At 40.7% G+C, this 113603-nt stretch overlaps 1 protein-coding gene across 5 annotated transcripts; it reads left to right on the top strand.

The window, feature by feature from the left end:
- Nucleotides 1-33521: 33521 nt before the first annotated feature.
- On the top strand, nucleotides 33522-109411 carry LOC116051847 (voltage-dependent T-type calcium channel subunit alpha-1I-like). Of its 5 annotated transcripts, none has more exons than XM_035996576.1 (35): nucleotides 33527-33979; nucleotides 39715-39848; nucleotides 44704-44801; nucleotides 49196-49355; nucleotides 52768-53116; nucleotides 53576-53668; nucleotides 58025-58349; nucleotides 58639-59027; nucleotides 63110-63261; nucleotides 64103-64288; nucleotides 66134-66251; nucleotides 66409-66564; nucleotides 67709-67799; nucleotides 69001-69155; nucleotides 69403-70143; nucleotides 70750-70850; nucleotides 71889-72012; nucleotides 72243-72311; nucleotides 74499-74677; nucleotides 75016-75142; nucleotides 75549-75674; nucleotides 75806-75895; nucleotides 76068-76260; nucleotides 77289-77440; nucleotides 78614-78723; nucleotides 82845-82978; nucleotides 83184-83254; nucleotides 87539-87617; nucleotides 89447-89568; nucleotides 91600-92049; nucleotides 96043-96192; nucleotides 101050-101184; nucleotides 103150-103366; nucleotides 104897-105042; nucleotides 105354-109411. In XM_035996576.1, exons 1-35 carry the CDS (start codon nucleotides 33812-33814, stop codon nucleotides 106083-106085), a joined length of 6822 nt encoding a protein of 2273 aa, XP_035852469.1. In that variant the 5' UTR covers nucleotides 33527-33811; the 3' UTR covers nucleotides 106086-109411. The 5 variants fall into 5 exon arrangements, 4 of the variants coding, with proteins under 4 accessions (XP_035852469.1, XP_035852471.1, XP_035852470.1 ...); XM_031302419.2 differs by having other exon boundaries at nucleotides 33528-33979; nucleotides 101047-101184; XM_035996578.1 differs by lacking the exon at nucleotides 96043-96192.
- Nucleotides 109412-113603: the final 4192 nt, after the last annotated feature.

Here is a 113603-nt window from a genome sequence, read left to right as displayed (position 1 = left end):
TGAAACACCTCTCTATATTGCACCCCACACACTTCTCTCCCCCCTCCCCCCTCCGCCCCCACCCATTGCTCCTCAGAGTGCACTCTCACACTACATACAGTACTGTGATGAACCCTAATCCTTCTCTATTTGTTTTCAAACTAATTTCATTAATCTCACCTCATTCCCACTTCTCAAATCTGTTGATACTGATATGAGGTTTATTTGATTTTGTGTCCATCCTCTTACAACAAAGTTGAGTTAATTGCCAATCTGTATCCTTCGTTTATTCCTCTTTTCCATTCCTCTGTATCATCTTAGACCCCTCTACTTTGCTCCCCCACTCACTCTTTGTTATATTTAAATATATGTATGTCTGTAGATATTGTATTTACATCTGTATCATGTGTTAAATCTGCCATGCATGCTCAATCTTGTTTTTGTTTGTTTTTTGAAATTTTTTGACAGTCTGCAGCTCTCTGCTCTACTTCTCTTTATATTGACTTGCTGTAGAGACACACTGTAGCAGTTGTTACTTCACTTCTGTCAAGACTGATAGCAGATCAGATGTGTGGCCCAGTACAGTCCCACTCACCTCTGATAAATTCATTATGGTGATAATTTGTGTGCCATTTGCATGCACACACTGACAGACAGCGGTGATAATAGTATATTTACTCAAATACTTGTACTTACGTACAATTGACTTGTACTTTACTTGGGTAATTTAATTGTATTCTATTCTATACTTCTACTAAACTACAGAGGACATTATTGGATTTTTTACTGCGCTACATATATCTGACAGACTTAGTTACTACTGTAGTTACTTTGCAGAATCAGATTATTAATACAAAATATAATCAACAAATTAATTATGATGTAGATTAATTGGCTACCAAGCAACATATCAAGTAGGTAAAATAAGTCCCACTTTTACCAGCTGCAACATTAAAGTGATGCTTACAGAATAATTACAATCAATAATATAATATATATTATTTTTTTTTTATAATATTTTGATACTAATATTGCACTTTAAACATTTTGAATGCAGGACAACAATAGCAGAGTATTTCTACAATGTGGCATTGCTACTTTTACTTAAGTAGAGGATCTGAATAATTATTTCACCACTACTGACAGATACATGCATACATATACATATAGATATAGGTATTGGCATATCCAGTCTTCCATCCAGGCGGCATCTGTAGCTCTTCACCTTCTCAATGTTAGATTTGACCCTATTAAAGAATCTTTGTGTTAATGTAAGTCATTCCTCCTCAGCTTCTCGTTTCATCCGCATCTCCTCTTCTCCACTGCAGCCACTTTTACAGGAGAAATCTTTAAGGGGTCATAGCTTTCACCTGGTCAATCTTTTAAATGGAGAGAAAAATCATTCTGTGTGCAGACTGCAGCCAGGCTGTTGCATTGGGTCTTAGTTAAGTGGTGAAGATTGCCTCTCATCAATGCTTTTTTCTACAGATCAAGATGAGAACATGCCAGGTCACTCATACTCCATTATACCTCATAAAGCGCAATCAACTGCATTCAGTGACACCTGACCTGTCAACAGTTACTCATGCTAGAAACACAGAGAAAGATAGATATCAGTTTTTCATCTACTTAATTTAAGTGTCATGTATTGACGTGTTTGAAGGTGCAATATCTATGGAGTTTTATGTGATGTCCCTTTTGGCTTGCAGAATATTTTAGTTTTATTACGTAATATATGTGTACATATAAAAGAGCAATACTCTTTCCTCCTGAAATGATTACCATTGTGTTTTGTTTTGGACTTCTTCCACTGTTGCACTTTTTCTGCGCTGCTTGTTCCAGACTCCTAAATTGTAAACGCATTGTATAGGGGCATTTTTAGCTGTATTTTCAAAGTGGAAAGACTTAAAAAAAAAAGTAACTGTTAGCAGTACACAGCATTTCAGAAAAGGAAATGTGCTGGCATGAGTTGTTTAGATGCTGAGCTTTGACTGATGAATGGCTCTGGGCGCCTTCTTATTTCTTTCCCCATCCAAACATTGTTACAATTGCATGAACTTGTCTAAATTTTCCAACTCCTTCCTTTCTATTTCTTTTTTCTTTCTTTAAAATTAACTTCATTCTTCCACTCTCACGTGTTTTGCACCTCTCTTCTTTTCCTTCCATCAATTCTCTCCTCTTGGTTTCTTTCTTTTTGTCTTGTTTTCCTCTCCTTTTTCCACTGAAGAGCTTGATGCCAGTAACTATCCTTCTGTTCACATTATCTAACCCTCTCCCCTTCTACTCTGATTGGCTCCTGTGGTGTTCAAGCAGAGTGACCGGCCTCTGTGGCCCATGATCCTATCTGGCCCTGACAGCTTGTTATCTCCATAGTGACGGATGGCTGAGGCGTTGCCGTGTCTTGCTCTTAACTACTGCTGAGGATAGAGCGCACACCTGGGACACATCACCTACTCTCTCTATCTCATCTTCTCGCTCTCTTTTTCTGCTGTGTTCTTTTTCTTTCAACATTTTCTTTCTGTCCTTCTGTTTTCTGTGGCTTTTGGAAAAGTTGCTGTAGGACTACACAGTATATGTTTTAGTTAGATAGTCTTTTCTTATGCAATGAAACTTGCTCTGAGGTGTGTCACTTGATCTGTGTGTGTGTGTGTGTGTGTGTGTGTGTGTGTGTGTGTGTGTGTGTGTGTACATGTTGAATGGTTGTTCTGTTTTGACAGATGTTTTCTTAAAGAACATCAAAAGAATTTCTTTAATTCTCAGTGACACTCTTGTCTTTCTTTTATCTTGTGCTTGTTCTCCTGTCTGTTTTCTGTCATTTCTTCTTTTTTGCTTTCTATTGTGTTCTCACTCACAAATGCAATCACTCCTTTTAAACTTATGCAACAGTTCCCCCTCTCTCAAGATGTTGTTGCTTCCCAAACTTCTTTTTTTCTTTGCCTTCATCTTGTGCAGTAATGTGAGTGTTCCACTTATTTTAATGAGCCTCTGCTTCAAGTATGAACTGTTGTCCTTTTACCCTAGGGGGGCAGGGAAAGAGGTGTAAACATTAATGAGACAAACCTATGTTAAGGATAAATGAAACGTATTAGAATGCTAATGCTGCCAAAATAAATCCCAAAGCTAAAAGGAATACCAGTACCAATACTGATTTTCATGATCCCTACTCTCATCACTCTTTCTCACTTCTTCTTCACTCCCTGCTTCTTTCCTACCCCTCCTCCCTCTCTCTTCTCCCTCAGGTCTAGTCCAAACTCCATTAGTGCCTCTACTGTCTAAGAGGGGAAGAGGAGATGAGAGGGGAACAGTGCAGAAGAGATGAAGGGCTTAAAGTGACTCTAATGACTACTGTAGTACCAAGCCTCTGTGCGACCTATTTCACATGCATTACTCACTTTCATAGTTTCACAGCTGTACTAAACATGTGCTTTATATACTATATGACAGTTCACAGTCAATGTCAAAAGATAATACTAAAACAGGATGAGTAATGCTACATTATGGTACTCACTCATCTCATTTGTTTATTCCATTTCCTTGTTCTGACCGACGCCAGAATTCACCAACCAATGCAATCATTTTCCAAGAATCTTTGAATGAAATGCAACAACTAGGCAACTCGAGTGAAATGTGCCTAACCATGTTCCTCAGAGGAATCTTTGCATAAATGTCACGTGGATTTACCACAAACCACTTCACAGACTTGATTGATTTCTTTACTGACTGCAGTGTGTTTGTGAACAGTCTCACAACCATCACATAGCCCATCATTGAAAAAATAAATTAGAAACCACTCTGCTTGTGGCTTAGATACGCTTGTTAACTATTTAGATTAGCTAGGTATGATATGTAGGACATGTCTTGGTGTGTACAGATGCCTTTTAGGTGCCTTATTAGGGGTCCAAGCCCGAGGGGGCATGGGAACCACGTATGCAAGGCAACACGGTTCACATCTCCAGCGGAGCTGTGGAACCCTATTGTTTTTCTACTGATTATTTTTCTTCTCCGCCTAAAACTCCGACTACAGCCTAAACCGTACATGGTGGGGGGTTGGCATTTTCAGGACTGGTCCGAAATTCTGCAAGGACCTCAGGCGCCACAATTGACCCACTTCCACCACTAGGTGGCGCTATAGCAGAAAAAAACCCGCATTTGGCCCTATAACTCCCACACCGTACACCGGACATTCAAAAACCATAAATCTACGCGTTCCGTGGATGGAACTGAATCACGTGATATAGGCCACAGCCATTTCCGCCTAAACTTTTATGCGTGAAAAATCGCGATTTATCAAAAATCTACTTTTTCAATCTCCTCCTAGACCGTGCAACCGATTTGCACGAAATTTGGCAAGCAACATCTCCAGATGGGCCTGACAAAAAGGTAATGAAAAGAATTTCGATAAGATAAAAATTGCGCATATTACACACAAACAAATTTGTGTAGCTAACTATGAAAACACCAACTTTGCCATATTTTGGCCAAAATAAATGCCATCAATGCCAAACTTTAGAATTTTGTTTGACATGACCCCACGCGTTTTACGAAAATTGGTCACTAGGGGGTGCTACAAGTGCAAAAAGTTTATATCTCAAGAACCGCTCATCCGATTTTTACAACATTTGTTGGGTACCATCTAGGGCCACTTCTGAGGCCAACCCTAGAGTGGGGTACTGAGGGGCCAAAGTGGGCGCTGTTATTTTTTTTTAACCATTTTTTAAACCCATTTTAACATTTTTATAGTATTTTTTTTACCCACATATAAAAATAGTAATTAAACATTTTATCATACTTATTTAACATTTTAAAGTGCAATTATTTAAACCAACACCATACATTTTAAATGAGCTCATATTAGCTCTCACCATGTTGCTACCAACCCCGAAGCAGTATGCACTTTTAACAGTTTCTAAACACTACCTCCCCATTGTTTAGTTAACAAATATTTAACAGTATAACAATATCACAGTTGAAACACGTTTGAAATCAATATGGTAAGCAGACAAGTCTCTCAGGCATTAAAGGGTCAAGTGACGCTAGAGTCTCTGTATCACTGCCGACCGTGTGGCTACAGCTAAGCTAACGTCTCTTACCGGCTGCCATTCGGGTGCTGTAGATCATCAATTCCGCTTGCTTAAGCTGGCGATCGCGGCAGCTTTTTGGACAGTCTCTCCTTTCTATCCTCGCCGTTTGCCGCTTGTCAATTTGTGTTTTCCTTTACTTCCGATGTTGTCTCCTAAAGCCCCGGGCGAAACTCGGCCGGGCACATTAGTTCCGCCCACTTTACCAATCGTCCTCTTCAAGCAGCTGCTTGGGATTTAAACAGTTTTTCTCCAGTTTGACTTGACAATGGGACCCAAGTCTAAATTTACTACTTACACTAACGTGAACAACTTTAAATTTACAGGGTAGATAGACAATGGGTCATGGACCACACCTACCAAAAATAACATGTGGACCACTAGGTGGCGCTATAATGTTTTTTTTGCCTTTAACTCCCACATTACACATCGCACATTATAAATCCTTACATCCACATCTTCCTTGAATCAAGCTGAATCACATGATATAGGCCACGCCCATTTCCACTCAAAAGTTTTTTCGCAATATCGCGCAATGCGCAAAACCAACTTTTTCGAACTCGTCCTAGGCCGTGCGACCGATCTGCACGAAACCTGGTAAATAGCATCTGAAGATGGGCCTAACCAAAAGTTACTCAAAGAATTTTGCTATGTTAAAGTGTGCGCATTTGACGACACATTTGCTACCACACACATATCATATCATATCTCGGCCAAATTAAATGTTATCAGCAAATAACTTGAGATCATTGTTCAGCATCCCACTGCCCTTTTACTCAATCAATGTTAATGGCATATTTGCAATGGGAATGTACCACAGACCTTGCAGCTCACACTTCTCAATATTTACCGACGTTTGCCTCCCCGCCACCAGGCTTGGGTTCCGCTTTTGCGCGCTCCCCGGGGCATCGGGGGCGACTGGTAAGGACTACTAGCCAGTCAGAAACAGAGTATGAGGGTGTGCCACGCTAGCAGCTAGGCGAGCATTATAACGTGTGTTACAAAGTGATGCACGTTCGTCACAGAAGTAAAGGCTGGACTACAATAGAGCTGTTTGGAGCACTTTGTGAACAGTGTTTTCTGTTGGAGATGGTAAGTGCCTTTGGGGTGGACTTTGGGCTTTTTCACTTTGTAAACCTATAACATGCACAAATATAACACAATAAAGGAAAGGGGAAAATGCCCCCTGGGGCATCGGGGGTGACTGGCGTGGGTGGCTTGGGCCCCGTCATAACTGCTTGCAGTTCTAGTTTTTCATTTGTAGTTTTTTTGCTGCAGGACAATAGGGTGTATTATTGTTATTTACACGTTAAATACTTTTGCCAATGTCTGTGTGTACATGTACTGTATCAATCCATGCGTACAAACCTGCTTTATTGTGTGTGTGTGTGTGTGTGTGTGTGTGTGTGCATGTGTGCCTTATCGCGATCCCCCGCTGTTGGATTACGGATTATGTAGACACTGTTCTTGAATTGCAGCCATAATTGGGTTATGGGTTAGTTCAATGTCACGTTCTTCGAAGAGAATTGCATTCAGATGCCTGGCTGACATTATCCACCTTCTGCATTGGCACTGTGTTATGCTATATATGCTATACTGTCTATTGGGCAATACTTTAGACAGCAGGGCCTATTTGTCTAAAAACAGTAACAGCAGGGCAGATTGCTTTTAGATGTACCACACAGATAAATTTACTCACACAATAATAGAAAATCAATCTAAGCTTGTATGCACATAGGAACAATTATGATGTTTTTCTCTCTCTTTGTATTCTGCCTTCCATCATCACATTCTTGCTGCCTTATTTTTTGACTTATAAAAGAATAATGTCTTCCTTTTTATGTCAGCTCAACTCAGAAGTGTTGCTTTACACAAACTGGGAGTCTTGAGAGAATTTAATAAGTCATTTAATGACTCCATCACTACTAACTGCAGGGTACATTTTATCCAAGTGAGTGCTTTGTAGTTTGCTATTTCTCATCTATTATCCACAAAGTGCTATATAAATTGTATGAGTCATTCTGCAATGCAGTGAGTCTGTTCTTTGCTTCCGACCTCCCAAAAACTCTCCTGGACAGATTTGAAACTTCCAAATACAGTTTTCTTCAAAAATATGGGTGCATGATTGAAGAAAGTTACAGTGAGCACAATAATGACCGTGAAATGAGGCGATGATGACTGACTTGCTGCCTGGTCATGTTGGGGACAGACCTAGTAGTGATTTATGAGACGTCTGTTTGTGAGCTCTATGTGCGTGCACCTCCTCCAACTAGAGCCACACAAATTGGGCTTTTGTCTGAAAGCTGAAATGTGGAAAAAAAGCCTGAAGATCAGACGTTGTCCCAGAGGCAGCATGCAGTTAACCTATTCAACTACTGTATATTTGTGGCTTAGTGACTTTGTTTGGGTGACGAGAGAGCAATATTCAAAGCTAGAAAACATCTCTCTCACACCAACAGCAACATTCAATTGAGAGCACTAATAAAGGTGGGCACAAATTATTTAGTCGAGAGCAGAAATCAGGTTAGTAGTTGTGTTTCCATTCATCTGTCAAGCGATTTTTAAAAGAATTTTGAAATGTCGCAAAAAATAAATGCAAATATTTTATAGCTCAGTTGGTAGAATGGGCGCCCATATATAGAGGTTTACTCCTCAATGCAGCGGGCCCGGGTTTGACTCTGACCTGCGGCCCTTTGCTGCATGCCATTCCCCCCTCTCTCCTCTTTTATGTCTTCAGCTGTCCTGTCAAATAAAGGCCTAAAAATGCCCCAAAAAATCTTTAAAAAAATAAATAAAAAATGATGCTAGATCTTTCTAATAGCAATATGTAAATAAACTGGTGACAGGCCTGCGCTTAGCCTCGAGTAAAAGTTCTCCTCTGGCAATAAAATACCTATGTAATAGGGACTCTGACTTGTATTTTGGCCAACTCTCCACGTCGTCGTCCTTGAAACAGGAGGATTTGAACAAAAGCAAGAAAAACTCATTGTATTGGTTTGAATATGAATTCTATGGTTATTACCAGAGGCAGCTGTAAAGACAACTACACATAAGCAAAGCTTATTCTACTGCAAATATTATTGTCTTGCTACACTTGGAAGCTAAACTGCCACTAGACAGAATTACTAATAAATCAAATGTGACAGCTCACAGTCTGTTCTCACTTTTAGAATAAATTTTCTCTTTTCAGAATACATTCTGCTATGTTTTGCCGATGACTACTGCTATAAAAACAAAAGCAAACTCTAGGTGCATGCTTTAACATGTATATATATATATATATATATATATATATATATATATATATACTGTATAGGGTTAGGGTTATAAGGTTATATATGTATATATATACATACATATTTTGAATTACAAATATGGGGAGATTAACTCTAAAATTAGATATTCAGGATTTAGGGAGGGAAAGCAAAGCTTGTAACCAAATTAATTATAACTTCCTTTTCCTTTTGCAAGGACAGCTTTTTCAGACTTTAAGAGAAATGGTAAACTTCAGATTCGTGGCTCTGCCATTGACTCTAGAGGAAGGAGAGTGAGGTTGTGTCGTAGAACATAATGTTTTGTACAGGAGAACAAACTCTGGCAACGTTTCCATTCCAATTGTTTAGGTTCGTAGGAAGTGTGAGGAAAGCGTGAGTCACTAAGGGATGTTATGAATATTCTGCATTTTGATTGATCATCAGTGTGTTTCAGCATGAACCATTTGCCCACTTGCTGTGCGGGCTTTGAGGGCTACCCTTTAATAATGATTACTTATGAGCACATTAGCAGACTGAGAAGACTCATTACAATATCAAGGAGACCTGCAGATCACATACCCTTTTAGTGCCTTTGAGTATAGAGTCTTTGTGTCCTGGCTATATGAGGCATGAACGTCATGTTACCAATTAATGGGTCACAATTATGCCAAGACCAGATCCCTCCACAAACACATCATTACATGTTGGAAGTAAAGTCGTGGAAACCTTGCAGCACTTTTTTAAATGGTCAAACTGGACTGTGGAGAGAGTTTCCCTCACTTGAGCTTCAGTGGGTGATGGACATTCACTGCATCAGTGCACACAAAACTCCCGCATGCGGTTGCATAAAGTAATGATTCACCTTCCCCCAGCTATCATGTGTGATGCTGTCCTCACCGCACTTCACAAAAAATGAATGATATACCACTGCCCACAGGACCACAATGGTTGTGAATATAATTTGAGGTCTCTCATTTCCTCTGATGAAGAGATAGTAGGAGGCGTATGGCCAAGCTCACCTTAGAGAGATCAAAGTGAGTTTCACAGGGCTGACAGATGGAGGAATTTAATTTCTTCAAGGCGCTCTGATATTAGAATGTGGCATCATTTCAACGCTGCCTAATAGCTGGAGAAAAGTCTTAGATGAGTATGCAAGTCAGGGAGTTCTTTGGGGATGCCCCATTGTGTTGATCTAATATGACATGATAAATAAGCTTATTGCGAATTTCTCTTGGCATTCAACATCTTCCCTTTTGAGTTGTTCAGTTCAATGGATTCAGAATCAAGAAAAGTGGGACCGAGAAATAGACACATTGGAGATGACGTTTTCAGATGATTTGTAGATGCAGTCTGTTTATTTTCAGCACTTCACATGTACTCTGACTCAACTCTATGTCACAAGATATCAGACTTGGCCAAATGAACAGGGGCAGATGCATACAAATGTAATGCAAACATATGTGACACACTGGAAAACGAAGGAAATGAGTATGAGATCAACAGGGAAAGATAAAAGAAAGAGAAAAATGGGAAGAGAGAGAGACGGAGCTCGTAGATGAGAAGGGGTAATTATCAGGCAGATAGAAAGGGATGGAGGGTTGGTGAGAGGCACAAAAGCAAGACACTGAGTGAAGGACAAGCTTGTAACTTCTCTGTGAAGGATGGATAAAAGAGAAGGAGAAAAGATGGAGACGAAAGAGATGGTTGATAGCGCTTGGAGAGGTGGGCGGAGAGAGAAGAGGAAGTGAGAGATTGCTAGTTAGCACTTTTCTTGAAAAGGCAGAGCGTGAGAAGGAGACAGAGTAAAGGAGGGGAAAAAAAGAGAGGGAGATAGCTAGCACAGTGGCAGAGTGAACTTTTGCCCAGTGCCTGTCAGCACAGAGGACAGCAGAGGATAGGTGGTGTGTGTGTGTGTGTGTGTGTGTGTGTGTGTGTGTGTGTGTGTGTGTGTGTGTGTGTGTGTGTGTGTGTGTGTGTGTGTGTGTGTGTGTGTGTGTGTATGTGTGTGTGTGTGTGTGTGTGTGTGTGTGTCATGGGTGTGTATGTGTGTGTAACCTTGCCTCCTCTTGACAGTGAGGAGGAACATGAAGTCTCTAATTGCTCTGGTGACTGCAACTTCAGACGTCTTCCACACTGAAAGGAAGAGAGAGTGGGAGGGAGGGCAGAGTAACACTGAGATCAGGACAAAAAAAGACAAAAGGTCTTAGTTACAGGAAGAGGGACTAAATGAAGTTATAAATGAATGGCACACAAAAGTCTTCAAACAGACAAATAACAGATTGCACACCAAACCAAATGGGACCGAATGCAAAAGGTACAAGTGAGAGAATATGCCTTACTGATATTTTATGGCTGTCTGCATCTAGTACTAACAGTGAAGAACTGTGTAGAACAGAGACTGAAATAAAAAACAGAGCTCATAATCATAATTTTGATAAATTCCCAATCACTTGTGTCAAAATTGAAAATGTGGCATTTGTAAAAACGTGAGCAATTTAAGCCACAATACGAGACACTAGGCAACAGAATATAACACATATTAGACAGTGACAGACAATGACAGTGAATTGCACACATATTTTAACTGCAGTAAAGCTTTCAGACTATTAGTAATATGTGTGCAAATCTGCAGTTCCCCTCAACTTCACTGAGCTTTATAGTGAGTTTCAGCTCATTGTTTAGCTGTCCAGCCCGCGACTTTTTTTTTTTTCAGCAAAAAGGCTCTAAAAACCCACTGTGCACTACCTGGTCAGCACCAAAAGGAAGACAGACAACTAGCTGGTCAACATAGTAGAGCATTTAGCAGTTAAAGAGACAAAGATTTCTCTTAGGAGTTGGTAGAGACCATAAACAGAGCAAAAAGAGAGTGAATATTAGGGGTGAGGGAAAAAATCAATACAGCATGGTATCGTGATATTTTCAGTGGCAATACTGTATCGATACATGGACACCAAGTATCTTTTATTTTATAAATTGCACATGAGAATTAACTTTTTGGTACTAGAATAATAAAAAATGTAAAGTGAGATGAACAAACCGATACATTTATCTTTTTAGATAAAAGAGATGTTGACAAAGTTTTTCTTTGGAGATATAATTTGAATTTTGAAAAAAGGTAATAAATTACAATATATTGCAGAATATCGCAGTATGTTTAAAATCACAATAGTATCGTATCGTTATAATATTGTATCGCAGGGCCTCTGGTGACTTCCATCCCTACAAATGAATAACGATGTTGCCCTGTAACTGCTGGATGTGTAAGCAACAGTTTCAGGTGTCCCCAAGTGCCATTGTCTACTCTAAACAAAATAATAACCATAATTACTGAATATAACACATACAACATTTTTTAATGTAAAAAAATCTTTCCTCTACTTGGCCACACCATCTTCTTCTCTTTTATTGCATTGCAATAAAAAGAAATGTGTGTTTTGAGGAAAGGGCACGTGGATGTAAGACTCACTGCATGCCTTGGTGATTTAGTGATTATTTTTTTTGCGCACTTTGACCTGGTGGAAAGATAATATATATATAACACTTACTTTCAACATTGACATCCGCCATTTCCCTGACTTATGTTCAGTGACCCTTACTCTCTCCTGGGTGTATTCCCTTATCGCTCTATCAGCTCTGGAAGAGGAGAGAAACAGAAAAAGGATGGGGGTGACAGTGAGGGGGAGAAAAAACAAAGAGAGCGGAGCTTTAGATAGATAGAGTAATGGGGTATCAAAGCGAGAAAAAAGACATGTAGAGAGAGAGAGGTGAGAAAGAGAGAGGAAAGGCTTACTGACCAAAACAAAGGGTCATTTCAGCAGGTCCCTAGCGGACCTGCTGAAATGACCCTGCTTTGTCACTGTCTCTCTCTCTCTCTCTCTCTCTCTCTCTCTCTCTCTCTCTCTCTCTCTCTCTCTCTCTCTCTTTCTCTCTCTCTCACACACATAAACACACACACACACACACACACACACACACACACACACACACACATGCATAATCCTAGCTGTCAGATATATGTTACACACATATGGATCATACTCAGACGGAATCCTTCTCCTGCGTTTTTCCACTGACTGCGGTGTGTGTGTGTGTGTGTGTGTGTGTGTGTGTGTGTGTGTGTGTGTGTGTGTGTTGATGTGTGGGTGGCATCTGTCAGGGCGGATGCTAAAACCCTTCCTCTGGCCAATGATAAAAGTTCAAGGCTTGTGTGTGTGTGTGTGTGTGTGTGTGTGTGTGTGTGTGTGTGTGTGTGTGTGTGTGTGTGTGTGTGTGTGTGTGTGTGTGTGTGTGAGAGAGAGAGTGTGAGACCAGATGTTTGGACATTAGTTGACTGCTGATATCTGCAGCTCAAATGAGCTTTGGGGCTTAGGTCATTAAAGACCAGCTTTAAACTTACTGACACACACACACACTCCCCAAGTAGCTGAGTTGGTGGTGCAAACTCAGAGAAGGACAAACTGTTCAATGGGAGAGGGGGCATGGAGAGGAAAGGGGGGTGGACAAGTCAGAAAAGAGTCAAACTAAGCTTGTAAAGTTGTTCATGTGTGAAGCCAGCAGGGGGTTGTGTCTCGGCCTATACATCAGATACTACTACTTCCAGGGCATCTCTTTAGGGAAATGGGGACACTGCCGGAGATGGTGTGAATCTGTGTGTGTGTGTGTGTGTGTGTGTGTGTGTGTGTGTGTGTGTGTGTGTGTGTGTTTGTGAGAGAAAGCGGGCACATGGCATTTTACACCCTCCCCAGGCCAACAGAGGAGTTGGCAGCAACAGGGACCATGACACAAATGAGAAGCTGTGAACTACTAACCCTAAAGAGAAAAGCTTGCTAAATGATACATAAATAAGGTCATGTTGGCTGACAGAATTTGTTGGTGCACCCTTTATTTTCTTTACTATATCAGTCTTGGTCTCTTAGTTGACCCTGCAGTATATTATGTAGAAAAAAATGCATTTTTCTCAGCCACAGTTTGGTTCAGTGGGCTGACCCCTGCCCTGACCTTTGCTTGGGTACAATGTCTGGCATGTAACCTCTTGCTCCTCTTGTTATTGCAACCTATTCTATACTAAAGACCCCTGATAACCTCAATTAGGGTTACGGTTAGGTTCAGTTGTGTGTGGTTGAGTGTGTGCTGTAGCCTACACATGTGGGTTTGCACACACAAACTTATGTCCCTCCATAAATACTTTTTTAACACATTTTCTTTGTTCTTCAACTAAGACCACATACCACCAAACAACCTGCTGTAAGTAATAACCAGTGTGCTATTTCTCTACCAAATTAGACTTGACAGCACAATTCTGTGCAATTTAGTCTCTTTGCAGAGGAGGGAGAGAGAGAGTGAGTGCGTGTCCTTTTGGCCCATCCTTTTGGCCATTTTCCCAGTTAAACGAGTGTGAGAGGAGTGCAAAGGCAGCCAGGGCCCTCAGAGAGCCAAGCACTGTTTAAACGATGTTATCACAATACATTTGTTTCCACTCCATCTGTTTCACTTACACATTCTCCCGCTCCTCATCCCTCACTCTCATTATTTTTCTCTCTCTGTATGTCACAATTAACATTCTGGGCCCTATCTTGCACCCAGCGCACCGCAACGCAAAGCCCAACGCAGTTGTCAATTTCCCGCCCAGCGCTGACGTTATTTAAATAGCAAATGCACCTGCGCCCATCTGTGCGCCCATGGGCGTGCTGGTCTTGCAGGGAGGTGTGTTCAGGTGCATTCTTGGGGTATTGCTATCTTGAGGCAGCGGAAAGTGATCGCACCATTGACCAACAAAAACCTGGTCTAAAGTCAATAACAATTTCATTGTTATTTTAACAGCGCATTAGTAAAATGTGCCTAGGCTCGTGCACAGCGCGCACACACTATGCTTGTTACACACACAGGGACGCGCAGCAGCACACAAACACGCAAAAGAGTAAAAATAAAAATATTACAATGTGAAATAGTATTATGATATGATCTGCTTGCACGCTTTCACTTCACATACAAGCAGATCAGTTTCTTCTCCTGAAAATCTATCTTTCCTGCTTAGCAAATCAGCCATCATAATAGCAATAATTAGGCCTTTGCATTCCCACCTAGCATTAATTAACATTTTCGTTATCTGGATTCTGACTGCAATGTGATTTCAGTATACAATAGGCAGAGTTGGTGAGCTTCCCAACAAACATGGCTCATCCCAGGGCAAGGGAAGCGATACCACTGTATGGGCTCTACTTCTTTCATGTCAAGCTGATTTTCTTCCTGAGAATATGGTCACTGTACAGACTGCATTCACACCTGGCTTTAATCCAATCACAATGTGAGCCAGATGACCACCAGACGTAGTCTGACTGATCCACATTCTGATCGATTGCAATGCATTTTGTTTACATTTACACCTCATTAACCTCATGTTAATTATGTCGGTGAGGTCAGAGAATCAATAGCATTGGTGTAATTATTTAAAGCCCAGCAAAATCCCTCCAGTTCAAACATAGTCAAATATAAGTTACAACAAAAATAACCTAAACACAAAGGCTTCAGTAGATGGAGGTATTTCTTTAGTAAGACATTAATTAGAGAATGGAGTTGCTGCTGATGTGACTCCTCGAAATGTGCTCAATTTGCTTCCTTACCACATGTGATTAATAGGGACTCCATCTCTGTCTCTCTCTCTCTCCTTCCCTCCCTTCATCGTTTGCCCTGTTATGTCGCTCTTCTTCTCTTTCATCCTCTCTTCTTCTGTTTCATTGAGTTACAGTTACTTCAGCCTTATGTATGGCAAAGTCAGGCAGATGGTGTAACAGACAAAGCGACAAATTTAGAGCGTCAGCAGGACAGACATCACTCTTATCGCAGAGTTGTCAGTGAGTAAATGCCATGGTAAATTGGAACAACAGTGATATTGAATGAGTGTAGTTTGCTACACTTCCATTGGTACCAATCATCGTATTAATTTGAAGACTGGTTGAGAAAGATTCTAAATATGAAGTTTTACTAAAATTGGGAATATACAGTACATGACACTCAGTATTAACAAACAGCAGCTCATCCATTTTAAGTATAGTATATACTTACACACTTCCACGCTTCATTTGATTGTAAGTGCATTGTTGGTGAACAGCTACAATGATGTGCATTTCATTTTTTGGCTCTCAGATTCAAACAATATTTGCCTTTAAAAAAGCTTTTTGCTCATCACTTTTGCCAACACACCTGATATATATGTGATTTTAGTGAGCAGAGTGAGCTTTCCATTAGAATAACCAAACAGTGTAAAATATGTGTTGAACTGGTGCTTTCAATTGATGTATGGTTTCTAAAGCAGATTTTTTTCAATAGCCTAAAAATATGTATTCACATCAACATCATATGATCAAATATGTGCCTATTGATATACATTTCTTTAGATACATTTTCCTTGAGACAGCGACAATAGTGAAAGAGCAAACAGTAGAGAGGTTTGGATGACGAATATATATATATATATATATATATATATATATATATATATATATATATATATATATATATTATGCCTGAACTCAGTAGGGAAAGATGTTCAAAATAACATGCATCTACTAACACTACTGTTGCATCTGACTTGTTCTATGTGCATGTGTGTGTATGAAAGCAAGTATGAACAGGTGTGTTTTTATGCTTTCAAGTCTGTGCATGTCTGTCCAAGTGTGTTTGTGTGCGCTTCTTCATATTGTGCTTGCCCATACCTGAGCTTGCCAACCTGCAGAGATGCGTCCCACAGGGTGCAGTCACTGCCAGTACCTATTAATATCAACGGCACCAGTTGAGCTGTAATGACTGACCCTTGTTATGCTTTAGCTAACCAGTGAGCTATTGTAGCCTGCATTACAATGCTCTCTTTTCTGCGGCTTCCAGGCATTGCTTGCTTTTTTTATTTCATAACTGAGTGACAACCACCTGAAATTTTAACCTCTATGTTTACTTATACTTACTTGATATTTAGCTGACTTTAAATCCTTAAACCTAGTTAAGAGCAGGACTGTGTTTTTGCACTAGATCATTTACCTAATGACACCTAAAAAAATTATGGTAACAAATGACTGCTTTCCAAAATGTTGCATTATAGTTGAGACATTTGTAGATACTGAGATGCACACCCACACAGCTTGTCTCTTTATACCTTCCTCTCACAAACTCTGACATCGTCTCAAGGGAGGATTTAGCCTCAGCACAGCCAGCGAGGGATGAAACTGCCTGAGAGAGGAAGAGACAAAAAGATATATAATCAATACCATGACTGAAATTGCTCCTATTTAAACAAATGGAATAAAAAAAGAAAGTTCTTTTGTTCCTTCATCTTCAATTATGTGTCACAGTGTTATGAGTTTCATTGGGATTTTTGCAACTGCTGCCGTTTTTGGAATTGGAATATGAGATCAAAAAAGGAACCCATTTTTTTTAATTGAAATGGTGGGTAAAGGGTACACACATGTTTCACATATTTCTGTCACATCTTACAATTCCTCAATTTTTCCTGTCGTTCTCAAATCGGACCTATCAATAATGACATCAGTGGCATAATTACTACAGAAGTATTATCTTGTCATTTTACTGTGAACTGTAGCTGTTGAACATGCCTCCATTTAATGATGAATAGTGATTCAGGCCTATTTCATATGTTACAACTTTAACACATAGACAGAGAGCAGTTTTCTGATATGTTCTAATATTGCTGTGGTTTATAATTTGACAGCTGCATACTCACACTTGGGAGCCACTCGGTACAGACACTCTCTTGTCCCGATAACTACTCAACAGCACCACTGGAGCCTTTGATGTTTACATGCAAGGTGCCCTTGTACAGGACTAACAGGAGAGCATTTTGCATCTGCCTTCCCTGTTTTTTTTGTTCCTGCTCCCAAGGACTCGCTCACAGACTGCTGGTGTAAAAATGACTGCACTGTTATTTTACCATTGCGTAATGTTTAGTCTTAATGTTTGGTAGGTGAACCCATTGGCGAGTGTCCTGCACCCTCTTTTGTTTTGTCATTTTGTTCAAGTTAGCAGCATTCTGGCAGGGAGAATTGGCAGCTGTGCTCATATTGTCCCCTTCACAAGTAGGCTGATTATCAGGCGCATTAAAATGAGGGAATGGCCGTTTGACTCTTATAATGATGGTAATAAAATTGATAAGGGTCGGCGCTGTGGAGAAGCTTGGAAGCATAACAGATGATAGCTATGAGAGTTGGGAGCAACATACAGTGGCTAATGACAATGCGCTGCTAGGCGAATGTATAATGCAAAAACATCAGTTTGACAGGTATTTTGGTTCTCAGAAAAATGTTATGAGGCCCAGATCTGAATTAAAAATACTGTAGATATAGTATGTCATATATTGTCGTGCTATCCAGCACATTACATTTATTTTAAAAAGTCATGCTAGCAGCCTCTACTTGAGGCTAGCAGCTTGGCTTTTCTGCTTCATCTGCCTCTTCAATGCCCTTTCTGGCCTAACCAAGCATGAATAAGTAGAAGTGCAGAGGGGATATGGGGACAGATTACGAGCTTCCTGTTGCCGCTATATCTGTGTGTGTGTGTGTGTGTGTGTGTGTGTGTGTGTGTGTGTGTGTGTGTGTGTGTGTGTGTGTGTGTGTGTGTGTGTCTGTGTGGTGCGTGCATGTGGTGAAATGTGAGTTACTGCAAAGACAAAGATGTTGTTGGAGACAGGTGTGTGTTTGAATTAAAGTGTAATCGTGTGCATTTTGTGGAGTAGTTTAATGGAGGCCGGGGTATGTATGTGCAGGCAAGTGTGCGTATGTGTGTGCATGCCAGGTAGTAATTAATAAAGACAGGAACATTGGCTCTCCTGCTGTGCTGACATGCCTACAAGGGACTTGCCACCAGTCCAAACACTCACACACACTGGAGATGGAGACAAACTCATTCCAACCAATTGCTCGGGGGCTAAAACTTTCTAAGCCAGTTTAAAAGTGAACTAGGACTTCATTTAGCTTTATAATTTCAGTGTCCTAATTTTATACAAGCTTTCACCTGAAGGTAGCTACACAGAAGAGGGTGCTATGCATTATTGAGTCCCTTCTTCTATTTCATTTCAGTTTTGCAGCGCATGTGGATTAATATTGTAGTAGTCTGATAGTACAAAAAAATGAAGGACTGGAGTAGAAAGGGTAAGAGAATAGGGTGCGTAAACTCAGAGCCATGGTGAAGTACTTAATTCACCCTCTGAGCCCTTCATGAAAAACAAAGTTGAAAACAAAGTTAACTTGCAAACAAATAAAGGCAGGCAAGTCAGGGCAAAACCACTTAGTGGGACATTAACTTGCAGGGTTCAGCATGCTCTGAGAACTAACCACTGGACCTGCAGTGTTTGTTCCACGCTCACTGCAACGGAAGCAATCAGAGTCTTCTGAAGTGAACCAACTGAGAAAAATAATTATGGTTTATGGTGATAAGTGTGATGAGGAATTGTGCACGTGTGTTGTGCTGCTTTTAACAGATCAAATGTCCTCGTATTGTATTGAAAGAAGAAGGAAAATCCTCAGAAGGGGCTTGAATTTATTACGTTTAGTATTTCTTTTTTAATAACAATTATAAGGGGTTGTTTTTAGTTAATTATACAGTACGTATTACACTGTACCTAGTTGCATGTATCACACATGTTTTTACTTTCACAAACCTTTCCCTTAGTCTTGGACTGGGTAAATGATAAAAGCAGATTTGTTCTATGATTTTTTTCCTTTACAGACAGAGTATAGAAGGCAGGGTCACACTCAAGTCACCACTCCCATAACTTGAGAGAAAGAAGGGAGGGAAGATGGCGAGCAGAAAAGCTCGCAAAGCAAAGGAAACAAGGACAGAGACAATTGAAATGATTTACTGTGTGTGTGTGAGCGTGTGTGTGTGTGTGTGTGTGTGTGTGTGTGTGTGTGTGTGTGTGTTTTTTTTTATAAACTGAACATTTGATGTACAACACAGAACTTCATCACTTGAAAGTGGAATTTAAGTTTATGTTATATTTTTTGTGATTATAGGAGTTTTAGTCCACACACAAACGCTAAGAACGGGTTCAGTCTGTCAGTCACGTTGCAGTGACTGACAGACATTGTCAGTCATTCTGCATCTCTGTGGATTATACTTGGGGAGGTGGAACTGACTACTTTGGTGTTTTGGGGCTGGTAGAGATAGAGACTCGTGCAGGAGCTGAGTGGGAGCTGTCCCAGCAGCTCTTCTGAGCCTTGGGTAAAATATAGGCCACAAGCAAGTCTTTCCTTTGACATCAGGTAGCGATGACAATAGCCTCTGTTGGTTTACAATAAAGCATTTGTAGGATACACTAAATGCCACATAACATTCCTGCGTGAGACTTATAGAGTCAATAAAAATACAGTAGTGTTTACAAGTGGTGAAAAACAATAAAATAGCCAGAGGTATTTGCAGTTTGTATCCCTCTTGAGCACAACAATACCAAGAACATCTTCCTTTCATTACAGAATCTTGCATTATCATACATGATTTTACATTTTTTTTTTAGTAAGAAGGAAACCAAATCATGGTTAAAACCATGCTAGAGGCACTGCTGTAGGTGTGTCAATGTCAGTCAGTTGTTCTGTCCCCCACTTTGGTCCAGACTGAAATATGTCAACGACTATTGGATGGATTGCTATGACATTTGGTACAGATATCCATTGTGCCCAGAGGATGAATCCTAATGACATTGGTAATTGTCTGAGTTTTCCGCCACCAGCAATTTTAGTTCTTCACTTACCCTGTGAAATATTTCAACTTTTAATGGACGGATTGGGACAGCATTTGGTACAGAACCTCAACCTCAGCTGTAATTTGTGTTTAGTGCTAATTAGCAAATGTTAGCATGCTAACATGCTAAACTAACATGGTGAACATGGTATAAACATTATACCTGCTTACGATCAGCATGTTAGCATTGCTATTATGAGCATGCTAGCATGCCAAGGTTTACATTTAGCTAAGTTATTGATGTGTGCATATGTGGCCTTTATTGTGCATGTTTTCGCACATCATCCCAAGTCCAATAGGAACTCCGTCAGGTTGTCAAAGACAGAAGGATTTCCTCCATCATCCCCGGACACTTTTGCATTACTTAATGAGGATGTACTGTAGAAGAACACAGAATCAAAGGTAGACAGAGGTCTTGTTTGTTGGTGGACGTACCAGGTGCCTGTTAAACTCAGCATATTCAAACACATTGTAACTCTGTCTTTTAGAAATTCTGTTTTTGCTATGTGTTGAGAAGCGATATCAAATTTTGCCATGTCCCATGACAAATTCATTAGGAGAAGCTATTTGGGTCTGCTTCATCACTATCAGCATACAACACAGAATGAAAAACCGTAAACAGAGAAAGAGAGAGAGAAAGACAGAGAAGCCATCACCTTTCTTCTGGAAAATTAGCATCACAAATGGCTGGATCACAACCTATTAATACTTCTTTTTGTTCTTAGTCTCTCTCCCTCTGTCTCGCTCACTCACTTTCACACTCACTCCCACTCTGTGCCGCCTCATTCATCTACCGTGCTACTCTTGGCTTGTTTGTTCTCCTTTCATGAAACACCTGTGAAACTCAGGGATCCACTCGCCATGCCTGCAATTAGAAGCCTATACACGGGGAGCCTAACCAATCACAAGGAAAATCGATTGCCAGAAAGAAAAGACACACAGAAGGTGAAGAGAAAATCTAAAAGTTCAGGCCGTACCCATGTGGTTTGAAGAGCAGGAAATAATGCTTGTGTACAGAATGAGGGAGCTCTTTCATACTGTATGTCATGCAGACAGGCTGGTGTATAAACACTACAGCACTCCACTCATTTAGGCTACATTCATGCTGCCTGGTAAAAGGGATCCAAAGTTATTTATTTTTGCTCAGAATTGGTAGGAATCAATGGAATGAAAAAAATCTTTCTGTACTGTACTACCTCTCCCTAGAGGTATGGCAATAGTGCTTTGAAATTATCTTCAAACGCTAATGTGCATCACAATTAACATTAAATTGATGGATATTGCAAAGAAAACGGCAAAACAGTGGACGTTTTTAATCGCTGTCACCGCCAAGCCCCTCTCTCTTGTTTCCATCTCTTACTGAGCCCTCAGTCGTTTTTCTCCCTCTGTTTGTAACAAGGGATCATGTCAGCCCATTAGACCCCTGTTGAAATATGGATGAAGAGATGAGAGAGATGAGGGCTTACAGTTCCCTTCTCAACCAGATGCTCTTCATCCCCATCTCTTCCTTCTGATCTCTGTTTTCCTTACGTCCTTCCATCAGTTCAGAGAGAGTGATGAGGGTGTTGTTTGTGAACTGCTCAGAGGAAAACCTTAAGTGTAATATAGTTACGTGTCACACACTTTATCCTAAGGACTTATCTAATTAATTTCACATTGTGAGTCTGTGCATGTCTGCATTTTTTCCAATTGTCCCCCATCAAGATCTCAACATCAAAATATAGTCTTTTCTTTCATCAGATGTTGTACATGAAACAGAATAGCCCAACACACAGTTATGTGGTTAGGGTTATTTAATTACAGTAGTCTAGTTCTAGTTAGCCTGGTTCATTTCAAGTAGAAATGTGCATTTGCTGCAGGCATTTACTGAAAGAACACAGACTAAATTAATCATACTTTTCAAAACAGAGAGATTATGAGACCATATGGACAGATTTCCTGACTTGTGTCGCATTGTGTCCCCTGAGGAGCCCTGTAAGCTACAAACTTCGCAGAAAGACTCTCTACAAGTCAGATTCAGCCAGCGTTACTGCCAAGATTGTGCTGCTCTTTTTCTCTTTTTGAATTCTGTTGTTGTATAATGGACAAGGAAGTAATGAAACGTGCTGAATTACAGCTTGAAATAAAGGTTTTGAGGAAAGATTGCATGTTAAACAGATTTCAAAAATGTGAAGTATGTGATTTTTTTAACATGACAGGTTTGTCAGTTTTAAAAGGTTTGATTAATGTTTGAAAACAGCTCTTAAAGTAAGCACCTGCAGTCCACAGACAAACTGGTCGATGATTGTGGACTGTCTGTTTCCATCAGTTTGTTGTCTGTATTTTATTCTTTGCATAGTGACCTAAAGTACAGTTTGAGCGATTATGGGATACAGTGAGCATGGACCATGCAGGTGGGTCAGGCCAGACAGAACTTGCACTTTCCTCTCCTCAAATGAGATTCTCCAACCTCAAGAACACTAAACATTTTGTGTATGTGGGAGCTGCTCGTCAAAAGTAAATATGTAATTTCCAAAATCAAGAAAGGTTAACTGGACAACAAGTCAACATCCAGTTGCCCTTGATTTATCCCTTCTGGATACTGTAACCTGGATGGCCGAGAATCTTCAGAGAGATGTCATTTCCATGTGTACCACCATGAAGTCTTCCTTAAACAATCAACAAAGCACAACAAAATACAAAACTGGGAGAGATTTTATGATGCAGTGCGAGCTTTAATTTCAACACATGATAGACACAGTCAACAGTGGGCCAGGTTGGTTGGTATATTCCATTTGACTTCTGCAAGAACTTCTACAAGCTTAAGTTGTGTTATTTACTTCTTAATGTAGCTTTTTCATTGGTCTAGTCTATTGTGATATACTGTATTTTCCAGTGACCACCTGAGCTGGAATACAGGCATTGTAATAGTTCCTGACTTCACAGATATGGGATACTGAGGGTAGCAACTGACACAATGGTGAAAGAAGGGGGACAAGTGTGCTACTCTATGATGCATTTGGTGTAGAAATGCAGACTAAGGTGGACCCGTCCCTTACTTTTGGGACACAGGCTTCAAGTTGATCTGTAAACTAATTCCGTTTCGTGGGTGTTCCGCACACTGAGACCAAACAAGTTGAGTCCAGACCCACAGATTAATGAGGGGTAAGGGCCAGTGAGAAATGTACATGCTAGTCTCTAACACGATTGTCAGTCTCTTTCATTGCAACCATTTGTGATGCTAATTTACCCATTGGAGAGGCTCTTCCTGCTTGTCTTTTCTCTAAGTGCTCATAGTGCTAAAGCAAATAGGTGCTTCTGATCTCTAGATACCAGAGAGGAGCAGAAAACGCCCAGTGCTGCTCCTCTGACATTACCTCGCTGTCATAGAGGCTTGAGCTGAGAAGTTGGTGGAGAGATCGCAGAGCAGATGGCAGCACCACGTGTGACCAGTCAAGTTGCTATTAAAGACTAAATAGCTCTTGTATTTGGAGGCATGCATGGTATTTACTGGCTGACAAACAGACTTTTTTTTTGCAAATGCAAGGTTTTTGCTTGTGACAAGAGATGGAACACGTTTCAGACAGAGAGAAAGACAGATGGCTGGAGGGAGGTTAAGGGCTGGTGAGGATGGTCGCTTGTCACATCAGAGTCTGACATAGTCTCTGCGGATGTCAGCACCATAGTCCTGTCATCACATCACATTTTCTTCCCCTCTCTCTCTCTCTCTCTCTCTCTCTCTCTCTCTCTCTCTCTCTCTCTCTCTCTCTCTATCTCCTTCCTCCTGTTTCCAATACCCTGACCCCGTGTCGAATTCAAACTAATGGCTTGTGAGTACACTGCATGCACCGCCATCCACTGACCCACCAAAATCTCTAGTCTTTATCCATTATCCCCTTCTCTTCCTACCTTTCTTTATTTTCCCTATGCATGCCTTTTTAAAATGCCTTTGCTTGCTTCTTTTACCAACCTCCTCTTTCACCCCTGACTTTCCTCTATACTCTCAGTTTATATTGGTCTCCCTCCTCTGTCTGTCTTTCAGTTTCCTCCTCTCCATCTCACTGAGTCATGTTGTTCTTTCTCGATCTCTTTCTCTCTCTCTCTCTCTCTTTCTCTCTCTCACACACACACACACACACACACACACACACACACACACACACACACACACACACACACACACACACATACACGCACACACAACAGCTTATATTTCCCATGGTGTCTGCAATACATTCAGCTTCACTAGCGGCAGCAATGTACTGGAGCAAGGCACCTGCTGTGCTGAGCTGATATGAGGAGAAAGACTGATACACAGTCCCTCACATGCAGACGCACACACACACCATGATCTTTCAAATGCTTAAATATGGATGGAAAATGTAATCATCCTCTGTCTGTAAATGCAGACACTGTGCATAACTAGAAACTTGTGCACAATTATGATATGCTTTACATTAGCCCACAGGGAAATGTGTGCACACACAAAAAACACGCATGAATATTGACACAGACAGTTTATGTTGTCTAGGTGGCTGAAGGCAAACCGCCTGCTCCCGTTGCCTTGGTTACAGGCCATAGGCTTGTCTTGAGAGGTGCTCCAGGACTCTGCTTGCCATGTCAGGCTGTATGGTTGGCACTGTCTGTCCGCTTGTCTCTGTTGTTTTTTCTGTCTTTGCCATATGTGTGTCTGCACGTGCATCTGTGTGCTCGTGTATCAGGGGGACGGCTGTATACTGTATGCCTGTGCATCCTGCAGTAGTCATGGTGAGAGCACAACACATTATGTGGCAATTTCACAAGCCATAAACGAATCCTGACTGCAATTATCAAATTAGGTTGCAGTTTCTTCGATTCCGTAATGAGTCCACCCCTTTTTGTTACCGTTTCATAATAGCTTATTTTTCTGTCAAAGCGCTTTTAATAGGATACTGAAATTGTCTCACAGGCAAACATGGCAGACAAAGTTTTTATTGTTGTGAGACTGAATCACTACTGCATGTACACATTTGAATTAAGGCCTAAATGCTTGCTAATTTCAAAGTACCACAGCCGGTACCATTATATACTGTATTTGCTGCCTCTGCAACAGTCCAATCCCAATCCTTAATGAGACAGTCCTATGATATATCAATGGAGCATGCCTTCACTGATTTCACAGAAACAGATAAGGAATTTCTTAAAATAAACTCATTTCTACTGACTGCTATAATGCCAGAATAAACCTGGCTGTGAACTCCATTTTTATTTGGTATATGGACCAAAAACACCGCCTACATGTCTCTATATTGCTGGACATATGCTGACATGGCATTGTGTGGACAGTTCACACAGCTCAACTGTGTGATTAAAGAGCAGCGAGTAATGCTAATATTTATCTTTCAAGAATATGTACTGAATGCTAATCTTCCATATCCCTGTCTGTGAAACTCACACAAATTAAATTACAGAAAAAAATTGATGGAACTAAATTGAATTGATTTACTTAACATTTATCTTGTTTTGAAGGCATGACTGATTAAATTAAAGAAAAGAACTTCAGTTGATAAAGGCAAAATTGAGTAAAAACATGCTTTGATTTGATTAAACTCTTTGCTATTTATCACTATTCTTCTGTTTATCATTCATTAATTTCATATAATTCATTTATATTTGCACTGGCCAAAATAGGCAATGCACAAGCCCTCCATTCAGCTTTAACCTTCTCTTCATCCCATCTTGTGGCTTTTAGCAACATTGCTGAGGAAATAACACCACGTTAAAATGTGCATATACTGTTTGATCATACACCTAACATATAGTCATGAGACCTTCACAGTTTGCACTTCCTACTGTAGCAGTTTAAAGTGTCTTGACTTGTTTCCTTGACTAAGAACAGTGCGATAGATGCTATGCAGTCTGCACTGAGCCCTATTCAACTACACAACAAGACACTTGAGTTATTAAGCAAGCTTTTTGATGATTTTGCTTTTCATGGTGCTGTAAGGAAATCTGTGGTTCTTGGACATCCAAGACCCAATTCTATTCATTGCATGACACACACTTTTTTAAAAGGCTTTTTTTTGAGGAAGGTCTTATCTTAAAGACTGCCAACATTGTTATTTAACAAAGACAGATTTTTAGTGCGGGGCAAATATGCAAAAATCTAATTCCTGATGTTTTGAATGGGAGGGGAAGAAAGTGTGTGTATAGGAGTGTGAGAATATCCTCATAAGCAAACTTTTTTTCTGGTGCTAGTGCAAGTTTGCTGAGACAAGCATAGCAACACTTACAGAACATATACTGCAGTTTGCTTAAGGCTTTTAAAATGGTGATTTACTTGTTATTCTAGGCGCTCTGCTGTAAGTATGCTCCTTTGGCTGAAGAGCTTTTGGCCCACTGCTATGCAGAAATCTCTCTGGTTTAGCCTTCCGTCACCATTAAAAATTAAATGGGCATTCGCACAGCTGTTTGCATAGATATTAAGGACGTAAGGGCTATAACATATTCGTTGGACCACAAGTTATATTAGCAATTGGCTACTCATACTGGATGAAAAGGTAAAATCCTGTGTATACAAAGATAGAGATCAGGCTCAGTAAGGAATCAGCAGGAAATATTAAGGCACAAAAATGAGAGTTGCCAGACACTATAAAAGGATGGACGGAGAAGCCAGTGGACCAATAGGCACATAGAAATGAGGCCAATCAGCCAGAGGGTCAGACAGGGAAAACCAGCCTGTGATAGACTCATGGATCAATTTTCCCACAAGGTACTAGGAAATAAAGTGGGATTAAAAAAAGGGATGAGAGCGGAATGAGAAAGATGGGGAGATCGCTGGCAGACTGTCTCACTACTTCATCATAGACACGGACACAGAAAGAGGATCGAGGGCACAACACAGCAGTCAAAACAAAAGTGTGACTGTCGGATGCCAAGGACAGTGGGCAGACACACTGTACACTCAGCTGTACACTGGTTGACATCACTCAGCCGTTCTAACAGATTCTGCCTCCAGCAGCTAGAGACCCTCCCTCAGTAGCTGATGTTGTGACACACGCCACAACTATGGATTGTTTTTTAAGACAGTGAACACTTCCAACTAGATGGGACAGTGGTTGTCACAAAAATGGTGGTGTGTGTGTGAGTGTTTGTTTGTGAGAGAGAGAGAGAGAGAGAGAGAGAGAGAGAGAGAGAGAGAGCTATCATGCTGTACTCATTGGGAGAAGAGACAGGCTTCAGTGCCACAGTGAGAAGCATTGTCATTTTAATTCACTCTGAATGAGACTGATCCTGAGGGTTTTCACAGGAACAGACACACGCACACGCACACGCACACACACACACACACACACACACACACACACACACACATACATGTAGGCACTAAGGAGGGGAGCTCTGTTGAAAAGCTTCATTGTAAATTACAGAGATTTCATTCAGACATGAGTCATCATGTTCATAAAAAGCATATATATACACACACACACACACACACACACACACACACACACACACACACACACACACACACACCCACACACACATAGCTGTTGATTTGGTGCATCCACTTAATAGAGTCATTCCTACATTTTCTATGGATTATATAAATGTCCACATTGAAACACACACACGCACGCATGCATGCACGCGCGCGCACTCACGCACGCACGCACGCACGCACACACACACACACACACACACACACACACACACACACTCACATAAGCATACATAAATAGAATTTGGTTCTTAAATTATTTACACAAATGGGAAGCCAAATTATTATGATGCAGCCAACTTGTGCTCAGTCTGAGTGGAGTAGTCTTCATTACATGTGGCAGAAAAAAGACATGTAGCAAAGCTGAGAGTGAAAGAACACCAAAAGTCCATACTTTGACTGACAGTCAGTACTTAACTGTCAGATGTGACACACCATGTCCTTTATTCTAGATATATAGCTTGCCATTCCAGCTGTCACTTTTTTACACTTTTCATTTACAAACAACATAAGAAAAAATATATATATATTTTTTTATTTTATTAAATTTATTTATTATTTTTTATTTTTCCTATACATAAATTTGTTCACAGTAAAAAGGATATCATGAGAACATGAACATTCCCTGTATCCATTCATATTATAAAAACAATGGTTGTTAAAAATCCTGTTTTCATGAAGGCACAGATATTTAAATTTGTAAACTGGGATTGCAGAAAGTCATAGTCATGTAACATATCAGAGTATATGGTCCATAAAGGACATATCTGACATGCCTAACACATGTGACTAGAAATAAAAAGGGAGGGGAGGGGGGAGGTAAAGAAAATGGAGTGCAAGGATTAAATATGCAGCACATTATGGTTAATCTCAGCTTTAAGGCTGTTTAAATGTTTATATGCTGCAGCCAATTGGGAATACAGAATTTTCAAAGGGACAAAATAAATAACAAATGCACTCAGGTAATAAATTGGTTTTACCCATGGACCGGAGTCCTCCATTTCTACATTTTGATGATTACAATAATTACTTTTTTCTACTAAAGGTGTGGAGAATAAGGTCTCAACTGGGGCTCCTTAGTGCTGCCTTTTTGTCACCTGAATGCAAAGACAGACCGAGAAAAGAGAGTCAGCAACACAAAGTGAAATGTTTTATCAAAAAGAGAGACAGAGTGCTTGATAAAGTTGGAAAGCCCCAAACAGAAAAAAGGATGAAAGAGGAGGGTGGTTGTCTAATGAAATCTGTATTGATGCAAAGGGACAGGTGTAAAAATAGGTAGAGACGTAGAGAAGAAGAAGAGAGAAAAGATGAAAGGAGAGTAAAGACAGGGAGGAGGCCCTGTCCGCATCCTAAGAAGATTAGACACACAGGAGTGAGGAGAAAGGGAGAGAAGACATGATGCTAACGAGAGAGAAAGACAGCGACATTAAAATGCAAGTTGAACCTCCTCGGTCACACGTGGGTGGTCTCTGGGGTGGATCCTTTAAACATTTTAATGATAAATATCCCACAAGTAATAGCTTTAACAGAACAATCAAATGAAATTCTGAAGCTCAATAACAGCATGCCTCCCTTCCTTTCTCCTCAAAGCATCCTTGGCGTCAGACTCAGTTAGTGCCCTCCCAACATGATTAGGGAGGGACATGACCAGCCATCAGCTAACGCTCGGGAATCAGCTGGATGTGAGTCAGCCGCCTGCTGCTCCATTTCCATGGTGAGGGAAAGGGTCTGGGGTCAGTATGACAGAGAAACTGAACTCAAACCAGCACTGAGTCATTTCACATGTCAGTGCAGATGCTGCTGAAACTTGTGAGCTTTGATAGGTTGAAGGTGAATAGTCCACAGGGGTGTTTTGCATGTAATGTTGGAGTGTGGATGTAGTATGTGTGATTTTACCCTAGCTGCTTTGCAAATGTTTGTATTCTAAACTCTGAGCTATGAAGAGATTGGTGGGAATGTTCAAAACAGGCACTGTTCACAGGCATAGCTTCTGTGCTTTGTCTCCCATCCTGTTTGTTTATAGCTAGGCCCCAAACCAGCCTTTTCCCATGCTTTTTGTATATCAGTGTTTATTTATTTACTTTCTGTCTTCTCTTCCTCCTCTCAGTCTGTCTCACTCCTCCTTTCTCTGCGAGTTCCCAACATGCCTCTGTTCTTGGCTCTCGCTTTGCTAGCAGAGAACCTCAGGGCAGGTTCTTTAGTCGTGCTAAGGGAGGGCTGAACACACACACACACACACACACACACACACACACACACATAGACATTTACACAGGCAGGCCTGATTGATTTTTCATTGCCTGTCGAGGTACAATGTGTTCCAAAGTTTTTGCGTTTGTTTTTGGTGGGAGGGCAAAATTGTCCATCGTTTGCTCTGTCACTCCTGGGACTGAATGAAAAGATGAAAAAAAGGAGAGGTTGGAAAATTGGGTGGAAGGCAAAATTGAAATGATATTTAAGGAGAAGAGTTACAGAAAGGAATACAGTAACCCAAAGGGGGTTAGACCCTTATTTCACAGAAGGGTTGGTGGTTAGATAAGGTGACTAGGAAGAGGCAAATATTTCTCTTCACACAACACTCATATTATTTCTACCCATTTCACTTTGTTACCCCAAGAGAACAATGCTAAAGAGATAGCAGAGACAGTGGAGGAGAGCTAGCAGGATGGGTAGACGCACAGATTCACAGAGAGTATGGTGTGGTGTGTGCAGGAGAGACATATTGAAAAAAAAAGAATAACAAAGATGTTTGCAACCACATAATCCCTCCATAATAGGACAAAAGTGCTTCTACAGTTTAATTTATAAGTGTCCTTAAGATTTCAATAAAAAAAAAAAGCTTCAAAGCACTTTATTTTTTTTATGTTAAAGTGTTATCTTTTGTCCTAAAATTAAGTCTGTCCTTGTGCAAGACAGGTTCAATGAGAGGTTACCCCCTGAAATAACTGACAGCTAACTCTCTCTGCAGTGTTATTATTTCAGTATGTGTGCAGGTCATTTTCTTAAGCATTACCTCAGATTTTAGTTTTAAAGACATAAGACACAATGCATTGTTTTAAGTTAGAAGATCACTGATATCTTGAATGCTGACTTATTTCGACCAAAGAGATGGCAGTGTTATACAATTGTTTTTGTTTTTATAGTTTTTTGTAATATAGTATAGATTATGCAGATATTTGTATGCAGATCAGAGATGCACGGTGCAATTTTGCTACTAATTTTATCATTAAATGTGCAACTTTTATAGTGCAAAGACAACTTTTAGTACAATTAAGGTAGAGTCTGCATTGGGTCAGATTAATGGGTATACATTTTGTCACCCACAGTTGAGTGAGCACTTTTCCCTTCTGTTAATCAAACATTTGTAGCAACAATCCATGTGAAAAACGAATTAGTCACATTAACATGTGTTGGCTTGACACACACAGACACATTTCCCACATCACACTACCAGGGAGTGTAATTTCTAAAAGTGCAAAGTTCATAAGAAAAAAAAGACTTAAAGCTCATTGTGTGAATACAAAGAGAAAGACAAAAGAATAAGAGTTAAGAGGACAGACTATAGAACTAAAAGAATATAAGCTGACAGCTTAAGATATGGAAGAAGTGAAAAGCTGTACAAGACTTTTAAACTGCATGACAGTGATAATAACACACACTAATACACACACACACACACACACGCACACACACACACACACACACACACACACACACACACACACACACACACACACACACACACACACACACCACTATTGTATGCATAATACTGTATAAATTTAGTATGTGAAATCGCCTTTTTGGTTTTATTCTTCCTTGCATAGCATTAAAATGACACAATAATTACCTTGTATTAACTCTTAAAGAAAGCCTGTGCTGTAGTGCAGTCAGCAGCAGCAGATATGGTGCAGGTGTGAACCAGGTGTGTGAAGGTGAAGTTGCGGGGTTGTAAGTCAAACGTATAAAAAAAAAAAAACAGCTTAAGCAAACTGTTTAATTTTAATAACATTAACACTGCTTTGAAATTGTTAATGACATTTAGAGAAATCTGAGCCCATACTGCTGTATCTTTCATCATTTTAAGTAAATATCTCAAAAGGTGTCTTGTGCCTTGGCAGGCAATAGTATTTACTCCATCATATCTGATTTAGTGACTCATGTAGCAAAAATAGGTTGGCTGGAAAAATACTTCTCATCTTCATTTTCATTGATAAATTGCTCACTGGCTGCGTGACCTCAGCTTGCACGTGTTGCATACATGCTGTGGATGAATCAGTTAGGCTGATATTTGTGATGTGAATCTGTCTGTTTCTATACTTGTTCATACTTTGGTACAATACAACACTTTTTTTTTTTTAAGACAGATATTTTTCTCTTTTTAAAAAAAATGTGTGGCAATATGCAACAATATTTCTCCAAAGATATTATTCAGACTTACAACAAAAACCCCTTTCAGACGAAACTGTTCTATTCGTGAAAAGTCTGTCAATACTTCCGCCAAGGCGGTTATGTTTTCGGTTTGTGTTGTCCGTTTGTTGGTTTGTTTGTCTGCCAGCAGGATTACAAAAAAAACTACAGGCCCATTTTTCCCATCGTTAAGATTGCGAGATAGGGCGTTTGTTCTGCATTCACGTGGTGTTGAAATAATCCCAAAAATGAGTTCCCCGATCATATTTTATGGGTCATCTTTACTCTTCGTTGTCACACAAATACTTGAAAGGACTGTCAACCTGTTGTTTAAACGCTCTGAGCAATATTATATAACACATCCTTGTAGCGTCCATGTTGTTTCCACATTACAACCTAATGCTCATGAACACACCGAAGTCGTGAGATCAACTTCCCAACTCGGGAAATGGGAACACGGAAAATGCACCATTGGCCTTGGGAGGTCTGCGCTCTCCAAGTGCCATTCTAGTGTTGTTAATAAAATAATTGATAGCACAAATTTGAAACCAATACTTGCATTTTAATGATAATAGATCAGATTAATAGATTACGAGTTTATGTATATTAATACAATGATAATAAAATAATTCAGTTGTTTTAAGTTGTTTGCTAGCAAAATAATTGTATTGACAGGAATCTTTTATTTTTAAAGTATTGATTATAGAACATCTGCTGTGTTTTAAATTAATTACGGGCTTCAGAGTAGGAGGATTGTTCTGAAAATTAATACTTTTTCTGCACCTTTGTATGAAAAAATGACTGTTGGAGCCGGTTACCTTTCAAGTTTCTTTGTTCTCTGCTGTGACATTATCTACATGACAGGACAACACATTCTCACTCCCATCTCGTAAAATACGGACGCTTGGTCAGGTGCCTTTGTCGTTTTTATTGACGCTAAAAGTCTCCTTTAGCGGCAATAACAGGACGGTTAAAGACACGCGGGACACGAACCCCGGTCTCCTGGGTGAAAGTCTTGTGTTTGACCCATCCACCACCCCGATCCACCCCCCTATGCGCTAAACCCTGTGTACATGCTGCTCTCCCCAGTACGTTCTACAAACACGCCGAAGGGTGCTTTTTTCGTCGCTTCAGACACTGACAGCCACTGTACAAACGTACGTTTTTTATGAGTTTGGAGTGAGAATGGGTTGGATAGGACCACTGTATGCTGTTAACACTGAGACAACCAACCACCCACTCGGTCTACATGGGAGTTAAACAAACGCACCCTACGCGCTAAAGCTTGCCGGCATTAGGCCGCTTTAATGGGACAGAGGAGTGTATCAGAGGTTGGAAGATAAGCTACTTTTAGATGTGCTACATTAAATTATAATCTGTCAAATAAAAGACCACAGAGTAAATAGCCAGTTCTGAGTAAATGAGTTTAAAGGTATTTTAGGTTGGGTATCTGTTAAAACAGGCTTTTTATAGCGAGAGAGATATGTGAAGAAGAAACACATGATGTAGTGTTAGGAGTGAAACATGGAGAAAGTACAGAACTGATTCAAGATTTAAACAATAAGATAAAGAAGGAAAAGAGACAAACTGATTTAGAGCCAATCCAGGAGCCAGGTGATGGAGAGATGTTTTTTTCTTTTTCTTATGCTGTTTTTTACAGCAGCAGAATTGACGGTATCACAGTATGAGTGCACTAAATGCTGATTTCCCATCTATACATAAAACTGCTTTACGTTCCAGCAAATGTAATCCACATCACTCAGTTCCAATATATGTTATATTCATAACATTGATGTATAATAAAAACCATACATATTGTGTTTGATTTGAGACAGGCGTGTGCATCTATCCATCCATACAGCCCAGTTGAAAACGTATACAGTGTGTGTATGGCTGTGTATTTCTCCTCAGCTGCTATGCTCCTTAACCCCAGTCCTGTTAATACGTGGTTCGAGAGGATTAGCATCATGGTGATCCTGCTCAACTGCGTGACACTGGGCATGTACCAGCCCTGTGAGAACATCGACTGCACCTCGGACCGCTGCCAGATACTGCAGGTAAGGTGGACCTCTGTGTGTTTGTGTTTGAGCCTGTGTGTAAGGACAACATGTCAGCGCACTAATGAAGAGAAAACAAAACGATCAATTATTTGACATAAACTCAGAGCAGCTCAACACTCCTCTTGTCACTTTCCCTCAAGCTGCGATGCAGACAAACACTGCAGCTGGAATATTTCCCTTCTGGATGCTTTTATATTTTCTTCTGCTCTCTGAAAAGGGAATTGGGACTTAAATTTGTTTTAATATAATCTTGTGGAGCCCACGTGTGATTTTTGTCACTTTGTGACGAGAATACACTTGTGGAGACAAGTACCAGCAGCCACAGCCGAGAAAGTTTCACCCACAGACTTCAATTCTACTTCTGCTGCAATTTATTGTTGGAACCACTTATCTCTCCTGATGAGGCTTTTTGATCTGCATAGAAACTGGTTAACCAATGCAGACGTTTACCGCTGTACTGTGTACAGCCGGCCCCATGAGATAAGTTTTAACATGGTTATTCTCCAGAATTATTGAGGTTTTTAACATAAATTAAGCTTAGAGTTAGTTCATGCAGGATGCGGAAGTCATACGCCCGCTGATTGAATTATCATACCTATCAGACACACACCAATCACAGCCATTCTCACATCAAGGCGGTCCTTTTAAATGTGACTCCCTGCTACACTGACGCTGCTTCACTCGCTGCTGCTGCTGCTGCTGGCAATGCTTTGTCTCCACCACCCCAGCCTCCACCCTCCATGTTAGAGTCCTAACATGACTCAAAGTTTAAAATGGTTTTCTTTTGGCTCACTCTTTTTTTTTTTTTTTAACCCAGAGAGGTTTCTGCATGGTGCATCCTGTTTCAGCTTAGCATGCTGCTTGGCTGGTCCAGAGAGCATTATCAAGAGCGGAGCCAACTGTATTTCCATTTGTTGCAATAAATGGTTAAATCTATGACGGGGGTGTGGCTGACTAAATGGGCACTTCCTTCTCAAGATGATCATCATGAAACAAAATCTTTGTAGATCCATGTATTCGTGGTCTTGCCTTCACATTGCTTGTGGACTTGACTGATCCTGTAACAGGTCATGGTTGACCAAAGGAGTTAGTAACAGATTGAGTTATTCTTATGTTAGAGCACAGATTATTTTATTGTATTTCTTTGCAATTTGCAAATATTGTCCTTTTGTTTTTGCTTGTAAGCCGTGTAGAGCTGATGTGGGTTATGTGTTACTACTGTAATTTGCCAACTGGCTGAGGCTTTGGTGTGTTCCTCTGGGGTCGTTATTGCTTTTCATTGAAGTAAAATTGACAGGCTCAATTTAGGTGTGACAAGAATGACCTTATTCTGCCTCACATGCTTTTTGTTGTTTTTTTTGGCGAGGTGTCTGCTCTTGGTTTGCCAGTTGCTCTGTTGACTGATTGCACTGGCGTGTCTCGCTTGCCTACAGCACATTAGAGTGGATTATAATATCAAATAAAGCCCCCAGACCAAACTTTAATAGGTTTATTTATCTCATCGGATTTTCTCTTCATTGTGCTGAGATTAGAAATAAGCATTCACTGCAGTTTTAAAACTGTGCAACACATCTTCCTGCTTCACAATCTCTCTTCCTCCTCCTACCTCTCCTTCCAATGCCATCTTTACTCCTCCCTAAGTTCCCATTCCCCCATCCTACACACTCACTCTTTCTCTCTCACGTCCTCCATCCTTTGTCTCTCTAACAAGCATAGTGTCTCCCCAGGTAGTGTGAGGGGTCTTGTTCTGGTGGTTGCTAATGGTAACAGGACGGATTTTGCTGACAGAGCTTGAATTGTTAGAGTGGCCCTCACATGCATCTCTGGCCCTCTGTGAAATACAGTATCCCCACCTCACTTTCTGGAAGAAAGAGACAGACAAAGTAGTAGCCATAAACAATAAATGCATTACCCCAGGATCTGTTCAAATACCTGTATACAGGGGTTACATCGAGATTTCTAACAAGGCAGAGCCCTGGACCTCAGGGGTTCAGAGTCTCAGTGAAGAGGGGACCTGTTTCCCCTTTTTCCTGTCGTTGTACTAAGTTAAGCTAACTGGCTGCTGGCAGTAGCTTCATATATACCATACAAATGTGAGAGCGGTTTAAATGTTCTCTTTTAACTCTTAGCAAAAAAAGCAAATAACTGTATTTTCCAAAATGTCAAACTATTCCTTTGTGACACCGGACTGTGATTGATAATGTAGTTTTAAATGATAATAATTACAGGAAGAAATTGTCCCCCTGACAAACAAGGATAGTTGATTGTCTGAAGTAACTTGGACATTGTTTATTGAAAAACATATTGCTACAAATTTTGTCACTGCTTTGGGGAGCACTAAAAGGTTTTAGAGGCAGTTATCTCAACACCTCGGTACATAAAACAGAAACTCTCTGCATGGCCAAGAAATAACCAAGTTCACAGCCAGAAGCTGCAGGTGAGGATTAAAATTGTACCTGCTGTAAGGAGGTGGAGGTCCTCTGCAGCCATCTTTGGACCAATTTAAATCATGTATGTATTTGCATAGTCATCTCACGCAAATGGAGAGTTGTTTTTCTACCATAAATTGATGAGAATTGGACAGGATTCATTGTACCATCACATCAGCACCTGTTCAACCTTAAAATGTTCAGAAAACGCACCTTTGTCAGTGATTGTGAAATTAACGTGTCTGCATGGTGCCTTTGGATTGATTCACTGATTATGTCGTAATTCACTCACTTCACAAGTAAAGTAAGACACACACATTATTTTATTGTAAATAGTCCACCATCACAATCCTGATGATCTACTTACCACATCCTTTCATCCTGCAATATAAGTAGCACATTGACACTATATGATGTACCTTCAACTCTAGCTCCTTTTTCAAATCATCAACAAGCCCATCACAAGACAGCCTCAACCTCTTTAAAAATCATGTTGGCCTGATAGACTGACCGAAGAGGAAGCTGCTGGTAGCAAATGAATTCATTCCCCTTTCACTAAGCGCAGAGCATGACTGGGATCCAACTGGTGCAGTCAATGTTGGATTACATGTGAAGCGTGTAGGCTGCATTATTTATCGAAACATCATTTAAACAGCATGTGAGACAGATCTTCTCGTCCTTCCCATTGCAAGCTGTGTGTGTGTGTGTGTGTGTGTGTGTGTGTGTGTGTGTGTGTGTGTGTGTGTGTGCGTGAGAATGAGGGGTGGGTCACACATGTTGGCTTTTATATGCATGTATATTATACACACACAAAAAAAACTCAGATTTATACATTTACAGTCTTGTGCACACACGTGCATGCTTATCTTCACACACATTGGTACGAATTTTCCCCAGCTCATTTCCATCTCGGCCTCTAGATATTTTGATCCCTATAAATGACAAATGGTACAGACAGTTCACACTTGTCGAAAAAGGGAATACTGTAGATAGCTGTTTCTGTTTCTTGCTATTTCTGACTTGGACAAAACAACCTTCTAGTGCTGGAACATGAATACATCCACAACATTTCACACACCATTTATCTCATTTAATGTGGTCCAAAGCTATAAACACCATTGTGCAATTCTTCATCAATGCTGAGTTAGAAAAAATAATCTTTTCTTCAATTGAAGTGTATTACACTTGGTTGTCCAGATGCACCACAGTGTTTTCTAGCTTGCTGAGGGTTATTGTTGAGTCTCTAGTTTGTCATTTAACTTCTGCCTGAAAGCCAGAAAAAGTAATAACCTTAAAGTACTTGTGGAAAATAGTTTTTTCCATTGCAGCATCTGTATTGGTTTGTACCATCTTATTTTTTTAGTGCACAAACTCTTTACCCAGGGCATGTGAACTTACTGAACTTCAGCAGCGGAGAGCATTTAGTTGGAAAGTTCTTGTGATCTTTGAAAATCTGTATGTTTTCAGCATTTAAGGCCTCCTTTGTATTCATCGAAGGATTGCTGTCAAATTACATTAAGCTATTATGAACTGGGTTGCTTCAACTTCTCAGCTAAAGATTATATTTGATTATGTTAGTATGGTTGGCTTATACTTTGCATTTGCCCTGAGTCTATAACCAGCCTGAGATGTTACCTTATCTGTAGATGTTTGATGGTTTGGCCAGCAAAGCAAGCAGTAGCAAAAATAGTATCTCATTTGGAATAGTGTAGGAGTGTATGTGCTTTTGTGCGCAGTTTGGGGATGGATGACAGGTTTGGAACAAACAAAAAGGCTTGTCATCATCTAAAATCCAAATTATGACCAATGACTTATGAACAAGCAGCCATGCAGCTTCATTGCTTTTTTGAATTCCCAGGCCTTAGAAGTCCCTGTGTCAAAAGGGTAGCAGCTTGAGTTATATGCAGTAGGAATATGTAACAAGGCAGCAAACACAGTCACACAGCCTAGGGCAAAGCAGTGGGGAAGAGTTTTGTTCCGAAAATACAATAGTGAGGTTTAGCTAGTTAATCTGAACATAATAATGCAAGCAGGACACGGCAGAGACATGAGCTCATCTGTCTCTTCTCTCTTCATCTTTATTTTCTCTCAGGTTTGACCTGGATCTCCCTCACTTTCTTTATCCCCTTCACTTCTTACTTCCCTTGTGATTTAAGTATTGCAGCGTGGGTTGCTTCACATTGGGCACCATATGTTTTGTGTGCTATTACATTGGGACAGACACATATTCTTCTCAGTGCACATGAACGCACATTTAGCTCTTTTAAGCCATTCAAATTACAATGTTAACAGAAAACTTTGTTCAAGGAATAGACACCCATTATTTTCAGAGCACACACAAACACAGCATATCAGTCATGAACAGAGGTGGAAAAAGTAAAAAAAAAATATTCTACTTAAGTAAAAGTACTATTACTTTGATGAACTTAACTACTTACTGAAGTACAAGTACAATTTCGGTATAAAAATCTACCCAAGTAAAAGTAAAAAGTAGCTCATTTAAGATTTACTCTGGGTAAAAGTTACTTAGTTGTTTTAACAGCAGGGAGGGGGGGGAGATATACCTTTTTATATTTAAACTTATTTATAATAATTAAATCACATTCTTTTGTGATTTGATAAGGACACAAAGCCATATTGCTTTTTTGATTTTAGTTTGTTGACAGATACTTTGCCATAGCAACGTTAGAGACCTTTTTTATTTACTTTTTTTTACTCAGTAACAGATGTGATTTAAAATGTAGCAAAGTACAATACTATAAACAAATATAATAATTTGAAAACAGATAATAATTAAAACAGATAATAATTTGTGGTGGAAAATGGATGGAAAATAACTTACTTGACAGGTGAGCTTTGATGAGTCCGCTGTGGAGTGTGAACTTGCCACTCTTAAAAAGTATCAAAATTGCCTTTGAAAGGTGGAAAATAGGCCATAGACTGTGTTTGAGGTATTTGAATAGACACGGGGCAGACCCAAAAAAATCACTTAAGGTTTGAGAAGCGTGCATGTATGCTTCAGGGCACGTGTGTCATTTGGTTTCTCAGTCTCTCAATCTCTCAATAGTTCTTCTTTTCCGGCAGGTCTACTGTTAACAACTAAGGAGTGCTTTAAAAATATATCCAGATCCTTTTTCCTCACCAGAAATGTCAAATGCTTCTTTCTCACTGAGAAACTGAGTTTGAGAAAAAAGACAAAGATGGAGGTTTGACAGCAGCTTGAGCCTACTAATGTATTTCAAGCCAAATGTATTGAATGCATCTCACTTTCCTCCATTTTTATCTCTCTTTATCTTCTCGTAGGCCTTTGATGCATTCATCTACATCTTCTTTGCATTGGAGATGGTGGTAAAGATGGTGGCTCTTGGGATCTTTGGCCGTCGCTGTTACCTGGGAGACACCTGGAACAGGCTGGACTTCTTTATCGTCATGGCTGGGTAAGCAATAATGCTATTATTCATTTTACTTCTGATAAAGCTTGTGTGTTGCTTGTGTGTTGTTAAGGTGACATTAAGGTACTCAAGCAGCATTTGCTCTCAAAATCAATCAACAAACAAATATCATTAAAGTGCATGACTGAATTAGTTCACTTGTACTTAAATCTGAGTTTAATAGTATAGCGTCCATAGTAAGGGTTTCGCAAGTATGGCACTTGTCTATGAAGTCTGTATGACTGTGGCTGCCGTGAGCTTCCTATTTCGTGAGGATACTTTTGACTGGTTGTCTGGCTATGGTTAACTGCTCCTTAGATCTCTGCAGGGTGAATCAATGCAGCTAGCTAGACTATCTGTCCAATCTGAGTTTTCTGTTGCACGACTAAAACAACCTTTGAACGTACACGTTCCACCAAAACAAGTTCCTTCCCAAGGCAGAGGCGCTGTTGCTCCGTCCGGCGCTTAACGCCGCCCAAGACGATTTTGATTGCCAGTAAACCAGAGCACGTTTTTCTCCCATCCCAGAATGCTGTGTGGACTAGCCAGACCCTCTTCCACAGCGCTGTGGAGGAATGTCTGGCAATGTGAGACTAGGCTCTGACAAACAACATTGTCCTGTTCATTTGGAGGACTTGTTCCCTCCAGGACTTGTTTCCCTGCTCCGATCGCAGCGGATTGTCACTATCACTCCAGTCCAGTCTGCTTCAAACTATTTGTTCATGGGTTTTCTAAGCTCTTTATTAAAATCAGAGAGAAGATTAATAAAGCCGTCAAGTGCTGTTAAGTGCACCATGATTTTCAGTCACTCCAGACATTTTCACATTTTCATTTTGCGGGTCTATGTATCGCTGATGATGCAGGATGACAGGGCACCAAAACTGTCTAAGTAACCTGTCAGTCCATGTGACTTCATGTTTACAACTCCTGGTTTCTTTGTAAAACGTCAGTGTGAACACTAAATAGACCAGATGGGAAAAGCAGAGGGAACCAAACTACAGATGTTAACAAAACATTGTCGTCTACATTCATTCTTCATCCGCTAATTTGCATGTCGGTTAAGTTCAAGTCCAGGATTTAAAATAATAATCGTTAATTCATTAATCCATGTTAAAAACATTATGATTCTTTTCAAAATTATACTTTTGCACAATAAATGATTTACTTATATGCAACTTGGTATTTTGCTTAATTGGAACCAGTTTCATGTTAAGGTACAGTCAACATTTTAACAGTATAGAAGCAATCTCATGGAGCATGTTCTTTAAGCCTTGAAGACATTTGACCAGAAGACTCATTGCACATGCAACACTGTGACAGTAAACGGGGCATGTGTGGGGTGTCCTCTGAGAATGAAACCATAAGGCAGCATTATTCACTTGGGTAAAGCATGCTGTCATTTGTCTGTTTTATCTTTTCCACATTAATTAACACTTGGTGAGTAGATGGCACAAGGTTTGTTTTGGACAAGCACGTATGTTTTCATTGGAAGTAAAAAAGGTTTATTAGGCAGACGGGAAGAAGGAAAGAAATGCGGGAATGAAAGACGGAAACTGGTAATTTAAACCCGAGTTTTCGAGAGCCACCCTGATTGCCCAAAGATCCATGACGGCTGCCCACAAGAATATACGGATGCATAGTTATATATTGTGTAAGGTATTGCATAAGTTTGGATTGCTCTTATGAAATGCCCTTCACATAGGCTGGAACCGTGTGACACGCACACACTAGATGGATGCATGGGAACAAAACAAAAGCAAACACACCTGCTCAAACACCTGCTCTGAACGAAGTGAAATGAGAGGCTCAGACATGGGCGATAAAGCAAGCGTGTGTGTGTGTGTGTGTGTGTGTGTGTGTGTGTGTGTGTGTGTGTGTGTGTGTGTGTGTGTGTGTGTGTGTGTGAGAGAGAGAGAGAGAGAGAGAGAGAGAGAGAGATAGAGAGAGAGCGAGAGAAAGAGAAAGAGGCTTGTATAATAGCACACAAAGAAAAGTAGAGCAACAGACTTGCTGTCTGTCCACCAGGTTAGGTGGAGAGAAATTCATCTTTATTAGAGCTGAATCACTTTATTCCCAGTGGATGCTCATGGGTGCTTATAGTGTGTGTTTGTGTGTGTTGGTAGCACAGAATTACACACAGAGATTACAGTCTGTCATCGTATGCCTTTTGAGTTTGTTTAATCTGCGTACTTGCGTGTCTGTGTATGCATTTGTGTGAACGGCTTCATTTTCCTCTTGGCAGCATCCATTAGATTAGCGTCTAGGCTAATTGCAGAGGGCATTGCCAAACTTGCCAGGCCAAATCACAGCCGACAGTCTGCTATGAGCTCCATGTCTGTTACCCACAGGCACCACCTCGCACTCTTGCCCTCCTTCGTCGCTTTTTTTCACATGCTTGGATGAACATCTTCCCTTGTCATCTCCCCTTCAGACCCCATACAGACCAGGCTTTCGTCCAGACAGGCTCTACGGGGGGTTTCATGCTTTTGCTTCATAACCCTGCCACTCATAGTCTCCTTTATTTTCTATACTGCATATTTTGTTCTAGCCTAATCCACTACACTGAAATGTATCCTTCCTAGCCTTGCAGCATGTTTCCGTGCATTTGTCCGCTGAGATTTTTCATCCAGGGATGAAGCATGACCCTTTTTACAAAAAATCAGTCATGCCTTCCATATTTATTCTAATGTATGCCTTTGATAGGTTGAAAAAAAAATGTATCAGGTCAAAGAAATGTTACTTTCTCACTCTGAGCTGGACTGACTGATATTGACTGTATTTTTTCAAACTCACAGTTTCTAATATTTCTTATAGCTGTTAAAAGCAAGATTATTGATTTTATGTAAATGATGCAGGAAAACTACTTTCTTGACGCTGAACTTCAACTTCGATGGTAACTTTGATGCGTGTTGTTAATTTGACAGTTAAATCACTACAGATTTTACATGTCTCAATTCAAGATGCTTTTTTTTATTTTCCTTGTCTCTAATGTCAAATGTGCCTCTGAATTCTTCTGGGTTTCCCCTTAAAGCTCTGCATTTCATATCGATATAAACACGCACACACACTCTCACATAAAAGCATGAACGAGATGAAGGTGTCAGAAGCAAAAAAGGAATGTGGAAAATAGAGAACAATCATAAAAAGGACGCTTCCGGCAGTCCACTAATTACCCTCCCAAACACAGCGGCCTGATTGATGTGTACAGAAAGAGACACTTCTATAGAACGCACACACATATACACACATGCACACACACGGTGTGCATGCACACACAAAGACACATGTTTAAAGACCCACACACGTGCAGAAACATCTGTGATCTCCTGTTCTCTCTTTCACGTTTTCCAAATGCTCTCTTCCAAATGCTTTTGGATCACTAACAAAATAATCCATGTGCATCCATGTAATTGTTTATGCTTTTGTGTGTGACATCTATCTAATAGATTATTTCTCACCCTGTAACCTAATCAAACAACATTAAAACAATCCAGTTGTTTTGCCCTTGAGCTCACTAAACATTGTGTTTTAATTCTATCAAAACTCCCTTTTGACATTTTAGCCTTCTGTTCAGCAGCCCAAATCTAATCAGTACAGCTACCACAGATACTATAATGTTTGAGGCAGGTTGCTCTTCACCATACTGTGACTTTGTACTTCCGACTACACCACTAGGTAAAGAAAATAGGTCTGCAACGTGCCTCTACATACTCGTAAAGATGCATTCTCTCAAGTGCGGGGCTTGTAAGCTTTACAGTACAAACAAAAAAGACTGTTGCAAGTCCAGAAGGAGTAAGCATTTCACCCAAAAACCCACCCAAATTTATTTGCGATATTTCACTTAAATATGAAGAACTGCTTGTCAGCTAAGTGGCAGTCGCTTGTTATAACAAGTATGCTACTCAAGTGGGAGCTGGGGTGTTACTCTGTTGGTGACTCTGCACTGTGGTGAAGGGAAAATGAAAAGAATTTCCCTATGGGATTAATAAACTATCACATTATTGTAAATGGCATGGTCCATAAGTCTGTGTATGCGAGAGACAGTGAGCTTGTTTTGTCAAAGCCAGTTGATGCGCTTTGGGTGTTATTAGCTTGAGGTGCTGCTGCTGCTGTTGGTATCATGCTGTCCCAACACTGCTGTAGCTCTGGGCACATCAATTCTGTGCACAGACACGCTTTAAAACTATTACAAAATGTACACCATTTGCACTACATGCACACAGTGGCACTTATCTAAAACACATACTGTAAAAACTCACTCACTTGAACGATCTATGTGTTGATGATAACAGTCATGTAATATAAGTGTAAATTTTAAATTCAAACACACGCACACACACACATACACAAACATACACACATGGCCATTCTCCTGTGAAAGTGGTTTGGGTTTTGGGGCACAAACAGCTTAGCCATGCTGTGGAAATGACTTGCTAACAGATGCCAGGCTCTGACTGAGCCACAACATCCTGCAGGCAACACTTAGAATAGAATGAATGCCTCTTTCCCTGCTCTCTCTTTCTCTTCCTCACCTCCCTTTCATGTAATTCTCCCCTTTTGATGCTTTGTCACTTTATCCCCCCGCCTCTTTCTCTTGAGTGTTGCAACACTCTTTGCAGTAGACATTTCTCATTCTGTTGAAGCTCCCACAGCTCTGGGAGGGGACAGTTGTGGCTAGCTCAAAGAATGACCATTGATGTTGTATCATGAGCAGAGGTCTCTGGTCCAGCTGGTGCCGTGATAATCATTTTTTGTCATATTGTGAACTAGTTGCTCACCCAGGCAACAACAGAAAGGTTAAATGATATTCCTATCTCTCTGTTTTCTGCCTCTCTCTCTCTCTCTCTGTCCGTTTATCCAGGATGGTAGAGTACTCACTGGACCTGCAGAACATCAACCTGTCGGCCATTCGGACAGTGCGGGTCCTTCGGCCACTCAAAGCCATCAACAGAGTGCCAAGTGAGAACATTTACATTTTTGGTTTGTGCATTTGTTTGTGCAAAAGTGCACTTTAATGTGACAATGATTGTCTGTGCTTGTAGTTTGTCTTTGTGCTCCTGTGTGTCTGTCAGTCCACATAAAGCACAAATGCATCTGCATGAAAATTCATGTATATGTATTTCATCTCTAGCTTTTTTGTGCACCCGCATACCACCTGTTCCCCATGGGCATCATTAAACATTCATCTTATGCTTAATCACACAGCCCGCTCAGGCCCTGAGTCACAGCTCTATCAGATTTACAAACCATCTATTAATGCTGCTCCACTGATCAGTCCGTGACCATAACCCTGTTCCTTTCATCTAAAACTTAGTTCTTGGTCAAACTTTTAACTCCTATTGATTTATTTGTCCTGCTGCACTAACAGGCAACTCTTTATAATTGTAAGCACCAATTAGCCTGCCCAAGCTATGTTCCGACAGATATGATCACTTAGTTCCAACGCTTTAGCAGTGAGCCAAGCTTTAGCAGTGAATGCTAATTGTGGGTAATGAAGTTTCAGATGCTAGTAGCAAGTAGTCAGTAATCTTAAAAACAAAACGAATTTTCCATTGATATAAAAAAATGCATGCTTTATGAGATTTTATACTTTTTTCATGTAAATGACTTAAATGTTTTGGTTTTGACACACACTCTTGAACAGAAAACTTTGGTTCAGTCCAGTTCAGATAAGGACCGCATGGCTAAACAACGCATGTCCACTGAAAATTTTTTCCTCAATATTTTAAAGTCACTGAGAGAGGCCGTCTCTTCCGAATAATCATGAAAAGAGTCTGCAGCAGATGGAGCTGATTGCATGAAAGCCCTGTTGCCTAATTCAGTTTGGGCATTGGGGACAGATACTGTAGGAAAAAGAAAGCTATCTAGTTACTGATCAGAAAGTTTTTTAATTTTTCACGGAGAGAGATGAGCAGATAGAGTGGATGTGTTTGAGTCTGCTTGTGAGATGCTCACTGGCTACGCAGGGCCTTCAGACTGCAGGTGTGGACTGTTACAACACTTACAACACTTTTGTCCACAAGCTTCCTTTGTGTTATTTCAACAAACACACATCAAAAGCCTTTTTTTATGTTTTTTTCCTCCAACCAATTATTTTACCTTTACAGCTTATATATTATATAGTTTGGCTTATCTGCTGCTTTCAACACCTCTCTCTGAAAATATTTCTCTCTTTTCTTTTTCTTTTTAATTTAGAACTTTTACACACAAACATGCACACACATCCAAAATTATGGCTTTTTTCTCTACCTAGACTAGAGCAAATACTGATTTTGCTGTGTCTCCAATCATAGGGGATTCTTCGTATTTAGTGTAATTAACTGAAAAGGCATCCTGTCTTCAGTGCCCGAATTGATCTTAATTTCCTACACATTCCGAAATACAAGTAGCCCTTCAGGTGGAGCCATCCTACTCAGCCCAATATTTTAGATGGCCACAGCAGCAGCACTCAGATAGTATAGATGTTAACCGCATTACGCTTCAAGTGGTTTGAAGCGTAATGCAGTAGAGTGGGCATAATGTTTCAAGTGTACAGATTGTAAACAAATCTGCTTTCTAGAGATGATTATGCATCAGCATGAATCTGAGTTTGTTAGCATATGCATAGTTGCATATTCATGCATATACACAGTATGTGTGTGTTTACATGAGCCTACTCATAGTTTCTCTTCATATTTGGTCATACTGTAGTTGTCTGTGGGTGTGTGATGTGTGCATACCGTTATTGTTTACGTTGTGAACAGTAAGCTGCATGTAGTAGCCTGATTTTGTCCTCTATCCTTAACCCCATTTGGCATTAGGAAGCATGGGGATAAAGCTATTTGTTACTTGTTTTGTTGGACCATTACTTTGCCCACCGAGCACATAGGGAGTACACAGGGAGCATGAGCACATTCTGACCCCTCACACACCTCAATTTGTAACCCTCCAACAAAATGACGGCTAGCAGTCCTGTGCTGTGTGTGTTTGTGTGTGTGTGTGTGTGTGTGTGTTGTGTGTGTGCTGTTGTGTTAGACTTACTTTTTGGTGAAATTGGTGTGAGATAGTGGGAGTGCTAGACAACAAAACACTATAGAAACTAGTGTTTGGAGGAAGGAAAGAGAAGAGAACTCTTGTGGTTTAATAAATAGCACAGACAGATAGCTGTAAATGTGCTTCCATTGTGGCGCTAGGGGAGGCATCCATCTTTATCTGGGAACCGCGGGAGCTGGCAAACTGGTACAGTCACCAGGAGGGGAGAGAGATGGAGGCAGGTAGTGAAGATGCAAGAGAATGACAAAAAAAAGGAGGCAAAGCATAAGAAGCTGAGAAAAAGATTGATTTGTATGATACCATACAGTTTCTTTTCTATCTGGTTACGTTTGTATGCTTTCATTTCCTTTAATATTTGTCTTTTGTTTGCGTGCACTTTTTTCTCTTTCTTTTTGTTCTTTCCTACTTTCCTACTTTCTTTCCTAGTTTGGCCCTCGTGTTTTTTTGGCACACCCTCGGGTTGTGTCTTATTCTTGTTCTCCCTCTCTTCCCCTCCATCTGTCTTTCCCTCTCTTCACCCAATTAGGCCTAATGGAACAGTGGCCTAATGATAAGGACCCTGGGGAACAAACACATTTAGACTCGCCTCCAGCCGCCACCAGAGACCCATACACACTAGCAATGCTACTGCTCTCCATTTAATACTAGTAGACGAGACAAATTGGCCGCAGGAGGAAGACGGGTGCATGTTCACCTCAAAAAAATGTTTCTGTTTCATTGCTTTATTACTTTCTAATCCAAGATTGACTCATTGATGTCAATGTGTTATTCACAACTTCTTTCTCTACAAGGAGCTTGGCCAATGTCAGGAGGGAACTTTTCCTTCAGAAAATAAATTATTTGGCATAAGGTGGATATTGCGCTTTGACCATTCTTTACGTTGGCTGAAGAAATATGTTCAAAATCAATTATTCTACACATGCAGATACACACTGTATGTTGACTTGATAAATGAGCCTCTAAACATGAGCACACACATTTTAAATGGGCACATAATCACTGATCTAGATGTAGTAAAAACCAAAAGGGAGTGACAGCAGTGATTAGCACTTAAGGTATTTGAATTCTTGTAAATATTGTCTGCATGTGTGTACATCGTCATCGTCACTTTCTCTCTCTCTCTCTCTCTCTCTCTCTCTCTCTCTCTCTCTCTCTCTCTCTCTCTCTCTCTCAGCTTCTCTCCTGTCATTCAGTCTGTTGGCAGGTTAGATGCACTGTTGTGTTTACGACACATTAACCTACTGTTGAGTTGTTATTCATGAATCGCAGTATTGCACTGAAAACACACACACACACACACACACACACACACACACACACCAGATAAGTAGAGATATAAACATAGTCACACTCATAGTAACACCAAAACACACACACACACACACACAAACATACACACACAGACACACACACACACACACAAACACAAACATAAACACACAAACACACACACACACACACACACACACACACACACACACACACACACACACTCACCTCTCTCAGGTGTCAGTACGGGGTGGCTGTGATCTCATCAGTGGGTTTCACCTCTCTCTCTCTCTTCTTAATCCAATCAGCTGTCATTATAACAATATGTCATCTCTGCAGGACGGGGCCCATCCACAGGGGATGAGGTCATAATTTTTCGACAGGGGACAAGCTTGTGTTTCTGCAATTAGGGTTCATCTAATCATGAATGAGACCTCATGTAGCCTGGTTACCCTTGTTTGTTCATGGGGTGGACTGTAAAGTAGTTAGTATACTGTATGTGCTTTCAAATCAGTTTGCTCTCATTAGCAGATTTCAAACAAATGCCTAAAAATGTTGGATAGGCTTTTATACAATTCTGTCCTTTCGAAGTTATGTTTCATTTCTACTAAATTGCAACAGCAAATATGTTTTAAAGAGAATGTAATACCATGTGGATTACACTTTTTATCAACATATTGAGGATTATTATTTATTTTTGTAGATTGTTGTTGACATTTTTGCCTTCATTGGACAGTTAACAGTGAAGAGGCAGTCAGAAAACGGGGGGACCCTTCAAAACATATTTGGCTAAACAATTTAGTAGTGTATAATCACCGATGCTTTAATGAAGTTGTATTGGTAATACGTACTTACAACATTCCATAAACAGAGATTGTTAGAATAAATTTCAATGTAACTGTAGGTTTAGTTGGAATAGACCTACAGTAGGATCCACATACTAAGAGAAGTTGTGCAACAAAGCAATCTATATGCAAATGTTGTATTTCCTCATCAATGACGTAAGCCTGTGATAATCTATCATTGATTGATTGACCTGCTGCAACACACAGGTATGCGTATCCTGGTGAACCTGCTGCTAGACACTCTACCCATGCTAGGCAATGTGCTGCTGCTCTGCTTCTTCGTCTTCTTCATCTTTGGCATCATCGGCGTGCAGCTGTGGGCGGGGCTACTGAGGAATCGCTGCTACCTGGAGGAGAACTTCACCCTGTGAGTTTAACACTGCGTGTCAGTGACGTGTGTGTGTTATGCCAATCCCTTTGTGGTGTTAAATTAAGTTGATGGGCCACACATTGAAAGTTATAATGATGGAGAGAGAATGTGGACCTGCCCTCAACCTTACCTGTATGCTTCCCATTCGTTTCCCTTCCATCGAGTCATATAGTCAAATTGAAAAACCATATTACAGTAATCTATAAAAAATATATATATTATAAAATGTACATTTTGTGCAGTTTGTATGAGCATACATTCTTAATGCCTGATAGTTTCCTCTTTCAGATTATTTTTGTACAAGATTATACATACACTGTACAGTATGTTCAATATATACATATATATATATATATATATATATATATATATATATATATATATATATATTCCTCTTTCTCTCTCTCTCTCTCTCAAACTTCAAAGCATCTGTAACAGTACAGTTTTTCCCAACTGCGAATGCGATTAGATTTCAGCTGCATGCCTCCATATTCATGACCCTGCATGACTACATCACCCACTGTGTCTTTGAGTGACATTCACAAATATTCAGGTGTGTTTGATTTCATGGCATTCTCTCTGTTTCCTTTTTTATGCTGGCATCAGCTGGCTAGAAAGTTACATATCCCTGATGTGTGTGTTCTAATATGTACTGTATATAAGCCATGCATCTCTGCCTCTGTGCACTGTCTCTGGTTATGCTGACACAGCGTATACTAATGACAGACCTTATAGCCAGATGAAAGGGGACACATGTCCGCCAGCTGGCACATCCCTACCTCTTTTGTCCTCACCTTAAACTTGAGATGCGTCATTAACCGCAACAACCTCTCCTGTAATCACTTTACAAAGTTACTTTAACCAATGTTTTCTGCATTTATCTTCACAAGGCTGAAGGGTGATATAGTGATTAGCAGTAACAGCTGAGAACTCCACTGTGACTTTCCTACATGGAGTAAAGCAAAACGACAAAAATCTTGATCAGGAGGATCAGTAGACAACTGTAATGTTTTTGTCCACCTTTAGAATAAAAATCCTTTCAGTAGACTGGTCTGCAGATTGTTTCTTATTATTTAATCACAGTATCATTTTTGCATATCATTTTAAAGCATTGTACTAACATTATGCTTGTCAGGGTGCTTGAGTGCTTAATTAGAAAGGTTGTATTGAGTTAGCGCTCGAGGGCTATTATGCTAAGTAAAGGGCTAACGTTAGCAGTCTGAAGGGTAATAATAGAGTGGGCTAAGTGTTGCGGTCAAGTGCAGCATTCACTTTGCCATTTTACACCCTCACTCTTTTGATCTCTACCTTTCCTCTTTTCATGCCTTATTCCGCCTTATTCTTGCCTTTGTGCTGTATTTTTTTTTCTCCAATCGGCCTGCATGTTCCCCTTCTCAGTATCTTTTAGTGGTTCTTTTCCAATACCTCTAGCTTAGGTGATTTGTTGTGAAGACACATTCACACTGCACAGCCATTTTTATCGTAAAAGGAGAGTTTGTCCCATGCACTTCCAAAGCTAGATCATGCATGTTGGTCTCTGTTTCTCCTTAGTCTCCCGTTCTATTTGACCTATTTCTATATGGTATGCCTTCTCTCTGCAATGCAATCTTTCCTTTCTAACGGTCCCAAAGACTCTCTCTGCTACTACAGTATGTAGCCTTCGTCCTTCCCTCTGTCTCGCTCTCCATTGGCAGGTGTGTTCTCAGTGTGATGCCAGGTTTTCTATGCCATGCTGTGCAATGCCAAGTTACCAGCAGGAGGGCAACAGCCTTCATTCATGCTCCACTGCTCTGACAGGGTCTCTCTCTCTCTCTCTCTCTCTCTCTCTCTCTCTCTCTCTCTCTAAGTCTGTATCCCTTATTCCACTTCAGCACCATTAGTAAATCACCAATTTGAATGCCATTGTTGGGATTGCATAAACTCTACTGTCCCGAAGACAGTGTAAGCTCAGTGTGCCTCAGTGCATACCTGAAAAATGTGTCAATCAATGAATGGTTTCTAAGCTACTCTCAATGGGAGCTGGTGTATCCTGATATGGCCACTGTAACTATCGATCCTGGAATTAGTGTGCATGCATGTGTGTAGTGTGTGCATGTGTAGGGTTTGCGGTCGAGGTTAAAGGAGAAAATCTCCTCCTATGTATGTCAGCAGTATCTAACCCACTATTGACTTGGAGAGATAGGGAAGGATCAAGAAAATTGGAGAGACGGGGAAAGGTGGAAATGAGAGAGAGGTGGGGAGTAAGGACAATCTCAAAGAGAGGGAAAGGGGGCTGAAAAGGAGAGCAAAGGAAAGGAATAAAGATGACAAACACTATAAAAGGAGGAGATAAACACAGGAGTATAAAAGAAAGTAAAGGAGTCCAGGTGTTGAGATTATACGCAAGATTATAGGGTATGCATATATGTATGCTTGAGCTTGAGGTGTATGTGAGTATATCAGGGTAAGTGGCAGGGTGGAAGCAACTGTGATTTGTCTTCAGTCAGATGTGTACAGAGAAACGGGGATAGAATGTGCAAAAAAACAATAGAGAAACAGCAAAAGGCGGGCTGGAGTGACAGACAGAGAGTGCAATGAGTAAATACTGTAGGTCCAGTGACCCTGAATGTGTGTGTTCAGTAAGTGGCTTCTCTAGGTGTTCTAGGTGGACATGAAGTGAAAGACAGACTCTTTGGCATGCTTCCATTAAAGCATGCATCTCAGACAGACATCTCAGGAAATGATGAGGTGCTTCAGATGGTGGCAATCAGTTAGATTCAGAATTTAGAGATGTGTCATTAAGTTTGGCAGGAATCAGCCACTCACTCACTCACTCACGAGAGGTGCGTACAGGAAAAGAATGGGTTCATTGAAGGTGTGGTGTGTATGTGTGTAATAGGTGTCAATGCACGAGAGTGTAATCTGTTTTTCTGCTGATTTCACACTATGACACACACACACACACACACACACACACACACACACATAATCTCACATACAGTTTCCACATGATTTAGTTAACATGATTAAACAATTTGTTGTCTGGTGCTAAATATACTCATCTCCAATGATGTCCCTGTGAATTTGTTAGTTAGCTTAGGAAATACCATTTTTGTTTTGCCTGTATCTTTGACTACATATTGAAGTGTTTACTGTTCATGCAGGATCATTTTCTTTTCTTTATTCTCCCTACAATGATGCATTTATTCCACAGGCTTGGTCGAGTACTTCACATTCTCCCATCTTGCACCTTCTTGACTCCACTTCTTTCACTGAAATCCTCCTGAAACTCCCCAAATGAAGTAGCGAAGGATACAAATCTATTTTGTATATATATATATATATATATATATATATATATATATATATATATATATAGATTTGATTCAATAACCAACTAACTTAGTGTCTTACCTTGTCCCGACCCAAGCTCTTCAGGTATGACCCCACCTGCTCCGTACTACCAGCCTGAGGAGAATGATGAACGCCCCTTCATCTGCTCCCTGGCATCTGATAATGGCATCATGTCATGTGCTGATGTGCCGGCAAGACGCGAAGGAGGACGCACATGCTGCATGGACAGGGAGGACGCGCTCCACAGACAGGCTCTGGGCTTGAGTCCTGAGCCACTGGCTAACGGTAGTGGTGCCGGTGAAGCAGTGGGTCTTTGCATCAACTGGAACCAGTATTACACTCGATGCCACACAGGAAGTGGTAACCCCCACAAAGGTGCCATCAACTTTGACAACATTGTCTACGCCTGGATCGTGATCTTTCAGGTATGTTCCACATGAGTTTGAAGACTGGTGAGGTAAAAGTGAGGTTGGAACTGTGGGTTGCTGATCTTTTACTTTCATGAATCTTAATACATATTTTAATAACTGAATTCTAAAGTTATTATTCAAAAATTGATGAATTTAAATTGTTTTGCATGTTTGAACGGCTGACCCGATTTTGATCAAATAATTAATTTTGAACAAAAGATGTCTTTTCGGCTGTTTGAACTATTCAATTTCAATCATTCTTCTCAATAAAATTAATTTAATTTGATTTACTCAAGCACCTATTCAATATTTGTACTCTATTATTTGACTATGTTCATTAGCTAGGTCCATCATATTTAAATGTGTCATATGAACTCTGTAAGTAAAGTTTGCAATTATATTCTGCTGAGCAAGCCCTGTCACGGAATTTGAAAATGTTTATTTCTTGACACTCAATATAATCTTTCCTCCTAGGTGATCACTCTGGAGGGCTGGGTGGAGATCATGTATTATGTAATGGATGCCCATTCCTTCTACAACTTCATCTACTTCATTTTACTCATCATTGTAAGTAGAATTTATTACTACATTTATTAGTTTTCTGTTTATTAGTATCCCTACCAGCTGACACATTAGTGTACAATGTGTTATGATGATTGAAAAATGGATACATAAATAATAATAAATAAAGGGAGAGAAGAGGAGGAAGGACAGTTGAAGGAAACAAGAAAATGTATGTCCAAAAGAGAAAAGTATGCAAGAGCTAGATCAGCTCTTTGCATACAGTGTCAAATTGTGGTAAAATTGTTTAATTCTGCATTCGCATGCCATTGGCTGTCTGTGAACCCAGCATTCAGTCACTCTGTGTTGCAGACATGCAATAAAGTTTGTTAGTTTCCCACCAGCAGGTGAACACAATAAAAAAGACATATATGCAGCCTTTTGTAAAGCTTGAAAATGAGATCAAGAAAATACCATAGGGGGGGAATGGAGGTGAGAGAGGAGAACTGCTAAATGATATTGAAGAAAGAAAAAAAGTGAGTAAATTAATGAAACACACCAATCAGTCACAAGCACACTGTACAATTTCCACGGTACATTCTAATGAAAAGGAACCCAACTTTGAGTGCAAGACCTACCCTACAAAACACTCTCTTTCCCCCACACGCTTCTACCTCACAACATTGGCTTTATTAGGCCAAAGACATTATTGGCATCGTAACTGCAGCTCTAAATTCCATATGCTCTTTGGCAGATCTGACCTGAGGTTGTCATTGCCAGTGTAAACACCTTTTGGCAACCAAAGATAGTTGACATGGTGTCACAGTGTAATCACTCTTGCCTGGTTTATACTGCTACATTGATCACAATCCCATGGCCTGTGGATTGTATAGCCCCCATACTACAGTTATAGTAATGTCCAGGACAGGACACAATTGAATTAAACAGCTGAAAACATCTTGATCTAAGTCAAACTTTGTGCTTGCTTCATTTAGATACGGAGCCCCCCTGGTCCCACTTTGTCAAAAAAAATTAATTATAACTATCTCGTGGCCTCAAGATAGTAACTCGTGGCCTCAAGATAGTATCTCGTGGCCTCAAGATAGTAACTCGTGGCCTCAAGATAGTATCTCGTGGCCTCAAGATAGTAACTCGTGGCCTCAAGATAGTATCTCGTGGCCTCAAGATAGTAACTCGTGGCCTCAAGATAAGTGTATATAAAAGGAGAATGCACAATGGAGCAGCTTTTCATGCATCAAGACATTTAAAGGAATATAAATAATAATAGAAGTTGGTAAATAAACAAGTATATACATGTAAAAAGTATAAATATAGGCTATAAAATATGAAGAAGAATTATAAAGAACTATGGATATGCAGTCTCACGGCAGTTAACGGGATGGCGGAGGTTGGAGAAACATAACGGGGAAAGGGCGGCTTACGCGCCGGGACCCGCCCGCGGGGGACCCGCCACAATAACGGGATGGCGGAGATTGGTTTTGGAGAAACATAACGGGGAAAGGGCGCCTTACGCGCCGGGAGACGGCCGCGGGGAACGCGCCACAATAACGGGATGGCGGAGGTTGGGTTTGGAGAAACATAACGGGGAAAGGGCGCCTTACGCACCGGGAGACGACCACGGGGGACCCGCCACAATAACGGGATGGCGGAGGTTGGGTTTGGAGAAACATAACGGGGAAAGGGCGCCTTACGTGCCGGGAGACGGCCGCGGGGGACGCGCCACAATAACGGGATGTCGGAGGTTGGGTTTTAGGAGAAACTCTCTGCACTCTCTGCTTTGGGGAGAAAAGCTGCTCCATTGTGCATTCTCCTTTTATATACACTTATCTTGAGGCCACGAGATACGTATCTCGAGGCCACGAGTTACTATCTTGAGGCCACGAGTTACTATCTTGAGGCCACGAGATACTATCTTGAGGCCACGAGATACTATCTTGAGGCCACGAGATACGTATCTCGAGGCCACGAGTTACTATCTCGAGGCCACGAGATACTATCTTGAGGCCACAAGATAGTTATAATTATTTTTTTTTACAAAGTGGGACCAGGGGGGCTCCGTATTTAGACTATGATAACTGATCAAACAGCAGAGCTCAGCGGCTTGCGCAACAGCTAACAACCAGACAAACACACTGCTCCCTTTGTGGTTCATGATTGATTGACACAAATGTGCTACCCCATTTTGAGCTTCTTTGTGAGGCTCCAGTCTGTTTGGCCCTAAGGGATGCCTTGGAAGTGTTGCTAACGCTATAAGAAGTTTTTGGTCAGGCAACTCCATGAGCCCCAAAGGTGTTGTTCACACAGTGAGGGTCACCTTGACGCTCTCATTTTTTAAAATATTTTTAGTTATTGTTTTGTTCTGTGTGTGTGTGTGTGTGTGTGTGTGTGTGTGTGTGTGTTGTGTTATGAAGTTGTAGCACCCTGTGCTTTAAGCTTGTTAGTTGGTCCTGTAAGTGTGTGTTCCCAGATAGAAAACTCAGTTTGACCTCCATAGTGTCAAACAAAGTCTCATCTCTATCTGCTTGATACTTGATATAGTGTCAACTGCGCAACCTGTCTTTATTGGTGTCACACTGAGGAGTGTGAGTAAAGAGATTAACATGATTTAGAGCTTAGTGCTACCAAGAGGGCAATTTATTAGGAAGTTGTTTGTTTGTTTGTGTGTGTGTGTGTGTGTGTGTGTGTGTGTGTGTGTGTGTGTGTGTGTGTGTGTTTCAGAAAGAGATAATATGTATACACATAAATGTATGTGACAGTGGCTGTATGGAAGCACATAGAAACATGCAATCACTTGTAAAGTAAGCCTGCCATCTTAATTTGTGTGAGTGTGTGATCACAAATGCTTTTGTGTGTATGTTTGCATGCATAATGCAGTGATCATCTGAATGCGTGATATTGGACTGCCCTCCCTGATTATGCGCAAAGCTGTCTCCTGATCAAAATTACGGAACACACACACACACACACACACACACACACACACACACACAGATGCAGGCCTGGAGGGAAATCAAAGCCCCACACACCTGCAGACCTGCTTTGACCCAGAGGACACAGATGGGCAGCTCTCCTCCCTCTCTGCTATGTTTCTTCTCTCTGAATATCTCTGGAGTCTCTTCTTTTTTCATTCCTCCCATCTTCTCCAGTATCTCCTTCGCCTTGCCCTGCATCTTTGATCACTGTGGATGGAAGTCTATAGGTGGAGGGTCATTAAGTTTGGATTTTTATATATGTGCATGTTTTATTGAGTGTTCCTGCTCCAAATGGCCTAGCCTTGTCGGTGAATATGGATGTCTGTATGTGTGTGTGTGTGTGTATGTGGTGTGTGTGTGGTGTGTGTGGGTGTGTGTGTGTGTGTGTGTGTGTGTGTGTGTGTGTGTGTGTGTGTGAGAGAGAGAGAGAGAGATAGCTTTGTCCATGGAGTAACAGCCAAAAATTTTCAGATTTGTAAGGAACAAATCCGAGGCCCTGCTACAATCTGCCCTATCCATCCAGCAGTCTGGTTTTTGAGTTGTTCAGCATTATATTGATCTAATCATTGTTCTGTAACCAGCTCAGAGTGGTCTAATAAAAGCCATTTCAGCAGTCCTGTAGTGATTCCCATTACTGCCACTAAAAGGGTCAGCCAACACATCCCATCCACAATGCACCCCATCTCCTCTCTGCAACTAGCCCTCCAACGCTCACTTTGATTCATGATAAGAAAATGGAAGCTCTTTTGTGAAAAAAAAGAGTGAAAAATTGAGATGTTCTGATGGGTAAAGTAATGTTCATGAGAAGCGTTGTGGAGCACGGGCGGGAGAAAAGTAAAGAAAGATATTAAGTTGGAGTAGGGGCAGGATGGTAAGTTAAATCAAGTCAGCGAATGAAAAGAAGAGAAAGATAGCCAGACGCTGAACTGTGCTTTGGGCAAGCTCTGTCTGTCTGCTTCAATCAGCCTCAGTTTGGTGGGAAGCCATCCTTTAGAGACCTTTAGCATGTGTGCTTACATTTCTACAGGGGGATTGGCACAGATTATTAGAATCAGCAAGTGTGAGCTTGATGTAAAAACAAGTCTGTATTTACCATTGGAAAATCACAATTCTTTACATATTTTTTTTGTTTCTTAAATGAACAACATCTGATTTAGCCATTGGCTGATTATTTAAATGAGACACTGCACTGGTTCTTATTGTTTTAGTTAGGGTTGCCTAAAGGTTAGGTTAAGTGTTAAATCTTGATTTACCCACTTTCCTTTCTACAGAACAATTCATTCTTCGGGCTAGATAGTAGCTCATGTTCCCTGCAGCAATTTCCCATTGTTTGCACTCACTTTATTTTACTTCATGTACTGTACATCTTGACTCACCCAACAAGTTCCACCTCCATAAACCTTCTGTTCCTTGTTCCACATCCATCCAGATTGGTTCATTCTTCATGATCAACCTGTGCCTGGTAGTTATTGCCACCCAGTTCTCGGAGACCAAACAGCGGGAACACCAGCTGATGCAGGAGCAAAGGGCGCAGTGTCTGTCCTCCTCCACCCTGGCCAGCATGGCTGAGCCGGGAGATTGCTACGAGGAGATATTCCAGCTGGTTTGCCATGTCCTTCGCAAGGCCAAGAGGAGATCGGCAGCTCTCTACTACACTCTGAGGGGCAAACCCCCACCACCTGGTGGAGGCAGGGGTTACAGGCGTGGTGGAGGGAATGTGAACGGAGAGCGGCATCATTCCAGGCACCCAAAAAGTGAGTAGGAGGGCCTCAATGACATGGGAATATGTCTTATGTAACATTTGACACTTTCAATTAAGACAACGTGTAATTGTGGAATAGTAAGAGTTGAATATGTTTTAGCTCTCGAATATGTTTGAACTAGAAAAAAACATAATGACAACCATACAGTATACTGTTCTGTTCAAAATGCATTTTTTAAAGGGCAGATACTTGCATTCTGTATATTTTGCATTATTAAAGAAGATCTAGTACAGGAAATTGAATCTGTAGGCTCATATTCTTTCTATTCCCATCTCTCTAGCATCCCACTGTCCGCACCAGAGCAAGCAAGACCACAGCTCTCAGCCACTAGCCAACTCCATCAGTCTGCCTGTCCCTCAGAACCCTGAGGACTGCCCTATATGTGCATTATCACTGAAAGAGGGGACGAGGGCTGTGGGAGACTCCGCCAACAGGGAGGAAGATAATGAGGATGCAGTGAAAGAGACGGGCAAGGAGGAGAACCATCTAGAGGAGAGGGGAGATGGAGAGAGGAAGAGGAAGAGGACATGCTTTGGACATTGTAAAGACATTTGGAATGATATGAGGAGGAAACTGTGGGGCATTGTAGAGAGCAAGTACTTCAGCAGGGGCATTATGATCGCTATTCTCATCAATACCATCAGTATGGGCATCGAGCATCATAACCAGGTAAGATGATATGGTCGATGCTTTCATAAACATTGTTACTGACACTTTATTTATATATGTTTATGCAGTGACAATATGCCATTAAAACCAAAATGAAGAGAGGCCTTTATTTTTGAAACTTCTATCAGAGAGGGGTCTATTTATGAACTGACTTCAGACAGTGAATGCTTTGGATATTGGTAAATACAATGGTCCTTGCAGTCATTGTAGGAATATGCATTGCCTTAAATCCTTCAGACTGACATACTACAGTGTCAATCGAGTGTGTTAGCGTAATCATTTCTCACTCCCACAAATCTCCACAGCCTCAGCAGATAAACCACTATCACTGCTGATGAAGCATTGCTCCTAGAGATATCATAATAGCAGATGACATTCAGATGGATGAGTGTGGGAGTGGAGCATCGCTGCCATGCCGTTTCCTTACAGAGGTGTAAACATTTAGCTGAGCAGTAGACAAAACGGAGCTGGCTTTTAACATTGACCAGGCTTAAGCAAGAATGGGAAAGGCCTGCCAAGACTACACATGCACGCATATCAGCGCACACACAAACACACACGATTCACATCTATTTGTGTCCAGTGTGTGCATGCACACAAATATCTTTTTATATTTTTGAGCATGGACCGATCAGAAACACATGCAGGTACATAGACAAGCTGTTACATAAACAAGCTTTTTCTTTTCCCTTCATTTCTCTCTCTTAACACATGCCATTCTACCCGCTCCATTGCTAATTTTACTCCCACTTCTCTCCCCTTATTTTCTCCATAAATCCCTCTGTGCACCTTTATTTTGCACATTCCTTCCCCCACTCACTCCTTTGTTCCTCGCTGTTTCTCCTTCCTTCCTTCCTTCCTTCCTTCCTTCCTTCCTTCCTTCCTTTCTTCCTTTCGTCTGTCCTTACCGCCTTACCCTAAGTGTCTCATCTACTGTCTGACTATCTTTTACCTCCCTCAGTTTCACCCTCCGTTTCCCCACTTCTCTTTCTCTCTCTCATCTGCCCACTCACTCTTTGACAGCGTACAGAGTAGTTGCGTTCTCTAATCTCTAAAGACTCTAAAAATAAATGAGGGTCGTGGGGGGGAGAGGAGGAGACAAGTAAGACGGGAAGAACAAAGTAGACACTGGTTACACATCAGTTTTCAGCTCAGTTCCCTGTGTGAGCGAGCGTTTGCGTTTCAAAGTAGGCATGTATGCAGAAACATGCATTTACATGCACATACTCAAAGACGCTTGGTCTGTCTGTCTCTTGATTCTTTCTCCCTCCACAATTGCCACAGGCTGACACTGAAGCAGTGATACCAGTGTGTGTTTTTGCTTTGCAGTAGAAAGTCTTACCTCTTGCAATTTTGTTCTAAAACAGGAACTCTGAAGCTGATGTACTTCTAGCAGAAAAATGACTAACCACAGGGCTGCCTTACTCACACCACAACCTGCTTAGGGGAAATGTTCATGTCAAGTGTGTGGTTTCAAGTAAAAAATGTTGTTCTGTATAGGTATGTTCTTGCAATTTCCGATGTTTGTTTTTTTCATATTTATGTTGGATTATTACTCAGATGTTGCACGTTACACATTTAAAGTGCCCATATTATGAAAAAATCACTTTTCCTGGGATTTGGGGTGTTATTTTGTGTCTCTGGTGCTTCCATACACATACAAACTTAGAAAAATAAGCATCCATGCTGTTTTGAGTGAGATACGGTTTTCTGAATGTGTCCTGAATTCAGTCTCCGGGCGAGCTGTTCAAAATCTGCACGGCTTTCTACGTCACTAGCCGAAACGAGCTGGCTAACCGCAACCGTTAGCATGCTACCTCATTCTCACTGGCAAAGCACTGATACAACACACACAAGTTCACCATAATCTACAAAAGAACTACTTAGATGTGCGCCCTTGTTTAAAATAAGTCTCCCGGCTAATCCTGCCTTGTAACTGACCGAAGTTGGAGAAAAAGCCTTTCTTTTACTGTCTATGGAAACAGCTAGCTAACATGATCCTTACCTAGCTACTGCGCATGTGCAACTACAAACAAAGATAGTACAGGAGAAGAGATGTCTCACTCTGTAGCTGAAACAGAGACCTGAACACAGAGTGAAAAGAGGATCTGCAGCAGTGAGAGAGAACTGTGTAGTACAACAAAAATATGTTTTTTGAAAATTAAACCATGTAAACCTATTCTGGTACAACCTTAAAATACAATTATGAACCTGAAAATGAGCATAATATGGGAGCTTTAAAGGCGAGCTGCCTATTTGCATTCACATTATGTGTGTTCGTGTCTGGACTCTGTGAAAAACAAATTGGCACATTGGAATTCAGGCTTGGAAGTTGTAGCTCAATTTATTCATTTATATTCAAACAACATTTAAATGTTGACTGATGGCGCATTTCAAGAGAGAAACAGGGAGAGGACATTTGTATGGGTAGATAAAATATGAAATATTATTCAGGAGATAGAAAATTAGGGTAAAAGGTGGAAATTAACATGAGGAAAAATACAATTAGGGAATAAAGTAAATGGGTCAAGAAAAATAAAAGCAGAAAGGGTGAGGGGAGAAAGCAAGGAGAGGGAGGAATGATGGTATTTTGTCTGATTTAAACTGTGGTGTCAAGGGCTGTGATGGTTCTGTCAATAGCAATAAATCTCATATCCTGTTTTTGTACTTATGTCGAGCAAGTGAGTTCTGAACATAGGTCAAGGTTAAAGCTATCTGCTGAGGGATAAAACTCCATTCATTCCTACAATTCCCTATTGTCTGCTCCAACATATCTAGTAGTTTTAGTATCTATTTTCATAGGTGTCTAATGGCATTTGCATTTCTTAGAGATGGTGAGTAATGTTGTCTTCTAAACCACTCTGTAGTCCACAGATTGGTCCAGCTTCCAGCTACGGTACTGAGCTCAGATGAGTCTCAGTAGATGTTTTCCAGACTAAAACATTGTAGCCAAAACTGAGCTTATGGGATTTAGAATGTGTGGGCTTCCATCCCCTTTGTAATTCTTATTGTTTCTCACCTCTAATGGAGTGTTTTCCTCACCTCTCCTCTCTACAATCATGTCATCATCTACACAATCCCTCTGCTCGCTTCTTGTTTTCTCTCTACTTCAGCCGGGTTCTTCCTCTACTCTTCTCCCTCCTCTGATCGACAGGAGGATATTGATTGGGAAGAGATGTGTCTGTCTGATAATGAGACTCAGAAAGAGAAAGAAAAGGGGATGGAGAGAGGGGGATGGAGATAGATTGGGAGAAAAAGCCGATTAGAGGAAGGGGAGGGCTCAGAGTGTTTTTCTCTGAAATGGTTTGCTAACTTTGGCAAGACTAGCTGGCTATTTCTCCGCTGGCTTTGAAACTGAAAGTCACAGGGGGTATCAGAGAAAGCATCTGATCCATATCGTGCATTACACACATACACTCACAGACAAAATATACTTTCATAAAGCAAGTCTGCTTGTGCACACACATACACACACACACACACACACACACACCCAAATGGAAATAAACCCAGGATTGACTGGAGTGTGTTTGCGGTTCATATATGGGTTGGTTCCTTTGCCAATTCAGATAACATGATCCTCTCTTCAGCCAGTGGTTGACACCATGTGCTACGCAAATAATAAACACTCTCCATACTCTTTCTCCCTTTCAAATCTTTATGTTTCTAATGTGACGTTCCCTGAGTTTTCCTTTACAATTTTACATGAACAGCAGTGCTAAATTTAAGATGAGGTGTACACGTTAATTTTATTTGCCAGGTAGGAGAGAATTGTCTTTTCAAGTGACTGACAGTTTGAGTGACAGCCATTTCAACACAGGCGGAGAAATGTGATGCGTACACAATTGTTTTCGTAGTGGCTTTTGTTGTGGCAGCGGTGATTGCAGTGGTTTAATATCAACTGTGTTTTTATCTCTTTGTCTGTACCTGCCTCTCTGGGGATATCATTGCTGTTTTTAACTTGAAATGCTTGCAACTCAAATCCCTCTTATCTTTTGCCTACCACTCCGCACCGCCCCTACTGCTTCCACATCTTACTTGCTATTTTCATTTAGATTTTTTGTTTCTGTGCTTCCACCCAGCCCGAAGAGCTGACCAATGTCCTGGAGATCTGCAACATTGTCTTCACCAGCATGTTCACCTTGGAGATGGTGCTCAAGCTGACTGCTTTTGGCTTCTTTGAGTACCTGAGGAACCCCTATAACATCTTTGATGGCATTATTGTCATCATCAGGTCTGCAAACTACAAAATTATTTGCTGGTTGTAAAGTTAGGTTGTCACTTAGTCAGCAAGTTGAGTGTGCCACAATGTATTAAATTAGATATAATATTAACTGTGTCCCAAAACCAGAGATTCCAGAGCATTAGATTCACAGCTTCAAATCACTCCTCTGAAAATGAATGAGAGCGTTTGACCAAACATGTAATGATTGTCCAACTACTGTGCATCTAATTGAGTTTTAAGACAAAGTGCGCATGCGCGAAAGCTGCATGCTGCCTGTTCCTGCTCTAGGCCTGAGTGGTAACAAAAAATAACTTCCCCCTGGGATTATTAAAGTATTTCTGATTCTGATTCTGATTCTGATGCTCTCATCTCTAGAAAACAGACAAACGTACTGTTCCGATCAGATTTCCATCTGTTGTGGTGTTATTCCTCATGGAGCTTTACATTAAAACACACCACTTCTTTTATGAGACAAATATTTAATATAGGAACTGTCTAGCAGTGTGGGGATTAAATATGTAAAATGCAGCAGTATTCCTTATCACACCAGTATGGATTATACATATTTATGTATCTTGAAAAATGTGCAATAGTGTGTTTTATTAAGTAAAAAGCATTGACTTATCCCATTATCTTCCCTTTTCTTCTTTCCCATTTCTGTTTATTTGTATTTCATTTTTTAATCTTCCTCTCCCCACGTTCCCTGATTATAACAATATTTGTTTTTTTCTCTACCAATTTCCATTTTTTTTCTTTTAATTTCTTCACATTTTCCAACTCTATATCTCTCTGTTAAACACACACACACACACACACACACACATCCCACCCAATGCAACACATACCCCAGTGTGTGTGAGATCATCGGCCAGGCAGACGGCGGCCTGTCAGTGCTGAGGACCTTCAGGCTGCTGAGGGTCATTAAGCTGGTGAGGTTCATGCCTGCGCTGAGGCGGCAGCTGGTGGTGCTGATGAAGACTATGGACAACGTGGCCACTTTCTGTATGCTGCTTATGCTCTTCATCTTTATCTTCAGGTAACACAGGGGCACAGGGGCATTCTTTTAGGTGAAATGTGGCTCAGAGAAAAGAAATCAGCAGGACACAGAGAGGGCAGGAAAGTGTAAACAAGAATAGTGGAGAACAGAGATTGTGGTGCGTACAGTACATGCCTGTAATACATGCCTGTATACATATATATATATATATATATATATATATGTATATGTAAGTATATGTAGTACTGTGCCTGATAGTTTAACAAGCAGATTGTTTTGTTGCCATACCAAACTTCTGAATATAAAAAGACTGCATATTAAAACTAAATATATTCGTTGAGTGTGGTGCAGGCAGTCATAGCCAGAGGCCTGAACACGGTTTGTGCAAAATAATAGGATTAACATCCAATTATTGGAGTTCCACCTAATTCAGCTCTGTCAAGGCTTTTCTCTTTGACCTGCGTCCTTCTCCAGGATTACTTCTGAAAGTTATGAGTACCTAAAGTTGTCTGTCTATCAGCAGTATGTTTGACTACATTAAAATTTTGAATTTCCACTAAATTAAACACTTAGGCTTGAGGCCAAAGAACATTGATAACAGTAAACCGTAACTATTAAACTGACAGATAGAGACTCAAATTACAATGGCATGTTCATATATTTGTTTGATTTAAAATTGACATGAATATATTTAGTTTTGACTGTAAAAAGTATTAGTAGTGCACCATCAGCAATGCTTTGCCTTTGCATGAATTCAGTAAAGACATTCCACTCGGTCAACTGTGAAATCTAAGTCACAGAGAGGGAGAGTCGTCGTTATATTTGAAAATTATTCTCTACATTAATTGTTACAAATAAAGATTCTATACAGCATTTCCATAACCTAAAGTACCTAAATTAATACTGTGATGCAGATGCTAAAAGCTGCAATTTACAAAAACATAATCATTCAGCCTAATCGCTTCTCTTGTTAACCTCCCCCAGCACACACACACACACACACTACTCTGTTTTCCCTCCAATTCCACCTCTGTGGGCGATAACCGAAAATGAAGATAGTATTAACAGAATATATATTGTTATTTGAATAATTTATCATAATTGTTGCAAGTGCGCTTATTATTACATGCTAGATATGAGTTTCACATATCCTGCTTGTAGGCCTATCTTTATTTGTGAACCTGTGTTTGTGACTTTCTATGTGTGTATATGCCTACCTGAAAACCAGCTTCCTTACCCCTGCAGCACAGCAGTCAAGCATAAGCATGTGACAAGACAGATGGCATCTGAGCTTTTAGCCTGTAATGCTAGCCTGAGCAAGTGGCATTTGGCCTATACATCTAGCCACTGGAGCTTTCAGTGAGCAGTTAATATAAAGTACCACTCAGCTTAAAACCTCTCATAAACCCCTAAAGAAAGCAGCGATGAATAAGAATATCAACTGCATTGAGTTGCAGTCTTGTGATGACTGCAAATAGAGAATGGGTGCAGGTAGAAGGATAGAGAGCAGGAGAGAGGGAAATAAAGTGAAACGAAAAAAAATAGAGATTTGAAGGAAACAGAAATAGAAGATTTTAAAGTTTATACAGTATTTTTATGTACAGTATGTGTGTATCGTCATGTAAATGTGTGTGTGAATGAGAAGACACGTTTGTTTATGAGTGCTCTATAGCTTTTGATCATCTCTTTTATACTAATTTGATACTGCTTCTGTTACTTTATCTATTTTAACTTTGAGTACATGTACCAAACCCTGTTTGTCTGTAGGTATCATAAAGAAACATGATTAAACAACATACATAAAATACATAATTAAACATGGAGGCATTATACTCTTATTCTACGACAGCATGTGTGGCTGAGAAATCCCTTCTTTTGTTGCAGTATCCTGGGGATGCACATCTTTGGTTGTAAGTTCAGTCTGAAGACAGAGGCTGGAGACACAGTGCCTGACAGGAAGAACTTTGACTCCCTGCTCTGGGCCATTGTCACGGTCTTCCAGGTACGAAGAGTTTTAACACACACACACACACACACATCCACACACTTTCAAAACTTTGGTTTTCCAGTTTAATTAAGTGTGCTGTTGAACATGTGCTTAATATTTCTATCTGTATGCACGTGTGTTCTGCTCCACTGTGTATGCATATTTTGTGTAGATTCTGACTCAGGAGGACTGGAACATGGTTCTGTACAATGGGATGGCATCCACCTCGCCCTTTGCGGCTCTCTACTTCGTAGCTCTTATGACATTTGGAAACTATGTGCTCTTCAATTTACTGGTGGCCATCTTGGTTGAGGGTTTCCAGGCTGAGGTAAGACATCTTGGTTTAGAATATTGGACAGTATGCACTTGGCAAAATACAAATTAACAAAACCAAATGTGATATGGGGAAAGCTAGCCAATAATTTGTTTGTTTTGCTACAAGCTGAGAACGTGATACCTAAGTTGGTGTCCAACTGCGTGTCAATCAGAGGAGGGGCTTAGGAGACCGTGTTGGGCTTTAGCAGAAAAGGGGGAGGGACTGAGAAGTTGTTGATGTTCCAATTTTTTGGCTAAGTCCTGGATCTTCGCAATCCTACCTACAGCACATTTAAGGAGAAAAAAAAACATATATTTGGTGTCAAACACTGGCTGTATAAACAGTATGTATAAGGATTTGTTCAACAACAGCAATAAATGAGGAATAAGATTGCCTCTTACCCCTTATGGTGTTTTTCCATTACATGGTACCTGCTTGACTCGCCTCGATTCTACACGCCTTTTTTGGATTTCCATTTTGAAAAAAAGTACCTGGTACCTGCTAATAGGTACTATTTTTAGTACCACCTCCGTCCAGGTTCCAAGCGAGCTGAGCCGATACCAAAAGGTGACGTGAAAATCTGCAGACTACTGATTGGTCAGAGAGAATCATCACTAATCCCTGCGTCATCATTGCTAGCGACCATAGCGACAGACTATTTTTAAATAGTTTAGCCAGCGGTGTTTTTTTACTAAACAGGGAGGGATCCATCTGCTAGCAATAGGGGCCGAGACTGAGAGAGCTACATGGAGCTACATGGATAAATATGCACCAAACAAGCCACTTTGAAATTTTGCTCTACTCATGAATACAAAAGTTGGGTGACCCTTCCCCGTAAACTAAAAAAAAATGACCCTCAACAAAAAATAAAAAGATATGACCCTCCCCAATTTTCCTCCGGTGGTCCATTCCATAAATACCGAACGGTCCCTTAGATAGTTGGGCAATAAGGAGAGGAAAAAACATTGGGGGTTTCTATTTATTAGCTTGTGATTGATCACTTTTTTCTACACTTTCTCCCACTGTGCTTCTTACTCTCCTTTTCTCATGTCTATTTTATTTCTCATTTCTCTTACTTGCTGTGCCCCCACCCCCCATCCTTGTGTTTCTCTTTTTTTCCTCACCCATTCATTTTCTCTCACTATCCCTGATACAGGGTGATGCAAACCGCTCTTACTCGGACGATGACAGGTCTTCCTGTAATTTTGAGGAGAATGATAAGCAGAAAGACTCTCTGCATCTCTCAGGTATTAAATGCCGCTAGGAGCTTTAGGAGATTTATTGTTTAATAAAGATTGATTTTCTTCTCACCTCTGAAATTGTATGACCTATTGCAATCAATTACAATGTTCTCCTCTCAAACTAAAATGTCAACTTTAAACTAACCGCACCTCTGTAAAATGATGTTACCAGAGATCATTTGACATTAAATACAATTTCACTTCACTTCTTTTATTATTTCCAAACATTCTGGCTTTTTTGTCTGAATTATAACAGAATTGCAAATATGAAAAACGTTTCCAAGAACTATTATCTCACACCATTGCCTACTTCAGTCTGACCGGTAAAAGGGGTACCATCAAATACGTGTACTAAGGCCGTAGTGTACCAATCCTCTAGTCATTCATTACATTACATGTCATGTCATTTAGCTGACGCTTTTATCCAAAGCGACTTACAATTGTTAAATATCTCAGAGGCTGCACATCTCTGGGTCAACTATGGGTTAAGTGTCTTGCTCAGGGACACATTGGTTGCAGTGGGAATTGAACCCAGATCTCCCACGCCAAAGGCATGTGTCATATCCACTGCACCATCACCACCATTCAACACTCCAGAAAGCTACCAGGTGTTTCATTGTGCCCTGGGCATTAAAACTGTTGCCACGTCTTCATCCAGTCCTCTCCCCTCTTCTCCCTGTAGGCATACAAGTAAACTCACCAAGAGTCATGCAGTATAGAGTAACATTTAGCAGCACATTAGGGAGGCCGCTGATGATGTCTGATTACAGTTCTTCTCGCCCAAATGTGCCTTTTTAAATGTCAGCTTAGCTTTTTTAAAAAAACATTTGGAATGGTAATAGTTCCTGGAGAAATATTCCACCAAAAGATATGTTAGGGAACGGACAAACCACTGGCAGATATTCCTCTCTTTCATCATTACGAGCTGCTCTCTGGCTCCTCTAAGGTGATTAAGGGTAAATTAAACCTTCCTCTGCCTCTCTGAGCTGGCCATAACATTGTTTTAGGACATTTATGTTGTAAAGTGATGGAGAGTGCCAAGTTTTGTTTGCATGGCAGCAACAGAGAAGATGCAACGGAAGGGCTTGTTAAACGCTGTCTTTCTTTCTTTCCTCTGCTCTTCGATCGAGATCTCTGTTCCTCCCTCCTTTTATCACCACTTGTTTCTTTCCTCTATCAATTTCTCTCCACTCCCTCTTTCCTACAGACCCAAAGATCTGTACATTAACCCCTAATGGGCACCTGGACTTGTCCCCACTGCCCCATGGACTGTTTCCAGGAGAAAGGTTGACCTTTGCTCTTGGTTCCAGGAGGAACAGTGTTATTTCTCTTGGCAGGGCCAACTTGGAGCAGAGGGCTATGGTAAGTGGAAAGGACTGCATAGAGTGAGTTTTCATAGTTCTTTTAACAGTTACAATGTGAATCTCGCCTATTTGATTAGCTGAATAATGCTATGGCACTTAGTTGACTTAAGGTTAAAGTATGGACTGCTCTCACCAACGCATTGCCTTGCCTGGTCACTGGATCAGTTCTGTTTCCAGATCCAATCCAGACAGAGTGTGGCTTAGAATTACAGGACATGGAAGAAACCTCTCGCTCTTTTTCTTAGTATCCAGGTCGAAGTTACCACAACTGGGGCCGCCCTCTGCCTACCCAGCCTCAGGCCTTGTGGGCCCGTCGTTCCAGCTGGAACAGCCTGGGGGGATGCCGCCCCTGCTCCTCCTCTTCTCCCTCCGCTAGTCCAGCCTTCACCCCCACCTCTGCAAGGCCCTTCTATGGCTATGGCCTGGGGGGTCTTGGCGGAGTAGTCGGAGGAAGCCTTCGTATCCGGGGTCCCCGTGCCTCTTCATCCCCGCACCGTCATCTCCATCATGTCCACCCGGATGAGGAGGAGTCTCTCCTCTCTCCTCCCGCTGTTGCTCCACGTTCTCTTCACCTTCCCCACCCTATGCTCCCGGGCCACTTTGTACCCAGGAGGGACCGCAGAGCTCTATCACTAGAGCTGCCCCACCTACTGCAGGTCCCAGGACCCCCGCACCCTCCACTGCCACCACACCACCCGCTGCCCTCTATTACACTCCATGCTCATCACAGGAAGAAGAGCTTCTCTGGGGGGATGGTAATCAGTGGAGGTGGTGTTGGTGGGCTCGACAGTCTGGGTGGCTTAGGAGGGGTACACCAAGACTGTAATGGGAAAACTCCTCTGTCTCAGCATCTCCAGCCCCCTCCTAGACACCACACTGAGCACTCTGGAGGGGCGAACCCCCAGAGCCAACTGATGGCCGACGTCTTCCCCCAGGTTAACACACGCAGCAAGGACCGGGAGGACCTGGACGATGACATTGAATATGTAAGTTTCCGTTAAGTTTGTATGGGGGAAGTTAAACGGTAATAGCATTAAGTAAAGCCTGGTGAGTAAGGGAAGTTAGCTTATACAAGCATATGACTTTCCTGTAATACACCAATTCCACAAATGCAAATAAGCACCCGTAAGATGGTATGTACTTTAACAGCTTCGAAAAAGAACCAAGAACCACATTCTAGACTTGTGATTCTCAATAACCGAACCATTAGCTTTTGTGTTAGTACAAGATTTTACACAGTACAATAATCTCCCGCTCTCTTGTGTAGGATTTTCAAGTACTTTGTATAAAGCCTGCTTTCCCTATCACCTGGGCCACGTGGGAGTCCCATTGTTTTCATTGTAAACAAGACTGTCTATGAGCGAAACAAGGTTAATTGGAAAGGACTATTTAGTCAGCGGGGGAGAGAGCTGTACAGATGGTAATGTTGGAAGATGCTCCGAGCTGTTGCTATAGAAGTGTTTCACTTCTGTAAATAATTTAAATAGGGATTCTAAAAAAAGTGGTTTCTTTTTGCAATTGTGTGTCTTTTTATGTTTACTGCCCGACTGTGTGTGTGCCTGCCATGATGTGTGTTGATATGTGTGTTGCAGAGCTTGTGCTTCCGCATCCAGAAGATGTTAGAAGCGTACAAACCAGACTGGTGTGAGAGCAGAGAAGACTGGTCCGTCTTCCTATTCTCCCCACGGAACAAGTGAGTCAGATAAATCGGTTGTATACAGTCCATTTAGTGATTGTCTGTTAAAAATGTGTTGACTCAAAATGCGGGCTGGTTTTTAGCCAAAATCTTAACAGTCTCTCATACAAACATTATTGGCTGGCCAGAGGGTGCGTCTCATCAAAACAATATCAAGGATGGCTGGGCAGACTTCGTTCCCAACCTCATCAATAGGAAGGACAGGTTGCCAAGCTTCCACAGAGAAGGACTACACTAAAGTATTGATCGCCACCTTGCAAATAACAAAGGGATATTTTCTACTATCCTGTTAGTAAGCAAGAAGCACGCCTTAGGGGGTCAATTTAATACCAGAGGCAATTTATTAAATTCTGCAATAACTTGTAGTGATGTTGCGTTACAGACAGAGTTAAACAACAGAGTTTTAATAAAAGGCATTTAAATGTCTCCATGCTTGTTCCAAAATACAATCCCTCTCCTATTCAATTCATTCTGTTTCTTTTCATCCATTTCAATAACCACTGCAGCAAAGACATTTAATTGCTTTTTGGCAGTACACTGTGTCGCATGCTAAGGTTTGAAATGCATATTCAGTGTTTATACAGTATGTCCCATCTCTTTCTATCTTTCTCTCTCTTTCTGTCTGTTTCTCTCTATTCTGTTTTCGCAGCGGAGCACTGTACTCAGGGGTCTGGTGCTTCTGAGAGTGTTGTTAATGTAATTTGTTTTGAATTAGAAGCGATGTAAACAGGGGGTGAATTAGGCTATTTACTCACCAAGATGTAAGGGAGCTCCCATGCACTCTCAGTGGACTTGGCTCCCATTCTGATTGGTTGGAAGAGGTTTATTAATTCTCTTTGGGCAGAGTGTGGCCTGACCTCTCTGTATTGTCTCCCCCCCCCCCATTCTGTCAGCCTTTTTTTTTTTTTAATAGCAATTGCAGTGCCTATTTAAACTTATCTTTTTCCTTTCTCCTCTCCTCTCCTCTCCTCTCCTCTCCTCTCCTCTCCTCTCCTCTCCTCTCCTCTCCTCTCCTCTCCTCTCCTGTTATTCCAGGTTCAGACAGATATGCCAGTCCATCATAGCCCATAAGCTGTTTGACTATGTGGTGTTGGCCTTCATCTTCTCCAACTGCATTACAGTAGCTCTGGAGAGGCCCAAAATACTACAGGGCAGCTTGGTAAATCTGTGACAATCTCTGTGTCTGTGCATGTGTGCCTAGAAGCTACTGCTTCACAAGAATCTCCCGTCTGCAGCCTTTTTGTAGTAGCTTTTTGTTTTCTCTGAAGATTATTTGAATTTTTTTTTTTCTAAAAGAGTGCAGTAAATAAAATGTTACTATCCCTAATTGCCCCATCTATTCATTCTGACTGTCAACCTTTCTCTCCCTCCTCATGTTTGTCTATCCAGGAAAGAGTCTTTCTCACCATCTCCAACTACATCTTTACTGCCATCTTTGTGAGCGAGATGACACTTAAGGTAACATTTTACAACCTGTCTCTCTATTACTACCACTGATTCCTCCTGAGTGTATTGTGTTTGCAGGCACTACACAGAGGCATCTTTTTAGTCTGTCTCCCCGTCTCTCACTCACTGAATTGCTTCAGTGTTCCCACAGCCCAACCCCTTCCCTGACCTTCTTTCTTGGCAATTCCCATGTTTCTTTGGCGAATAGAGCAATTAAGCAATGTCATTAATTGGCGGCTAGTCGTCTACTTATGGATGCAGCTCAACTCCAGCACTCCCCCACACTCGCCTTCCTCCTGTCCTCCCTAATGTTGTCTGCTTCTTTTTTTAAGTTTGTGTTTCCACTTCCTCCTTTCTTTTATTTTCTCTCCCTCCCTCCCTTTGCCACTGTCTCTGTATTCTCTGCAAAAGACTTTGGCACAAGTGGGCCATCAATTATGCACTCCCAAAATCAATTATTAACCAATGACAGCCCGTCAAGGAGCCATAGGCTTGTCAGCCCCCTGGCTGAGCCATACATGCCTCCCTCTGTGCCTCTGTCTGTCTGAGCCTTGCATATATCCATAATGTGTGTTAGTGTAGCATTAATCTCTCGGTAGGACTCCAACACTGAGTGTAGTCCTGTGTAAAAGATGCAGCCTCATAGAAAGCACAGCAGGGTTGAGGAGTTGGTCAGCATGTTGTAGAACTTTTTAGAGTATTATTTTATGAGGCAGCTTCAGACACAATGTAGCACTCTCCCAAAAAAGTAGTTCTTATGATTGTAGTTGTACAGTATGACTAAGCAATGCTATTTCCTGTACTATTTCTTAAAGGTCCCATATTGTAAAAAATTTGATTTCCATTTCTTTTTTTATTAAAATGCAGATTGAGGTGCTATTTAAATACTGTGAAAGTATCGGATGAATGCACACAGCCCGTATTCAGAAACTGTGCCTTTAAACGAGCCGTCAGGGCTCTCGTACAGTTGTGATGTCACAACTATATTATATATATTTAGAAAGTGCTGCTACAGTGCCCTTATAATCATTAATTGGCTTAAATGATGGTTCAGAGACTCCGAGAGTGAAGATGCGGAAGATGCGGAAGATGCGGAAGATGCGGAAGATGCGGAAGACCCGGAAACGCTGACCAATTACAGCAGACTGGACTTTTTTGGGAGGGTGGCTTAAAGAGGCACTAAAACTGAGCATTTCAGACAAGGGGGGAATACAGGTGTATTCAGACAGACAGTATGAGAAAAATATTGTGTTTTTTTTAACATGAAAGCATGTAAACATGTTCTGGTAGAAACCCAAAATCAAGTATTAACCCTCAAAATAAGCATTTTATGCAACCTTTAACATATATATATATATATATATATATATATATATTTACACTTAAGTGCCTGCAAGTTTTGGACATTCAGTTTCCATTTTGGCATTCAGACCTTAGATCTTTGCCAGGCACTGATCATTGAACAATCTTGATATATTTGCACGCTAACTCCCAACCTCCCTCTGAAGCTTTACCAGACACTTGGCAAACAGATTTAAATGTCAGTTGCAGATTTGTAATGCTCCCATTGCTGCTTAGCAAAACACCAAATCCATATATATTACAATGCCTGTACACCATCCATCCCTCACTCTTGAAGTCTCTTGAAGTCAGTAGTAAAATACCATCATACTGTATGTCAAATAGTTCCATAATAAACTTAACAATCAAAGTTAAAGGCATTGGGACGTATTCAGTATATCACAGCACCACTAGATATCACAGTAAACACACTGTTACCTGTACGCTCTTATAACAGTGATGCATGGTGTGTTAGTGTGTCACTTGCAAGTGCATGTTTCATTTTTTACCATAGGTACCATTTACTGTGTGTTATTATTTTCTAATTGTATTAAAAAGTGTGTGTGTGTGTGTGTGTGTGTGTGTGTGTGTGTGTGTGTGTGTGTGTGTGTGTGTGTGTGTGTGTGTGTGTGTGTGTGTGTGTGTAAAATATCTTAAGTGTCAACAGCCTGTTCTACAGCCACTGATGACTTTTCATGTCTGTATCTCTTCCTCCTGCTTTTTTAGTTTCACCTTGTTTTTTTGTTGTGCTACAGGTGCATTGAATTTTCCACATTTGACAGTTTATTGTACAGAGCTGGTCCAGCAACAGACATTAGATGTTCTAATATACTGCTTCACCACATGTTCTCTCTTCAGGTGGTTTCCATGGGTTTGTATGTGGGTGAGCAGGCTTATCTGCGGAGCAGCTGGAACATTCTGGATGGCTTCTTGGTTTTTGTGTCTTTGATTGACATTGTCGTGTCCATGGCGGGTGGGGCCAAGATCCTTGGTGTGCTTCGAGTCCTCAGGCTGCTCAGAACTTTGCGTCCCCTCAGGTATGTACAAAGTAGTAATTAGTAAGTAACTTGCATCTGCTGATTATCATGTTATGTATGGCAGCTCTGCGCCTTGTCAGTACAGTTTTATCGTCATAAGTTCAAAATGTTGCTCTTAAACAAACAGATTTAAAAAAAAAAAAAATAGTTGTGAAGTTATTTAACCATCTCAACAACAAAAAATGTAATCATAATTAACCAATTATGTCCTCTTTAATACATATGTTTTCTCCTATGAGTCTTTGAGCTAATCAGTGCAATTTTAAAGATGTTAAAATTGAATAAAATAACAGACATTTGTTTTTCTTATTTTCCTCTTATCCCTCTCCCCTCTTCAGGGTGATTAGCAGAGCTCCAGGTCTAAAGCTGGTAGTGGAGACACTCATCACCTCCCTCAAACCCATTGGCAACATTGTTCTCATCTGTTGTGCATTCTTTATCATCTTTGGCATTCTTGGGGTACAGGTAGGACAAAGGGAACCAATGTTTTAATAATACATACTGCATGCATGCATTGTTTAATCCAGTTTATTATATGTATGAATATTGTTATAAATAATAGTCTATTTGTGTGTGCTATTGTTTCCTGCCCATTATTATGCTTCTTTAAAAATGTAATTCTCCTCCTCCATTTCCCTCGTAATAGCTTTGAAGCACACATGCATTTCCGTCTAAAGTAAATCTCATTGTCCTCCTACTTCTTTTATCACTGCACAACATTTTCAGCTGGTGGGATCTTTGACCGGCTCATTATTTTACCCAAGAGCACCCTTTCATCTCATCAGAGGAGCCTACGAAGGCTTATTTCTCTCTTTTATATAAGTAGTCAGACAGCATCAAAAGCTTGGTCTCATTGTTCTTCTACTGACAGCTGTTTAAAGGCAAGTTCTTCTACTGCTTCGGCCCTGACGTGAAAAACATCACCAACAAGTCTGATTGCCTGCAAGCCAGCTACAAGTGGGTCCACCATAAGTACAACTTTGACAACCTGGGGCAGGTAAGTGGTGGGCTGGTGTGCATTATGTTTGTTTTGGGAATATGTAACTGGACATTATTTATTTTTTTAAGTATATTTTTTTGCATTAAGGATAACAGTTTTCCTTTCTGTTCTCTCTCACTGTTTTCCAGGCTCTGATGTCTCTGTTTGTGCTCGCCTCTAAGGACGGCTGGGTCAACATTATGTATCATGGCCTGGATGCTGTGGCTGTGGACCAACAGGTACCCGCATATGAGTTGCACACTATTTCATAAGAAAAAAACTGTAAACTGTAATTCGGGGGGAAAACAAATTCTCCTCCCCCTTCATCTCTGTTTTGTTTCTTACCTCCTTCTGTCACATCACTTAAAATCAAATCACATCATGGCCAAACACACCACACTTCAACCCCAGCCGGTGACCAACAACAACCCGTGGATGCTGCTGTATTTCATCTCCTTCCTCCTCATCGTCAGCTTCTTCGTACTCAACATGTTTGTTGGCGTTGTGGTGGAGAACTTCCACAAGTGTCGCCAGCATCAGGAAGTGGAGGAGGCCAAAAGGCGTGAGGAGAAGCGTCAGCGGCGCATGGAAAAGAAGAGGAGAAGTAAGAGAGGGGAATGACAGGAGAGGGATAGCAAAGGAAGCATAGAGGGAGTACGGAAGAGGCCAAAAGCTGGAAGAGAAAAAAAGCAGAGGCACATGAACTGTTGGAGGAGAAGCCAGGAATAGAGTGATACAGGGGTACAGTAAGAAAGAAGATGCAGTAATGGATTTATAAAGAAATAACGGATATGATCAGATGGAAAATGATTACAAACACTTATAAAACAACCAGATATAATGATGCAACCAATGCACTGCCTATAACACAGGCTTGAATAGCTCACTTTACCCATTTGTTAATATGACACATCACAAGAATCAATTCTTTCTAGCATTTAGAGCTGTGATCAACACTGATCAAAATCTGTGCGGTCGAAGGAAAGAGAGATGGAAATAGAGACAGGCAGATAATAATAAACACACACACGGCAAGTGTCATAATTGCTTATGTCCTCTCCTATTTGGGAGGTTTTCTTTTGTTGATAGTGATTCCAGCTTGATCAAAGCTTTTAAATGTTGCACTTCCAAGTGCTCAATGTGGAAAAACCCTCTGCTACACAGGAGATTATCAGTTGTACATTTCAAGTAGGAACAGGAGCAGTTTGTTTGGATTTAGCTTAAATATAATATGTTGTAACAGACAGAAGTTTTGAATGATCACTGTATATAAGTATTTTGGGTAACACCTTACTTGAAGGTATCTACATAAGAGTGACATGACACTGTCATGAACACATGACACTGTCATGACACATGAACCCTAACCGTAACTCTAACCCTAACCCTAACTTGTCATGACAAAAACCAAATGACACTTAATGAAAGAAGCGTTATGTCATAAATGTTTGACTTGTTTATAATGTCACGTTCACGACAGTGTCATGTCACTCTTATGTAGATACCTTCAAGTAAAGTGTAACCATATTTTGTTATCACTGCAGAGAAAACGCTAAACTAAAAACACTTTTTTTAAATAACCCCCAACCCCAGATGTTAAAAAGCTTCTTTGATATATTTTTCTACCAACAGAAGCCCAGAAGCTGCCCTACTTTGCCAGCTATGGCAATATACGCCTGATGATCCACACACTGTGCACAAACCACTACCTGGACCTCATCATCACCTTCATCATCTGCATCAATGTCATCACCATGTCCTTAGAGCACTTCAATCAACCTCATGTAAGCAAAGATGTGTATGTGGTGGTTGCATAGGAACAAATTGGTGTGTCATGCTAAAGGAGTGCAGCAGGCATAGGTTGTGTATTTGTGTCTGTGGATGCAAGTTAGGTGTTAAATAAGGGGAAGCTCCTTGCATTATTGCATTTACGTAAGTAATTAGAATTTTTTGCAACTTAGCTCTGACATTGCCTAAAGCGCCTGTTCCACAAAATGTTGACAAAAACAGACAAGCTCCATTTCAGTAGGAAGAACTTATGCTGGGTTTTTGGAGTATTAATGTCAAATCTTTGTGGCTGTTTTCCTGCACCCGACTACAGCTCTCGTATAAAGCCTTCCCTTCCCCAAACAGCAAAGACACAGGGATACCAGACTGGTCAACCACCATGAAACTGTACCCAGGCTCTGTAGCGTGTGTTGGAGTAGCTGCAGTCCATACAAAGGAGCTGTGATTGCACTGCTGATTTGATTCATGCTGCTGTCAGAGTGGTGTTAGCTGTACAGTACATGTATCTGTCCATTCATGTGTAATGAATGGAGGTTCAAAAGCCTGATAGTGGTTTTTTTTGTGAGGGCGAGGAAAAGTGATTATCCTTGAGATAAGATGGCCATTTGACCTTTAAAATGGAGCAAGCTTTCTCAAACTGACCAAGCATCAGATAAATATCACAGGTTTTGTCGGATGTTTGTGTTGACATTTGGCAGCCTCCCACTTGTTAGAAGCTACACCTCTATTTATGAAAGGAGAAAACAGCCAAGCAAAATAGTCTGTTGTTACAGGAAGCTGGACTGTTAATGTTCATGTTAATGTTAATGTTAAGACGATTAAAACATGCTTGACTTTGGAATATTTGAATACTCTGCAAATACACTTTAGCTTAAAATTGTGTGTTTATTAGGGGATGTAATGTGTTAGTGTTTGTGGTTTTATGAATGGAATCTGCCCTGTTTTTGCCTCTGGCATGCTTGATTTTACTCTACAAACAACTGGAAGTATTCCAGTTTTACAGTTTCCCCCTGCTATTGAAACTCCACCCTACCCCATTACACACACACACACACACACACACACACACAACCACACACACACACACACACACACACACACACACACACACACACACACATGCACCTACACACATACATACATGCCCCTTTTTTACTCTCTCTTTCCAGTCTCTGGATCTCGCCCTGAAGTACTGCAACTATTTCTTCACCTCCATGTTTGTGCTGGAATCAGTGCTCAAACTCATCGCCTTCGGCTTTCGCCGCTTCTTCAAAGAGAGGTACAGTGTGTGTTTACAGCTTGTGTGTTGGCAGCGTGATTGTGTATGAGAGTGTTTCCCTTTCTGCTTGCATGTAAATGCATGCTTATTTGTAGCACTATGCACACAGGTATAATTCTAATACAAGACAGTTTGATGTCATTGCAAAACTCATCCATCCACTGTGGGATTTGTTAACCTGCTGTCCAGAGGTAGACTGTACTCTACCTGAAGAGAGCACTGTGATGATTGTACATCAGCTTTTCTTATGGCTTTTTTAGTGTTTAGCCTTAAATGCCCTCTGGATAAGATGCGAATGAACTTTATATTTCATTACAGTTGGAGATTCAATATCACCAAAAATTACAATATCTCCAATGCTTTCGTCTATTCAGCTCAGTCACTTATCACATATTTGATGTGAAAATTGAAAATTAAAGCGACTATCAGAGCTCTAGGCACATGCCATAATCTTATGTATTAACATATAATATAAATAGTATCACAATAAACAGTTATTTAGTTCAAAGTGTAATGGCTGTACAAATCTGCCTTTTGCTTTGATCATTATAAATTGAAAATGGAATAACAGCTTTGATGATATATAGAGGATTATGAAATATGTGGAAATATGTGAGCTGCCTCTGAGGCGTTCTGTTATTAAAGGTGCTCTAATACTGACTTTAGATTCAAATGTGTGACTAAATTAAATATATAATAAACGAATACAAATCTTAAAATCAAGTTCATAAAGTCATTTTCTTTGCATTCATTTGAATTTTCATTTCCATTGTTAATATGTACTTAAAAACAGTGCTGAAATACAAAATAATAGAATTTTAATCATGTGATAAAACATGCGATGAATCACGATTAACTATAGAAATTCAACGATTAATCGCGATTAAGATTATTAACCATGTTAGGCAGACTATAAAACGTTTTTTTTTTCTAAAAACATGGCATTTCCTTTTGTCGACGATCCCGTTGATGAAGAAGCTGTATTACTTCTGCTTTACTTCGCAGGGTGTTATATGTCGGGAGATGATATTGAAGCCCCGACATTTTAATTTTCAGATAACTTCCTATTTGAGCGGTATCGTTTTTCTTCCCAGTCTGTTATGCAGCCTAGGCTACATAACCTTATCCGTCCTCATATCACTAACGTCACCCATCGTGGACATGCTCTACATCCCAGCAGATTATTTGTGTCACATTATTTGTTTTTTTAAACGGCAGTTTTCTTTATTGGTGATGCAGAGCATTTTAGTAAAGCCACTGTGTAGCAAAGCGCCGTCAGAAGAAGGTGACTTGCTGTGAAACGTGTTTTAAACGTTTTTGTAGTGTTCCCTGGACACAAACCAGTACGAGCCATTAAAAAAGAGTTCCACAGTATTGCAGGTGAATGATGTAAACCCGTTGAAATAAAAGATTATGAATTCTAATTCTGTTAATGATGGTGCTGCAGTCTCAGTGGGATTAGTAGGTGTAGTACTTTTTCGCCCGCAGTATTGCACTTAAATGAAATAGATTATAGGTTCAATACTATTTCACCAGTAATATTAGGCTATACTTATGATTAAATATGATACACTAGCCTATATTGGAACTTACGTATTTACTCTAGCAGCACTTTTCTCCCACGCAAATTCTCTCTCTTTTGCAGCAGCCGCTGTGTTGTTTTTTTAACTCGCTGTATGTGCGCATGAGTATTTCTGCCGACCCGTTTGTTTGTGGTTGTTACCATGGTAAATCGTAGTATCATGGCTCCATTCATGCTGCCTTTTTATAGTGGTGGTGCACGTGCGTGAACCTACTCCGAGGTGATTGAACCAACTCATATCAGCTGTTCTGGAACCGAAAACTCAGAGTTTCCCATCTCAGGATAAATCAACTCAGACATCAGGGTTAGACTCAGAGTTTGTTAAACCTCCTTCCTGAAACGTGCCCCTGCACCACGAAACATAACAGAGTTCCAGAGTTCCAGCCAATAACAGACAAGAAGGATTTTGGGGTGAGGTTTGGGGGGTTAGTGTGCGGAAGCACGGAAGGGAGGGGAAGGGGACGGGATGAAGAGGAGGGAGGGGCGAGCTAGCCTCATTTTGTTTAACAATATTTCAAACGTCAACAAGAAGTAACGTCACCCAACATCGCTTAGAGCACCTTTAAGTTGAGTGAACCATATTGTGACACAAATATGTGACATTTCATGACAATTATCACACATGATCAGTTCTGTTAATGACAACCTACTGAAATGTCATCATTGTCACAGTAAGAAGCAAGAGTTTACAGTTTTATTTTTAGTATTAAAGGGGTGGTTCAGAATTTTGGACATAGGATCTCATTTCCAAGTTAGCCAGTGTGTTATTTATCAGTGGAGACCGTTTTCAACACTTTTCATCCAGTCCTTCCAGTTGCAGAGTTCACTGGTGCTAGGCTAGCACAAGTCAACAGTATCTGCTAGCCTGCCACTAAAAACAGTCTTACCCACTCCACAGTACACCTGAGGCAAATAAATTATAACGCCAGACTATCGATGTAAATGTCTGTGTTGATAGAATAATGTTAGAAATAAAACTACCCTAAAACGGTCTCCACTGATAAATAACACACTGGCTAACTTGGAAATGAGATCCTATGTCCAAAATTCTGAACCACCCCTTTAAGGTGTCCACCATCAAATCATTCTTTCAGTCCCTTATTCCATAATATATGTATTAACTATCATTCATATGGGTGAACTACAGAATTACAGCATCATTCTTCTTAACAAACCCAAATTACTTATTTTACTTACTTACTCTTACTTAGAGACCAGACTTATTGATTTGTCACTCACTTAAATGTGCACGGTGATGAGACTGATGTCTTATTCTTTTCAGGGATATGTGGTATGTGGTGGATGATGGTAGTTTAATGTCGTTGGCCTATTTTAGTTTGTTAAGAGAAAGAGGAAAAAGCAGGAGAGAGATGGGAAAGAGACAGATAATATATAGGAAGGGAAGCTGGACTGATCAAAGACAAAACAGGAGGAGGACAAATGAGTAATGAAATAGGAAAGAGATGAGCGGATATAGAAATAATTTATCACACGGTTATCAGCTGGCACTTTGTCTCTTTTTATGTAGTGTCAGTAACAGCTGTGAGCAGTCACTGTATATAGTATCATTTAGAGGTTGGGGTGACTCTCAGGCCAGCTTTAGAACTGGGTCATTGGAGTAGCAGGTAACACACAAACACACCGCCACATGTGCCACCAACAGAACTGCAGGTACTGTACGTTTGCAGTGTGTGTACTGTAAATGTGTGTGCCAGGCTTAAAAGTTCTGAGGCTGACAGTGAAGGAGATATGAAAGTCCAACACACATTTAATTGGGTAACAGGTGCATTGTTACCAGGTGAGCTAAATTGTCTCTATGACGTTGATGAAGTGATTAAGGAACATTATTTTGTATGTATGAACAAAGGCAGCTGCCGTCCTCTGTATTACAGTAAAGAGCTGCAACCATAGAGGATGATGCACCTTCTTTTGCTACTGTGAAAAGGTGGGTAAGTCCGGAACAACAATGTGAAAAAAGATGGAAATATGATCATGTGCATGATGATAATGAGTCATGGGCGGCGGTTGACACACTGTTGTCATTGGCATTTTGAATAGGCAAGCATTCTGATAAATGAACTGGCAGTGCCAAGAGTTTTAGCACTCTGTGTGCCTTGTCTTGCCACCTTGATGATTTCATAAAAGATCCGTATTGACTATCTTCCAAAAAGTCTGAATATAAATGAGGACTATGGTAACTCCTGAAGCGATTACATGAGGAAATAAAGGGTATACATCTGGGGAAGCTTGTAGTCACAACAGGTCAAAATACTTGCCCTCAATTGACATGTAACAATGACTATGGTGGCTTCAATTTCTTTGATTCCTGGCCCTGAGTGTATGATTTACAGTCAGAGCCAACAAGTGAACAGCTGTATTTTGTAACTGTTACTGTTACATCTTTTTCTTAACACGTTTGCCTACAAACTTGCCAGCATGCCAGTGCATTTGTGTTTACATTTGCTTTGTGGTGCAATGCCTTAGTGCACCTTCACATGAGTGTGTGTATATACTGTATGTGTGTGTGTGCTTGTGCTAGATGGAACCAGTTGGACCTCGCCATTGTGCTTCTGTCAGTGATGGGGATCACCCTCGAGGAGATCGAGATCAGTGCTGCCCTGCCCATCAATCCCACAATCATCAGGATCATGAGAGTACTGAGGATAGCACGAGGTATGTGTGGGTCTGTGCGTGTCTGTGTGTCTGTCTGTGTGTGTGTGTGTGTGTGTGTGTGTGTGTGTGTGTTACATGGAGTGTAAAACAAGAACTGACCTTTCCACAGTTAAATGTTTAGCCTGTAATTGAACCTGAGGGATTTCCCACTAAATGCCCACATTTAAAGTTTCTCTTTCTCTCTCACACACACATGCACACACAGTGCTGAAGCTGCTGAAGATGGCGACAGGAATGAGAGCCCTGTTGGATACAGTGGTCCAAGCCCTGCCTCAGGTACAGTGTACAGACACACACACACACACACACACACACACACACACACACACACACACACACACACACACACACACACACACACACACACACACATTGTCTCCTTTTTCCTCACTAACACACACTCCCAGAGAGAGAGTTGGCCAGTCTCAGTCAATAGCCAGAGTAGCTCTAAACACCCCTTCTCTGTTGTCCTGTAGGCAACTCTAATAGATGACTCATTCATGCCACAGACTGGTAGACTACACACACACACACACACACACACACACACACACACACACACACACACACACACAGGCTTTGTCTTGTTTTCACTTTCAGCACCATGGAGAGTACCCAGACTCCCACTGCGACCACTGTGTGCTAGCAACAGCAGCAGCTTCTTAAACCAGTCTGTAGTTCTTTTGGTAGTGAAATGTCCACAGAGTCAGGCAGTTTCTAAGCCGTCCACCCGGCACATTGTCAAAATCATCCCAGTGCACTGAAAGTTCAATTCTGTAGAAAATTCCCAGAATGCATATTTGCTCTCTATTATTACTGACTGGAAGTATTGTCTGTTTGCTTTGTAGCATAATCTTATGAGTAAGAAATGAAATAGGACACAATAGAACAAATGTCTTGTTATGTATCATATTTGTGTGTGGTTTTTATGTTCGACCTCAAAATCATGTCTTCATCAGTGTCCCAATGTTTACTTATCAATTAATAATATTTTTTTTATTTAATTAATAATTAAATAACTTTTGCCTGAAGCTGTGTTCACTGTGCGCTGGTGTCTTTCTTAAAGCACCAGTTTGAACTTTGACATTCTCATTAACATTATTTTACCTGTAAAAACTTAAGGCAATTGTTTGACATTTTTGGAATTATGCTTATTTGTGTTTTTGCCAAGAGATAATTGAGAAGATTGATACCTTTCTCATGTCTGCTCAGTAAATATGTAGCTGGATCCAGCAGTTGATCAGCTTAGCTTAGAAGACTGGAAATGGGGAAACAGCTGGCTTGGTTTTGTCCAAAGATTACAAAAACTCTGCCTACCAGCACCTCTAAGGCTACGTTCACACCGCAAGTCTTAATGCTTAATTCGGATTTTTCTTTACTCAGATCCGATTTTTAAGTCACTACTTAACAGGTTACAGTATATCTCCTTGGTTTAATCTGTACAAAATGTAGAAAAACTAAGCTAAGCTTAAAAAATTAAATGTACAGCCTTCTTCATGGACATGCAGGCACAATGTTTGACCCATTGACCATCAAAAGTAAGATGAAGCAAACCAAGGGAAACAGGTGGTGTGGGGTAAGGAGGGCAGGCGGAGGTGAGGGAGAACAGATTTCTTGTCTTTCTTTTCTATTGATCCCCCTCTCATTAACACTAAGCCCTTTGCTCTATCCCAAGGGCACCAGGCGAGGTAATTAAAACTTGGGCTAATTAAACAGTTCCAGGAGGTCTCTTGCTGTGCTGTGTGTGTGCATATTAAGGTTCTGAAAGGGTGAGAGTGAAAGAGTTACACCTGGCGAGACCTGAGGTGATCTCACGCTTTATTTCACTGTGAAAAAGAAATGGCAAGCTGCCAACATTTCTTCATTACATCACATAGGATATTGAAGACAGTATTGACATTTCAACAAAGGCTTCGGGATACAGTTTACCAAAGGAACAGGCGAATACAGACTGCTATTGTTCTAAGAAATATGAATAAAGACATCATGGCACAGAGGGAAAGATGTCTGCTAGAATAATAATGAATTAGATTAGACATGATGTAAATGCTTCACAAGTTCCACAAGCAGTTTATGTATTTAATAAGCCATGACAGGACATGGAGATGTAATGAGGGATCCATACACTTACACTAAACGGGTGAGTAAGCTTAATAGCTCATTGGCATGTTAAGAGATATGCGCTTTTTATGAGCTTGTCTTTACAAAGACGCAGAAAGACAAAGTAATTTTACCCACAAGGGTCCTCTATTATCCTCTCCTCCCCAACTGATGCGAAATGGCTGCAACAAGCCATTCACTAACACTAATAGCCTATATCATGTTGGTACTAGAGTCGAGCCAGTTGTTTTAGCTCTTTTCTACGAATGGATGAGAAACCTCCAAAATAGCTTTAGGCAGATGTGGAAGCCACATGGAATGTCATTTTTGCTCTGGGAAGCTGTCAGAAGCTGTCCCCTATGAAAGTATTTGTATTTAGCTTAAAAAAAATGTGTCTCTCAAATCATTAAAAAAGTAGAACAAATGTTTTGACATTTGTGCAAAAACTAACTCGAACAAATTGTAAAGCTCATGTTTATTTTCATCCTGGATAGGGTAAGTTATATACATCTGCATTTAAAATACCATTAAATCCTTCCTAGTAAAACTTCTCAAAAGTGCGTTAATCCTTATGCTGGATCCCACATAGACTTGGGCCATTATGAAGCACAGACTGTTAAGTACACCAGGCCGGATAGTACTAACTTGGAGATGTACTTCAGGCAAACCCCACAACAGTCGTATTTATTATTTCAGCGCTCCAAATGAAAGGTTGAGGGGCAATTACCGCCATTGCTTTCCGTCCAATGGGACTCATCAGACTGGGCTGCATGTAATGGGGGCATATTTGTCTAAATTAAAAGTAAACTTTTATATTTTTAGATTGTAGATGCTTCTAAACATTATTATAGTGTTATATGCATGCATATATTTTGTTCTTTTATCACCACCTTCTGCAGCTCTTTTGTTAAGTGTAGAATTGAGCTTTTTACAGTAAAGGAGACTTACTAGGTGTAAGCTATAGGCTATTTATGTTAAAGGTTTTGACAACAGTAAAACGTAAATAATAGCATATACGTACTAAGTTTTCTGATTTTCCCCCTATCAATTATAATTGTAGTGAATTTCTAAGGAGAGAAGACACATTAACAAAAATATTTAAACATTGAGTATAAGAGGGATAGTTCTAATAAATGCAAACTATATATTTTGGTAGAAAAGGCATTGCTCTGAAATCAATCAATAGCTTTTTTTATTTGTCACATGAAATCGTACGATGTGCAATTCCAGTGAAATGTTATCCCATCAGCTTGTTAAACTTGTGCATGATTCATCATGAAGTGGAATGTGGCCGTGAGATGGCCACACCGCAAAAGAGTCACCCGGTAGAATGGCACTGGCACTCCAGGATCCAACCAAGTCCCTGCAAAAGGACACCACAGCTCCTGACATCCCACTGGAAACCAACGTAGGCGCTAAGGCTACTCAGCTCACCGTCCAACACCTGCACACTGGCTAGCAGTAGTTTGATTTGATTGTAGTTCAATGTAATCTAAATTCAATCACAGTCTTTTTTTTTTTTTTGACTTGGCTCCGATTTACTGGGAGCTTTTCCTCCAAAGCAGGCATTAATATAAAAACTCTCCTTTTCTTCATGATTTGTCTTCTTCAACTATGCATGATTATAGTCCTGCCTATAGCCGAAAAACCTCTGTCACAAGTATCTCAATATAATTTACTTTAATAAACTTCATTTGCAATACAATGGGCAATCTCTTTAGAAAAAGTGTTTGTCATTGTCGTAATGTGGATGCATTAATCCAAGACCAACAGCAGATTTAAAGTATCTTTCCCCTGAAAAACAGGTGGAGTAATCTAAAGCTCTCTTTATAACACATGGGTAGAGTATAATTATAGTAACTATTTGTCACTGCATCCCCTCATTCCCTGTGGAGCAGTGTTGTTAAAGCCAGTGAATAGGGTACTGGGTTTTGTATCCCTGTAATGGGATTAGATTTTGCCTCAAATTGGGATAACAGAAGGCTGTTTTGCAGTGGAACCGACCAGATCCCAAACCCCCCAATGCAAACATTTACAACAGCATCAGGGGTTCAGTCATATGAAGGTCTCAGAGGAAGTTGTGCCATAATTTGCAGAACTTTTGAGTAGTAATTGTGGTTGAATTATGTTCACGTGCACAAGGCAGGCAAGTCTATAGCTAATTTATCAAAGGTTCCATTAGCATTTGATGTTTTTGTTGTTTGTTGCTCTTGTGCATTAGATAGTGATTATATATATATATATATATATATATATATATATATATATATATATATATATATATATATATATATATATTATATAAAACCTAGTCTTAATACTTTTTTCAGGATGCTGTCAAACGGTTTATAACATGCATGGTAAGATGTTCTCGTGTGTGTGTGTGTGTGTGTGTGTGTGTGTGTGTGTGTGTGTGTGTGTGTGTGTGTGTGTGTGTGTGTGTGTGTGTGTGTTTTGCAGGTGGGTAACCTGGGCCTGCTCTTCATGCTGCTGTTTTTCATCTACGCCGCCTTAGGAGTAGAGCTATTTGGAGAACTTGGTAAGTGCTCATGGCATCCAATCACGATGCTGTAAATGATTACATCATACAAAACCTCTTTTACGTTTTATGGTTCTGCGCAGGCTCCACGCAGAGCTTTCGCCATAGCCTACGTAAGTGGCCTGATGTTTATACTTGTGCGCTGGTGTGTGCGTCGAGCCAGCATGTGTGTGTGTAGGGGGGGGGGGGGGGGGGGGGTAGAGCGAGGGAGAAGTGAAAGAGTGATGGCCATTAGCTTCGGAGCGAGTACTGACTCTAGAGTCAGAGTGAGAGAAACAAAGTATCCCCCCTTGGTCATTTGGGAACAATGACCAAGGTGCGAAATCTGTAGCAGGAGAAGTTAACCCTCTCCTTGATTTCATGTTGTTTATGGAGAAGGAGAACCAGGAAATAAGTCAGGGGAAATGCACCGCTACCAAGCCACAGCCGAGCGACGTGCGTCGCTACGACGTGTAGTTAAATTTTTCGAGAGGTGCACGTCAGGCTACGTCGTAGGGTCCGGCGTAGATGCAGAGGGGTCTGCGGGGATACGCTGTCGAGTCGACGCAGAAGCATAAAAAGGTCTTAAGTGTGCACTTTGAATATAAACGATGTTAAGCAATTATACAATATAACAAAGTATTTGCCGTATTTTTGCCATATATTCATTCCATGATCTTTGGTCATTTACAAACAAGAGAACCAAGGCTGTAATATATATTTATATATATGATTGTATTAAGTTACAATAAAGACAGGGCCACATTCGTTGACACTGATGATAAATTGATTATTTATTGTAAAAATGATTTGGATATTTAGGCCAATGTAATGGGATAAATGATGAAAATGTTTGAGTTTTGGACAGATTTTCCCTTTACAATGGATGGGTTAAAACTTTTTAGAAACGTATTATCTGTCATGTACCAACATTTGCACCATTATATACAGTATTATATATATGCAGTATATTTACAGTATTCCACTAGTTGGATTAATCCTTTCATCACACATATATGTGGTAATGTTGTGATGAAAGGATTATGCTCTAGTTGAAGAGCACATTGTCCACACTTCATCATCTATAGGTGTAAGATGATTAAATATCAACATACTGTATGTCAATGTCAGTCCAGGTGGGTAAATAAAATTGTGGCTTCCAGTTTTGGTGCACTTATTAAAGTGAACTCAGCTTGTGCACGTAAAAGCATGAGGACTCGTATTAACTTTATTATGAAAATCTTCTTATTTCCTCTCCATCCTTTATTCCTTTTCATTCATTCTCCCTCCTGCAGTCAGACAGCCATTAGGGAATCAACCCACTCTCCAGTATTCTGATACATAAGTACTGTCCTAAAATATCCACATTGAAGTTGGAAGATACGTCTTCCGAACTGTCACATTTCCCTTGTGTGCTGCAGCTGCAGCCTGTGGCAAAGTTGCTTCCTATTGGAGCTTGGCAGGAAAAAGGATTAGTGGCAAATGCAAGTGTCGCTTTCTTGAGGCCATTCCAGAGATTATCGTGGGATATAAGCTCAAAGACAAATAGAGTGTTTGGTCACATTGCTGCTGATTTGATAACAAACTGTGTCTACACTGAGTTGTCTTGTTTGGACAGTCATACAGGCAGCTTAGCGACAGAAATGGTGCATGCCACTGCAGTTTTTGGGAACAATGACATGTTGAGTGTTGAGTGTTCAGATTTACAAATCTCTTTTTTTTTTTGTTGTCCCTGCTCCCTTCCTGTTCCATTTCCCTTTTCTCTCCACCCTCTTACCTCTTTCTTATCTGTGACCTGATAACTTCTTCTCTTCCTCCATCCATCCACCCCATCTCACTCTCATCCTCAGTTTGCAATGAAGACTACCCATGTGAGGGAATGAGTCGTCACGCTACCTTTGAGAACTTTGGCATGGCTTTCCTTACCTTGTTTCAAGTCTCCACGGGCGACAACTGGAATGGCATCATGAAGGTACAAAGTTACTTAGTCATTATTTGTGTTTTAAAAGGAAGAAATACAGAACTAGAGACACCAGTGAAGAGGTGGTCTAAGAGAAACAAGGCAAGGCAAGTTTATTTATAGAGCACCGTCTCATACACAGAGCTCATTCAAGTGCTTTACTGGTAAAAAAATAAATATATATACAATGAGATACATGAAAGGACAGACACATTTCATAAAGATACAACAAAGTTTCAAACAAAAATGATAACGTAATTAAAGGTGCCATCAAAAAAGACTAATTAGAAGCTCTGGAACAGTCTTTAACTTAGATTTAAAAATGGTTACAGTTGATGCATACCTTAGATCCAGCGGAAGCTGATTTCAGCAGTGGGCAACAGAATGGCTAAAAGCCGTTTCACCACTCTTGGACAAGAGACAAACTCCTCCTCAGTATGTCTGTCATCCTATCATCATCTTATCTTCCACCGTAGTGATACTTACTGATAAAATAAAAATGTGCTTGCTCAGCACCGGAGCACAGATTTCCTTACTGATGGCTTCGGCAGAGGAGTGACTGTGCCTCATTGTGCGCGCACACACACACACACACACACACACACACTCACACACACACAAACACACAAAATACCAATTTTGCCTGAACACATCTACTACCACCAGCAGCTATTACCACTCCTCCACACACCTAGACTGTGAGGAGAATAGAGATTATGCTGGAGCATGTCATCGGGCGTGGACCATTAAACACACTCTGGATACAGGTAGTGTTGATGGTAGTGGGCCATGTAACAAACCAGCAGGCCACAGATGCTCTGTCATTTTAGCTGTCTGGCCTGTGAGACATGTAGACCTACTTTGGTTTAGTAAGAGGCTGGCGAGACAGAGTGGTAATTAGCTGTGCAGTGACCATAGGGAAGAGAGAAAATATTGAGGGAGAGGAAAATATGTAAGAAGACAATGCAGAGTGGCCCCAGTGAACTGTAATGAGAGGTAGGACAAGAGGGGGTTAAAAGAACTGACCGTTTATTATGCTTTCTTACCTCTAGAGGGTTTGTTAAAGCAAGAATGAATGAAAAAAGGTAGAGCAGCATGAGCGAGAGCAAATGGAGAATTGGAACAAGCAAGAACAAAAATATGTGTAGAAATAAGATGGAAAAGGAGTGAAGGCAGAAAAGGGAGATGTTGTGTGAAGGAGCAGAGTGTGTAAATGTCATGCAAAATTAGATAGAAATGACCAGCTTCAGCTCAGAGGGCCAACATTGTTATGTGTGGTCACAGCCTGGGTGAGATATGTGAACTTCCTCCAGAAAACACTTGTCACTTTGGTTGTGCTCTGACTGAACTCCACTGAGCTCATGTTAACCAGAGTGTAAAGAGTGGGGGGGACTCCTACTGTTTTGCATAGAAGCAAAACAATTAATTGTATTATGTTTATACAAGTTGTCATAAATTCAAAGAGCCTCGTTAACATGAGCTAGATCTACTCTATTCCCTAAAATGTATTTTTGTTATGTAAAAACTAATTTTGATTGGGTTGTGGTTTGGCTGAGCTCATAGCATTGTAAGATGACATTTAGATCTTGACTTGTCTTCTTCTCTGCATTTTCGCCACTATCAGTAATGAAATTCATTGTTGCAGAGTTACTGTAAATGTAAAATAATTGCAATTTTTCCAGGGCTTCTGTTTTACATTTCATATATTATAAGGTAATCCTGTAATTGTATCCACTTCCTGTATCTTCACAAACCTTTATCCAAAAAATGTTGTATTCTGTATGGTTTATCTGTTTTGTCTTGTGACTACATGATCCGTACTGGAAACCTGATTTGTTCAGGTCCTATCCCCCGAAATGGGCTATCCTAACCCTAACCATTCAAGGTCTAACCTCAATCATCTTCGCACATGCGTAAAACAAATCATGTTTCCAGTACGGATATGGCAGCCACACCTTTCCTCTTTTACTCGGCTCTTCTACCTCTGCTCCTAACCAACCTTGTCCTGACCTTTTTCCTCATCCTCTGCCATTATGACACCAGGACACATTGCGGGAGTGCCCACCAGACCATAGCACTGATGTGGACTATGCCTGCAATCCTAGCCTTCAGTTTATCTCGCCCATGTACTTTGTCTCCTTCGTGCTCACCGCCCAGTTTGTGCTCATCAATGTGGTGGTGGCCGTGCTGATGAAGCACCTGGACGACTCCAACAAGGAGGCCCAAGAGGAGGCGGAGATGGATGCAGAAATTGAGCTGGAGCTGGCCCAGGGCACCCTCTGTTGCATGGGCGCCCCCAGCTGCGGGGGTGGGAGGGTGGAGAAAGGACTAGTCGCTGCTGGACCTGGAGGCACAGCAGGGGGGAGGGATAGAGGAGGTCCGATTGGAGAGAGGGGAGAAGGAGTGAGGAAGATGCGACATTCAACAGGCAGTGTGCACCCAGGAGCGTACAGCTCCCATGACTCCAGCCGGACCCTATACTCACCAGCACAAGTGAGTGTGTGCATTTTTGTGTTTGTGTGAGAGTGTGAGTAATCTAATGTTTGTTTCCTGATAGTGTGAAAGCTCTATTTTGTATGTGTGGCGTTTGCTTGTGAGTGGGTGGGTGGGGGTGTGTGTGTGTGTGTTTGTGTCTGCAAGGGGATTGCGTGAATCTGCACAATCGGGATCGGACATATCACAGCTTTTTTATTATGGATCCGTTTGGCCGTGCAAAAATCTGATTCTCATTGATTTATATCCATTTCTATTTTTATTTATTTTTTCCCATTATATCCCAGATGTCAGCCAACTGCAGCTGAGCTGTAAAGCTTTGCTGTGGTCCTTTAAACAGTGGAACCATTGCATAGTTAAGTGCATTGTGAGGTTTATCTGTGCTTTAAGCCCCCAACATCTCCTTCCAGGCAGCGCTGCCTGGAAGGCACTAGGATTAGGCAATGGTTATGGTTAGGGTTAGGGTTAAGGTTAGGGTTAGGTGCCTTGAAGTCAAAGGTCGCAGTGCTGCCTGGAAGGAGACGTTGGGGGCTTAAAAACACCATTGAGCCATTGTGAGCAAGTGACACCAACAGTGGCCAGCAGTTAAATGACAGTCTGTGCCAGAAAGGTATTGAAGGTGCTTTGGGCTAAAGAATTGAATAAATAAAAGTTTGCTGTGCAACTGTTTTAGCTTCATTTTCCACATGAATTATGCCTTTATTTGGTCTGCAAAGGGGAAAAAGAGAAGTTGCCTAAATACTATCAAAACCTTCCTGCATTGTCCACTCCGACACACTTCTCTCCAAGAACATTACATAAAACACAATATGAGAATAAACAATATATAGTAGAAAATTATGGAAAGCGTGACACAGTCCAGATTTTCTTAATGCATTGTGATCCAGCTTTCAAACATATATAAATCACTGTTATAATTGCTTTAACAATTTTATTGTAGGCCTAGTGTGCACCTTGTAGCTGTGTAATGAAGATAAATATGAATTTTGATCAGACACAGTATCACTGGATAATAAACAATTTGGATCAGTATCTGGGGCAAAAAAAACGTAATGGAGACATTCCTACTTTTGAGTTTTCTCTCTGGCTGCCTGTCAGTTTGCTTCTCTTTACACAGTATCAATGCATTAGTTCATGCAGAGAAAATTACATATTCGATTCACAAACTGAAAGAATATAAAAGAGATCAACAATATGGCATTATGTCATTTCTGTATAGTGTTTGAATGGTGCTGACATTGGAGAGAGTAGAGAATCATTGCTCTATTTCCCATTGTGAAATTAACTGACAGCCACATTGCCTGATTACACTCAGTCATTTTGCCAGTCTCTTTGTATAATTCGTTTGTACTTTTGTTCATTTTCTTTTACAGATTTTGTGAGAAGAAAGGGAGGGTAAGGAGGGTCAAACATCTACACAAAGAGAGGAAATAGTAAGATAGGCATATAACAGGCAGATAAAAGGAAAGAGACACTAAGCTGTGTCTTAATTGCAACATTGCACAAGTGCAATTGTGTTAAAAAAAATCAATGAATATGAATGAAACACATTGGGCTGGAATTTAAGGCATTTTCCAAAATGAAACCAAACTACTTAAGTGATATTAGATGAAAGCCAAGACTAAGCCATATATTTCCTTCTTTTTAAAAAAAAAGTTTTGTCTTCTTTCACTGTAGTCATAGCAACCTATGTTGTCAGCAAGCAGAGATGAGCAACTTTAATGGCTTTCTCAATTTTTCAGCTTTCAGTATTCACATTGAGATTACGCGAGTTTGCAGACACGTGCACAGTTACATTTTTTAAATGATACATCTATCTCGTCTACATCTGTGCGTGAGAGTGGATGGTCTCTCATTTCTACTCGCAGTCTGACAGCAGAGACACACGCTTCCATTATGAAATCGCTAATGATAGTCTGCGATATCGGTGCAGAAACACATAAAGATGACTCATCGGCTTCTATAAAGAGTCTCACCGTTATAGAGCTAAAGTTGGCTGCGTGGAGACATTTTTAGCTCACTGTGACGGAACTTAATGCAGACCAGGGAGAACACATTGGCAGCATCCTCCCCCCCCCCCTCTCTCTATCTCTCCCGATCTCCCCTCTCTTATTCTCTGTCTCTTAAGTGATGCAATAAGGGATCTGGCAGAACAATGCAATTTATTTGGAACACAGGTCCTGTGTGTGTGTGTGTGTGTGTGTGTGTGTGTGTGTGTGTGTGTGTGTGTGTGTGTGTGTGTGTGTGTGTGTGTGTGTGTGTGTGTGTGTGTGTAAACATTGTGACATATTCTGCTGTGGTGCTTTAGTAAATTTCAACATATTGTCATTGTAGCTTCTCCAGAGAATACAAATAATAGATCTGATGAGTCTTGATGATGTATAGAGACTTAAGAAAGATTGCAGCTACAACTTCTATATTCTGTAACGTGCCATAACACACACTGAAAAAGTCATTTTCGACTCTATGGTGAAACACTCGTAATATATTGCACAGGGACTGGAGGTGACACTGTAGGAAATCGACACACACAGAGGGAGAGAGAGTTAGGGAATAAGAGAGGAGAGATAATGGCTGAGCCGGAGACAGTCCGATAGACGCAGTAATTAATTTCAGCTCTCTCCCCTTTCTCTCAATTTCCATTCCCTCTAGATGGGCCCTATTGTTGTCCACTAATACAGTTATTAATGGAGGCCAGCACATAGACCACCACAGTCAATCAAACATTATTTTTTATATCAAACTCTTCATATACACAGAATGAACTATCTTGGGACTGGCTGTGTGAGAGAGAAAATGTATTAAAAGACCTGGATATGGCAGAGTCAGCCTTACTGCCAGTTTATCTTCATGCAAAAATGTGGCACCGCAACACAAACCAGCATTCTTTAGGTATATTTATATTGTTGGAAGTACAGTAACCTATCGCTTAAATCCTTAGCCCCCTCATTTTCAAAACATAAGCCATGAGTGATTGCAATATAACAGAATTAGTCAGAAATGTGTGTTTGCCTAAGATATCTAAGTATAGTCCTGTAAGCGGTGTTGTAGAAATCTGTTATGAAAATAGCCCTGTGTGGCGATTGAAGAGGAGTGACCTTTTTTCACTGTATCTTTTGGGATATATCTGCTCATGTAATTGTTATTTTGGCTGTTATGAATGTGCTACAGGCACAACAAATCTAATTCATTGTGAAATACAGTGCCCTGCCAAGAAACACAGAAATCATGTTTAAAGTAGTTTTCTTTTTTTTCTGTCAGTAGTTTCCTTTTTCTGTCAGATTGGTTTCTGGAAAAAAAAAATCAATCTGGCAGATGAGATTCAGGCAAGGAGGGATCATTTAAGTAGCCAAAAAAGCCCTGACTGATTCAGTCTAAATTGCTTTAAACCTAATAATACCCAGAGCACAAAGCAAATGCTTAAATCTTAAATTGTTTCAACAAGGTATTGAACAGCCTAATTGAGGTGATATATCAAATGTAATTGCGCCGCTCTCAGTGCTCAAGGCTTTGATAGTAAAATTAGGTGTTACTTGGCTAATGAGGATTTGGAGTCAAATTATTGAGGAGCCTTTTTGCAAAAGAGAACAGTGCTTAGCCCTGAAGGCCAACAGAGTAGGAGAGGGGGATTTGTTCTGGTTTATTTGTACATACATGACACAGAGAACGTGTTTTAGATGTTTTTTTTTACTTTTGTGGTTTTAGAAATGAAGGCTTAGGTAATCTACATGTGTGAATGTGTGCATTTATGTGTGAGTACATAATAAAGTATAAAAGCATACCTGCGTGTGCACACAGACATTTTTATAACCCTTACGATGGTGTATGCATTTCCCTGCGTGTTCTTTGTCCTCGCATGTCCGCATGTGCACATGTTGGCACCTGCGTGCAATACTGGTCTGCCGGCCTGCGTCCCGTGTGTATGTGTCCGTGTGTATGTCTGCGTGTGTGTGTGTGTGTGTGTGTGTGTGTGTGTGTGTGTATGTGTTCCAGGAGAGCCAATGGCTGGACAGCGTATCTCTCCTGATCAAGGATACATTGGAGGGGGAGATGCTGATGATCGACAACCTCTCCGGTTCTGTCTTCCACCACTATTCCTCTCCTCCACCCATCTGCAAAGATTGCAGGGGCCACCCACAAGAGGTACCACCATGAACGCACATAAATACAAACATATATGCAATACACATGCAAACACACTCAGACACCTAAAGGGCAGTCGCCGCAGATATTAAATTCATCCTTGTGGTTTAAATTTATTTTACAGAACCACAGGCATCCATTTTTTGGATACAGATTTGTCTGACACAACCATCCGCAGTACCACAGATAGATGCATACATTTTTACCATGATCATTTTTAGTGACAGGCTCTACCCACTGAGCTTCACTGGACCAACCTGGAGGCCCATATTTATCAAACATGTCAGAATCACTCCTATTAGTCAACCAGAATATTTCACTAGTATTAAAAATACTCCCACCTCAGAATATGAAACCGATTTATAAAGAAACCATCTCAGTGTTGCCAATTTAGCTATCATGCCACTAGACTTTTTATGACCATTTTTAAGAAAAAAACTGAGCCCAGCAGAAAATTCAGTGAAATTTTGGGCAAACTCCCTTGAAGAGAGTTGCAGGTGATCCTGCAGTCCTCCACGCTCGCTGTTGCTGCGGTTCTTTGGCTTGACAGCTGCGTTCAGTTAGTGAGAGAGAGCAGCATGTTCAGTCGACCACAGCAGCCAGACTGATATATAAACTGATTGCAGAGTATCCATAGTGTATTTGAAAATGCATTGGTTTAGTTTCTGTGTTCAGTCAGGGCATCTTACCAATGGCTACGCTCATATTTCAGCAAAACCTGCTTACCAAGTCTTGTTTCATTATCATAGGTTAGTGGGGAGGAAGAACCAGGTCAGCTTTAAAGCTCTGAAATGCATTTAATGTAATCACAGATGTGAGGGACCCAAATGAGATGTTATACCCACAATTTGTTGTTGTCAAATAAATGTACATTTTAGGATTTTGTGGATATTAGTAGATAGATGGCAATTGCAAAAATAATGTTACAATTACAAATCTTGATTTATAACATGCTTTTACTCCTTTGCCTGAAAATAGGCCCCACATATGGATCATTCTGAGAAGTGTGGGTCCGTGCTAGGCCTGATCTTTGCTCTGAGATGCTTGGTAAACATGGCACCGGGTATTGGATGAAAATAAACTTGAGGGACATTTTGAAATAAATTCACACTGGATGCAAGCACCTAGTTGTGTAAGAAACATGAATGAAATACCTTTCTTATCATACATATGTGTACATCTGTAAAGATGTACCAGCCTATGCAAATGTTTTTGCCTACATCAACTGTGTTTCAAAAACTTACCAAACCAAACTACTACTTTGCAAAATCAGTGAATAGCAAAACTCAGTAGCCCTGAAACACACACACTCACATATACAAGACACACACATTCATGCACACAGGAACAAGCACACACACTCACAACCACAAGGAGTTCAGGAGCAGATTACATGCATGCAGATTTGCAACAGGGACACACACACACAGGCACATGCATTTGTCACGTACTTTCATGGATATGCGCACACAGGGCTTCATTCATCACACAAAGCTGTTTGAATGGGAAGTGTTGTTAAAGTCCATACTTTATAAAGTTAATTAAAAACACAGTATCAACACATGATGATATCAACTTTCCATATGTGCAGAAATGTGGATTAATGAGGCCCATTGCATGCATGCACACATGCAACCATTCCTGGCATGCATGCACGCAGGCACCAACACTCATTTACTTGTGCTTGTATTTTGGGGTATTTTGAACTCAGGAGAGCCTGCATTAAACATAATCACAAACATACTGTTCTGTGCCAGTGTTGTCCATCATAATGACAAAGTGCAGCGGGTCAGCTCACAAGAAGCAATAACTGGGCCCTACACCTCCTTACCTGTCAGTCCTGCTTTCTGCCTGTCTGCAGATGCTGTCAAACCATCAATCTTTCCTCCCTCTTTTACATGTTTCCTCCCATCCATTCCTCCACTACTCTGGCTTTCCCTCTATCGCTCTCTGATTTACTGTGTCTGATCCTTTTCTTCAATTTCCCATGTTCTTTAACCATCAGACTCGCATATTGTTTGTTTGTTTGTGTGTGAGAGCGCTAGTGTGGGTGTGTGCCATTTTCAGACAGATGAGTCTGTCACTGCTGTGAGTTATGTACAATGGTATTGTGTTTAAGGGGACACGAAGGCACAGTGGGACACCTGGGTGCAGTGTGTGTGACAGTGAAAATATTCATCAAGTAACTACCTAATAAGGACTTGACAGAGACTGTCAACAGTTGAGTCTTCAGGGAACAATTCAATGGAGCAGTGAAGGCCTTTGCCATTTATTCAGTTGCTAGATTAAATAGGCACTTCTCAAGCATACAGGAGTGGTCCACAACACAATTTCTCTGACACTATTTTTGGAAGGGCACCATCTTAAAAAGCGTTATCAGAGTTTCGGAATCTATTTTGAAAGTTCTGAAAGCTACCTGAACAGGCAGAGGGCTTTACTGTATGTATGGGCATCAGCAGGTCCTGTGGTCATAAATGACATTTCTCAGGGAAAATGTATCCCATGATGATACTGCATGATGAGTATGGGGTGCCGTTTGTAAAGCGGCTTACGCTGAAAATAACAGCAACATTTTGTCACATTAAGCTTCAAACAATGTTTAAAAAACTGGTATGAATTTTTGAGGGTCACTTTTTTGCACATTTACAACAATATTTGTCAACTTAGAGATATTTTAAATAGTTAAATCCAAATATTAAATGTTACACCTAAATGTTAAATTTAAATCTAAATCTAAATGTTAAATCTAAATGCTAAATCTAAATCTAAATGTTAAATCTAAATGCTAAATCTAAATCTAATTGTTAAATCTAAATGTTAAATCTAAATCTAAATGTTAAATCTAAATCTAAATGTTGAATCTAAATGTTAAATGTTACATCTAAATGTTTCGAGATGCATTTTGAATGTGCATATTAGTTAAATATTTAGTTTCACCCGAAACATTTAGATTTAACATTTAACATTTAGATTCAACATTTAGATTTAACATTTATATTTAACATTTAAATTTAGATTTAGATTTAATATTTAGATTTAACATTTAGATTTAACAATTAGATTTAGATTTAGCATTTAGATTTAGATTTAACATTTAGATTTAGATTTAGATTTAAATTTAAATTTAACATTTAGGTGTAACATTTAATATTTGGATTTAACTAATTAAAATATCTCTAAGTTGACAAATATTGTTTTAAATGTGCAAAAAAGTGACCCTCAAAAATTCATACCAGTTTTTTAAACATTGTTTGAAGCTAAATGTGACAAAATGTTGCTGTCATTTTCAGCGTGAGCCACTTTACAAACGGCACCCCATAGATGAGTGGACGCAAGGTAATACATTGGCATATTTCACAAAGTTCCAAGAGGTAAGAGAGGAGAAATGAGTTGCATACTTAAATATTCTTTTTTGTGCTGTGCAGATGTTGTGCATTTAGCATTTAAAAGTAGAAAAATAACTACTTACCAAATCAATTAAAACACCTATGTGTAGGATTTCAACATTTCTTTGGTGACTAGTGGTAGTATGAAAAACCTGTGGTAGACAGCAAGAAGGAGGTGTGCCTGTTTGGGCACCTGTGTGTTGTGGAAAATGATCATCTGACTGCTGGTGCACTTTTTCCTATATTTAGCATAAATTATATTGCATGAATCTTTCTCTAGGAACCTCTTTGTATTTCTGACCTACAGGTATGTGTAAATATATCGCTAACAGACCTCACTCCATTGGATTTCACTGGGCCCTTTTACCCTCCTTAATGCGTCTCTCTATGTGTTGCTCTGTCTCTTTAAAGAAATACTGCTTGAGCGCATCATAGCACCCCCAGAACCCTGAAATTCCACTCCAGCTCACTGATCAACTGCAGTATGTTTTGAAATTGTGTGCTCAAAGTGCTGCAAGGGGTAGAGAAGAAAGTCACCCTGAGAAGTTTGAGCTCACACGAGGCTCATGCAGTGATCATGTAAAACCAATTCAATAGTGATATGGGCTGAGTTACATGATGAAACAAACTTAGCTGGAGCGAATGTTGGAACAAATGAGAGCGAGAGAGGTTAGTAACAGTTGGAGTATTTGTTGTCACTTCCCAACTACTCTGTGTTTGGTAATGCTGTGTCTTTAGGATTGCTGTACAACAAGGACTATGAGACACCATTACATACAGCAACAACATTGTAATGTACAGTGTTTTAAAAAAAAACATACTCAGTTGGCTATAGGGGCAGAATTATGAGGTTCTGGTGCATCTACAACTTCACTCCTGATGGGAAAAAAAAAACATCTCTTCACTCTTGCTTACAGATACATGCAGAGACTGCAGGGGCACAGCTAAATCATGCACACATACACCTGCTGTGTACGCACTGCTTGGATAGCTGCCTCTCGCCTCTCATTCAGCCTCTCCCTGTACATATTTTGTTCAATTAATAATGACAAAGCAATGTTGTTACTTCTTGAAATATCTCACCCTGCTCTCTTTACAGACAGGTGCCATGGCATTTTGGCTACTTTGAATTGTCAACATCTGGTGAAGCATATCGAAACTTGGCAGAGGTTTTACCTATCTTGTCTGTGTAGCTCATATCGGCCTATAGGAGATGTACTATATAAACGAAGGAATCATGAGAGACATCTTCAAAGCATTGTTGCTGATTATTTAGAAATGTAATATATATGTATACAAAGATACTGAGATCAGTTATGGTTATTGTGATCCCAAGAATAAATGATGCATTATATTTAGCACTTATGAGACAATGCTCTATTAATTCAGTAAGTCTGAAAGGTTTGCTGTTCCTATTCCCTACCCCTTCCTGTTTTAAGACATGAATAACAGAGGTACATTTTTGCAGCAGATCAAAATGGCAGAGATTGAGCAGGCATCGCTGAAGTCAGAGCAACTGTCAGACAAGTCCTCATCCCCCACCCTGCCAGATGACCTCAGCCTGGACGAACATACTGCCTACCAGCTGCTGGTGAGAGAGGGCAAGGTGGGTACAGTATGAGCAGAGAGATGTGGTGGGAAGATTAGGACCTACACTTCAAAAAAGAAAAAAATACATCTCTTTAAAGTGTTGAAAAATATGGAGTACAAATGTGCAGTACTGGCATACATATGCCCTTATCCCTAAGACAACTCATTTTCTGTGAGGCCAAAGTAAAAGAGTGTGTGCAAAAATAAAATGTTTTTTTAAGTAAATAAAGTTGGATCTGAGCTTTGATCAATGGTAATAATGTACAATTTACAAATATATTCTTCACCCACTATTTGGTCTTTGTGCTGCTCAGATAAAATTCCGAATTAAATGATGATCATCCCAGTAAGATATAGTAAATAGTGAATGTGGGACAGAGTGCCTGGGAGTGAGCACCTGGTTTAATGTCATTACCAGGGTAATTACACTTTTTTGTTTAAAAAAGAAAAAGCTTTAGAGAAAGAAAAATATTCAGTGACCACTATAATACCAATTGCACCATAGATTCATTGTTAACTTCAAGTATTCTCACTACTTTGTACTTGACATACAGTATACCAGCACTTTGTCCTACTCCCCCAAAAGGATAAGCACAAACACTGGCAGAGGCTCACTGATGATTTTTTTTAAATATTCATTCCAGGAAGCACAAAACAAATGACCATTATAAAATAGTTTTCATGGCTATGCTGTAGGCTCTCTTGTGAATTAAAGATATAAACCTTAGATTCCAAAGATCCCTTTATCGCCCTTTCTCTGTGTATCAGTGGTAACTATCTTGTCTTTGAAGAATCCACAATCTCTTCTCATGAATAAAACTAGAATCTTCCTATAGTTGCTATCCTGGGTGGCTCTCATGCCTCATGCTTACTTCCTACTTTATCCGTGTTACCCCTCCGGTAATTGCACACCTTCTCTGCACCTCCCTCTAGCCCCTCTATCTCCACCCCTTATCATCCGTCCTTCCTAGATATCCTTCACTGTAATGAGGTAATGCTCCTTGGTTCTGGATAGCCAGATAAGCCTGCAACTGCCAAGCATGGCTGTGAACCACTGCTCATTAAAGGAGGGAGGGGAAAAAGAGGGAGAGAGAAAGAGGGAAAGACAGAAGGTGAGAAAGGATCTAAGGTTAGGGATTTGATTTGCCAAACTGTGTTTGGGAAATAAAAATGTGTGTGTGGCACTGAGCAATGTGTGCCATGGTTGTTTGAGGTTTATATGGGTGTGGGTGGCTGTTTGAAAGGGGGCCGTTCAGGGGCTAGGACTGAATGACTCAGAGATACAATACACTAGTGGAAGCACAAAAGCGGACACACACACATGCATGTGTGCACGAACACGCACAAATGATTCTGCAGTCCCTACATGATGGTAATTAAAACGTACAAGGTAGGAGCTTACAAAGCTGAACTTCTGCCTTAATCTACCTCCTGCTTCCCGCTTCCAGCTGTTGCAGCTATCACACACACACTGACACGTTTCTAACTAATCATTTATTGTTACAATATGTAACATTAACATTACAATAACAGGCTCTTTCAGCTCATAATCAGTCCTCACCCTTCACTAGCACTTAAATGAAAAGTCCGAGGGATGATGTGAATCAGAGACCATGTTTGATATCTGCAGGATGCCAGAGGGGCTTCTTTTTTCTGCACTCATTTTCTTTTAGGCTTGGTCCAGGAATTGTCATTTTTACAAAATGTAATGCTAATCCTAAACTTGAATTGTCCTTTTGCAAAAGAAGTAAGAGGTTTATGTACATTTTAAACCATCTTAATTTATTGTAAGCTTTTTTTTTAGCACACAAGCCCAAGCAATCATAAAAAAGCAATCATAAAAAAAATGTATGTCATTTATCTATCCCTACAAAGTTTAGCTTCTTTTTTAAGTTCCACACACTTACTTGATTAATATATCCTGGAGATGTATTAACAAAAAGACATTTCCTTCAATGTCAGATCATCTGTTCTCTTCCAGGGAAGGTGCAGCAGTGACTCCCGCAGCTCTGAGGAGGCTGGAGGTGGAGGGAGTCATGCAGGAGGCCACCAGACTCAAACCGTGGTGCAGAGTCAGGTGCAGGGGTTGGGCCAGCCCTGCCGGGCCCTGAGCACTGGCATTGAGGTGGAGACTGCACTACAGGAGATGGAGATGCAAACACAGCAACCACATATGCGTTCACCTCACTGTAGCCCTGGTTAGTAAAACCAGATAAAGTATAATCACTGTACTACCAGGCTGGTTTTCAAAATAATGTATTAATGATTTATCAATTCAATTTTGTATTTGTACCTGCAAACAAGTACATTCTGATTTCATTTCTTGCTGGTTTTTTTTGCGGCCTATTATATGCCAAAAAAGTTGGTGGGTAAAATCGACACATGGAAGACACAATTTGGACAAGAAATAACAAATAATAATAAATAAGCTTTTGTTAAACAAGAGCAACAACTTTCCAAGATAAATATCTAAGAAAACATATTGTAAATTATATTCACAATAAGAGGATTTCAGGAGAGACTATATAGGTCAGAGAAATGTACCTCTCAACAATTAGGAAGAGAGCATACAAAGGGCACTTGAACCTCTGCAATAAAGTGCTGGTAATGATCTGTGTAGTTCTATTTCGTATAGGCCTCGCCCTCTAAGAGCTGTTGCTATTGGGTTTATCACTCGCGCATGCGCAGTCGACCATCATTTGTTTTTTTTTATTCAGTTTAAGATTTATTTATTAGGACATTAATCAACATTTGTGTAAATGCGCCAGTGTTAGCCAGTCGGCAAATTTTTTAAACTGTAGTCCTAGTTACCTAGAATGCATTTCTTTGTGGAAGGAAACCCACACAAACACGGGGAGAACATGCAAACTCTACACAGAAAGGCCCTGCCACAGTTGATACCATTTAACCAAATGGCATCACAAAGCATATACTTATCCCCACACTACACATTAGACTCAGATTCAGACACTTTATTAATCCCAATTGGCAATTAATTTGCAGCTTCCCAGTCCGTACAGTCAGTTCCAACGAACACTCACCAACAAAAAATGTTAAAAATGTTTTTAAAAAAATCAACATTAAACATCAACTTACACCTAAAATCTGTCAGTTGGTGCTTTAACCTGCCACCCCGCAAAGCAACAACAGGCCCCACCTAAAGGAAGCATTTTAAAGCATGGAGATAGGGATTCACTCACGACATCCACCTGCAAGTGTTGGGTTTGCTGACTTAGTAGCTATTTAACTGCTACTGTATTGCTTATGATATAAAATATATGTATATATATATATATATATATATATATATATATATATATATATATATACTGTATATATATATACACTGTATATCTATCTATCTATCGATCTGTCTATCTATATATATATATATATATATATATATATATATATATATATATATATATATATATATATATATATATATGGAGTTACTGTGGTGGCTTGATCTATATACATTATTCAGATGAAAAAAATCCTTCCAACACAAGTGGAGGACATTAAAAGGATAGAAATGGAAAAAAGTGTACTCCCTCCTCAAGGTGGCATTTCCAGCAGCAGCAACAAGGAAAGAAATAAAGGAGGAGGAGGAGGAGGAGGAGGAGGAGGAGGAGGAGGAGGAGGAGGAGGAGGAGGAGGAGGAGGAGGAGGAGGAGGAGGAGGAGGAACAGCCAGTGGCATTTCTTCTCTTTTCCATCTGCCTGCAGAGTTCTTCCACCCTGCAGGAGCAGCCATCCCAGCACCTCACCGCAGTAGGAGCTTACGGTTGTCGAGGGGCCTTAGACTGACCTCCCCAGACTCCTGGGCTTCACTCCGCTCCCCAGGAGCCCATAGCAAGATGCTCTGTACACAGGTAGGGGGAGGGGAGGAGAGGGGCAAAATATATAGTTGTCAGGTTTTATTGACGTAGAGGCTTGAGAAAGTCATTAGATTAAAAAGAATACATTAATTTTGTGCTTAGCTGGATGAGAAATGGCCTGATGTCTGTTCACCGACAACAAATGATAATATATGAAATTATAATCATGGAAATGGGTTTGTAATCAGCATCTAAGATGCAATAAAAATGTATATGTAAATATTAAAGATATTTGAAAAACATTTTTTTTTTTTTTAAAGAATTGGATTCATGTGCTTTCTACCCTTTCTCCCTTCTGTCTTCAGTGTCCATCCCATAGTGACTCATCCCTTGCTACAGGCAGCTCTGAGGGCAGCCTCCAGACCACCCTGGAAGAGGGACTGAGCTTTAGCATCTCTCCACCACAGAACTTGGAGTTGCCTTTGCCGACAGCTCCCTTACCACTTGTGTGCCCGCTCCCGCTACCTGAAGACGGCACTGCCATCTCCTCCCCAGTTCAGACCCTGAGACCAAGGCCGAGCCCCTCATCAGCCCTCACCCTCCAGGCCACCAGGGGCCACCAGCGGAGCCAGAGCAGTGGCCGAGGAAGCACCAGCCCGGGCTACACCCGTGACGACTCAATTGACCCTTCGGACGAGGACCTGGGCATAGGTATTGGATCGTCAATTGGTGGCTGTGGCTCCAGCCAAGCGGGCAACAGTGAACACTTGTCAGAGACATTAAGCAGCTTGTCGCTGACATCACTGCTGTCGCCCAGCTCCCTGGTGTACCCGGGAGGAGCAGTGAAGAAGTGCAACAGCACAGGCAGCCTGGACCAAGGGGGGATGCTGCTGTCATCCCGGGGCAGGGAGGGCCGCAGGGAGATTCTGGGCTTGGAGCTTATGGACCCTCAAGGCTTCTTGGCCAACCCCTGGACAGGGGTATTAGTTGATACAAGAAGAGGAGAAGGAAGAGTGGAAATAGGAGATGGTGAGCAAGGGTTTAAAGGGAAGAGCTCAAGCCAAACAACAGTAGGGCCTTGTCGGAAAAACAGATGAAACCTACCCACTCTTTCTTTGTCTCTCCATTCCTTGGATCTTAACCCATAGCTGTCCCTCTCACTCTCTCTGCTTCCATCAGTGAGAGAGAGGCTTGATGACACATGATGTCCCGTATTCCAAGTCCAAACCCTCATTTTTCCCCTCAACCCTTTTTGATACATTTGTGACAAGCCCATGTCCTATTTTGTGCTAGCTAGGGGAGTGGTCTTGGGTATAGACTGCTGGTGAGGAAGTGGCCCGCAGAGTTAAGGGCTGAAGATAAATCCTTAAACACTCTTAGGGGCTGTACCTGTAGGGGAGGACATGGAAGGTTCTGCTCACATTGGAAGACCAGGAGGCCCATTCATATCAGGGAGTCAATAGAAGCAGAGACAAAAGGGCGAAAACTTAAAGACACAAGAAAGAGTCTCGTTGTTGCTCTACTGTTTCCTTTTCCCCGTGTCGGCTTGGGTTCACTGAGGCTGGAAATGCAAAAATAGAAGTACCCAAACTGAAATAGCTATACATGCCAACAGAGACTGTTTTGAATCGTTTTTGTCTCAGAGGCAGTGCAGCGAGTAAGTGGGAGGAGGCACGGAAATGGCGGAATATATTAAGGCGGAAGGAAGGCTGGGAAAGGAGCAGGCAAGTCATTTGTTTGGCTCGGAAAGCAGAAAGCGGATCTAATGTCCATCTGTTCTGGCAGACGGAAACAACACAGGTCCTACTCACTCTGGCACAGGACCTTCTGCTGAGTTCAGAGTAAAATGCAAGGTGGAGGAGAGTTCAAGAGTTTGTGCTCATAGTGTGTGTGTGAGAGCACTGCCTCAGGTCCATCCAAGGCATGAATTAAATAATTCTTATCACTTCACCATACCTCTGTGTTTTTGAAACAGGAGATAGGTATTGTCTGATCAAAGCTCTGTGCCTCTGTCAACTGAGTCTTGAGTGGCAGCAGAAAATGAAAAGAAATTGACAGACTGCAGCGGTGTAACGTGCATGGAGTGATTCGTGAAATTGGTTCTTTTTTTATTTCTATCTCCAGTATCTTTCACTCATTCAGATATGAAGAAATAAGTATGAAAGAGAGCTAGTTTGGATAGAGCTTTACAAACCCCATCAGAAGAAACAAAGATGTGTGCATGGGGCAGCCTTGTTTGTGCACCAAAACATGGTTCACAGCTACTTATAAATAAAGTGAGACTTCAAGCACACTCCTTTTGACACCACTTCCTCCCACCATGCTTTAGGATCTGTGATGAATGGACAAACCCACAAGAGTTGCGAGGGACCTTGACTGCATGATGGAATTGCATTTAACCAAGTTTTTTTAATCTGTATACAGAAGTGTATCAAGATGTCAATGTTGGGTAATAACCATGTGATTTCTATCCCACTATTTTTGTAGAAAAGAGATAGGCACATGCAAGTGTTGCCGTTACTTTGTCCCTATTTCATTCAACTCATACGATCTCTTTGACTTGTTGTCTAGGACTTTTTGTCTGCCAGTGGCTTCCAGTTTTATAACATTTTTTAAGGTGTGGACAGTGTATAAAACAACGAAGCAAAAAAAATTTGTGCGCTGAAGTGATTGTTCCCTCCAGCAAATTTATCTTTGGGAACACTGTTTCCTCATGATTTTTTTTTTCAAATGTTGGAGTCCCATGGGACAACCAGAGATGAGAAGAGCCATATTCACTCAGCACATGAGGATCGTTCTAGCTCATAGACATTCCTGCTGGCTGCACACAGGCAACTTTGTTTGCTTTTAGCCTCCTATGCTAAAAAACATGAATAGCGTAAACCATCTCTACGACAACTTTAATTTGAGAATTACACCACAACATATCGATTATGGACACATTAGTGTTCCTTAAGCATGGTTTTGGGATTGCAATATAGTATGCTTTTTCTTGAAATGACACCCTGATGCACTCATCTTCTCTTCCCCATCTCTTCGCACATACAGTATGTTGTAGCAACCCCTTCACACACACACACACACACACACACACACACACACACACACACACCAGTTTGATATTCAGCTGACACTAACAATGAACAAAACTTTGCATATTTTAATGCAAGCTTATTTTGGCTTTTGCCACTTGATTAACTACTTCATCCAAAAATAAAATGCTCATCTTTAAGTCTGATTTCTGGAGGTTGACTGTTGTATCCCCAGTGTTTTGATCATTACCTTACTTTTTTAATTTCTAAAAAGAATGAGATGATGTTAGAAAATTTGAGGGTTTGACCTTTTTATCATGCAAAATCACTTTGATGACTATGTTTAATCACATGGTGTTGGGTATTAATGAGTGATAGTAAAGACAGTTGTGTGTGAGTTTATGCTTGTATGTGTGTGTGTGTGTGTGTGTGTGTGTGTGTGTGTGTGTGTGTGTGTGTGTGTGTGTGTGTGTGTGTGTGTGTGTGTGTGTGTGTGTTTATGACTTCAGGTGAAGTGAATGCCTTTTCCTGAATTTACCTGTTTGTCAGTAAGGATACCTGAGGTTAAAGGTTGAAGAGGGAAAACATGAAGCAACAAAGGGCTGTTTTAGCTTCAAAGATATATCCTTCTGTCTTTCTGAGACAAATCCTTGTGTCAATGAAGATGGCATCAAAGGGTAAAGCCTGACTACGCAGCAATAAATGTTCTATGTGTATGCCCTGAGTAAATGATGTCAATGTTTTTATCTCCTCAAAATACAACAGTATTCATTACTGTCTGTTTTTTGCTTCTACTTGTCTGAACTTACAACCAATCAGATTGCACCTCTGCCCTCTCGGAGACCGATCGGTAGAGAGATAGGCTGCAATTGGACGACAATAACAAATGAGGTTATTGAACTCAGGTCGGGGGGTAACAACCACTGGTAACATTTAAAGATAGCTGTAAAGGTGTGCTCAAATTGAGCTCGGAGCAAATTTTCACCAGGCTTTATTCGCACAAATTTGACTGCTGGCAGCCAATGCACCCCACTCCAGATGTTAGCTTTAACTACCTAACAATGTGTGTGTGAGCAGCAGTGTGCCTTTGTACTGTGTGTGTGTGTGTGTGTGTGTGTGTGTGTGTGTGTGTGTGTGTGTGCGTGTGCGTGTGAGAATCTCTGAATCAGTCTCTATATGTTCATGAAGTACAATATGAGTACAATAGCCTACATTGAATTTGTATGCAAACGTGCCGACTCCTAAATTTGCTTTGCCTTCAGTCTGAACACACCTTAAGGGTGTACAATTCACATTTGTACATATCTTTGTATTTTGATCTGCATGTGTGCATTGCTGCCAGTGACCATGATTATATCATTATTATGCATTTCATAAAAATGTACAAAGTTTAAGGGAATGCCCCAATGTTTTTTGACTGCTGCTATGAAACCACTAAAACGTAATCAGCCGGAGTCACAAATAACTTTTTTCCTTTCAACACAAAGTACATTTGTGGGTAAGTAAAAGCTGCTGTTCGGTCTTCATCTTTACACCTGTTATTTAATTTAAAATTATTAAGTATCTGATATGAGAGACAGAAAAAAAGAGGTTGAGTCAAGAGTCTAGCCAGTGACAGGACAGGGACACAAAAGTGTACAGAGTTGACGTGGACAGCTGGACAGTTTAAAGCCAGCAGACAGTGTGAGAGACTCAGGTAGAGAGATGCTGCAGGAGCAGGAGACTTCGCCAGACAGCTTGTCAGCAGAGCCGCCAGCGCGAGAGAGCACATTAGGCATGCACGCTGAACTCCGAGGTGTTGTTTACCTCACACCCCGAACCAGAGAGCCCTCCACCTCATCTAACCTCTCAAAACCAGCTCTCCCTGCAGGCCCCCTGTCCTTCAAATGTCACTGCAGGAGGGTTGAGGTGTGTGTGGAGAGCGGTAAGTGTACATGTGTCTCTGAGACTGTGAATGCGTGCGTGTGTATGTTGATGCAAGCACAAAGTGTGTGTGGATATGTCATTGCTTCAGTTGTCTGCAAGGTATTTAAAAGAAGTGGCCTGGCATCTGAAATGTTTGGGTATTAACCCTTGCCTTACATAACCTGAAAGAGAGAAAGCGTACTAGTGACCTCTTGCAACATAAAAGGTCAGTATCCAAGAAGCCTCTTGGGGCTTCTTTGCTGATTTTCTTCCCTTGGCAACACATAAAGTGCACTGAGATCTCAAGGCCCCTTGGGTGCAGGATCATTGTTTCACCTCACCTGGAAATCCACTGGTTTTGTTCTGGAGATCTGCATGACCTAGCTAGATTCAGAAGACTAAGCTGACCTCAGGTCAGTGGTGTAGCCTATGCAAATATTGGGGCGTGACTTGAGATCATGACGTCATCATCTAGCATTGTTGAGATTCGCCCATTTTCAGCGGCAGTTTCAAAATGTGAGATTTGCAGAGGATAGGGGTATCAATGGGATTTTGAGCTTCTATGTATGTCCTATTTACCCACCGAACGTCGTTATTCAACTATGACAAGGTAAAATCGGTTTTGCATTCTATCACCCCTTTAAAAAAAAATCTGGCTCCTCTGGCACCATCTACAGCCTGTAGTGCCATTTGCAAAAATCCACAGCTCCCTGTTCAGATGCACCAATCAGGGCCAGGGGGGGTGTCTAACTGCATGTCAATCACTGCTCATGCACAGCATTCATTCTCCCTTGTGGGAGGATCGGCTTAGGAAAACGTTTTGGGCTTTAGCAGAAAGGGGGGAGGGACTGAGAAGTTGTCGATGTTCAAATGTTTTGGCTAAGTCCTGGATCTTTGAAGTATATTGAGTCAATGGTAGTTGGAAAATCAAAATAAATACTGTGGTGTCATATCCTTCAAAAAAGTTATGCCAAACATAAGTCTGATAAACAAGGTCCAAACAATGTGTTTATCTCAACAACAACATCTAGGTTCTCATGTGTTGCTTTTTCCTGGGGGAGGTGTGAAGCATTTTATTAAAAAAAAAGTCATTAAATCAGAAGTTGTTTTTAGTGCTCTGTCACGTAATGAGTCGCTTAAGGTGACCTTAGTGGTGAGTGCTGCTTTAAGCAGGGAACTTGGACCACGAAATGGTGATTTCAAACTGGTCTTGTTTGGATATAACACACTTAGAGAGGATAAACTGAAGGTCAGTGAGCATTATGGAGAATTCTATGTAGAAATTTTGCTGAGAGATTTTGCTTCAATTGAAGGGTTGAAAAATGAAGTAAAATGAGTGGTGTTCCATTTGAAGTTTTATGGGATTATTAATGAAAGAATGAACATGTCAACATTTTTCCGACTCCTTTTGGAGCAAGAGTTTTTCCTCACTCTATCTCTTTCTTCTATTTATTTAATCACATCAGTCAGCGAAACGCGCACCTGAGTCTTTCCTGACACGCACATATTCATCAAGGCCATGTGTAGAAACCAATTCTGTCAGCTGTCAAGGCTAACTGCCCAGAGAGTTGTCCAGGCCCATCGATTGTATCACAGGCTCTAGGGATAGAGCCAGATAAAGGCAGGTTGTGAAGGTGGCACAACAAAAGGATGAATGAAGTGCCACTGAAATGAGCTGACTGTATAAAATAGAGAAAAATGGCTGTCAATCTCCAGATGGTATTTAAACCCTCTGAAATCTGAACAACTTCAAAGGATTCTTTTCTCTTATGAGTGTCGCTTTGTTGTTTACCCACCCATCACTTACTCACACACACATACAGACGCCTTTTTTTTTTTTTTTTTTTACTACTATAGAGGATGAATTAAGCAGGTTCAGTATCGCCACTTCTCCCCATCTGTAATAAGAATGGGAATCAGTCTGGCTTTAATGGACTTTCACATACATTTGCATTTCAGGGTTTGTGGGCACACATCCACAGACATAAATGTACATACACCTACACATGGCACACTTACTCTCTCCATCTTCTCCACTCACACACAAACACAAATAGATATCCATTCCTTTGTTGCACCCAACGTGAGTCTGCATGGGAGTGTGCCTGTCTGAGGATCAGTGCTAATGGCTAAAGCTTATTCCTTCACAAACCCTCTCTCTCTCTTTTCCCTGTTTCTTCTGCTTTACGTCTGTAACATAAAGCCATTAGCGGAGTAGGAGAAGCTGTAACAGCTGAAACCTGTTATGGTTGTGTATGTTTCTGTTTCCTGTTTTATTTTGGTAGTCTGGTTTTCTGTCTTGTCTTGTTTTACTTCCTGTCTTTTGGTTTTCCCACCTTTGTGATTGTCTGATGTGTTTCACCTGTTTCCCAGCCCTTGTGTCACCTGCCTCTTGTTAACTCGTTACCCTGTGTATTTAGTCTTTGTGTTGCCCTTGTCTTGTGTCAGATCATTGTATTGTACTGTGTAGGGTGTTTGTGAAGTCTATCCTGTTGTCTCTGTGTTTATGTTCCTGGATTTTGTATGTTAGTCTACCCGTGTTTGCCTCGGTATTCTTGTTCCCTGCTATTCCTGTTTTTGGGATTCTGCCTGTTCCTGTTTTTGTATTTTGCCTGCTATCTTCAGGACTCCTTTTGTTGTAAGGATTTTCATTATTAAATATTCAACCTCAATTATGCCTGCTGTCTCTGCACTTGGGTGCTACATTCTCTTATTCCGCGACAGAAAACCAGACTACCAAAATAAAACAGGAATCAGAAACATACACAACCATAACAAAACTGAGATTGGGAGCAGTGCTGACACTGCAGAGGCCTGTACTACGAAGCGAGATTTGGCGTTAACGAGCTAACTTCAGGCTCAACCCAGGGTTTTCTGTACTACGAAGGTGGATCACTTGTGATCGGGTTCAATCGCCGTGGTAACTTATGCTGAACCCCTAACCTGGTCGGGAGCAGGTTATGTTGGAGATTAGAGATCAACCGGTCTAAAAGCACCGCCCACTGACCAATCAATACTCGACTGATAACGGCGTCACCGTTCTTAGAAGATCAGCTGGAGCTCGGTTGGCGGAGAGAGAGAGGTGCGCTCATAAAAGTTAAAACATTTAGAGACCGACAACCCCGTTAACATTCCCTGATGGGTATCTTTATGAAAGATAGATTTTCAGCGGAGGGAATTACTTATAGGCTATTTGTTGGCTTCTTTAGCCGTGTGTTGCCAATGCGCACATCGGTTTAAATTATGTTTTTATGTTTGTTTTTTTATTTTCTCTCACGATCGCGTACCACTGCTGGGGTTGCAACTGAAATAAAAGCCTAAAGCAACGACAGTTTATGGAAAGCAAAAGTGTAATTATGGTCAGATCTTGTGCCTGACTGATGGGGAAGTGACCAGTTTAGTCTAATGTATTGTAGTGGGTGTACTGTACTGTATATTGGCCAGAATCTGCCTTTGGGGGAGGAGGGGGGCATATCATAGTGGGGGGTCTGGGTGTCCTACCCCAGGGAAGTTTTAAGCATCAACGACTTCATTTCCTGCATTCCGATACACTTTTATGCACCAATTTATGGTGAAATACCTCCATTGAGCCTATGTGAAGAATAAAGCACAGATGACAATTCAAAATATATCAAACATATAATGGAAAGTATGTTGTTACGTGTCATTGGGCATTTT

The sequence above is a fragment of the Sander lucioperca genome, chromosome 21, assembly GCF_008315115.2.
Source record: "Sander lucioperca isolate FBNREF2018 chromosome 21, SLUC_FBN_1.2, whole genome shotgun sequence".
In the NCBI taxonomy this organism is placed as follows: domain Eukaryota; kingdom Metazoa; phylum Chordata; class Actinopteri; order Perciformes; family Percidae; genus Sander; species Sander lucioperca.
Note: the sequence above shows the minus strand (reverse complement) of the source record. Positions and strands in the feature narration are given on the sequence as shown.

Bases quoted from the DNA above. Each gene is read 5' to 3' on its own strand.
- LOC116051847 (XM_031302419.2), top strand. From the start codon at position 33,812: ATGGCTGTGTATTTCTCCTCAGCTGCTATGCTCCTTAACCCCAGTCCT. The intron at 74,678-75,015 runs GTATGTACAAAG...TCCCCTCTTCAG, and splicing joins AGAACTTTGCGTCCCCTCAG to GGTGATTAGCAGAGCTCCAG. The intron at 78,724-82,844 runs GTACAGTGTGTG...TGCTTGTGCTAG, and splicing joins CGCCGCTTCTTCAAAGAGAG to ATGGAACCAGTTGGACCTCG.